This window comes from Heloderma suspectum, chromosome 2 (genome assembly GCF_057233095.1).
Source record: "Heloderma suspectum isolate Gila_16-S chromosome 2, 16-S_ref, whole genome shotgun sequence".
NCBI classification, from domain to species: domain Eukaryota; kingdom Metazoa; phylum Chordata; class Lepidosauria; order Squamata; family Helodermatidae; genus Heloderma; species Heloderma suspectum.
In genome coordinates this window covers 243,838,143-243,982,321 of record NC_139459.1, presented here as the reverse complement: position 1 = coordinate 243,982,321, position 144,179 = coordinate 243,838,143, and the positions used below count along the sequence as shown (strand labels likewise).

The window sequence follows — 144,179 nt, the reverse complement described above, 5'->3', positions numbered from 1 at the left end:
AATTATTATGTGCAAGAGGAGAATCCTACCAAAATTACATCTGCACAAGCAGAGTTGCACAAGTGTAATGCACAAGGGCTTACACAATGAAAATATTCGGTGGATCTCCGCTAGCACTATTTGAGTTTGCAGAATGATAACATGGTATTCTGCCCATAAAGTGCTACCTGAAAAATGCTGGGTGTGCAAGTCCTTCTGCTTGCTTGCTTGCTTGCTTCTGTTTCTATAATGCCCCTTAGCCGAAGCTCTCTGGGGGGTTCAGTGTCAGTGCTTCTGCCGCTGTATGCGCCACATCCATCATCCGGAACACCACTTGATGCTAAGTGAGCAGAAAACAAAAACGCCTTAAGCTTCTTCATTTATCATCACTCCCTAGGAGGGATATCCCTCATTTGCAAATCTGGACCTTTTGGGGCCCAATGGATTCCCACTGCCCACCCAGCTCGGCTTGCTTTCACGAGCCTAGCTGCAGGCTTTTCCCCAAATCTGGGAACTTTCTCAGAATTTTCTTTTCACAAAAAGAAATCTGTGCACATCGCAGCCACAATTTGCATGATGTCCTATCTGTGCAAATTTAACTTGCCATTTGCACAAATTGAGCAAATGAACATCTGAAAATTGCACAAATTATGCAAATTGCAGATGCAATGTGGCCACCTTTCTATTTACAAAAGAACCCAAATGGAATATCCACGAGCTGGCCCGACTCAATGCAGATCGAGTTGGGCCACCTTGCAGATAAGTGAACTGAAGTCTAGGGGGGCTGAGCTGATGAGACCTCCGCAAGCTCCAACCCCTGGTTGGATTCCTCCAACATCTCTACTCACTAGCCCCAGCACCTCTCCTTCTGAAAATGTGTGCAGGTTTTCTGCCTAAGTATTCCATTTCCATACTAAATGGAGGAGGGACATGGAAGGGAAGGGGAAATTAATCACTCTCCCCCCCCCCCCCGCCATCTGAAGACTCCCCTTCCACAAAAGCCACTGCACCCATCCTTTCAAAATTTTGCAGCTTTCTTATCTAGGGCCACCTCTATGCTGTATGCCATTTTAATAAAAATTGTCCATGAAGAACATAATGGATAAACACATGCTGTTTAGGGACTTCTCAGACTGTAGAGTCTTCTCTTGCACAGAAATCCCAGCATCTATTCATCTGAACCTTGGCAGGCTTGATCCCCTCAGAGGAGACAACTATGCCTGCAACAATTCTGCCACAGAACAAAGATTTTGGCAGTTTGCTTTTTCTAAAAATCAAACTTGAAAAGCATCTAGCACAAATCTCCTTGTACCTATTTGTCTGACATTCGGCAGATTATATCCCCTCTCATGGTGCAAATTTCCTCCAATTCTGTAAAAAAAAAAAACACAACTTGATTTCTGATGATAGTCAATGGGTGGCAGGAATTTCTGGATTGAGATTTGGCCCCGAGTCAAATTGGGCAGCCTCTGAATTCATCCAAAGCTAATTGGGCTGTTTTCCAAATTGCCAAATTGTGGTCTGTGCACACCCCCTAGTACTTTTATTGTATGCTAAATGCTGTTGTCCTGGAATCCATCAGAATGAAGGGCTGGTTAGACATTTTTAACATAAATAAATACTAAAGAGGTACTGAATTTGGAAGTTGTAAGGACCTGTAGTTTCCAATCACTTCAGCATTCAGTCACTCATCAATATGGATAGCAGTATTTAATGTTGGGTGGTAAATCCTGAAATCTTCAAAGTTAGCTATTCCTAAGAGTAAGTGGGATTGAGACACTCATCCTTAATGCAAAAATCTTTCATTTATGAATAGTTAATGAATATTTAAAGACATATTAATGTATTTTAAACCTGTTTATTGTTGGTCAGAAGACGATTATAAGTAATCATGACATACACTAATCCACAGTGCTTTATAGCTATCTTTGACATGCATTATTAATGCAACCAATGTATCTATTATTAACCATTTACCTATGCATGTTACTTGGAAGCAAGTTACATTGTGTTCAATGGAGCATTTGCCATAGTAAGCATGTTTAGGATTGCAGTTTTCAGATACAGCAGATAACTAATGGCTGCTACACATATTCAGAACACCTCCCTCTCTTTACCAGTCCCTAGGGAAAGGCAGAAGGTAGCACAGAGTAGATAGAAGCCTCTGCTGATGTTGCTGCTTGTACTAGCTTTTGGAAGAGCATTCTTGCTGCCTTCTTCTGGAGGACAATGCAGGCAGTGGGAGGCTTAATTATATATATATGTGTGTGTGTGTGTGTGTGTGTGTGTGTATGTGTGTGTGTGTATGTATGTGTGTGTATGTGTGTGTGTGTGTGTGTATGTATGTGTGTGTATGTATGTGTGTGTGTATATATATATATATATATATTTCATTGAAAGGGTGATGCGTGACTCACCCTGATGTCTCCCTCTTACCAACCAAATAGGTTTAACCTTTCTGAAAAAGAAAGCACATTATTATTCAAGTTGCAAAAGTGGCCATGTCTTATACTAATAAGAAAAGTATGCCAACTACAGGAAAGTAAATTATTGCAATGAGAGCTTGCCATTAAAGTTTAATGTTTGCTCGGTGCTTTCTTTGGAATACCAGTTATCTGCTCACATTACACGTAGGCTCACAACACCATCTGAGCTTCCCCCCGCTCTTTAATGTCACGGTCTTGTTAGCACCATGCTTCATTATCAGGGCTTACAGTACATTAGGCTGCTGTTCATAAACTCTTGGCAACAGGAAACCAAAGTCAATTTGCTAACATTTTGTTTTTTCTAGAAATGTTTTTTTTCCATGAAGGTGAGACGAGTCAAAGTAGACAAATATGTCAGTGGGATGCTTTGAGCATCATACTTCAAAACGAAGCTTGCAAAAAGAGATTCAAATGTTTCATGCCATCCAGCTGGGGACGCTAACTGGAAATGGAAACTATGAAACAGTGAATGACATTTTTCTTTATTTTTAATTGGGGTGGATGGAAACACAACACCCAGAAGATTTCATAATTTAAAGTGGCCTATCCTGTAGCAATAAGTTGGCTAACAGCGCAATCCTAGGCATGCCTCCTCAGAAGTAAGTCTCATTTTCAATGGCTTATTCCCATATTACCGTCTATAGGATTGAAGCCCAAGTATATTTCCATGGAATTGTTACGCATTCCCCATTTCCCAAAGCAATGAAAGCTCCAGGCAGCACAAGAGGCTTTTGTTTCCTCTGGATGAGAGAACCCCAGAAACTTGGAGGATCTCTGTAATATTTACTTCATTGCATACAAGCAGAATATAAATGGGAGCAAAACAGGCTCCTGTAGCAGATCAGCAAATCCTGCACCAAATTCCCAGGGAACAATTCTGAAGCTGTCTCATAGCTGGACCCCACTTTTGGCTAAGTCCAGCCAGAACCTCTCAGCTCTCTCATCTCCAAATCCAAATTGCAAGCTGCTTTTCTTTCTTATACCCAAACACCTCTGCCAGGGGACGCAGACCCCAAATCCTATTGGTAGAATGGACTGTGCCACTGAAGACATGGTTCACATTTTCGAATGCTATGCAAACACTCTGTAGAAGTAGAAAACCAGAACAGAATAAAGCCATTTAGAACTGTTCTTGCTCATGACCAATGCCTAGTGAGGGAGCCAGAGCTGAGCAAGAAAGAGCATATGAATGTCCTCACTGTCAGTGCCTCCTTTTCCTGGTCATCTACTGAGTCACTGTTTACAAGTAGATCTTCTCTGACTTCTCCCTCCTCCAGTATACCCTTCCTCCTGAGGAGATCCCTGGTGAGAGAGGTTCCTGGCAACCAAACATGCAGCTCTAGGTTTCCCACTGGATCGACACCCACCCTTACTTTTGAGGCCTGGACAACAAAGATGGAGAATCTGAGACTGAAGCAGGGCTTGGGATGTGCTTGGAGGGGTCCATGAGATGAGGCACTTTGAGCAACTTGGGACAATAGTGGGTTCTTCCAAGTCCATGGTGCCCCCATGCCTCTTCCTCAGAGGAAGTCTCCCTGCTGGAGCCCTGACACCTCACGGTAATGTGATCAGTTTTTTACTTGTAAGTTATTGGATTGGTTTGGTTTGTTCTTGGAGGAACATCCGAAAATGGTATTCCTTACTTGCAACCTAAAGTGGTTCAGTCCACTCTACAAAAAATTGGGCCCAGATTGGGGCTACGCATGCAGTAGAACAGCCTTCCCCAAAGAGATGCCCCCCAGATAGGGATGTACGAAATACTCACCTGACTCCATGCTGGGGCATCCACGGTGGGGGGGGGAGGCGCTCCATCCCGCCCCCTGGAATCCTCCCCAACTGCTCTGCTCCGTGGCAGCTTCACGGAGCCGCCGGGCTGCTGCAGCCACAAATGGTGGCCGTCATAGAGGCCGCCATTTGCATCCTTGCAAGCAGCCATGATACACTACTTAAGTATTTACGTAGCCTATCACGGCAAACAGCAGGGGCGCAAATGGCGTAGCGGCTGCCATTTGTGTCCCTGCTCTTTGCTGTGATAGGCTACGTAAATGCTTACGTAGCCTATCACGGCTGCAAAAATGCAAATGGTGGCTGCAGCAGCCTGACCACAGCTGTCCGGGAGACCAGTTGGAGCCGCCGCCGCATCCGCCCCAGGTAAGTTCCATCCTGGGAGGATTCCATGGGGGGGCGGGAAGCCGTTCCGCCATGGATTCCGGGGCAAATGGTCAGGAATTCTAGGAGTTGTCATCTAAAACATCTGGAAGGCACCAGGTGTCATGCCCCCACTGGAGGAATCCTCCTCAGAGGAGGAGCTAGAGCTCCCAGAGATCAAGAGCACCCTAAATCAGCCAATGTTAGGAGACCAGGAGGAGCCTTGGCCCTCAGGGGAAATGGCTGCAGGTCCATCTAGGGATGGACGGAAGTCCCTTACCTGTTCTCGAAGCTTGCTTCGCGGTGGGGGGGAGGCGCTTCGGTTCTCCCCCCGAAGTTCAGGCGAGGGCGGGGAGGCGCCTTGCCTCACCCGGCCGAAATTCAGGCCGGGGAGGAGGCGCCCCATCCCTCACCGGTGAAATTCAGGCCGGGTAGGAGTGCCCCGTCTACCCGGCCGCGAAAAAAAAAGTAAACACACACACACACACACACCCGTGATAGGCTACGTAACAATTTACATAGCCTATCACGGCTAGATTTCCAAAGTCAGCCATGATAGGCTATGTAAATCGTCACGTAGCCTATCACGGGTGACTTTGGAAAAAAAAAAAAGCGCGTACGCAAATGGCGGCTCCCATGGGGATCGCCATTTGCGTTCCTTATTTTGACATGTCTAGTCTACGTAAAGATTTACGTAGACTACGGCGAAAATAAGGGCAACGCAAATAGCATTCCCTTATTTTCGCCGTAGTCTACGTAAATGTTTACATAGACTAGACATGCCAAAATAAGGAACGCAAATGGCGGCGCCCATGGGCTGCCGCCATTTGTGTACATGCTTTTTTTTTTTTTCCGAAGTCAGCCGTGATAGGCTACGTGACGATTTATATAGCCTATCACGGCTGACTTTGGAAATCTAGCCGTGATAGGCTACGTAAATCGTTACGTAGCCTATCACGGGTGTGTGTGTGTGTGTTTTTTACTTTGCTTTTTTTTTTTTTTTGCAATGGCGGCGGCAGCAGCCGGTCGGGAGACCAACCGCCGCCCCCGCCCCCGACGAAACGCCGCCGGGACCTGCCGCCGAGAGGGACATTCGGCCACGGTAAGTCCCATCCCAGGGGGGGGCAGGGGGCCAAGTGCGTTGGCATTCGGCCTCCCGAAGATTCATGGAGAAATTCTCCACCATCCCTAGGTCCATCCCTGCAAAGGGCAGGGGACTCTGCCTCATGAGTAGGACTCTTGCCAGATGGCTATAATGAACTACAGCTGAGCCGCAGGTGGGGCTCAGGAGGCTCTGGTGATATAAGCCTTCAGTTTCAGGCTAGCTAGTGTTGGAAACAATGCCATTTCTTCAGCTCCTTGTGCCTGGTATCTTGTTTCCCTAGCCTTGACTCATGTTTGGACCTCTGTATTATTGACCTTGGACTTCTTCCTGAAGCTTCCTCTGGATTCTGTTTATACTTGCCTGCTATCCTGTGCACTTGATCTTGGCTACGTTCCTGACTTATCTCTCGATAATCCTTGTTTGCTAGTAAAAACTCTGCTTTTCCTTTGGCCTGCTTAACTGACTCCTCCATTGCAATTAACGGTGTGTGTGTTTGCATAGGTAGAGTAGATTCTACCACTTATTACTACTCTAAGGTGGTAGAGCAGACTATGCCACTTATGACTATAGGCAGTGGGACACCATTTTTGAATATATCCCCTCCTTAAAAAAAAAAAAAAAATCTACCTACCCCACCAGAAGAGTGAAATGTTCTAGCCTGACTCCTTGCCACCTATACTGTCTTTCTACTTCCAAGGAGTAGATTTCTAGGGCTGATTTCAATTAGCGGGAGACTTCATTCTAATTGAAATGCTGTGTGGGCTGGTTCAGACTGCAGTTAGGGGCTCACATGAACTAATATTTCTCCACATTAAAACTAGATATCAGCCCCGTGCTGCTTGAAATATGCCCTGATAAGATTTTGCATCAAGAAAAGCTGTACACAGTACACAGGAAGTGTACTCAAGTGACTAATTGTCTCCCAGTGCAGATGTACCGTTCCAAAATCATAATCATCGTACTATACGGGCAGTGGTAGAGCACATCCTTTGCATGCAGAAGGGCTCAGGTGGCATCTCTAGGTAGAGCTGAGAAAGACCTCTGCCAGGCACCTGGGGGATCTGCTGCCACTCAGTGCAAACCCTGTGGAGCTAGATGGACAATGGTCTGGCTCGGCATTCCTTGTTCTCAACACATTCCCATTTACAGCAGGTTGCCGTTCTTTTCAGTCATCTGGAGCTGATACCTAGACTCTGCCAACCAGCGTGGTTGCTGCCAGCCGGAAGCCAGATCACATGGTGGCCCCAGTCACACAGTTAGCTGTTTCTATAAAGGGAAGCCTATGTGGTTTGTGGTGGTGCTAAACATAGCAGAAAACACACCGGATAATGCATGGGTTTTACTGTATGCATACGCTCAGCTAGAGCAGCATGCGTCTGTAGGCCCTGTTGACAACTGTGTCTCCGGGAGAACATATGCCCATGATCCCTACATTTGCCTCCCCAAAGCCTTTTCTCCCATAATAAAGACACGATGGGACAGAAAGGCATGATTAAATGGAGGCCACCACAACTTTATCAAATAGCTTGTCAACAGCCTGAGCACCTGTTCAGCTGCTACGTAGCCTCCCAGTCCCTCACTGTGGGTTAAGCATTAACTGAACCTTAGGTGCAGCTTTGGAAACGACTGTCACCTGCTGCCTCCCTGACTGAGTTACCTCAAGCTGGCTCAAAGCCGAAGAACAGTTCCATGTCCTGCACTTCATTTTTTATGGCCCAAATCAAACACATGAAAGGGATGCCAAGGAAGATCTGACATCATCATCTGCCGCCAAGCTTATCAGTGCAAACTAGCTTATTAGCGTGTGGATAGTGTCAGTGTGTAGTTTAGTCACTAGGTGACACTGGACTTAGTTGTATATGTCTGGAGTCCAGAGTTTCCTGTTGCTGTTTTTAGGGATGTATGAATTACTTACCTGCCGTTCCGGCAGGGGGTTGTCCGCAGGGGATGGAGGCGATCCCTCCCTCTCCCCGGAATCCTCGCTGGCTGGCTCCGCTCTGTGGTGATTCCACGGAGCCAACGGCTGGCTCCGAAGCCCCAGCAATATGGCCGCCATCGCCATATCACTGGCTGGACTGATGTACTGTGGACGCAAATGGCGTCTGGCATAGTGGATGCCATTTGCATCTCTGCTCTTTGACGTGATAGGCCACATAAATACTTTACATAGCCTATGGCGCAAAGGAACAGGGATGCAAACACGCCATTTGCTTCCCTGTTTTTTCATGCAATAGGCTAGGTAAAGATTTTAGGGATGTCAGAGAATTCCATGACAGATCTCGGTGAGGCTGAATGCCAGTGCATTCGGCCCCCCGAAATCCATCACGGAACGGCCTGCCACCCCCCCTCCCCCCATGGATCCCCCCCAGGACGAGACTTACCTGAGGCAGATGTTCCGGATGGCGGCGGCTCCAGCGGCGGCTTCAGTGGTGGCGGCTGGTCTTCCGAATGGCTGCCACCACCGCCATTTGCAGTCTGTGTCTTCCCCCCCATAGATGTGATAGGCTACGTAAAGACTTACGTAGCCTATCACGTCTGGGTTTTTTAAAAAAAAATGCATACATAAATGGCGGCGGCTATGGCCGCCGCCATTTGCGTTCCTTATTTTTCGCCGTCTTCGTCTACGTCAATATTTACGTAGACTAAGATGAAGAAAAGAAAGGGGAACGCAAATAACACCCACTATGCTATTTGTGTTCCCCTTTCTTTTCTTTGTCTTAGTCTACATAAATATTGACGTAGACGAAGACGGCGAAAAATAAGGAACTCAAATGGTGACGGCCGTAGCCGCCGCCATTTGCGTACGCGTTTTTCTTTTTTTTGGTTACCCAGAGCCCTCCACGGCTGGAAATCCAGCTGCGGATGGCCCTGGCCTGGGCTTGGCCGGCTGCTCCGCGGAGCCGCCACAGAGCACAGCCGGCCGTCGAGGATTCCGGGGGGAGGGACAGAATGCCCCCACCCACCATGAACAGAATCCACAAAAAGGTAAGTCACTTTCGTACATCCCTAAAAGATTTACATAGCCTATAACGTCAAAGAGCAGGGATGCAAATGGCATAGCGGATGCCATTTGCATCCGCAGTCTGTCAGTCCAGCCAGCGACACGGCAATGGTGGCCATATTGCTGGGGCTTCAAAGCCAGCAGCAGGCAGGATCTGGCTGGTGAGGACTTTGCGGGGAGGCGGAGGTAAGAGATCCAATCCTCCACGGACTTCGGGGGGCTGGATTCAATAGAATCCGGCCTCACTGGGGTCCATGGAGGACTTCTCTGACATCCCTAGCTGTTTTGTCTTCTTTAAAAGAGACAACAAAGCTCTTGCCTGGTTTCCTGACCACTGTGTTCTCTACACCTCCCATGACATTAGTGAGGCAGGCTGCCAGGCTCTAAGGGATTCCCTGCCTTTGCTCTCCTCCAGCCAATGAGCCTTAGGAGGTTCGTTTGGCTGAGTTTTCCCTTTGCCACTTGATGCCTCAGCTCTCAGCATGCTCTCCAGGTAGAGAGGACTCTACTTTTTCCCCACCCAGCCAACCTGCACTGCACTCACTAGCTATGATAACTAGTCAGGGCCTTCCCCAACCTGGTGAAGTTTTGAACTTCAACTTCCATCAGCTTCAGCCAGTATGGCAAGTTGTCAGGAATGCTGGGAATTGTTGCCCAAAATGTCTGGAGGGCACCAAGTTGGAGAGGGCTGGCATAAACCAACAAATGAACTGGACCTGGCCAAATCAACCCCCAACAGCAGTTCAGTGTCATTTTTTAAAAGGTCCACAATCCTAAACCCAAACAGTGAATGTCAAACCAAAAAAAATTACTCCACCCCAAAAGGCAACTGGCTACACTTGCATTATAACAATGTTTGATCAGAAGAAGGCAGGACTCTGCAGCTGTCAAAAATGGGTTGGTAGGACCACTCCAAACAGGCATGCCTAGACTCCTTCCATGTTGCCTGCATATGCCCATGAACATCACTCTTGTCCTGCCCCCTTTGTCATGTGCTTTATTCCTTAGAAGGGAGAAGAGACAAGCTCATGCGATTGGTGAGGGAAGTGACATTATCTTGGTACAGGGATTCCAAGCTGTTCTCAAGAAAACGAACTTCAGTGTAGTTTCACTGCTTTAACTCTGGGAGAGCTGTCACTGTTAAAAGGCATTCTTCTATTTAAAGTAAGAGCTGATATACTAAAGCAAGGGTGAGCAACACCTGGCCCGTAGGCCATATGTGGACCCCGCGTCCTCTTTTGCTTCCCCCACCATCATGCTGCTGAATTTGGTGGCACAACAGCAGAAAAATAGTGGTTTCCCACCAAAATTCACTACAGAGCCCTAGAGAGGCCAAATTTAGCTGATTTTCAAGCTGACTTTGGTCTTTCTAAGGCTCTATAGCCGTTGTCTGCCAAATTTTGGCAGCAAGCCACTGGGCTGGTGCTTGTTTGTGTTTTGGGTTTTTTTGCAGCCACAGTTGCTGTGCCACCAAATTTGGCAGCATGGCAGCAGGGGGTTTGAAAGTGGGACATGAACCCCGCCCCCAAATGGCTAACCCATCAACTACCGGAAAGAGAAGAAGGTTTCAGGCCGCAGATGTTGCTGCACTGTGATTCAGAAATCCCAGCCATTACTGCCTAGTGGTAGTTTTAGGCCCTCAGTGTAGCATGGCTAAATATGGATAAATGTAGTATGAACAGGTTGCAAATAAGAACAAGCACTCAAGAGCTACTGTGCATTCCTATATCATGCAGAGAGGAAAAGTAAACAAAAACAAGAGATCCAGTGTGGTATAGTCGCTGGACTGTTGGACTGGGAGTCAGGAGATCCAGGTTCTAGTCCCCACTTGGCCATGGAAGCTCACTGGGTGACTTTGGGCCGGTCACTGACTCTCAGCCTAACCTACCTCACAGGGTTGTTGTTGTGAGGATAAAATGGAGAGGAGGAGGACTATGTATGCCACCTTGGGTTCCTTAAGGAGGAAAATAGGCAGGATATAAATGTAATAAATATAAAAACAAAAACAAATTCTGGTGCTGTACTGAATTTCCATGGTTTGGTTTTTGTCATGAAAGGTGCTATGCCTGTGTTGCTATTGCAGAGTGGTGAGGCGCCCACCAAAGGACAAGCCCCCTGGAATAATCTTTGCACTGAAAAATGAATGGCATGATCCCTCCCTCTCTCTTGTCCAGTGCTTTGCTAAGAGAGGGTGGATTGGCCAGTTGCTACTTTAAAAGAGCCAATATGGCCAGTTGCTACTTTAAAAGATTGGCCAGTTGCTACTTTAAAAGACTGGCCAGTTGCTACTTTAAAAGATTGGCCAGTTGCTACTTTAAAAGATTGGCCAGTTGCTACTTTAAAAGATTGGCCAGTTGCTACTTTAAAAGAGCCAATAAAAGAGCCAACAATCACATCCCTTCCCCCTCCTCTCTTGGCAAGTGCTTTGCCAAGAGACTAGGGGATATGTGGATCAGCTCCATTAAAGGGTCAGTGGGCCAGACACCTCCAGGAAACTCACAAGCAGGGCATTGCATCCAGTGTGCCACCTGTCTGTGGGTTGTTCAACAGAAGCATCTTTTCAAACTACGTGGCCTTGCAAGAATAATTCCATATAACTGGGACTATGTTATAGCAGAGGGAAGGAGCTATTTAACTTTGACTTTTCTGCTCTATATAACTAAGAGAGCAGCAAACTTTTTTTAAAAAAAATCCTCAAGACAATTAATTATTAATTCATTATCTCCATCCAGACAACTAAAAGGTGCATTTATGTTAATGGTGTAAAAATGTATAGTTGGTAAAGAATGGAGAGTGCCCGAACTTCTCTTAAAGTTTGAATAGTAATGGGTCATCAACCAAAGCTTACAGATAATGTTAATGAATAATAGAATCTGCTGTTCCCAAAGTGGAAATCCTCAAGTAATCAAGTATGAAAAAAGCAAAGCGTACAGTCCTTCTGGCATTGTGCCACTTCAGAATGCAGGCAGAGGATTGTATGTTGGAATTTTTCTGCCTGGTTTGTGTTTTGTGTGTGTCTCTAAAAAGGTCCCCTGCAAGTAGAGGGCTAGACTAGAACTTTTCAAGAACTAGTTTTCCAGAGGCAGGATGTTTTTGTCATCTGGAAACACTTTCAACATGCAATACTCCTCATCCCTGTATTCTGAAGTGGCACAGTCTCATTGAATTGTGTCACATCCTTTTTTTAGCATGTAGTTTGAGCGTGTAGAGCATGCAGCTCTAACCTAGTCAAGAAAGGTTAATCGAAGCCATGTTCTGTATCACTATTTGTGTTCCAATTAAACCTACATTGTCAATCATGACTAAGCATATATAGGATTTGTGGTGGGACACCTTTAACGTAGTAAGTTAAATGATTCCCACAACATATCCTTTGTATGTTGTACATATATTTGAGGTTCTTTAACTATGATGCTTGTTGTACACACACACACAAACACAAACACAAACTTTTTCATGAAGTGGGAAATAATACTTTCTTGCCATGGGTACACAGGTTGTTGGGCCTATATAAAACTCTATCCAACTTCTCATCCACTGTGGTTCCTTCTTTTCTGTGGCCATCTTCGGCTAAGCCTTTGTATGGGAGCTTTGATGGGAATTGTTCTGTTGTTTTTAATCCTGAGGGGGATCATTTCAGGAGATGTGCTTTATCGTGACCCAGTGGATAGGATGTGGGATGTAGACATGAATTAAAATCATTACTCAAGCATTGACTTGCTGAGTGAAAAAGAGAAGTCACTGTTTCTCAGCCTCAGTTAACCCATTTATAAAATGGGTTATGGTTGTTGTAAGGTCAGACAAGAAACATTGTAAAATTACAGAAAACACTGGTATATAAAAATGTATAGATTCACAACACAGAATGATATTGGCCATTTCTCACAAAAATATATTTCCAAAAAATAGATAGTGATTTTTTTAAAATTTTGCTATGGGACAGCAATAAAAAAAAATCACAATGCACATTTTAGGTGTGTCATTTGGGGAAAAAAAGAAAGTCTTGGTTGTTGCAGCCCCTATTAACTTTGCCAGAATGTGAACTGCGTCATATTCATTCAAAAGTTCTTGAAAAGTTCCCTCTGGCTGCTTGCTTCCAATATCTTGAGTTGCTAGTATTTTCACATTCTAAAAGATCTGCCTCAGCAGAAATGCAACCACTGAATGTGTCTTTGGAAACAGACATTATCCTGGGTCCTAAATACAACCTAATCTTGATAAATCAGATGGGAAAGGAGCCTCTTCTCCTTGAGAGATCAGGACGGAAAATAACTCCAGTTCGCATTTCAACCTTTCAGGGAGAAAAAGCCTGTATCAGGCCTGAACCAAAGTATCAGGCCTGAATCAAAGTCTCCAAGAGGGAAAAATACAGAGAATATTGTAAGGGAGTAGCTGAGAAAAACAAGACACAAAGAACTGGGTAAGATGGTAGAAGAAACATTCCTGCACACAGACAAAGCAGGCTCCAACTCCTATCTCATGGGCGATGGGGAGGCAAAAACCCATTCCCTGCGGAGATAAGGTACTGCCTGGCAGGAGGAATTTGCAGATCATCATGCCCCAGCTGTGTTTAGGGATATATTCATGGCTAGGGAGAACTGATGCATACATGAGCACCCCAACCCTAATGTGATTGGATATAGATAACATATGTAAGCTTTTAATTGGCTAAAGTCTTTCTGTCCATATTTTTACTATGTGCTTTGTTTTCCTTTAAAAACCCATAACCTGTTCCCAGATTGTGGTTCCTTTGTGGGCTACCCATGTATACACGTTCCGGTAATAAAGTGTGATTTCAGATACATCGACCACCAGCCGCATTTGGGCGGGGGTGGTTCTCATTCCCTTCTGGTTCCCCACAGTTTCCCCCACAGTTTTGGCATAGTCGGCAGGATGGCTGGCACTCCCAGACCGGTGTTGGACTGGGGGAATGTGGCAACAGAACAAGTGCATGCAAAGAGGTAAGAGATCCTTTTCAAAAATCTCCCGTTGTTGCCTCCCTGCTGTCTACAGCAGTTTCTGGCTGGTAAGAGTCATTTCCTGTTCGAAAATCCCTCTCAGGATATATATCTGAACTCACCTTTGGGGTGAAAGGCCTTTGGAAATTTGTAAATCTGTTGGTTGTCTGAGACAAAGTGAAGTATTGTCCTCGGCTGTGAGAAAGTATTTTCCTCAGCCTGATGGGCTGAAAAGGTCCGCCACCATGGGGGCGTCTGGTTCAAAATCACTTCTTGTGGGCTCCGCTTGCTAGGATGGTGAAACTCTACAGCCAATCAGGGAAACTGCCAGCTGGGTTAAGTGTAAAGCGCTTGGCGTTTTTATGTCATGTGTGGAATGGGTATACCTATGATAAGCCTGCATTGCAGTGGCTTGATGAAGGCTCCTTTGATCAAAGTCAATTGCAATATTTAAGAGGTTTCCTTGAGTCCTCTCACCCAAGACAGATGGATTACTGGTACCTGTGTCAGAAAAAGGGCAACTCTGAGGTTTAATGGCGAGCCAAAACAAATGTGTTAAAACACTTGAAGCCCAGATACAACAATTCTCTCTCTCTCTCTCTCTCTCTCTCTCTCAGCCTGTCTCTCAGACTAAACCTTCTGCTCCTCTTTTTACAAGCTTCCTAAATCTATGTACCCTGCTTTACCTTCTTGATCTCTGGACGCCTGCTCACTCTAACCCTCCATCCACAGAAAAAAGGGGGCAGCCTTTAATCCTCCTCAGAAACAATGGAGGAAGGGGAAAAACAGGTCCCTTACAATTCTACATGCCACACTTCTGGCAGACCAAGACAGACTTCTGAATGCCATTACTGAGTACGTACCACCAACCACTGACTGGAGTAAAATTTCAGCTTTTACACAAGGGCCAGCTAAAAGCCCTTAATGACTCTTTGTGAAGCTTTGCAGAGATATACAGGCATAGGTCCCAACATTTACACCTCCTCCTGAGTTCCTATGTTAATGGACTGAAGGAAGACTTAAGATAAAAGATAAAGTTGTGGAGTGGACGGGGCAGACCGCACAACAGATCCGCACTGCTGCCAACCAGTTTTGGGAGAACAGCCAACATGAGAAGGAGAGAAAGAAAGATTTAAAATACCAACTTGTGGTCGTACAACTGCGTCATCCAGCTTCCAACAACAGAATCAGACTGGGAGGAAAACAGGCGTTTGCTACTATGGGAAGATGCTGGAAGCACAAGAGAATTTGGAAAGAGCAATGCCAGGTGTCTGCTATGGGAGTCCAAGTGCCAATGCACTGCCTCCGCCACCTGCTAGGATGCTGAATCCATACCCTTCCCCCTGGCCCCAAGGGCAATTCACCTCCACTGTTCCAGAAATGGCTTCACAATGATGGTCTGCAGGACGCTCGAGCCCCGTTTCTGAACCTTTTCTCAACCTAACCGTGAGTGGAAAAAAACTGCTTTTTCTGGTGGACACGGGCACCACTATGTCCACTGTCTCTTCCTCTGCTCTCTCTCTCTCTCTCTCTCTCTCTCTCTGCCTCCTTCTTCTACTATTGTTTTTGCTACAGGGATTTCAGAAAGTCCTATACCCTGCCCAGTCTCCAAAACCAGTACCAGTAACAAAAATATAAAAAAACGTTCATTGTCTGAAAAGCATGCATTTTATTGTCTCTAACCACTCCTGTAAACCTATTGGGCTAAGATTTGTTGTGCAAATTAAAGGCAACTATAAGATGCTCCCCAGATGGCATCTCAATTGAATTGACAGGCACCAAGACTCCGCTTTTGCTTGCAGATTTAACCATTGGGGAAAGCCCAGACCCAGATGGGACTGGCCACCCTGCTTTGGCTCAAGTTAACCCTCAGTTGTGGGCAACTAGGGATCTACGAATCCCTTACCTTGTTCCGGTCTGGGGCATCTGTGGTGGGGGGGAGGCGATCCATCCCTCCCCCTGGAATCCTCCCCAGCTGCAGCTGGACCTCCGTCCGCTGCCGGGCTGTGGCTGCAAATGGCAGCCAATTGCGTCCCTGAGTTAGCCAAGATAGGTTACATATATATTTACGTAGCCTATCACGAAAAGAGCAGGGATGCAAATGGTGTAGCGGATGCTATTTGTGTCCCTGCTCTTTGCTGTGATAGGCTATGTAAATACTTACGTAGCCTATCACGGCTAAAGTAGGGAGGGAAATGGCGGCCACAGACCAGGGCAGCCATTCGCGGCCACAGACCAGAGGCAGCAGATGGACCAGACGGTCGACACAAGGTAAGATCTGTCCCAGGGAAGTTTTGCGGGGTAGCGGGGGGGATTGCTCCGTTCTGCCACGGACTCCGGGGGGGCGGATTCTAAAGAATTCTAAAGATTCTAAAGAATCCGGCCTCACTGGAGTCCGTGGCGGAATTCTCTAACATCCCTGGTGGGCAACCCACCCCAATGATGTGGGATTGCTAAAGTCTGCCAAGCTAGTAAAAATTCCATATCAGACCAACAAGCCTTGGCCCAGGATAGAGCAATATCCCTTGTTTTGGGATGCCGAAGGGATTGCTGCAGTTATCAAGAATCTCCTCCAACAAAGAGTCCCGCAATATTCTATTTTCCTTTGCAAAACCCCAGTTTTACTTTCTGCTTGTAACTGTTTTACCTTTTGTATTGGTCTTGCCCGCTGTACTGTTTTGCAATTTTTTTTGCCATCCCCAGCTTTTGGTGAGGATCATAACACCCCCCTTCAAGATACTGAATTCTGTATTCTGTATTCTAGTTCTGCATCGTGATGGTTCATGCCACTAGGCAGAAAGAGTTTTGTCTGCCTCCTATGCTGTGGGTTCAGATTTCTCTGTCCTAGAGGGGGTTTTTTTCCTTACCCACTGTCCGCTCAAGCTGCTGAACTAGTAGCTTCAACTCATGCTTGCCTTTTAGCTACAAGACATCTACACTGATTCAGAAATATGCATTTAAAGTCTGTCATGCCACAGGGCAAATTTGGGAAACTCGTGGTTTTCTTACTTTCTCAGCTTCAGGAATTGCTCATGGTCCTCTCGCTGCAAGCTTGCTTGAACCTCTGCTGTCCCGCACTTGCTGTGATGCATTGTTTGGCTCATACCTCTGGTACTGATCCAGTTTCACAAAGGAATGCCAGGGTAGACGCAGCATCCCATGGCTCCCCTGCTCCTTTTTTTCTCCAGTCCCTGCCGAACAGTTTTCTACCTCCTAATGAAATTTCTGTTTTTCAGTCTGCAGATTCAGAAGAAGAAAAAGAAACCTAGAAAGCTTTTGGCACTCAACGTGATCCTGCAGGCATTTTCCGGGTCTCAAATGGCTGCCCAGCGATGCCCAGAACCCTCAGCTTTTGGCTTGCACATTTTGGCACACTAGCAAAGCCCTGTGTGCAAAAGGGGGGGTAGCAAACAACATTGCCAAAAGCTGGTTTGCTTCTGGCATGCACTCAATCCCAGCCAAGGTGTCAAAAAGCTGTGCAGTGTATGCCCAACACTGCCTGGGACAACCAGCCCCCACAAAGGCAGCAACATTGCCTAGACCCACCATGCCAAGTCCATGGTAAGAAATGGATTTCATAGAACTGGCTCCCTCCCAAGGGAAGAAATACTGTTTGGTTGTTGTTTGTATGTTTTCAGGATGGCCAAAAGTTTTTCCTACAAATCGTGCTAAAGCAAGCACAGTTGCCAAAGCATTCCTAAGAGAAATTATCCAGAGATTTAGCCTGCCTGAACATTTGGAATCCAACCATGGCAGTCACTTCACTGCCACTGCCATCCAAGGCATCTGCAAGTTTCTTGGTATCCAGTTGTCTTTCCACACCCCATACCACCCCCAGTCCTCAGGGCAGGTGGAACAGATGAATTAAAAATAGCCTGGCATGATTGTGCCAAGCGTCAGGTTTAAAATGGCCTGATGCTCTCCTTTTGGTTCTAATGAACATTAGCAATACACCTAACAGAAAACATGGGCTGTCCCCATTTGAAATTCTTTGTGGAAGGCCAATGGCAACTGGTCTGGAACCTTTAAGTTTGACAGGTGCCACTGAAGTCACAGATTAACAGGTAAATTATATTAAAGCACTAATCTCCACTGTGTCAAGTTTGCATAAGCAGGTCCAGAGGACTTGGAGAGACCCACCCGAGGAACCATGCCACCCAATCCATGCAGGTGATCACGTCTTCATTAAGGATTACCAAAGGAAGAACTGTCTACAACCTAGGTGAGAAGGCCTGTTCCAGGTCCTGGCTACATCTCATACTGCTATTCTTGTTGCAGAATGCCCTTCTTGGATCCATGCATCACATGTGAGAAGGGACACCTCCACACTAAGTGGGAAATTTGGCCAGATTACAGAAACTTACTTAAGGTGATAATAAAGGAACAATAAAATATTGCAAGACATTTTTTTCCCCCTCATTGTCTGAAAGCGAAGAAACAGACAGCGGAGTCTTGAAGAATTGCCTGGTACTGGTGGGATAAACAAGAATGAAAACATTTCTGGTAATAATGGCATACTGGTTGTGCCAGAGTGTGACTGAACTACCAGCTCACCCACACCAGAAACCCCTACAAGCTATAGTAAATGCAACAAATATGAAAAACTGTTGAATATGTGAAAAGGTGGTGGTTAAAGATGTAAGTATTCCCCTCGTGGCCATGCAAGCACCTCTTCAAAGGTGGGTTGAAGAGAAGCACACTGGTTGGACAGTTAGTCGGTATCATACAGGGGAGATAGGGGTGTACGAACCCCACTTACCATTCTGCTCCGGCGTCCGCTGGGGGGGGGCATCCCTCCCCCTGGAATCCGTCCCTCCCCCTGGAATCCTCCCCAGCTGGTTCTGCTCAGCGGTGAGTCCACAAAGCCACTGGCTGGGGCCTCCTGCAGCCAGACCTCTGTCTGCTGCCGGGTTGCAGCCGCAAATGGCATCCGGCATAGGGGACAAGAAGATTCCAAGACTGACCATGGAGGGAAATCTAATCTGAGTGGAAAAGACCAAAATTTAGTACAGGTCAGCAAATAGGCCCGATGGTACATAGCTAGATTCAGAAAACTGAACCTGCCTTCATTAATTGGAAGTTGCATCCTTCTTAAAGATATTCTTGGTGGAAAGGAAACCCAGAAGAATTTATGAAACAAAGCATTACATTTTTGGAAATACTTGCCAGGTATAAGTATAGGGATCCAGCAGCACTGATTAAAAGTTGTCCTCACCAATTAATCACCAAAAATGTCAAGTTGATTAATTCATTTTCTAAAGCTTGCAACCCTAAGAAAAGTCACAGCAAGAAAGTGGAAATAAGAGAAGCTAGTTCTGCATGCCATAGTTCTGCTGCAGGCCAGGATCTCCCTTCATTGCAAATGTCAGGCTGAAAGAGCATCCATCTTCCCAAAGTGCTCTTGCATGTCTCGGCTTTCTGCTTCACTGGGTGAATAAAATACCTGCTGGTGTTAGTTCACTTTCAGAAGCACTCAGGATGCCACACCATTTGCCCAGAAGATTTTATGAAGAAAAGGGTAGGGATGTACGAAAGTGACTTACCTGTTCGCCAATTATGTTTATGGTGGGGGAGGAGGCGTTCCGTCCCTCCCCCCAGAACCCTCGACGGGGGGGAGGCACTCCGTTCCACCCCCCCGGAATCCTCAAACGGCCGGCTGTGCTCCACGGCAGCTCTGCGGAGCAGCCGGCCAGGCCCAGCCAGGCCAGAGCTGTCCGCAGCCGGATTTCCGGCCGCGGGGGGCTCTAGGTAAAAAACAACAACAACCCGCATACACAAATGGTGGCGGCTACGGCCGCTGCCATTTGCGTTCCTTCTTTTTGGCCATCTTAATCTACGTAAATATTTACATAGACTATGACGGTGAAAATAAAGGGGAACGCAAATAGCGTAGCGGGCACTATTTGCTTCCCTTTTTGATTCACCGTTTTAGCCTACGTAAATCTTTACTTAGGCTAAAACAGCGAATCAAAAGGGGACGCAAATAGCGCCTGCTACGCTATTTGCGTTTCCCTTTATTTTCGCCGTCATAGTCTACGTAAATATTTACATAGACTAAGACAGCCAAAAAGAAGGGCTTTTCTTTTAAAGTTGCAGATTAAAAGCCTTATATAGAAAAGCCCTTAGACCAAGCTGCAAAACTGTCTGGTGGCAGCTCCGGCGGCAGCGGCAGCTGCTGCCGGGCTGCAGCCACAAATGGCAGCCGCTACGCCGGCTGCCATTTGCGCCCCTGTCTTTTGCCATGATAGGCTACATAAATATATACGTAGCCTATCACGGCAATAGGAAGGAACGCATTTGCGTCCGTGTCTTTAGCCATGATAGGCTACGTATATTTTTATGTAGCCTATCACAGCTAAAGACATGGACACAAATGGCGGCAGCTACAGCGGCCACCATTTGCATCCCTGTGCAGCCCAGAGGCTGGATGTCTGGCTGTGGGCAGCCCTGGCCAGCGGCTTCGCAGAGTCGCCATGGAGTGGAGCCGGCTGGGAAGGATTCCAGGGGGAGGGACGGAGCGCCTCCCCCCCGCCGCGGATTGCCCGGCGTGGAGCCAGGTAGGTGTTTCATACATCCCTAGTTTCAGCTAGGCAGTTTGCAGAAAAATAAATTAAAGGAAGAATAAAACAATTCAACACAATCAGCATAAAACCACAAACAACAGCAACAGGTGGAAAAATAAATTCCTCCTCCCCCCAACCCCCCTCAGCAGTGACAATGAAACATAAACTAGCAGCTGAAAGCACACTGAAAACATAAAAGGGGAGCTGCAGAACACGGCGGTGCTAAATGCACAGCCCTGGGAAGGGCATTTCACAGCTCTGGGGCACAAACCCAGAACACCAGATTAAGAAAGTATACTCTCCAAAAATGGGGTTGGAACTGGCAGTATTGGACCTACCGCTAATGCAATGGGAGTCTAGCAGTTCCCAAAGCAAACTGAAATGAATGGAAACACTTGTTTCCAGAAGGGCACAGATTAGCGAAGCTCGCAGAAGGGAGCTCTGCTGACCAATCCTATTGATTGTACCAGTTGCTGTTCCTAAACTCTTTATAGAAAGCTCCAAGCAAAGTGCATGATAGTAATTCAATCTCATCTCAAGATCATTAAGACATGGATGACAGTGGTCAGTTCTCTGTTTTCCAGCAGAGGGCACAGTTGGCATATCAGCCAAAAAAGCACTTGGAACACAGGGTTAAGGGTGGACTAATCTTAAGGGTTTGCTTCCACCTACATTCTTTTTTTATTATTATTCTTACCTTCTTTCCATCCTGTTTGTAAAGAAAATTTATGAATTTTGGTAACTTCTTATTAAAAAACAGAGTGAAATTCTTACCCATCTGCATTGGCCAAATTCAATAGGTACAGCTATTCCCAACATGGAAATGACCATGCTGTACCTGCCATGTAGCTGTTAAAGATGAGGAGCCTGTCAGAAAAAAGAGCTGGCAATCCCTGATGCAGCATCATGAATGTAGGTGAATATACAGGGATTCTGCTGGCGGAGCCGGCCGGCGGCTCCGCAGAATCCCTGCAGAGCAGAGCTGGCCGTTGAGGATTCCTGGGGGGAGGGACGGAGCAACTCCCCCCTGTCGAGGATTCCAGGGGGAGGGACAGAGCACCTCCCCCCCCCAGCGGATGCCCCGACTGGAACAGGTAAGTGATTCGTACATCCCTACCATGGGGTCATGAACAGTCGGACACGACTTAACGACTGAACAACATGTCTATTATTCTGGCTAACTCAGAACACTTTGTTAATTGACATATAGATATGTAATTCTACCTCCTGAAATTCTACCCATGGGGGTGGAAGTTTTAAAAAAGGAAGAAACTGATTGACTCCAATGTTTTTTTTTCCCCCTCTCCTTTTTTTTAACATACCCCAGTGATGGGTGGTATTTTGGGATCAAAATGAATACAGGGGGAGGTATAACCCCTCCCTCCTAGAGCACCATGGTCCCAATCTGAATTGGAGCCCTGACCACTTACACAAAGGTAAATAAAACTATCACACATAGTGACTTCCGGTTGGGATCCATGTTGCTCTGGTAGCTTCCCACAGGCCTCCGTGGGAGCTTTCTCAAACAGCTTTTTAAAAGGTTGAAAAACCTTTTAATCTCCCCCTTGGAATGGAAAGGGGGGGGGCAAGGCAACAGCTCTGGATAACATCTTGGAGAAAGGTAACTCCCACACTATAGTGGGGGGGGGGGGCTGGATTCCAGGATTATCTCCCCAGAGCTTTACCAATGCAAAAAGCTGTACTGAGACTCCTATTTTATAGGAGAAAACAGGGCTGATGTGTTCCATAATAATATATGCTTTAAGAAATAACAACCTCTAAAGGATGATTTAAGAAACGTTAGCAATATTTGAGAACATCTGAGGACCTGTAAGATTTGTTTGAGAGAAACATGTCTGCGTCGAGGAGAAGAAAGGAGCTGGCATCTACTCCCCCTGCAACCTCTGTGTCAAAAGTGTTGAAGACAGAAGATATAGGGGAATTATTTATGCTGATAAAGACTTTATCTTCGCAATTTACAGAGCAAGTCAAAAGGCTGGATTTAATCCAAAATTCCATCACCACCCTGAAAGGAGCTGTAGATTTAATTAATGCGTCATGGCAAAAAATGGAGACGAAAATTTATGAGCTTGAAAATCGAATGGCAGGAAATGAAATTACATCACAAATCTGTGTTTAAAATATCTCTGATAGAACCTCTCAACTGGAGGCCTTCATGAAAAGATCCAATGTATGGATTATTGGGATTAAAAATCTGCCTAATGATGTAAAATTGCCTATTTTTGTGAATAAACTTTTGCATGAGATACTCCCTATTTCATCTGATTATTTATTTGATATTGAGCAGACATTTCATGTGCCAAATGCTAAAGGGACTGATTACACCATCATAGTTCAATTTGCAAAAGTCTCCACAAAGAATTATATCCTGCGCTTGGCAAGGGAGGCTGGAAGCCTTTCCTGGAAACAAGATAAAGTTATGTTATTCCCAGACTACATCAAAGAGGTGGTGAATAAAAGAAGGCAATTTATCAATGCAAAGAATATGGCAAAACAAATGAACTTACAATATTACTTAAAATATCCTGCTACGCTTTGTATCATGTCTGAAGGTCAGATTAAGAAGTTTTTAAATCATGAAATGGCGGAGGCTTGGCTCGACATAAAAATGCATGAGAATTCTGTTAAAACCCCATGAACTGGAATCTTTAAATAAGCTTTGTTAACTGTTTGCATTTAGTCTATATGACTCAGGCTAATTCAGAATATAAATGATTATATTTATATTGGTTTATTCTCTTTTCTCTTTTCTTGCTTTTCTTTATATTTTTTATTTTAAAATAGATAATATATCTAGTATAAAATTTATTACTGATTGTTGAAGGTTTATATTAAGTTTTATTATTATATAATACTATATATATATGTCATTATTATTGTTATTACTGATAATAATAATAATAATAATAATAATAATAATAATACAGGCTTTTAGGAATGAATTGTAGACCTGTTTCCTTGATATAAGATTGATAATATGATATAGAAATGTAAGGTTGTTTATTAAACTGTAAGATTGTTAAGGTTATAGATATTGTTTTTAAAATAGAATGGCATCGGAGGCCAGGGGGTGTTGGAGTTTAAACTTAATTTTTTGAGGGAGAGGGACTAGAGAGGGAGGGAAGGGGAGAGAATTTTTATTTTTTTCTTCACTTCCTTTCCTCCTCCCTTTTCCCCTTTTTCTCTTTTTTCTCTCTCTTTTTTTCTTCTCTCTTTGTTATTGTGGTGTCCTCATCAGAATATTGTACTGTTGGGAAATTGAAGTATTGATTAGGTTGTTGGTAATTTTGGTATTGTTTATTTCATTTATAAAAGTAAAATAAATAAATATATATTTAAAAAAAACACAACTATCACACATAGCTAGAGTATGTATGATTAGACAAATGTTTAGTTTGGCCCCTGTAAGCTTTTGCAGAGCTCCAGGAGCAGCACATGATGACTTGGTCCGGTCAATTGTAGTTAAAGGCTTCCATGCTGGCCTGTCTAGTTTCCCTGTTATATGTCTCTTGGCCAGATCTGGGTGGTGGAGACCTGACAACCAGGTTCAAGATGTCCTGCAAGCTTAAGTCCTGAAAGGTGGCCTTTTAGATAACACATATATGAGTTGCCTTTGGTCCTGCCCCTATGCTGCTCTGTCCATCCAACTCTGAGCGGGTGAAGGGGCTTGCGTAACTCAGTGAAGCCATAAGCTATGCCATGCAGGGCCACCCAAGACGGACAGGTCATGGCAGAGAGTTCTGACAAAATGTGGTCCACTGGAGAAGGAAATGGCAACCCACTCCAGTATTCATGCCAAGAAAACCCCATGGAACGTATCACAAGGCTAAAAGATATGACGCCGGAAGATGAGCCCCTCAGGTCGGAAGGTGTCCAATATACTACTGGGGAAGAGCAGAGGGTATTTCCAAGTAGCGCCAGAAAGAGTGAAGCGGCTAGGCCAAAGCCAAAAGGACACTCAGCTGTGGATGTGTCTGGTAGTGAAAAGAAAATCCGATGCTGTAAAGAACAATATTGTTTAGGAACCTGGAATGTCAGATCAATGAATCAAGGTAAGCTGGAGGTGGTCAGACATGAGATGGCAAGATTGAACATCGACATCTTGGGAATCAGCGAACTAAAATGGACAGGCATGGGCGAATTTAATTCAGGTGACCATCATATCTATTACTGTGGGCAAGAATCCCTTAGAAGAAATGGAGTAGCACTCATAGTCAACAAAAGGGTGGGAAAAGCAGTACTGGGGTACAATCTTAAAAACGATAGAATGATCTCAGTACGAATCCAAGGCAAACCATTCAACATCACAGTAATTCAGGTCTATGCCCCAACCACTGAGGCCGAAGAAGCTGAGGTTGATCGTTTCTATGAAGACCTACAACACCTTCTAGAACTAACACCAAAAAAAGATGTCCTCTTCATCATAGGGGATTGGAATGCTAAAGTAGGAAGTCAAGAAATCACCGGGATAACAGGCAGGCATGGCCTTGGTGTACAAAATGAAGCAGGACAAAAGCTAATAGAGTTTTGCCAAGATACCACGCTGATCATAGCAAACACCCTTTTCCAACAGCACAAGAGACAACTCTACACATGGACATCACCAGATGGTCAATATCGAAATCAGATTGATTATGTCCTTTGCAGCCAAAGATGGAGAAGCTCTATACAGTCAGTAAAAACAAGACCTGGAGCTGACTGTGGCTCAGATCATGAGCTGCTTGTTGCAAAATTTCAGCTTAAATTGAAGAACATAGGGAAAAACACTAAACCATTCAGGTATGACCTAAATCATATCCCTCATGAATATACAGTGGAGGTGAGGAATAGATTTCAGGGATTAGACCTGATAGACAGAGTGCCTGAGGAACTATGGACGGAGGTCCATAACATTGTTCAGGAGGCAGCAACTCAATCCATCCCAAAGAAAAAGAAATGCAAGAAAGCCAAGTGGCTGTCTGATGAGGCTTTACAAGTAGCTGAGGAAAGAAGGGAAGTGAAAAGCAAGGGAGAAAGGGGAAGATATATCCAACTGAATGCAGAGTTCCAGAGAATAGCAAGGAGAGACAAGAAGGCCTTCTTAAATGAACAATGCAAAGAAATTGAGGAAAACAACAGAATGGGAAAGACTAGAGATCTCTTCAAGAAAATTGGAGATCTCAAGGGAACGTTTTGTGCAAAGACGGGCATGATAAAGGACAAAGAAGGCAGGGACCTAACAGAAGCAGATGAGATTAAGAAGAGGTGGCAAGAATACACAGAAGAACTATACAGGAAAGATCTGAATGTCCCTGATAGCCATGATAGTGCGGTCACTGAACTTGAGCTGGACATCCTCGAGAGTGAAGTCAAGTGGGCCTTAGGAAGCATTAGTAACAACAAAGCTAGTGGAGATGACAGTATTCCAGCTGAGCTATTTAAAATCCTAAAAGATGCTGCTGCTAAAGTGCTGCATTCAATATGCCAACAAATCTGGAACACTCAACAGTGGCCACAAGACTGGAAAAGGTCAGTTTACATTCCAATTCCAAAGAAGGGCAACACCAAAGAGTGTTCAAACTACCGCACAATTGCGCTCATTTCACATGCCAGCAAGGTGATGCTCAAAATCCCACAAGCTAGGCTTCAGCAGTATGCGAACTGAGAACTACCGGAAGTACAAGCTGGGTTTCAAAGAGGCAGAGGAACTAGAGAACAAATCGCCAACGTTCGCTGGATCATGGAGAAAGCAAGAGAATTCCAGAAAAACGTCTATTTCTGCTTCATTGACTACGCTAAAGCCTTTGATTGTGTGGATCACAACAAACTGTGGCAAATTCTTAAAGTGATGGGAGTATCAGACCACCTTACCTGTCTCCTGAGAAACCTGTACGAGGGTCAAGAAGCAGCAGTAAGAACCAGACATGGAGCAACCGAGTGGTTCAAAATTGGGAAAGGAGTACGACAAGGCTGCATATTGTCACCCTGCTTATTTAACTTATATGCAGAGTACATCATGAGAAACGCCGGGTTGGATGAATCACAGGTCGGAATTAAGATTGCCAGGAGAATTATCAACAACCTCTGATATGCAGACGATACCACCCTAATGGCAGAAAGCGAAGAGGATCTCAAGAGCCTCTTGTTGAGGGTGAAAGAGGAGAGTGCAAAAGCTGATTTGAAACTCAACATTAAAAAAACGAAGATCATGGCATCTGGCCCCATCACTTCCTGGCATATAGAAGGGGAAGAAATGGAAGCAGTGACAGATTTTACTTTCTTGGGCTCCAAGATCACCGCAGATGGTGACTGTAGCCATGAAATTAAAAGACGCTTGCTCCTTGGGAGGAAAGCTATGGCAAACCTAGACAGCATAGTAAGAAGCAGAGACATCACCTTGCCGACAAAGGTCCGTCTAATCAAAGCTATGGTTTTCCCAGTAGTAATGTATGGCTGTGAGAGCTGGACTATAAGGAAGGCTGAGCGCCGAAGAATTGATGCTTTCGAACTGTGGTGCTGGAGAAGACTCTTACGAGTCCCCTGGACTGCAAGGAGGTCAAATCAGTCCATCCTAAAGGAAATCAACCCTGAGTGCTCCTTGGAAGGACAGATACTGAAGCTGAAGCTCAAGTATTTTGGCCACCTAATGCGACGAGAAAACTCTCTGGAAAAGGCCCTGATGCTGGGAAAGACTGAAGTCAAAAGGAGAAGGGGACGACAGAGGATGAGATGGCTAGATAGCATCACCAATGCAATGAATATGAACTTGAGCACACTCCGGGAGAGAGCGCAGGACAGGAAAGCCTGGCGTGCTATGGTTCATGGGGTCACGAAGAGTCGGACACGACTGAATGACTGAACAACAACCTATGTATGTTTAGACAAAAAAAAAGTCCACCAAACCCAGCATGGGAGTTGTAGGACTTCTTTTTCTGTCTACGCATGCATAGGAATGCACCCTAAACAACATCTAGCGATAACAGCAGTTTCTTGAGTACGGACACATCCTACTGTGATGTTGCAACATTCCAAGTTGTACCACAGGTTCTACAGCAGATGTCCCAGCCTAAAGATAAACACTTACTTGCTGGATCATGTTTGATTCATTGGATTAGACTGATAGGTGGTACACAATCAGTTCAGAGTTGTGCCAAACTGAAAATGTCTGTTAACAAAATCTTAAATCCCTCCTCTCTTATCTATTTGTGTCTATCACTATATGGCTGTCATGTGGCTCCTAAGTAGGGGTAGGTGGAACCGCTGGTCTCTGTTCCTTTACATTTTGGCAGATAGGGGAGGATTTTATTTGGCTCTGTCAAAACTAGGCAAATCACTTCAATTTGGTGAGGGGTACAAGCATTTACTTTGCTGGACTGAAGCTCTTTGGATATATATAAAGGAGATTTAGCAGACTCTTCTAGATTTCCTCTGTCACATCCTCAGGTCTCAGATCTAACTAGGCTTTCACCCTCCCCACAGTGGATCTGAGGGCTTCCCTCCTGAGGTGTGGATCAGCAAGTGTCTAGCTCCTATAGAATTAAGGTCATTAAATGCTGACATTTTAGAAAATGATTTCAACAACAATATAGAAACAAACTATTTTTTAAAAAGCCATGTGCTTGGGTCATATTTCAGTGTCACCTCTAAGCTTTTGCTATCACTAGAGAAGTACACAGTTTCACAGCAATTCTTTCAATCCTCATTCTATCTATCAAGGTTTTGCACTCTCAGATATCCTAGGATTTCAACAAATTATCTGATAATATTATTACAATTATTATCCACCTTGAGGACCATTTTCTTGGGAGATGGCAAGGTACAAATCAAATAAATAAATATTTATTTATTTATTTCATTTCTATACCGCCCAATAGCCGAAGCTCTCTGGGCGGTTCACAAAAACTAAAACCAAACAACACACAATAAAACAATTTAAAATATATAGAACATTAAAACCACAATATAACAATACAACCACAATAAAACCTAGCAGCAGTACAGGAGTTTAAAATACAGATTTAAAACAGCAAAGATAAAAATTTAGAAAGCTAAAATGCCTGGGAAAATAAAAAGGTCTTCACCTTGCGCCGAAAGGAGTACAATGTAGGTGCCAGGCGAACCTCACTAGGGAGCTCATTCCAGAGCCGAGGTGCCACAACAGAAAAAGCCCTCCTCCTAGTAGCCACCCGCCTCACTTCCTTTGGCAGGGGCTCATGGAGAAGGGCCGCTGATGATGATCTTAAGGTCCGGGCAGGCACATATGGGAGGAGGCGATCCTTCAGGTAACCTGGCCCCAAGCCGTTAAGGGCTTTGAATGTTAACACCAGCACTTTGAATCGGGCCCGGAAATGGAATGGCAGCCAGTGCAGCTGGAAAAGTACTGGCGTAATATGAGCTTGCAGGCCAGTCCCTGTTAACAATCTTGCTGCCCTATTTTGGACCATCTGAAGTTTCCGGACCGTTTTCAAAGGCAGCCCCACATATAACGCATTGCAGTAATCCAGACGAGAAGTTATCAGAGCATGGATAACTGTAGCTAGGCTATCTCTGTCCAGATAAGGGCGTAGTTGGTATACCAGCCTAAGCTGATAAAAAGTGCTCCGTGCCACTGAGTTCACCTGTGCCTCAAGTGACAGTTCTGGATCCAAGAGCACCCCCAAACTACGAACCTGATCCTTTAGGGGGAGTGCAACCCCCTCCAGAACAGGTTGAATATCACCTAGCCGGGCAGACGAACCACCCACTAACAGTACCTCCGTCTTGTCTGGATTGAGTTTCAGTTTATTAGCCCTCATCCAGTCCATTACCGTGCCCAGGCACTGGTTCAGAACAGCCACTGCCTCACCTGGTTTTGATGAGAAAGAGAGGTAGAGCTGGGTGTCATCTGCATATTGATGGCACCTCAGCCCACACCTCCGGATAACCTCCCCCAGCAGTTTCATGTAGATGTTAAACAGCATGGGGGATAGAATAGAGCCCTGTGGAACCCCATGGCACAATTGCCATGGCACAGAGCAATAATCCCCCAGCACCACCTTCTGGAATCGGCCATCCAAGTAGGAGCGGAACCACTGTAGTACAGTGCCTCCTACTCCCAACCCAGACAACCTATCCAGAAGGATACCATGGTCGATGGTATCGAAAGCCGCTGAGAGGTCCAGGAGAATCAACAGGGTTGCACTCCCCCTGTCCCTCTCCCGGCAGAGGTCATCCCACAGGGCGACCAAGGCAGTTTCCGTTCCAAAACCAGGCCTGAAGCCCGATTGAAATGGATCTAGATAATCCGTTTCATTCAAGAGTGCCTGGAGCTGTCCTGCAACCACCCACTCAAGCACCTTGCCCAGGAAGGGGATGTTGGCCACTGGCCTATAATTGTTAACATCCTCTGGGTCCAGGTTAGGCTTTTTCAGGAGTGGTCTAATTACTGCCTCTTTTAAAGCAGCAGGCACCACTCCCTCTCTCAAGGAGGAATTTACAACCTCCTGGACCCAGCCGGACAACCCCTCCTTGTTTGATTTAATAAGCCATGAAGGGCAAGGGTCAAGCACACAAGTGGTCGATCGGACTTGGCCAAGCACCTTGTCTGCATCCTCAGGCCTCAGTAACTGAAACCCATCCAATAAAACTGGACCAGACGGTGCTCTGAACGCCTCTACCAATGGAACTGCATTAATGGTGGTGTCCAATTCATGACGAATCTGAGAGACTTTATCCTCAAAGTGCCGCGCAAACTCGTCACAGCGTGCTACCAAGGGTTCCACCGTCTCTCTCCCTGGCCCAGAATGTAACAGGCCGCGAACCACTCGGAAAAGCTCCGCTGGATGACACTGAGAAGATGCAATGCTGGTGGAAAAGAACTGCCTCTTTGCCACCCTCACCGCCACAGAGTAGGCTCGATAGTGGGCTCTTACCTGTGTTCGGTCAGACTCAGCACAAGTTTTCCTCCACCTGCGTTCTAGCCGTCTCCCCTCTTGCTTCATTGCCCTCAGCTCAGGTGTATACCAAGGAGCTGGCCGGGCTCTGCTCAGAGGGAGAGGGCGCTTGGGTGAGGAGGGAGAGGGCGCTTGGACAATCAAATCATGGATGAGGGAGGTCTTATTTTGGGCCGAAACTGTCCATTTCATTCTGGAGGGTTGACCAAATCTGACGTTCTCACTAGTCTTACTGAGGTATCTTACAAACACTCATACTTAGAAGTAATGATGGAAAAGGACTTGCCCCTGCAGTTTGTGAACCACTGACTTGCAGCCCTCTCCAAAATATGTCTACTGGAAAGTGAGTCTCATCAGTTTCACTTGAGTTTACTTCCAAGTAAGTATGTTTAGGTTTGCCAGCCTAGCATACTAAATTTTATGCCTGGCTTGGGCAACTCGCCACTTGCCACTAAACAAAATACAGTTGTCCTACGATGTGCCCGATCTCGTTTGATCTCGGAAGCTAAGCAGGGTCAGCCCTGGTTAGTACTTGAATGGGAGACTGCTTGGGAATCAGGCTTCCTGCACTGAGCAGGGGGTTGGACTCAATGGTCTTGTAGGCCCCTTCCAACCCTGTGATTCTATGATAATAGCAGCAGTGGTTTGAGGCCTAAGCTACACGTGACTGCCGATACCTTCAAATATGGGTCATTCCCGATCACATTGAAGGCAGGGAGTGGGGCTGATTTACACAGTGCAATCCAGTGCCAGTTTACACAGAATAAAGTTCAATGGGGTTTACTCCCTGGTAACTGTGTTTCGAATTGCAGCCTTAAAGAGCCAAAGGGATGAACAGGTGGGGAATGCTGAACCTTCTCCCCATCTGCTTCTCTCACACCTGTAGTCTCTCCCCTTCCTCCCACCCCCGCTTGGCTCTGACAGCAGGAGTAAGCATTTAAGCCTTCTAATTTGTGCATTGCTTTCACAAATTCAAATGCTAACCTTGAACAAATTCTAAATATTTATATAAAGAATTGAGTTTGGCTGCGCTCTTGTGGTAATACAGGGAGTTTGCTATGATTCCCTTCTTTATGGAGCTTCATACACTCTACCTTTGCTATTTTGGATAAGAAACAAACAAATGGCACTAAAGTGACTGATTGTAGTTTAAAAAAAATCTTATATTATGTCATCTTTTATGGACATCATCACCCATTATCTGCTTTGGGATATGCATGTACAGCCTCAGCTGCTGCACACATGTATAAATGGAATGGTAGAATGATGTATATCATTTTATTTATTTTTATTTTATTTATTACATTTCTATACTGTTCAGTAGGTGAAGCTCTCTGGGTGGTTCACAAAAATTAAAACCACAAGTACAGCATAAAAACAATATAAAATATAAAAGTATTAAAACTACAGTGTAAAAGTACAACCAGCATGAAACCTAGCAGCAATGCAGAGGTTTAAAATACAGTAACAAATTTAAAACAGCAGAGCTAAAAGACTAGAATGCGAAAATTCCTGGGAAAATAAAAAAGTTCTTCACCTGGCGTGGAAAGAGTACAACACAGGCACTAGGCAAACCTCTCTAGGGAGCTCATTCCACAGCCAGGGTGCCACAGCAGAAAAGGCTCTCTTCCTGGTAGTCACCTGCCTTACTTCCTTTGGCAGGGGCTCCTGGAGAAGGACCCCTGAAGATGATCTTAGGGTCTGGGCAGGCACATATGGGAGGAGGCGATCCTTCGGGTAACCTGGTCCCAAGCCACTTAGGGCTTTAAATATTAATACCAGCACTTTGAATCAGGCCCGGACATGGACTGGCAGCCAGTGCAGCTGGGTAAGTATATAGCATATTAACACAGGCCACATGAACAGTAGGATGATAAAAGGAAATTTTTGTAAACCATAGAAAAGTTCAGTTATGTTTATGTCGATAAAACCATAAGCTACTGCCCCCTCCCCCCAAAAAAAATAGTTACCACAAACACAGCATATCTAAGGAGCGCGCGCGCACACACACACACACACACACACAACCACTTTTCATATGTTCCATCCATAAGGCAGCCTAGAAATAATTCCAGATAGATAGATGTGTAAGGCAGGAATGACCCGTTATTTCAATCATTGCATTAAAGGTATATGCATACAAAATCAGTTTGGAAAAAATAAAAAAAACCTACATGTTATACCAAGCTCATTATTTGAAATGATCCACGCAAAGAAACCAGAGAAACACACCATTCTGGGAAATGATATAAATCTTAAATAAGAAAGCTTTGAATGCAACCTAAAAAGAATTTAGGCATTTGGTTCAGTTTTGGTTTTATTAAATTAAGGACTTTGTTTGGAAAGGCAATCTTTCCTAATATGGCAACTCATCATTAAGCAGTGCCACACTTATTTTTGGTTTGTAACCTCTGGCTCTGATATGGCAAACCATTCTTTTATTATAATATCTAGCAATGTAGCTTAGGATAAATATTTTCACATTGGAGAGGCATATATACACAACACAGATTGGGAGAGGACTCCGAGGAGTGTTCATAAAATAGAATTAATACTGCTTCAGGATGAAAAACAATTTATATCCTTTATTGTATCCTTTCTTCTATTATATATGACCTTTTTGCTGGGAATGCCTCCTCCTACAGGAATCCCTGCACTCATTAAGTTCTGCAGAGAGTCAAGGGTGGGGATGGTGGGTGCCCGCCCAAGGGCCCATATCCCAGCAAGGGCCCACTACAAAAGCCCCCTCAAGTTGCTCCTCTCACTTTAGCTCAGACCACAGTGGTGCTGAGAAGGAGAAGCAGCAGACACCACTGCCTACTAGCTCACTACCTCTCTGCCTGGGAAGCAAGCAGGTTCCATGGTGGTGGCCATGATGAGAAACAGGATGAGGAGCAAAAGCAGCTGGTGGCAATGGTGATGAGAAGACAGACTCACTGAGGGAGGGGCCCATTGCGGGTATCTTGCCCAAGGGCCCTCAAAAACCTGAAAATAGCACTGGCTCCTTGAGGAAAGTCATGTTGCTGTAAATTAGTAACGATGCCTTTTCTGTGTTGGTGAAATTCCCAGTCCGTGTAAATCCCACTGTCTGAGAATGGGAGTATTTGGGAAACATGTGAAGGCTTTTGACCGAATTCTTACGGTAGAGTATCTGTTTTACTGTCTCAGCTTGCTTTCATTTGGTATATCTGTACATTTTAACACGGTCGTCTTACCACATAGTATTGTAAGTTGCCTTAGATCTATTGAAAGAGAAGCAGGCTACAAATGTAATAATACTAATAATTATATAGTTTCTACTTGCTGTGAGGTTGTGTGTCTTTTAATCATATAGTGGAATATTCAGACATATGATCATTGCCTGCAGGCTGGTGGTACAGGCCCTTCTACACATCAGGACTCTAAAACCGCCTTCTTTTGCATGTGTAAACCAGCCCTCAGAGGTCTTGACCACTGAACAAGAAAACAGACTTATGTGGTTATATTATTTCTACCTCTTCATTTTCATCCCTCCTTTTGCAAATGTAGGATTGAGTCACTGCGTTTCCTTGTTTATTCAGAAAAAGGAAGTGGTGAAGCTGACTAACTAGCTGACAGGTTTTCTGAGAAAGAAGAGAGATGGTGTAGTTCACACAGGAAGCTGTTGCTGCCTTCAGTTTATTTGCAACACAGTTCCAAAGAAAGCCAAACCCTGGGAATTTAAGTGGATTTACCCAACTTGTTTGCTAGTGATTGCGAGTCCTGCAGCTGGAACACTGGCAAGAGCGGCACGAATAGGTTGTAACTCAATACTCAAGGACAGAAATGGATTCACGAAATACCCCCTATCGCTCAGAAGTGGCCCACTGGTCCCCAGAAGACTTGGCAGACTACTTCAGGAGGGTGAGTTTCATTTCAATTCAACTGTTCCATCTTTGTGTTTCAAAAAGTATTTGTTACATGTATGACCAACTGTGTTATTCAATATCATACCTTTGTTTGGAAGAGTCTTTCGGGAGCCATTTCTGTCAGCCATTCTTCTGGCTGTGATACCGAACGTGTTAGAAACTATTTTGAGAGGGGTAGCCATGTTAGTCTGTTGCAGCAAAAACAAGCGAGTCTTGTGGCACCTTTAGGATTAACACTTTGATCATGGCATAAGCTTTTGTGGCCAGTGTCTTCTTCATCAGATGTGAACTTCAAGCATCTGATGAAGTGGAAGGTGTCCATGAAAGCTTCTGCTACAATAAATTTGTTAGCTTTAAAGGTGTAACAAGACTCTTCGCTGTTAGAAAATGCTTTCCTAATTCACTTGCCCAAAAGGACAGTCTCCTGCGTCCAACCAACCCATCCCTCCTTTTCGTTGTCTTGGATCCTCACTCCTCTTCTGTGAATGAAAACTGAGTTCTGGTCATGGAATGGGTCTTCTCCCCCTCTCCTTTCCCCTTGTCCTGCATCCCCTGAAAATTTGCTGATAAGGGTTGGAGGACCCTCCAGAACAGCATGGCATGTGGTACAGGGGGTGGGGGCAGCAGGATGGGAGAATCCCTGAAATTCAGGAAAACCCCTCATGTGTAAGCAGAAGAGCCTTCTTCTCATGTACCTACACTTTTGGATCCAGGCTATTGTCAGTCTCTAACTTCTCTCACCCCATCCCTGCCCTGACTATTGAATATGAATTTGTAAACCCTCTGTCAAGGGACCATGGTATTTTGATGTTCTTTACAGAACCTAGCACATCACTGGAGCTAAATAAATGTTAAGAGAAATTGGAACACCAGTCAATCATCAGGTTCTGTGGTGAAATACACAAACACTTTAGGAAAAGTAGCTTGAGGGGCAGGACCCCATCCATTCCAGTACAAAGGACAATACAGCACCAAGGTGTATCCTCCAGTGTTTGTCAATGAAGGTTTCACCCTGATTTTATACTACGTGAGAGTGAGAAAGCAGCTGCTCATAGTAGCATGAAGAATCCACAGGATAAGCAACCCGCCTCTGTGTTTTCAGATGGCAACACTAAAATTTTGGGGAACCTTGGCTGCAAAATTTTTTATCTCCCTATTGCCTAAAAACCACATTTTTACTTCTAGACATCACATGCTATTTATTTTCATATCACTGAATGTCCCCAAAACTATCACGTTCAGAGAAATTTCAAAACCCAATATGCATGTAAAAATGGCTACAGTCTCTGTTACTTTCACTCCAGTTATGGTTAGCTGAACTGTGTTCAGCTGTAATAGGGGTGGGCAACTTGTCAGTCCTCCAGGTATTTTGACCTACAATTCCTATCCACCCTAGCCAGCAGAGCCCATGGTGAGGGGAGCCATAGACCAAAAAATCTGGGGGTACCACAAGTTGCCATCCCTAACCTATATGAAGTATAATGACTGGCCACGAGAAAATTACTACCTCTCACCTTCACACAGAGGGTCCCATTGGTGCAGGAGAAATCAGCAGGATAAGCTGGGAAAGTGGTTGAAATTGCGCAATTGCCCAATTCCGATGATTTATTTTTAAAAATCACAATAAATACTCTGACTGCAAACTGGAAACAATTTGTACAGAGCCCATAACCAGGAAACAGACAATTAGTAATTAAAGGGCCAATTTAGTAATGATATGACTGGGAGGGAAGTCACTAATTAAAGGAACAGTAGTTCCAAAAGGCCTCAATGGCACTTTGCCAGTTCACAATGGATGGATGGCACTGTCATTGCATTTAAAAAATAATAATGGGCACAAATCAGGCCTGAAAAAAGATAGGAGGACAACATGGAAGACACTAGAATTCAACAAGTAGACAATAATGCCATCTGGATTCTCCATAAAAACTGAGTGAATTCATGTCCGTTCCAGACTAAGTGGCTAGCATGGAAGCAGGTTGTCTTATAGCTTGGGCAATACCAGGATACAGAAGTATTCTGGCCTCAGTGAGAGCACATTCTTGAACCCCAACAGAAAAAAGAACAGGAGAGGATTGTGCAGATGTTCCATTGCAAGGAGCCATCATAAGGAAGCTTATGGCAGCAGGGAAAGAGTCTGAATGCTGAATAGTCTATCTTCAGGCTGCAGGTGCTGTTGGGGGAGGAGCAAAATCGCTTAGGCGTAGCTGGCCTTTTTGTTCTTTGAAATGAAATAAATAAATAAATAAATAATTTGAGGGCTTAGAATGGCAGACATGAAAGCAAAGAACACATTCCTGAAAATTTCCTTCTGGAACTGATGAAAGAAAAACAGAAAGACTCCAGCCTAGGAACACCCCTGTGAATGTGTTCTCTGTATCACAGTGTGCAGTGGCATAGTGATTTCCCTGGTGGGGGCGGTAGCAAAAGGAACTATCCACTGTGCATCACTGCCTCCCTGTGTCATCCAACCTATGTCTCAGCAATACCCCTTCCTTGTTTCTGTTGGGTGATCCCAGCACTGGGAGAAAGTGCACTTTCGAGATCCCCCGGGTCTCAGAAGAGTTGCAAGAATAAAATAGAAGAGGGTTATTGCTGGGGGGTTCTTTTGTTTCATTTTTGTTACAGTCACCCCAAAACAAAGCGCACACAAAAGGATGAGAGCACAGACTTAGTTCTTCCATTTCTGTGCAGTAAATAGTGGGAGTTTGAAACCCTTACACATTAAATGCCTCCCTAAGTGTGTGTTTTTCTATAATTGAATTGTTTGATTTTTTAAACACTTTACTATGATTTGTTTAAATGTACAGAGGATATTTTATGTCTTGTATAACATTGTATTTCTCACCCCTCCATTCCCTTAACTGAATTGTGGCATGCATAATTTGTGCAGCACCCTGTAGGAAGACAGCTGAGGACATAGCTTATGAAGGCCGGTGGGAGGGGCTCTAAAATCAGTGCAGGTCAGGGACTATAGTTTGTGGATTACATTAATGGGCCACTACCTCCCCCACAGCCAAATAATTCAAATGCTGCCTTTCTGTCTCATCGTAACAGTGCCAGCCGAAGACATTTTCTTCCTGAAGCGCAGTCCACATAATGCCCCCTTCCTGCTAAGGCCAACACTTTAAAACTTCTGGCTGCACCATTCAGACCAGATTTCACTGAGATGGCAGTGTGAAGCCAAATGGCACACTAAGGCTGTGTAACTTCAGAGGTTGAACAGGATATGGAGAGAAGGCTACATTACACTGGACTTCACAGCCTTCCGTCCCTGGCAGATTCAGTTTGTCTTGTTCGACCTTACAGTATCCCCAGGCAATTATCAAGGATGTAAGAAAACTAGGGCAACAGTTCTGCAGTGGCACAAGCTACCCTTGCTGCCATCCAGTGCAGCTTAAACAAACGCACAGAAATGCACGCTTTGCAAAATTATGTGATGGGCATCAGCCTTTTTAAACTTAAAAACTGAACCCTGTGTTTCCTTCTATATATTCCCTATAAACTCGCTTGCATTGCTTTTGTAGGGATTATGGTCAGAGCGCTTTATCTACTGAGATTTTTCATGCAGCTTGGTTTTTTTATGTGTACAAGAATGTCCTAATGCCTTCACAGTGTGCTGCGAGGTTGTTTGTTTTTTTTGTGCTCTTCTGATCTTGGAAATTTTGGAACATGTCTAGTCTGGTTCTAAATAGGGATGTATGAAAGTCACTTACCTTTCCAACGGGGTGATTCGCGGTGGGGGGGGGAGGCGCTCCGCACCTCCCACCGAAAGCCTAATCTGGCCGGCTCCACTCCACGGACATTCCGCAGAGCTGCCGGCTGGGGCCGCCCACAGCCGGACGTCCGGCAAGCAAAACCAAAAAACAGCGTACACAAATAGCGGCAGCTACAGCAGCCGCCATTTGCATTCCCTTTTTTTTGCTGTTTTAGCCTACAAAAAAATATTTACGTAAGCTATTATGGCGATAAAAGGGAACACAAATGGCGCCCACTACGCTATTTGCATTCCTTTTTTTTTGCTGTTTTAGCCTATGTAAATATTTACATATGCTATTTCAGCGAAAAAAAGGGGAACGCAAATGGCGGCCACCGTAGCCGCCACCATTTGCGTACGCTGTTGTTGTTTTTTTAGCTTGCCATGATAGGCTACATAAATACTTACGTATCCTATCACGGCAAAGAGCAGGATGCAAATGGCGGCTGCGGCAGCTGGTCAAAAGACCAGCTGCCGCCGCCGCCACTGGAGCCCCAGACAAGTTTGATTCCGGGGCTATTCCGCGAGGTGGCAGGGGTGGGAGGCTGTTCCGTCATGAGTTTCGGGGGGGCGAATGCCAGTACATTCGGCCTCACTGAAATCCATGGCGGAATTCTCCGCCATCCCTAGTTCTAAAGCAGGCTTATAAACAAAGCAGCCACCCATGTGGCTGCCTGTGGTGACTCATATGAAAAAGCAGACCATTGTTCCTTCGAGCCCAGCACTATCTACCCTGACAGGCAGTGGCTCTCCAAGATCTCAAGCCAAAAAGGGTCTTTCCTATCGCCTGTTACCGGTTTCTTAACGGGAGATGCTGGGGATTGAACCTGGGACCTTCTGCATACAAAGCAGGTGCTCTATCGCTGAGCTATATAAGGTTCATAAATTCAAAATCCCCGTAGTCAGAATCCCCCTTGGACAACCAGAAAGAAAAGTACTTTTTAAAATTTTGGAGCACAAATTTCTAATGTAGAGCTGGAGGGGTGGACAGATGGACTAGTAACTTTTGAGAACTTCTTTCCAGAATTGTTCTAAAGAGTGAAAGATGACTCTGTTTGGGGCAGGGATCTAAGGGCAAGTAAGAGGCATTCTGACTCCAGTTACTATACTATTAAATACAGATGCAGATATTAGGGAGGTCCGTTGCTGTGAAGTCTGGTTCTTTTTTGATTTGACAGAATTCCACAGCATGTATGGCTCGATTTATGTTTGCAAGATGTGCTGCGGGCTTTTCCCTGAACTCTGGGAACTTTTTTGCACATTGTTTTTTTCCACAGGTTCTGCAATTTGTGCAAATTATGGCAAAATTTCCTCAAATTACAGCCAAATTTACACAAATTCAGAAATTTGTGCAAATCGCTCAGATTTGCTCAAATGGTGGAACCTGTGGAAAAAATGCACATAATGCCTGGACTGGCCCGACTCGCTGTAGATCAAGTTGGGTGCCACAGCAGAAACCAAAACGAAGTCTGGGGGGGTGAACCTAGGAAAACCCATTGAACTCCACCCCCCAAATGGATTTCTCCAACATCCCTGTCAAATATACATTGCCCATTACAGAAGGATAAGGTTCCTGCACAATTCCTGGCCAGCTGTGTCCATGACTTGGATGTAAAATACAGAACTATTTGAGGCAGCTGTCAAAAAACTAAATGTGTTTTCAAAACTAAAATTAGATAGTTTGAGTAGCAGCTCACTTTAAGCCAGTAACAAGGATTTCCTTTATGAAAGCACTGCATGTGTCCCTTGTCTCAGCTGCAAACAAGGCAAGTTTTTCTCTCAGTTGGCACCAGGATGCCATCAAAAATGGTCTCTGCATAAAGCATAATTCCTTCCCACCCTGTATTATGAATCTCCCTACCTCCATTCCATATTCCTGGTAGTCTTTATATAGTGTCACAAGACTGTGTGTGTATATCACATGATGAATGGTGCAAGTGTTATCCTGCAGACTGGGGTTGCTTGACATAAGGAAACCATTTGTTGGAAACCATCTCTGCATAGATAACCATAATATGTGCTCCAGCTTTTAGCAGGATGGATTGTCTAGAAGCAGAGAATCAGTATGCTATCTGTTCATTGCGAACTGCAACCCCATAGTTAAGACATTTCCAAACAGAAGTTTTCTTGGATGTCAGCACGCTTACGCAGCGCACCTGACACCCTCTGGCTAAGTGGGGGGGGGGATTGTACAATCATTTGCCCACCCAGGGTGATTAGAATCACCAAGAGTGGGCTTCCAGTGTTGGCAGAGAGAGATGTGAATGCCTCTCTGGATGAAGGTATAATACTGACAGCTTTAAAGGAAGCTGAGGTTAAAAACTGCTGAAAAAAAGCCCTTTTTGGACCCCCCTGTTTTGGACAACTACCAGCCTTTGTCAAATGTATAATTTTTGTTCTGGCCACCCAGCTTCAAAGGTTCCTTGAAGATATTTATTATCTTGATCCATTTCATGGTTTCTAATCTAGTTTTGGGACTGAAACTCTTTGGGTTGCCTTGGTGGAAGATCTATACCAGGAACTGTACAGAGAAGGTGCATACCTGTTGGTTCTGTTGGACCTCTCAGTGGGTTTTCATACCATGTACTCTTTGTTTATTTCTTTAAAGTAATTTTTATCCTACCTTTCAGCACATGGTGACCTTTTAGGAACATGGTATCCTTCTGGGCTGCCTGGCTGGCTGGGACAGTGTCGTACCACTCAGTCCTACCTAGAGTCTGGTACTGGGGGTTGCAGGTACCAGCTTGTTCCCCATGCTAACATGTAGACATGAGACTACTGGGAGAGATCATGTAGAAGTGGGCAGGGCTGCCATCAATATTCTGACAACACCCATCTCCCTCCCTCCCTCCCTCCCTCCCTCCCTCCCTCCCTCTTTTCTATCCCGGTTGAGGAGGTAGAAGTTCTTGATCAGTGTCTGGAATCAATAAGGGACTGGATGTGTGCTAACAGGCTGAGATTAAATCCACACAATATAGTGGTGCTTAAGTTTAGTATGAAAGCTGATCTGGGGTTGCATGTACAGCCTGTTTGGGTGGGAGGGACTGCACAGTTTCATAGACTGGGAATTCTCCTGGACCTAACTTTGCTCCTGGATGATCAGGTAGTGCCTGTGCCCAGGGGTGCTTTTAAGGTGGCCCTGTGTCCTTTACAGAGGACAGTTTTCTTTGTGGAGGTGTTCTTTATTTGATGGGCTGTCCTGTCCAAGTCCAATTTAAATATAAAGAACCATAAAGATGGAGCACAGGGGCTTGGCTGCCCACATTGGACAGTAGAGTGAGCAGGCACACTATGGTGAGAACTATTGTATTTCTATTTAAATTATAGTAATCTATCTACATTTGCATCCATACATATAAATTAACATATGCAGATTGTATGCAAATCTGTAGCCTCCTTTGACCTCTTCTTTGGTGATGCATAAGTGGCCACCCTAAGTGCAATTGCATCTCTTTTACCTGGTGTGCCAGCTAAACCCTTTCCTGGAAAAGACAAATCTGGCCACTGTCACACGTAACTAGGTCACATCTAGGTTGGACTGCTTTGGTGTGTTCTGCATGGGGCTGCCTTTGAAAAGGATTTGGAACCTGAAGCTGGTACTGAAGTTTGTAGCCAAATTGCAGTGGGGAGCCAATGTCATAGATCAAGGGTGTTAAGCTTCTTTCAGCCCAAGGCAGAATTCCATTTAGAAGCTCTTTGGAGTCACATTCCAGTGATGGGTGGGACCAAATGCAACAGGGGCAGGACCAAAATACCGAAACTACCAACATAATTTAGTTTAAAGCTTTACTGCCAGTAACTAAGGCTTAGGAGAGATCTCAATCTTTTAGAATGTATAAAAAACTGCACAAATTCCTGGGAGGTCCATTTGGCCCCTAGTACATAGCAGGCCTTCCAGTGCTCATTACAAAACTGTTTTGCTTTGTTGGCCCCTTGGGTAAGAATAGTTTCTCACAGTGTGTTTGTTAGAAATTCCTTCCTCCCATATGAACCTGCCCAAGAGCTGCATTTGGTTTCTGAAGTTCTTCTCATTCTCTTTTGCCAATGGCTATCAACACAGAATCATAGAATCATAGGATAGTAGGGTTGGAAGGGTCCTATAAGACCATTGAGTCCAACCCCCTGCTCAGTGCAGGAATCCAAGTCAGAGCATCCCTGACAGATGGCTGTCCAGCCTCATCATGAATGCCTCCAGTGTGGGAGAGCCCACCACCTCCCTAGGTAATTGGTTCCATTGTTGTATTGCTCTAACAGTCAGGAAGTTTTCCTGATGTTCAGCCGGAATCTGGCTATCTGTAACTTGAGCCCATTATTCCATGTCCTGCATTCTGGGATGATGGAGAAGAGATCCTGGCCTTCCTCTCTGTGACAACCTTTCAAGTACATGAAGAGCACTATCATATCTCCCCTTAGTCTTCTCTTCTCAAGGCTAAACATGCCCAGTTCGTTCAGTCTCTCTTCATAGGGCTTTGTTTCCAGTCCCCTGATCATCTTCGTTGCCCTCCTCTGAACCCTCTGCATCCTTCTTAAAGTGCGGTGCCTGGAACTGACACAGTACTCCAGGTGAGGCCTAACCAGTGCTGAGTAGAGGGGAGCTAGTACTTCATAGGATTTGGAAGCTATGCTTCCATTAATGCAGCCCAAAATAGCATTGCCATTTTTGCAGCCACATCACATTGTTGGCTCATATTCAGCTTTTGATCGACAACAGTTCCAAGATCCTTCTCACTTGTAGTGTTGTTGAGGCAAGTATCCCCCATCTTGAAACTGTGCATTTGGTTTCTTTTTCCTAGGTGCAGAACTTGGCATTTATCCCTATTAAATGTCATTCTGTTTTCTGCCCAGTGCTCCAGTCTATCAAGATCACTTTGAATTTTGTTTCTGTCTTCCAAGGTATTAGCTATGGTTGCTAGGAACCAGGAAGAGGGCCTTTTCAACTGTGGCACCCATTCTATGGAATTGCTTCTCAAAGGAGATTGTTCTGGCTTTCTCTTTCCCATTTTAAATGGGCTCTTAAGAACATTTTTTTCAAGTGGGCCTACAGGAAACCTGTGTCTCAGATGCAATGCTATAGCCATTCCACACAAAATGGCTGCCTACCTCCATAACTCTGTTGAAATTATTGTAGCAACTGAAAAAATCTAGAAATTGTGGCTGGTGTTGTCCTCACCACAAGTGATCCATGGCATATATTAAACATTCTTTATGAGAAGGGAACTTACAAGACATTTGCTCTGTCTGTTTGTCTATTTGCCAGATTCCATTAGTACTGCATCATAGTACATGATGCCTCAAAGGAGGCAAAAGGCTTTTACAAACTACAAGACTAGTACTCCAGGTTGGAGTCAGCCGTTTTATATAGAACAGATATCACATATCACTTCATTTAAGCCTCAAAATCATGTGAAAGGCTACCTTTAATCACACCAATAGAAATCACGGAAGCAGTTTAAAAGACATGTAAACAGTGCCCAGAAGATATGAAACAAGTTCATTCTTGGTCTACTTTCCTCTAAAGGTAGGGTTAGGTGGGGTGAGGGGGGGAGAGATTTGCAATTGCTTTCTAAATTGTAAAGATCTGCATTTTGCTGTAAAACGTGATACATAAAGGGTAATGCTGAAGAAGAGGTAAAACAATTTGGTAACCGTCTTCTATCTTGGTGCCTTGTCGTTATGATTTCAGTGCCTCTAATTACATGATTTCCACTGCAATTAGACAAAGCTTTTTACATGTTCATTTCAGAACATAAAAGCTCTGAAAAATAGCTTGTGGGCTATTCCTTACAAATCTCTGCTAATGCAAGTCTGGTTAAAATAAACATGTCTAGTGATAATAAAACACCCTCAAGGGATATATGAGAATTTCATTTCAGTTTGCAAATAATCTGAACTTACCGCATTCACAACTCTAAACCCGAACATTTTTCTTGTTGAAAAATATTTGCACATTCCAAACTTGCAGTCCTTTAGAAAAAATGTGTTTTTTGAAAACTGTGCTTTGATGCAGGTTTTTTAAAATGCATTTTTATACTTTAGTCAATGGGAGGAAAGTGCACACTTTTCCCATCCGAACAATTTGGAAAACAGGTTGCAAACAAACAAAAAAAGCAGTAAGCCAAACTGAGCTTTGAAGTGTAGTTCAGATAATGTTGGTGACTTCAAACAATTGTTGCTTAAGGTTGCAATCCTTTGCATACTTCCAGGGAAGTAAGTCCCATTACTGACATTCACTTATGAGTTAGCATACATAATATTAGGTCATAAATCAATTATGGTTTATGCAGATACTTTTTTTCATATAATCATAGAATAGTAGGGTTGGAAGGGGCCTATAAGACTATCCAATCCAACCCCCTGCTCAATGCAGGAATCCAAGTCAGAGCATCCCCGACAGATGGCTGTCCAGCCTCGTCTTCAATAGGGATGGTGGAGAATTCTGCCACAGACTCCAATGAGGCCGGATTCTAAGAATCTGGCCCCCTGGAGTCCGCAGCAGAATGACTCACCTCTGCCACCTGGGGGAATCCGCGTGGGGCCGGATCCTACCTGCTTCCGCCTGTCTGCTACTGCCTGTCCCATTTGCTCCTGCCTGTCTTGGGACGCAAATGGCATCTGGCGTAGCGGATGCCATTTGCGTCCCTGCCGTTTGCCGTGATAGGCTACGTAAACTTTCACGTAGCCTATCACGGCAAACAGCAGGGAGGCAAATGGCGTCAACTACGCCGGACGCCATTTGCGTCCCAAGACAGGCAAGGTGGCAGCGGACGGACCCAGCCAGCAGCTCCACGGACTCACCACGGAGCAGAGCCGGCCGGGGAGGGTTCCGGGGGGAAGAGTGGATCGCCCCCCCCCTCGTGGACCCCCCAGCAGACTTGGAGGTGAGTTCCTTATACCCCTAGTCTTGAATGCCTCCAGTGTGGGAGAGCCCACTACCTCCCTAGGTAATTGGTTCCATTGTCGTATTGCTCTAACAGTCAGGAAGGTTTCCTGATGTTCAGCTGCAATCTGGCTTCCTGTAACTTGAGCCCATTATTCCATGTCCTGCATTCTGTGATGACTGAGAAGAGATCCTGGCCTTCCTCTCTGTGACAACCTTCCAAGTACTTGAACAGCGCTATCATATCTCCCCTCAGTCTTCTCTTCTCAAGGCTAACATGCCCAGTTCTTTCAGTCTCTCTTCATAGGGCTTTGTTTCCAGTCCCCTGAATCTGATCATCTTTATTGCCCTCCTCTGAACCCTCTCCAGCTTGTCTGCATTCTTCTTAAACTACGGTGCCCAGAACTGGCCACAGTACTCCATAGGAGGCCTAACCAGTGCTGAGTAGAGGGGAACTAGTACATCACAGGATTTGGAAGTTATGCTTCCATTAATGCAGCCCAAAATAGCATTTGCCTTTTTTGCAGCCACATCACACTGTTGGCTCGTATTCAGCTTGTGATCGACAACAATTCCAAGATCCTTCTTGCTTGTAGTGTTGTTGAGCCAAGTATGCCCCATCTTGTAACTGTGCATTTGGTTTTTTTTCCTAGGTGCAGAACTTGGCATTTATCCCTATTAAATTTCATTCAGTTGTTTTCTGCCCAGCGCTCCAGTCTATCCAGATCACTTTGAATTTTGTTTCTGTCTTCCAAGGTATTAGCTATTCCGCCCAATTTTGTGTCATCTGCACATTTGATCAGCATTCCCTGCACCTCCTCCTCTAAGTCATTAATAAAAATGTTGAAGAGCACTGGGCCCAGGACTGAGCCCTGCGGTACCCCGCTTGTTCCCTCTCCCCAGTTTGAGAAGATCCCATTGATAAGAACTCCTTGAGTCCGATCCTGTAGCCAACTAAGGATCCACCTGATCGTTGTTTCATCTAGCCCACTTTGAGCTAGTTTGCTCATCAGGATATCATGGGGCACTTTGTCAAAAGCTTTGCTGAAGTCGAGGTATATTATGTCTACAGCATTCCCACAGTCCACAAGGGAGGTTACTTGATCAAACAGTGATGTTAGATTAGTCTGGCAGGATTTGTTCTTGACAAATCCATGTTGGCTTCGAGTAATCACTGCATTGTTTTCAAGGTGCTTACAGATGGATTGCTTTATAATCTGCCCCAGAATTTTCCCAGGGATGGATGTCAGACTAACTGGTCTGTAGTTCCCAGGTTCCTCCTTTTTGAAGATAGAGATAACATTAGCCCTCCTCCAGTCATCTGGCACTTCACCTGTCCTCCATGTTTTCTCAAAGATAATAGACAGTGGTTCTGAGTGCTCTTCTGCCAGTTCCCTTATTACTGTAGGATGCAGTTCATCTGGCCCTGGAGATTTGAACTCCTTCAGAGTAATTAGGTGTTCCTTGACCATATGCCTATCGATCTCAAGCTGCAATCCTGCCCCTTCAGCCTGTACTTCGCGGGGGGGTGGGTGGGTCATAGACCCTCTTTTGGGAGAAGACTGAGCCAAAGTAGGAATTGAGCACTTCTGCCTTTTCTCTGTCATCTGTTATCATTTTGCCATCCTTATTTAATAGCTGAACCACCATTTCTGTCCTCTGTCTTCTACTATGCACGTAGCTGAAGAAAGCCTTTTTGTTGCTTTTAGCATCCCTCGCTAACCTCAGCTTTTTCCCGACGCCATCCCTGCAATTCTGTGCTACCAGCCTGTACTCTTCCTTTGTAGCTTGTCCTTCCTTCCACTTCCTATATGTGTGCTTTTTTTGTTTTCAGGTCATCTCTAAGCTTTTTGTGAAGCCACATTGGCTTCTTCTGTCGTCTTCCACCTTTTTTTCTTTTTAGAATTATTTGTAATTGTGCCTTGAGAATTTCCTTTTTTAAAAACTCCCACCCATCTTGGACTCCTTTTCTCACTAGAGTCACTTGCCATGAGACCTTAATGATCATTGTTCTAAAATCGGCTTTCCTAAAATCCAGGGTACGCATTTGGCTACACTCGGCTTTTACCTATGTGATATTATTATTATTATTATTAAATTTATTAATCGCCCATCTGGCTGGTCACCCAGCCACTCTGGGCGATGTACAATGTACAATAAAACAGTTTAAAACAATAAAATTCTACAATAAAAACATTTTCTAAAATACCCTAACCTACCCCAAATGCCTGCCTGAACAACCACGTTTTTAATGCACGACGGAAGCTCATTAAAGAGGGGGCATGGCAGAGTTCCCTAGGGAGGGAGTTCCACAGAGTGGGGGCCACCACAGAAAAGGCCCTCTCCCTCGTCCCCACCAGTCTAGCTGTCCTGGCTGATGGGACAGAGAGAAGGCCATCCGAGGCTGATCTTGTTAAGCGGCCTGTCTTGTGCTGCTGGAGGCGCTCCTTAAGGTAGGCTGGGCCGGAACCATATAGGGTTTTAAAGGGCAAAACCAACACCTTGAATTTGGCCCGGAAAACAACTGGTAACCAGTGCAACTCCTTCAGCACTGGAGTGATGTGATCTCGCCGGTGGCTGCCTTTAATCAGGCGAGCCGCTGTGTTCTGTACCAGCTGCAGCTTCCAAACCGTCTTCAAGGGTAACCCCACGTAGAGTGCATTACAGTAGTCTAAACAAGAGGAGACCAGGGCATGTACTACTGATGGGAGCAGATGGTCAGGAAGGAAGGGGCACAGCCGCTGTATCAGATGGAGTTGATACAGCGCTGTCCGGCTCACAGCTGACACCTGAGCCTCCATGGACAGCTGGGAGTCTAAAATGACCCCCAGGCTGCGGACCTGGTCTTTCAAGGGTAGCCGTACCCCATTCAACACCAGGTCAACATCACCCAGCCTCCTCTTGTCTCCCACCAAAAGTACCTCCGTCTTGTCAGGGTTCAGCTTCAGCTTATTCCTCCCCATCCAGCCACTCACTGTCTATATAAGTATGATATATAAGTATGTGCTGTGATTTATGAGCAATGTTCCTTAAATGTTTCTCTGAATAACTAAAGAGTGTCTCTTTTCATCTGCAGTTAAACTTCAAGGATTGCGAAAGAGTTGTCAGGAAACACAGCATAACTGGACAAAGATTTCTGGTAGGTTTTTCAATAAACTTACACTTTCAAAAGATGACCATTCCTTTGGATTTGAAAGGGAAGCAATATAGGTGAATGATTAGGGAAAGTGATTGTTGGTTGATGGAGAGGCCTGCAATCACTCATCATGTGTATTGTACAAGTCATATTTAAGCAGATGGCTAAGTTCTAAATACTATGGCAGAATGCGACAGAACGCAATTAATGTTGCTAGCTTTGGGGCAAGATTTGTCTAAATTTTATATATTTTAACTTCTACATCTTATATTTTAAATGTTATATGCTATAGTATGTTTTTAATTGTGATGCTTCTGACATGAATAAATAAAATAAATGACTATGGCACTTCTCTTTTCACTTTGTAATTTGCCACAGCGGGAACTAAAAACTGTTGTACAGACACTATTGTAATACATGGTGTGTTTCTGTTTCAGAACATGTCTGACAATGATATTCAGAAGTTTCCAAAACTAAGCATGCCGTAAGTAAAACTGACAATATACTCAGATTCTAAAACATGTACGTAGGGTTGGCTGTAACTAAGCTATGAAGCCGGTCAGTTTGATCAGATAGACAAGAGTCTAATTCCAAAACAGACACAAACTATTCATATCCACTTTCGCCAAATGCTTTTTCTTGGGGCGAGCAGGGAGAAGCAACCTACTTCAGGTGTCACAATGAAGGAGGGATAGATGAAGGGAGGAACTGGTATCTGAATGGTGCAGGAAGGTTTTTTTTTAAGTATTGGCCCTCGTTGCAGGGTGGGGAAGGTGTGGCATTGTTTAACCTCTCTTTCAGGCAGCAAAATGTCTTGGGCCTTTTCTAATGGAGAGCCATGAAAGAAATTGGATTGGATCCAGACTTAGTTGCACTTAGGATAACTTCACACACAGATTTCTGTGGGGCATAAATGCAGCTAACTTAATCTGGGTCCAGCCCATTGTTGTGGTTGTTTTTTAAAAAATACATACTTCAGTAAATGGAGAAGCAGTGACCAGTGAAATGTTGCCAAATGGCTTCAGTGTTTTCATACCAAGACACACACACAGTACTTCACTTTCTATGTGAAACGCACACATACAGTATTGCCAGGTCAGAAGGCTCAACTTTAAGCAGACCTACAAGAGGAAAAACTCCAGTAGATTTCTGGAACATATTAAAAATATTTTAAAAAGATACTAACAGAACAATCCAATGAAACAAATGTTACTCCCACCTTCTGTGCTGACCAGTCAGCATGCATATTTATATTGCACTGGACGTTTTTACTTTGACTCATAATGGCTGCATTTTTTAATTAGGTCACCACTGGTTTTCCCAGTTACTTGTTTTGAAAGTGCTGTAGTTTTTGTTCTCTACATAAAAAAATGTTGTTGCTCTTGTTGTTGTTGTTGTTGTTATTTGCTATAGAAAATTATCTGAACAAGTTATAGATGATGCTCTATCACATTTATGGGTAAATTGTGTTCTACCAGAAATGCAGCTAGCCTAATTTTACATCCCCCCCCCCACACACACACTTCTTAACTGTAGAATAGAATCCTACTTGCTGAAGTCATATCTAACAAGGTTGGCTCCTTGATCATTTGGACAGTATTTTTATAGGTTTTTTCACTTCCATGTGCTTTTCTGTGTCATTGCCAGCTGAATTTCTTTGCCAGCTGAATTTCTTTGCCAGCTGAATTATTATCTGTGAAATATTTTCACCTCCAGAGTAAGTCAATATCTCATACAATTAATTTCACAAATCTGTACACACACCACTTTTCTGTTCATATTTTATCTGGGACATTTCGGCTCTCCAAGCTGCCTAATGATTTTGTCAGTTCTTTGAATGACATTTTGAGCTGGGATGGGAGACAGTATTAAGAACAGGTCCAGGGCATGGCATGGGTCCCACTGTATAACAGGGGCGTCAGCCTTACCTCTGCTAGCACCTAGGAAGTTTGGGTTCCTTTACATTATTATCAGGCTAGTTAAGATATTCATCTTAATACTGAGAAAATATGAAATAATGCAGCCGAACCGAAAATAGTTTTAAGGTCTTTAGTTCATACATCCAGGAGATGCATAAATAAATAAAAGACTTATTAAAGTCATAGTCTGCCCTTCAAAGGAAGGCTAGGGGGTAAATTCTCCAAATTATACACATTCTCATATCGGTCCTAGATGTCAAGTTTGAGGGTTTTTATTGTAGCTTTCTCCCTGATATGCTAATTTTCTATATGCAAGGTTTGTTTTGTTTTTTTCATGTGGAAGCATTCAGCCATGCAATGCCTCATCTGCACTCTTAACTGGTAAAGTCAAGAGGCTGGCCCAAATTGGAAATGGCACTGGATGTGCCATTACGCCACATCTCATGTTTCTTTTTAATGTAGGAACAGATGCAGAATACAGCAATTTTCATCAGAATCACGGTGCATGGAAAGGGGAGTTTCCCTCCCCAGCCGCTTTCCCAGCAACAACAGCAACCCCCAGTGCTGCTGTTAGCCTTTTCAAAACAAAAGCAATTCCCCACCCTCCCATTGGCACCAATGGGAGCTAATTTTCTAGGGCTTATAGTAGCATGGGGGCATTTTTTTTGTTGGAATCACAGCTAGGCAGGGAAACTTTAAACCTGTCCTCCCTGCATGCTGCATTCCTGATGAAAATCGGGGTCCCCTGGTCTCATTTAGTATCACAACTAGTTTTGGCTCACACTTTTACCCCCATCTGGAGGTTGTGTGAATTAAACGTATGGTTTTCTCAGTTTCAATGTGAGGATGTTAAGCATGCCCTTAAATACCTCCAATTTATATCAATTGAATCTACATTTTGGCTAGATTGTGCCCTTAATTAGCAGTAAGAAACAATCTGCTGTGTGGGCTGTTCTGAATTTCTGACATGAGAGGTATCCGCACTGAAGCCTGCTAAGAACTTGCATTAAAAGCATTGTCTTCTTTCTCATTAGCCCATTAAAGCATGTCCCTCAAGCCAGTCCAAAGGGTGACTGCAAATAATAAAACAGCAGCTGTTTGGATTGGCCAATCTTATTTGATAAAAGGATGGGCTTCCTAGTGTTGCCAAATATAATCTAATCCAACCGCAGCCGAACCTCACAAGTTTTTTCATACATAAATATTGATTTGAACTCTCCACTTCACTGCAGGCCAGCAACTTACAGGGCTAGCTGTTAGGGGCAATGCCCTAAGGCCACTGTATCTCAGTAAGGTCAAAAACCTCCAGTTTCTTTCTCCTTCTCTCTTTTTTTTGCATCAATGAGGGTAAGTGGAGTGACTTCTGGATGGGTGGAAATGGAAATAGGAGTGTGGGTTTTCTTTTGCAGAGGAAAGTTGCAGTAGTATGGGTGTGAATGCCAATTATGTGGGTTGATTTCAGTTTGATATTGGCTAAAGGTTGTTTGGCATGTGGTTTCTCTCAGGTGAGAGCAGAGGGTGGCCAGATTTCCACCCTACTGAGAGCAGGATGGAGTGGGTGTGTAGGTTTTTGCTAACTTCCCTTCATTTTGTGGTTTCTGGGGTTGTTTTGCTAGCACCTTGGCCTTTAAAGTTCATCCAGCCTTTACTTACTATTTCTGATGCTAATAGGAGTCTGCTTTGCTTGTAAGGATCTGTTGCACACATGTAGGATCTTTTCCATTGTCACCTTGACACTTTGGAATGCTCTTGCAGAAAAGGCCATTGCTACCAGCTGTTAGAAAATATTGCAGAGCATGCTTGTTTCATCAAGCAACACTGATGTCCATCTGGTTGTTTATATTTGAGGTTCTTTAACTCTGTCTGTAGTCCGCTCAGGCCCCCACCACCTGAGCTGGCCTGGAAAAGCAGAATACCAGCTTCTTAGCAGGCTAGTACACATTTTGCCTTCTATCAAGCAGGCTGTCAGCAGAGGGATGGGATGGAATGGTCTATCCCCCCACCCTCCACCAGCCTGCTGCATTTCCATGCTGGTTGCAGAGGAAGGGGCATCACTTTACTTGCAGCTAGCATGGAAGGCAAACAGACTTCAAGCCTATCCATATGTCTGTACAGACAGGTATCTTGGGTTCCCGCAAGATAATATCTAGGAACAAAAACTCAACAGGCCTTATAGTGTTACCCAAAGGCCCATCACTGGCTCTTCATAGGTATTCCATGGTTTTCTGCTTCTTTCAGCCAGTTTTGGTAGGGTAGCTATGTGTCCTCTTCTACAGAAGGCTCTTGTCTATTGGGCTGCCAGGACCATCCTCTATGTGAAGGCGTCTTTTATTTGAAGGATTGTCCAGTCCAAGTCTGGGTTAAAGATTTTAAAAAAAACATGAGAACTGTGGTCCATAAGTTGAACAGGCAGGGAGGCAGGTCAGCTGGTCACAGTCTTCTGCACTATGTTGAGATAGACTGTTGTATTGCCCCTGCAGTAGGCTTCAAACTCTTAATTTAGAGGTGCCAAGATAGTAATAAATCAGATCTAGGTTTACTTACCAGGAGATACTTTACTGAGTACAATCAGCACACAGGCGTACCTAATGGTTGGATCAGACAGCTTCTCCGAACCCAGAGCCATGAGGTAAAATGAGTTTTACCATACATGTTAGCAGTGAGGCAGCATGACAACAGCAAGCACCAACTAGCGTTCATTCATCCCAGCATAGACTAGCAATGCTTGGTTCTCAGCACAGACACCCGCAGCTCAGGATAAACACATAGCTTCACTTCCCGGTAGGGATGTGCAGACCCCTACTTTTTGTTCCGGGGGGTTCCACGGGGGGGGGGAATCCTCCTCAGCTGGCTCCGCTCCGCGGCGATTCCACGGAGCCGCCGGCCAGCTCCGTAGCGCCAGTGATAAGGCCGCCATTGCCATGCCATATTGCTGGCTGAGGGCTCATTCCAGACGCAAATGTCATCCGCTACACCATTTGCGGCCGTAAAGCTCTTAGATTTAACTAAATGCAACCATAAATGGCTGCATTTAGCTTAAACTAAGGGCTTTACAGCTGCAAATGGCGTGCACTACACCATTTGCATCCGGAGTGAGCCCTCAGGCAGCAATAAGGCATGGCAATGGCAGCCTTATCACTGGCGCTGTGGAGCTGGCCGGCGGCTCCACACAATCGCTATGAGGAGGATCTGGTGGAGGAGGATTCTGCTGGGTGGTGAAGGTGAGTTGTGCCATTCCGCCACCGACTCTGGAGACCGGATTCCATGGCAGAATTCTCCACCATCCCTACTTCCCAGGCACGGCCTGATAAGGCCTTCTAGCTCATTAGTATGGAATGCGCTGAGCCACGCTATCGACCTTTCACTCATCTCACATGCTCAGAGGCTTACTAGGAAGGAAATTGCACCCATAATGAACCTAAGCAAAGAATTATGGATCTCTAGGCCTCTCTAGAACTACAGGTGCCTTGGTTACAGGCCTGGGGCCAATACATTCCACCCCTAGATGATCAAAGGATGATAGCAGTCTACGCGTTACAATTTCTTCTTACCCAGAGGGCCGGATTTTCTTTGCCCTGCCGTTTGATCACCAGGGGATTGATATCTACTTGAATGTATACTTTAAAATGCGACAGCCATATGAGCAAGCTCACAAAGCTACAAAGCTGCCAATAACAGTCAGACTTATTGCAACCACTTGCTCCCCCCACCTTCTCTGAAACCAGTCTGAAATCGGGTCAAAGAGGGACTCCCCTTCTAGGTGATGTATTTTCTCACTTCGCACAGACAAAGCCCTTACACTGTGATTTATCACACTTTGCTTGTCAGGAATATACAGGCAGCATCCCTGCTGCAGCATGGCACAAACACCGCCCTGGGCCGCTGTAATCATGTCTAAGGCCAGGCAGTTCTGCAAAACAGCAGTTCTCATGCTTGTCCTTTCTATCCCAATGGCTTCTGGTGCCTCAGCAGTGTTGCTCAATACCATTTCCACTGCCCTGCCAAAAATGCCAGTCTACCCCCAGGTACCCTTTTTTTTCTTTTTCTTGGTCTTTCTCTTTCTTCTCTTTTCCCTTCACTTGCATCTTTCTCCTTACCTCCCTCTCTTTGCCTTCCTGCCACTTTCTCTTTCTCCCTGTCTCTCTCTCCTTGTCCCTACTCCTGTCTTTGTCTTTGTCCCTGTCCCAATCCTCTTCTTTTCATGGATTTCTTTGCCTTCTGCATGTTAACTCTGAAGGGTCTGTCCTAGGTGGCACTAACATTAAACCATTGGGAACTACACTCAGTGTCATTTGGAGTTGCAACTGACAGGAAAAACGATTGCAAATTTCACATAATATATAAGTAAACATAAAATGCACACAACAAATTTTCATTGAGATCTAACACCATGAGCAGAAAACACTTTCTATGTTCTATGTAAGGCATGATGGAGCAGATCTAGCAATCATACTGCTCCTTCAGGTTACATAGAGCCCATCAAAACCAAGGGAAGGGCATAATCATATATGCAAAGAGTTTTAGGCCACCACTTTTGCATTGGCAACTCCACACTGCATGAGTTCTGGCAGAGGGAAATCCAAAAGTCATAGATCAAACTCACCCTGCCGTACACGGACTACAAGCACACAGACACACAATCCACAGCAACGAGAGTTCAAGTCTATGAAAAGCCTCACAGTACTTTCCATGGCAAGTCTTTAACAATCCAAAGTTCCAGTTCGTATGCAGAGTGTCTCTCAAAAGCCCAGATGATGATGGATCCAAGCAGAGTAAGATGTAGGCAATGAAGATGAGATGTTTCCAGCAAAGGCTGCTGCCTCTGCATCAGCTTAAGGGGGAAGGTGTGACTGTACACCCCTTCCATATCCCTCGACAGACAAGGGCCTTTAGCCTTTCAGCACAGCTTCCACCTAAACAGAGCACACTGCTCAGCTTTCCAGCTGTGATGCTTTAACCTGGGCAACCTTTCTGCAAATCTCACTCCACTTCTGTTCTGTCAGATTCTCACAGACTTCTTCCAGCCTCCCTGCCCACCAAGGCTAAATCAGTGGGCAGCCAGGGAGTTGGGTGACTCCCCATGGCTCCGCTCTGAGAACACTGACAGAGATAAGCTCACACAGACTCTGACATTCTAAAAACTGAATAGGCCTAAGCCTTTCTATGCTACTTCTAATAAAATCTTGGCTATAACTTGCAAGGCCTCATGGCATTACTGAAACTGGGCCTTGACATTATCTTCGCTGTCATAACAATTCTTCACTCTAAAAATTTACTCCCTTCTAGGGATGTTGGAGAATTCCACCACGGACTCCAGTGAGGCCAGATTCTAAAGAATCCACCCCCCCCCCAGAATCTGTGGCGGAATGGCCTTGCCCCCCGCCACCCTCCACAATTGCCCCCCAAAACGGACCTACCTGGTGGCGGATGCGGCAGCGGCAGCTCCGGCGGCAGCTCCGGATCATCTTCTGGGCTGCTGCGGCCACAAATGGCGGCCACCATTTGCGTCCCTGCTTTTGCCGTGATAGGCTACGTAAATATATACGTAGCCTATCACGGCCTAGTGTAGGGACGCAAATGGCGTCCCCTACGCAGGACACCATTTGCGTATGCAGCAGCCCAGTAGCGGATGGGCCCCCTGCTGCAGGTTGGCCTGGCCGGCAGCTCCGCTGATTGGCCGCAGAGCAGAGCTGGCTGGGCAGGATTCTGGGGGGGGGACACCAGATCGCCCCCCCCCCACGGAACCCAGCGGAGCCAGGTAAGTGGGGTTTCATACACCCCTACTCCCCTCCCCTCACACTTTCTTGGTTTGGTTTCTTGGAGATTGGTGAGGGGAAGCGACTATCTAACTAGGGAGCTTGCAAAGACATTGCCAGTGCTTCTGAGCTTCCAATGGATCTAATTGGAAATCTAAATCTAAGTTATTTCAAATTAGGGATGGTGGAGAATTCCACCACGGATTCCAGTGAGGCCAGATTGTTTAAAATCCAGCCCCACGGAATCCGAGGCGGAACGGCCTCCTGCCCCCCGCCCCCTTACGGAATCCCCCTGGGACGGCACTTACCTGGGGCGGATGCAGCGGTGGCAGCTGGTCTCCTGGCCAGCCGTGGCAGGGCTGCTGCCGCCACCATTGCTGTCCTTGGAGAGTGATAGGCTACGTAAATTCTTACGTAGCCTATCACAGCTAACCTCAAAAAAACCCAAACCACGGTGTACGCAAATGGCGATGACTACGGCGGCCTCCATTTGCATGCCCTATTTTTCGCCGATTTATCTTACGTAAATATTTACGTAGGCTAGAATGGCGAAAAATAAGGGAACACAAATGGCGTCCACTATGCTATTTGCGTTCCCCTTTTTTCCCCCGTTTTATCTTACGTAAATATTTACGTAAGATAAATCGGCGAAAAATAGGGCACGCAAATGGCGGCCGCCGTAGCCGCTGCCATTTGAGTACGCTGCGGGGTTGTTGTTGTTGTTTAGGTTAGCCGTAATAGGCTATGTAAATTCTTATGTAGCCTATCACAGCTGTCTGAATGGACACAAATGGCGGCCACTACGGCAGCTGCCATTTGCGTCCGCACCAGGCTATCTGCGGCTGGAAGTCCAGCTGCGGACGGCCCTGGCTGGCTGCTCCACGGCCTGGCCGCAGAGCAGAGCCAGCCATCGAGGATTCCGGAGGGTAGGACCGGATCGCCTCCCCCCCGTCGAGGATACCGGCGGGAGGGACGGAGCAAAGGTAAGTGAGTTTCGTGCATCCCTATTTCAAACACATTAAAAACGACAAAACTATCTCTTTTGCAAGGAGAAAAGGAGAGATAATCGGCTATGATCCCCTCCCCTTTGCAAAAGTAAACTTACAGTTACAGGGCAGTTTTGAACTGCACAGCTCTTAACAGCAAGGGAACAACAATTGTACTTTCAAGCGCTTCTCAAACAAGAACTAAAGAAACTGAGGCTTGAGTGAGGGGAAAAACTCTTGGGGCTATCTATCACTAGACAGGCTAGCCAGGGATTCACAACATGACCACCACCCCTTCTTCTCCCTCAGCCTGCCACACCAAAACAGTGCCGAAACTCAGGACACTGCAGGGAGATGGGGATAACCTTAAACTTGCATTATTTACGCAGCCATCAGTCTTCTTTGGGAGGTGGCGGGGTGATTTGCAGGACTTGAAAGTAAAACTTCACAGTTTGTTTGTATTTGTAAATCCCAAGTTTGAAACAAGGCATGATGAGATACAGGGCAACTAAATCCTTGCCTTGTCAGGGGCGACAAATGATTCAGGTCAGCTGTTTCCATTGGGGTCTCAAACAGGAAAACAGCAGGGACGTCACAGTATTCTGCCACGGATCTCGGTGAGGCCGAATGCCAGTGCATTTAGCCCGCCGAAATCTGTGGTGGAACGGCCTGCCACCCCCCCACAGATCCCCTCTGGGACGAGACTTACCTAGGGTGGATTTTCCGGGCGGCGGCTAGTCTTCCAACCAGCTGCCACCACCGCCATTTGTCTTATAAAAAAAAACACACAAAAAACGAAGTGATAGGCTACGTAAATCTTTACGTAGCCTATCATGGCTGGGTTTAAAACAAAAACAAAAACTGCGTTCCCTCTTTTTGGCCTTCTTAGTCTACGTAAAGATTTACGTAGGCTAAAACGGTGAATCAAAAAGGGACTCAAATAGCACCCGCTACATTATTTGCGTTCCCCTTTATTTTCGCCATCATAGTCTACGTAAATATTTACATAGACTAAGACGGCCAAAAATAAGGAACGCAAATGGCGGCGGCCGTTGTTGTTGTTTTTCCCCAGAGCCCTCCGCGGCCGGAAATCCAGCTGCGGCCGGCTCTGGCCTGGGCTGGGCCTGGCCGGCTGCTCCACGGAGCTGCCGTGGAGCACAACTGGCCATCGAGGATTCCGGGGGGGGAGGAACGGATCACTTCCCCTCCCCCGTTGAGGATTCCGGCGGGAGGGACGGAACGCCTCCCCCCTAACCATCAACATAATCCGCGGAAAGGTAAGTGACTTTCGTACATCCCTAGAAAACAGTCTTAGTTTGCAGTTGTAACATCACTTACAGCATCAGCCAGCCAGCTATGCAGGTCTTGGTGTTTTTGAAGACAGCTACCACGATATCAGGTTGGGTCTCCCAGCTTACACAGTTTGTTTGCAACTTGCAGGAGCATGGTACTAGCGTTTTGGCTTGGCCAGGAACATTTCCCGATCTCTTCAGCACGCACGCTCAGGCAGCCCGACACTGGACACTCAAATCCATGAGATTTCTTAATTGCAGGGAATCCCACAGCAAAAGCTTAATGGTTACACTCTTCAGAAATCATATAGCTGATGGTCAGTAGCTACAGGCTCTATGTAATTCTAAAACAGTTCAAAGTTAAACACTATTACCTTGACTGAGATCTTCAACGTGGTTGCTCTGCTTAGGGATGTACGAATCCCCTACCTGCCAGTCCAGGGAGGGGGGTCTGCGGGGGCGGGAGGCGATCCATTCCTCCCCCCAGAATCCTCTTCAGTCGGCTTCACTCCAATTCCGTGGAGCCGCCAGCCAGCTCCAAAGTGCCAGCGATACGGCCGCCATGCGATATCGCTGGCTGAAGGGGACTACTGACTGCGGCCGCAAATGGTGTCCAGGACACCATTTGCAGCCATAAAGGCCTTAGTTTAAGGTAAATGCAGCCATTTATGGCTGTATTTACCTTAAACTAAGGCCTTTACGGCCGCAAATGACATCCCTGATGCCATTTGCGTCTGCAGTCAGGCCCTTCAGCCAGCGATATGGCATGGCGGTCGTATTGCTGACAATCCGGAGCTGGAGGATCCGGCTAAAGAGGATTCCACGAGGAGGTGGAGGTAAGTCTTCCATTCCACCATGGACTCCGGGAGGGGGCGGATTCTTTAGAATCTGGCCTCATTGGAGTTCGTGGCAGAATTCTCTGCCATCCCTAGCTCTGCTTCATTCTGCCTTGGGACCATCCTCTGGCACACTTTCCGCTCTAAGAGGGGTCTATCCCGTGCCCTGGGTGCTGATTCTTCACCTTCATCTTGTTCCTCAGCCTCATCTCCCAGGTCTTCATCTTCAGTTTCCACTTCCTAGGGATTTCATCCCAATCAGGCGAGGTGATGATATTGCACACCTCGACAGTTTTTGGGATATTCTTCTGAGCTCCGTGTATCAGTCTAATGGCTACTTCTTCAGCCTCACACTCCCACGCCTCGTTGGAAGTCAGGCTGTCTTGCAATGTTTCTCTAATTAACAGCCTTAAACCTTGCTCTTCTCCCACCGCTTCCTTGAAATGTTCTGTTTTTCTCCATTCTAACTCCTTCTGCCTGACAGTTTGCAATGCTGTCAGCACAAGCCATGCCAGACTTCCTGCACCCTGCACCTCTTTAGCTGACCACTTTTCCAGCTGCAGAGATTCCAATGCAGTTTCCAGACCCACTGGTGTGCAGTCCTCCTCTACCTCCAGCCATGCAATCGGGCCACACAGGACCGCTAATTGCTTTGTGGTTGGACTGCACAGCCCCTCCTGCGGCCAGCCTCGCAGTCGGTTTAACACACCAACACCTGCATCCTCCTTCCCTTTGTATCTCAACATAGAAGTATTCTTGGCACCCTGATCGATGCGCCAATTGTACTGACCCTGCAGTAGGCTTCAAACTCTTAATTTAGAGGTGCCAAGATAGTAATAAATCAGATCTAGGTTTACTTACCAGGAAATACTTTATTGAGTACAATCAGCACACAGGCGTACCCAATGGTTGGATCATACAGCTTCTCGGAACCCAGAGCCATGGGGAAAAATGGGTTTTATACCATACATGTTAGCAGTGAGGCAGCATGACAACAGCAAGTGCCAACTAGCATTCATTCCCAGCATAGACTAGCAGTGCTTGGTTCTCAGCACAGACACCTGCAGCTCAGCATAAACACACAGCTTCACTTCCCAGGCACGGCCTGATATGGCCTTCTAGCTCATTAGTATGGAATCCGCTGAGCCACACTATTGACCTTTGACTCATCTCACATGCTCAGAGGCGTACTAGCAAGGAAATTGCACCCATAATGAACCTAAGTAAAGCATTATGGATCTCTAGGCCTCTCTAGAACTACAGGTGCCTTGGTTACAGGCCTGGGGCCAATACAACTGTATTTCTATTTATTTAGAATACTTATTTTCTAAATTTGCATCTATACATATACATTAGCATATGCAAACTTTATGCCAATTGGTGTGTTTTTCTGTCCTCTTTTTTGGTGATGCATCTCTTATTTTTTTAGCAATTCATAAGTGGCCACCCTAGTTGACAGGCTGAAACCATGAGTTATATGATATAGAATCAGTGAACTGGAGGGGGGTCTTGCAGGCCATCTAGTCCAACCCCCAGCTTGATGCAGGAAATCCGATGCTAGAGCACCCCCAAAAGACATCTGTCTAACCTCTGTTTGGGGATGTCCAGTGATGAAGAGCCCACCCACTCCCAATTAATTAGCTCCATTAGGATATGTGAAGGTGTTGCAACAGTGCTTTCAGATCCTAGCTTGTTCTCAAACCATAGTTCAAATAAACCTGATGGAGCACTCTGGTTAGTTTCATATCAAAAGCAAAAAGTTTCACTCTCTTGCTTCAGCTCATGGGCAAGGAAGACAACAGAGGGGGAGTGTGCGAGCCTGATGCTTGGCAAATCTTGTTCTTATAGTGAGAAAGCATGTTTTCGTGTTACATGTGAACTGATCCATAGACCCAGTTTGGTTATTATATGTGTATGCCTCAGGCTCATGTACTCCCCTCTCCCTCTCCAGCATAGCCATGAGGAGGCGATCAGAAGCTTTTGCTTATGGTTTGAATTATCACAGTTTGTCATTACGTCTGAACTCTAAACTGTGGTTAATTAATCTTAACTACAGTTAGTTGAAACAAGCTAGCTTTATATACCGTGGTTTGAAGGTGATTTTTTTTCCAACTAATCACAGTTAAAACTAACCTCAATTTGTCCTGGTTTGGACATAACACTAACCTATGATTAGTCTAAAGCAGAAGCAAAAGCTTGTGAACTCTTTGTCCTGGCCATGCTAGAGGAAGAGAGGGGACATGAAAGTGCAGCTAGGCTTGTTCTCTTAACAATAAACCACTGTTTACTGTTACATCCAAATGAGACCATATAGTAGTTTTAGTATGGCTTTCTCATCCAAGGAAAGACTTTGATCAGCTATCCCATCACACTGAGAAAATCTTAGACATATGTTTCAGATTTTGCATATGTTTCGCCTCATACAAAACATCTATTTATTTGAAATGTCGTAATTTCTAACATTTATGTTAAAGAGATTAAAAATGTTTTACAAAGAAGTGCTTCACAAGTCTCTTTCCAACATTTTCTGCAAAATCTCTTGTAATTTGTTCTTAGAGTCAGCTAGGAACACCAAAGTTAAGAACATAAGAAAAGCCCTGCTGGATCAGACAAAGGTCATTGAAACCATGATGGCCAACCAGATGTCTCTGTGAAGCTCATGACCAGGGCATGAAGGCAGTAGCACTCTGCTGTTGTTGCTTACTGCTTCTGGACATGGAGGTCTCATATCATAGTTATCATGACTAATAGCCATTGACAGACATATCTCCCATAGATTTGTCCACTCCTCTGTAAAGTTGTCTAAGCTAGTGACTATAACTACATCCTGTGGTAGCAAATTCCATAAATTGTTTCTGCATCGTATAAAGAACTACTTAATTTTGCCTTTGCTTAATCTGTTGCCACCCAATCTCATGAGATGATTTCTAATGTTGTGAGAGAGGGACAGAAACATCTATCAACCACGCCTTTTAAAAATCAGAATTTCATTGGCTACTGTCCATTCCTTTGGGAGGCAGGTCAATTTCAGGGACAATATTTTGTCAGCAGACTTAAGAACTGTGATATGGATGCTGTGTGGACCCACTGATTTGTTTAGTTTTTAATTTTATAAAACCTAGAACTTCATTGCTTGTTACTTTTATTTAACTCAGTTCTTGAGACACCTTTCTTGAAAAAAAAATCTGCTCAGGCATGGATATCTGTTCTAGCGCTTCTGCCATGAAGACGAACCGCAGTATCATTTTCCTCCTTTAGCACACCTTTCTTGTCTAATGGTCCAACTCCAGTCACCTCCCTGGTCAGATTCCTACTACTGTCATTTAAATAATTGTTTTCTGGATGTTCTTATTAGTAATATACTCCTCAAATTACTCTTTGGCTAGCCATTTTGCCAACTTACATTTGTTTTAGCAGTGTTTTGTGTGTGTGTGTGTGTGTGTGTGTGTGTCTTTTGTTCTCCATATTTGGGCAAGACTTCCCAAAAGGCCTTCTTGCCTTTTATAGCAACTTGACTCTGCTTACTAACCATACTGGCATCCTATTAGACTTCCCTAATCTGAGGTATACATTCTACCTGAGGTTCTCATCATAGAAAGATTTGGCATTGTTGACTCTCCCTTTCAGTTTCCTTTTAACTAATCTTCTCATTCTTGAGAAGTGTCCTCATTTGAAAGTTTGAGAAATCTCTTTAGAAATCCTTGATTAGGAGTTACTGGATAGGATGGACTTACACTGTTCTACGTAACACTGGTCAACAAATGCAGGTTAAAACCAGTCATCACCCTCTATAAGTGGCCTTTTGAACGATGAACTTTGTCTTTATCTAGTTAGTATAGGCAGTACACTGCCTGGCATTCTCATCTCTTACTATTTTGAATTATGAATGAGAAGAAATGTAAAACATCACCGTCTTTGGCCTGTCCATGGGGGAAAAAGGAGACAAGAGTATGAGTAAAATTTTCCTTAAGTCTTGCTGCCTGGCCTTATCCTTAATCAATCGTATACGCCCCCTTTGTAACTTAGCAGTGTGGTTTTTATACTTCCTTCCTCAGCTGCAGATTCACAGGCCTAGTGCTTAAAATAGTCTAGAAAAAAACAATACAGAGGAGATGCCGTGCTAACATATTATAAATGAATCCATTAAAGCCTTTTGCTTTGATCCAGCTACACTGACGCACAGCAGCTAGGGTTGGGCACATATAGCCCTGGTCAAATAATCAATAAAAGTATTGTCCTGGGCAGGGGGGAGGAGGAACCAAGCAAACACTAAATCCAGCACCTGATAGCGTTCCCCTTATTTTCGCCATAGTCTACGTAAATGTTTACGTAGACTACACGTGCCAAAATAAGGAACACAAATGGCGGCGCCCATGGGCGCCGCCATTTGCATACGCGCTTTTTTTTTTCCCAAAGTCAGCCGTGATGGGCTACGTAAACATTTACGTAGCCTATCACAGCTGACTGCAGGGACGCAAACGGCGGCAGCTACGGCCGCCGCCATTTGCATCCCGGCAGAGCAGGAGGTTTCATGGCCGGAGGGATGGGGCGCCTCCCCCCCGGCCAGAATTTCAGGGGGAGGGACAGGGCGCCTCCCCCCCACCACAAAGCAAGCTTCGGCATCAGGTAAGGGACTTTCGTCCATCCCTAATTGCAAGAAGCTGCCTGGCACTTAAAGTTTGGGTGGCTGAAGGGAACAAGTGGCTTGTCACTCATTCCCTTCAGCTCAACAAATACCCCATTACTTTTGGGGGGATGCAGGGGAATTATCTTGCTCCCCCTCCTGCCCCTACCAGAACCCATCCCCATCATGGGGGCTAGAATGCCTTGAACTCAGATGATGAATGAGGCTTCCTATGACATCATCCCCTGAATCAAAGACAAGTCCCTGGGATAGTCTTAGGGAGTGAGAATCCAGCTTTCCCTCCTCTCTTCTGAGTGTGGTGTAGTGGCTAGAGTGTTGGACTGGGGGCTGGGAGATCCAGGTTCTAGTCCCCACTCAGACAGGAAACTCACTGGGTGACTTTGGGCCAGTCACAGACTCTCAGCCCAACCTACCTCACAGGTAGGGATGGTGCAGGTGCCCAATTCAGTCCAGAAATCCAGGGGACCTGCTCCTGCCTGCAGCCCTTATTTTTCTGAGAAATAAAATGGCAATTGCAAAAATGTAGGATGTACAAAACACTTACCTGGTTAAGTTAAGGCGCTCCGTCCCTCCCCCTGAAATCCTCCGCGGCCAGCTCTGCTCCGCGGCAGGTCCACAGAGCTGCCGGCCATGGCCAGCCGCAGCCGGAGTTCCAGCCACGGCTGGGCTGCTGTGGCCGCAAATGGCGGCCATCATAGTGGCCGCCATTTGCGTCCTTCCAGGACGTGATAGGCTACATAAGTATTTACATAGCCTATAATGGTAAAGGCAGCCACGCAAACAGCGGCCGCTACGCCATTTGCATGGCTACCTTTACAGTTATAGGCTACGTAAATACTTACGTAGCCTATCACAGCAAAGAGCAGGGGCGCAAATGGCGTAGCAGCCACCGTTTGCGTCCCTGCTCTTTGCCGTGATAGGCTACGTAAGTATTTACATAGCCTATCATGGCAGCCTGGAAGGATGAAAATGGTGGCCGCAGCAGCCGACCAGGAGACCAGCCACCGGAGCCGCCACCGCAGCCTCCTCCCCAGGTAAGCTTCATCCTGGGGGGATTCCGCAGGGTGGCGGAGGGTTGGGAGGCCGTTCCGCCATGGGTTTCAGGGGGCCGAATGCCAGTGCTTTCAGCCTCACTGAAATCCGTGGTGGAATTCTCCGCCATCTCTACAAAAATGTGCATTTAGCAACGCACATATTTGCCTATGCAAAACTGAGCATCTTTGTGAATGCTTATCTTTGCGTATGCACGAAAATGTGCATTTTCTAAAAAATGCTCATTTTTGCACACACTGTGTACAATGCACACCTTGCAAAAATGTGCATTTCGCACATAGAATATTGTTGTTGTTGTTGTTCAGTCGTTCAGTCGTGTCCGACTCTTCGTGACCCCATGGACCATAGCACGCCAGGCCTTCCTGTCCTGCGCTCTCTCCCGGAGCGTGCTCAAGTTCATATTCATTGCATCCGTGATGCTATCTAGCCATCTCATCCTCTGCCATCCCCTTCTCCTTTTGCCTTCAGTCTTTCCCAGCATCAGGGTCTTTTCCAGGGAGTTTTCTCTTCGCAACATAGAATATGCACATTTGCAAAAATGTGCATTTTTGCAGATACAAAAACATGCACATTTTTGCGATCGCCACTTTGTTTTTTTAAAAAATGGCGATCGTAGAGCTCGACAAGGCGACTGGGGTGAGTGCGGGCTGCTCCCCGAGCGTGGAAGGGGCTCAAGCACAGTCCGGGAACCAGCGAATGGAGGCAGGGGCTGGGCAGGCATCCAGAGAACCCGGACGGGGGGGTGAGTTCACACATCCCTATTCACAGGGTGGTTGTTGTGAGGATAGAATGGAGAGGAGGAAGATTATGTACACCACCTTGGGTTCCTTAAGGAGGAAAAATTGTGTGCCGTGCTGTTTGGTTTTAATTTTTGTGAACTGCCCAGAGAGCTTCGGCTATTGGGCGGTATAGAAATGAAATGGAATGAATGAATGAATGAATGAATGAATGTTGGGATATAAATGTAATAAATGAAATGAATGAAACCTACTCAAGGATTGTGCCAGCCTCTCCACAGTCCCTTCACCCTCCAGGACAGCCTCAACAAGAGACAAGGAGACCCTGTGCCAGCCTCTTCCTAGGTTTCTGGATGAGAAATTTATGGCAAGACAGAGAGAAAATATATTCTCTTTCTTCTCATTGCCTTTCCTCTCTCTCCCTCCACATGAATCCATACCTCATCCTGTTCTTTTTCCCGGTTAGCATTTCCCATATTGGTTTATTAGTTTAAGTATCTCATTCTACATATACTATTGGCCATGTTTGGTTACACCAGCTTCCCCCATATTAGTCATTTTTCTTTGCCTCTTTGTCCTATCAAAGCATTTCCCCCACTCCCTTTCTCTAGTCAGTAGGATACTCCTACACAGTAGGACAATGAAGTTTAAGACTTTAAAATAGCAGCAAAAGAGTACCTCAAAAGGGGGGGGCACTGTTTGTGTGGCACCCCATTAATTCCCACATCCTGTGTTCCTTCATAACAGGGAGGAAGGCTTCTAAAAGAGCCGCTTTGAGATGAGTCATGAGTACTGGTGTAGATAGACACTTGCTACTAGGATTATAAATCATGCCTTTGCAGCCAATCTCAGGAAGTCCCATCTGGAAAGTCCCATCAGTTTAATGGCACTGATCTTGAGTTCATGTTGAAAAATGCCACCTACTTTTACTGGAACTATCGATGGAAAGCTGCTGCTTTGTTTCCATATGAGTTCCTCAGTGAATTTACCAGTGTACTTACACAATTTTGGTGCTGTTGTGCGATTATAGCAAGCTTCGAACTCAACAGACAGGATTTGTTTATTTCATTCCATTTTGCCCTTCTGCCAGGGTAGTGTACACAGCATTATCCCATTTTATCATCACAGCAACCCTGGGAGGTAGTTTAGGCGGAGAGAGAGGCTGACTGGTCCACATTAACCCAGCGAGCTCTGTCGCTGACTGAGGATTTGAATCTGGGTCTCCCTCATCCAAATCCAACACTATGACATATTTAACATATCATTAATATGTAAAACTTTGGATATCTGACATTGGGAAACCATTATTTAGTTAAGTAAGGCGTTGCTCACAATGGTAGTTAGAAAGATAAGGCAGCAAACTCTATCTTCTGCTATAAGACTCTATATTATTTTATCTCTTCCCTAAAATCTTAAGCTTAGAGTTCAGTTCCAGCTCTACCATGGAACTCTAGGAGAGGGTTAGCTGAATTGCTAGCTTAATCTGTTTCCCATCTGTAAAATGGAAGAAAGTGTGTGGACCTTTCCACAGGAACTGAGCTATGCAATAAGGAGCTAGTCAACTTTCCGATAGCGGGGACAGTGAATTTTACATATTCTGCCTCATAATGTTGTTTTGAAACAACTGTGCTGGTTTATCTAGTTCTATATATTTTTCAGACCCTTTGATACACAGACATATATGGTAATTATCTGAAAGCTAATGTGGTGAATCACTACACCAACTAGCTCCATAAAGGCGCAGGTTTATATCCCTGTTCAGCCATTGAGCTCACTGGGTGACAGTTACCATCTATCAACTTAACCTACCTCACAAGGATCAGGGAACACAGGTTCAACCTGCTTTGGAGCAGGCTGAACTCCCCTTGAAAAAAACTGTATAGTCTCCACTTGATAATTGGCAATACCCCCTGTCCACTATAGCCCTCTCCCCTCCATCCCATTTCCAGGCCTTTCCTGAGGGTTCCTCAAACCATCAAGTGAAGCTTTGAGAGGAGTTCAGGGAGCAGCGGGGGGGGGGCAGAAAAGCCCCCTTGCCCACTTTCCCAGCATTGGGTTCAACCCATTATCTTTTTAGAGTATGGGTACTTGTTCATTGTTCATATATCTCTTCTTCTGTGGGTTGTGGATTTTTTTTTTTTTTTACTGCTGTCCTTGCCTTTCCATGTAGGGCATGTTTTAAAATCTTAAATGCACTTGGATAGTAATAATGGCAGTAATTTCTTGAACATGCATTATGCACAAGCAGTAGCGTTAGACTGTGTGTGTGTGTTCCCGCGTGGGCATTATAGAATACTAAATTTCTGAAGCTTTTTAGTCAATCAGCAAGCTAAACAGGAGATGATACGTGATGGGCTTGGTTAAAAAAATCTAGAGAAGGGTACACTTCTAACTTGGAACAGTTATTTTTCATTACCAAACCTTATTGAAAGCATACTCTCCCTCTACCTTTTTGGTTTCCGCCTCTCCCTCCCAAAAGCCTTGAGTTTCTTAGGGTGCAATACTATGCATGTTTAAGACAGAAAAAAAGTCTCACAACTTCATGGCTGGCTGGAGCATGCTGGGAATTGTAGGACTTTTTTCTGGGAACTATAGGACTTTTTTGTGTGCCCTTAATAACTCAATATATTTGTAGTTTAATATATAGGGAAAGAAACCTCTAACAAAGTTAGAGGAAATTTAAGGAGCCTGTCTAATTATCGTGAAAAGTATACCTTATAAAATGTGGTATAAGGTGAGTAGGGATGGCGGAGAATTCCACCACGGATTTCAGTGAGGCTGAATGCACTGGCATTCGGCCCCCCGAAACCCGTGGTGGAACGGCCTCCCACCCCCTGCCACCCCACGGAATCCCCCCGGGATGAAGCTTACCTGGGGCGGATGCGGAGGCGGCTCCGGCGGCAGCTCCGGCAGTGGCTGGTCTCTCGGCCGGCTACTGCGGCCACAAATGGTGGCCGTCATAGCAGCCGCCATTTGCATCCTGCCAGGGCCAGGCTGCTGTGATAGGCAACCCTAACCCTTAACCCTTAACCCTAACTCTAGCCTGTCACGGCAAAGAGCAGGGACGCAAACTGCGGCCACTACGCCATTTGCGTGGCTGCCTTTACTGTGATAGGCTACATAAATACTTACGTAGCCTATCACGGCAGCTTGGCAGGATGCAAATGGTGGCCGCTGTGACGGCCGCCATTTGCGGCCGCAGCAGCCCGGCCACAGCCGGAACTCCGGCTGCGGATGGCCCTGGCTGGCGGCTCCCTGGAGCCGCCATGGAGCAGAGTGGAGCCGGCCAGGGAGCACCTCCCCCCCCCACGGATGCCCCTGCGTGGAGCCAGGTAAGGGATTCGTACATCCCTAAAGGTGAGTTGTAGGGGACAAGGGAACTGCTGACCTGTTCAACTGCTCCCACTAGCATGGGCCATTACAATCCTGTGCATGTTTAGACAGAAAAAAATCCTACAACCCCAAAAAGCATTCTCCAACTGCAGATTGTGCCCTAAGCTAACCAGAAATTGGAAGCTTACCATAATGTCTAAACCAGGGATCCTGGCTTGTTGTTCCTTCTACAATCCAGAACAACGAACAAGCCCTAGTTTGCTATCCTCTGGAATCCTTATTTTTATTTTATTCATTGAATTTCTTAATCGTCCATCTGGCCAGTCACCTGGCCACTCTGGGCGACGTACAGCAATACAACAGTTTTAAAACAATAAGATTCTACTTTAAAACATATTTCTAAAAATACCCTAACCCACCCCATGGAATCCTGGCTTATCATTCCATGCAAATGCAGTCAATGGGTGCCTATGAGAATGAATTATATAGCTTGATTTATATAACATACTGTCAGGATTCCTTTAGCCCCCACTTTACTTCTAAACCTAAACATACAGGCTTCAGTCTACAGCTTTTAATCCATTACTTTACAGGGTCATACAGATGCAAATTCTCAATGACTCAGTCTACAAAGGAATGCCTTCAGGGGATTCAAAAGGAAGTTACGAGAGTTTGACTAGCCTAACTTAAGGGGGGAGGTCCCTCTCTTCTCGTGAGGCCTCTAAGTGCAGCTTTTGATACAAGGCCAGTCGGGTAGACCATCTAAGTTCCGTCCCGGCCTTCTCTCTCTTTACTCTGCGGCTGCGTCTGGCATCTATTAGGTCATACTCCCTAGACTCCACCTCCTCCTGTTTGCTGCCTCTCACAGGGTATGTGTGTGTGTATGAAGAGGGACCCTCCTCCTCAGCCTGCTGGACATTTGTAACCTGAGAAGCAGGCCTACTCATATCTGGACTAGCCTGGGAAAACACCTCCCCTATGTCTGGCAGTTCTCCTTCATAGGGATGGCGGAGAATTTCTCCCCGAAACTTCGGGGGGCCGACCGCCAACGTGTTCGGCCCCCCGAACAAGTTTCGGGGAGAAATCCTCCGAACCCCCCCGCACCCCCCCCCCCGGGACGGGACTTACCTTCACCGAATGTCCCTCCCAGTGGCGGGTCCGGCCAGCGGTTCGGCGGGTTCGAGCAGGGCAGGAGCGGCAGCCAGTCTTTCGACCGGCTGCCGCCGCCGCCATTGCAATCAAAGAAAAAAAAAAACACCCCCTGATAGGCTACGTGACGATTCACGTAGCCTATCACGGCTAGATTTGCAAAGTCAGCCGTGATAGGCTACGTCAATCGTCACGTAGCCTATCACGGGTGACTTTAAAAAAAAAAAGCGCGTACGGATAATGGCGGCCCCCATAGGGAGCCGCCATTCCCGTTCCTTATTTGGTCGCTGTAGTCTACGTAAATGTTTACGTAGACTACGGCGAAAATAAGGGCAACGCTATGGGGGTCCCTATGGGGGCCACCATTAGCGTACACGCTTTTTTTTTTTTTTTTAAAGTCACCCATGATAGGCTACGTGACGATTGACGTAGCCTATCACGGCTGACTTTGCAGATCTAGCCGTGATAGGCTACGTGAATCGTCACGTAGCCTATCAGGGGGCGTTTTTTTTTAAAAAAAAAACTTTCACGTTCGCGGCCGGGCGAGGCGGGAAGCCTCCTCCCCGGCCTGAATTTCGGCCGGGGCGAGGCGGGAAGCCTCCCCCCCCGGCCTGAATTTCGGCCGGGGCGAGGCGGGAAGCCTCCCCCTCCGGCCTGAACTTCGCGGGGGGAGCAGCGAAGCGCCTCCCCCCCACCGCGAACGTCCTTCGACGACAGGTAAGGGACTTTCGTCCACCCCTACTCCTTCAGAATCTGAACTGCTATCCCACTCCTTGCACTCAGAAACATCCCTGACATCATCCCCGCTTCCATGAGCCCCCCCTCCTGCTCTCCCCATGGGGCCCTGGGCTTGGGGGTATTGCTGGTGGAAACAGCGTAGCAGCATAGGGGCATGCAAATGTTCAGCCAGTTTCCAGGAACGTTCGTCCAGCCCATACCCCTCCCAGTCCACCAAGTATTGCATTCTCCCTCGGAAAAGGCATGAGTCCAGGATGTCAGAGACTTCAAACTCCTTCTCCCTCTCCACCAACACCAGAGCGATGAGGGCCATAGAGACCAGTGGGGAAAGCAAGGAGCGATGGAAAACAGGATCCACCTTCATGGAGTGGGGGACAGCCAGTCAAAAAGCAACAGGGTTGATCTGGGCCGTAATCGGGAAGTGTCCTGTCCGACAGGCTGTGAGCTTCTTAATGGGGGGGTGAGAGGGGAGGTATCAGGTAGACAACTACACCCAGTCCCCAACCTGCAGGGGTGGGGCGGGCTGGTGATGCCGGTCTGCAGTTTCTTTATACGCCGCTTTTGGTTGCTCGACGTTGTCCCATAAGAGGTGGTGCACAGAGCGCAATTCATCTAAAAAATTATGGGCAGTGGGCACCGAGGCAGGGCCAAGCAAGGAGGGGAAGGCCTTGGGATGGTACCCAAAATTGGCAAAGAAAGGAGTTTGGCACATGGAGGCATGGCACGCATTGTTATAAGCAAATTCCTCCAGAGGCAGCAGGGAAACCCAGTTGTCTTGTTGGTAGTTTCCATAACAGCATAAGTACTGCTCCAGCATGGCATTGGTGCTTTTGGTCTGCCCATCCATCTGGGGGTGGTGAGTGGAGGAAAGCTGGAGTGTCACATTGAGCAGCACAAGCAACTCCCTCCAGAAATGAGCCATGAATTGAGGGCCCTGATCCAAAACAGGCCCCTCAGGCCAGCCATTCAGCCAGAAAACATGCGTCAAAAAGAGTTCTGCCCAGTCCCTGGCCATGGGCAGCCCTGAGCACAGGATAAAGTGGGTCATCTTCGAAAATAAGTTTACCATCACCAGAATGGTGGTCTTACCTTGTGAGCAGGGCAAGTTGGTGATGAAATCGAGGGAAGAGCAGCTTCCAGGGGCCAGAGGGTGTAGGCAGGGGATGGAGTAAGCCAGTGAGTTTGCCCATGGGGTCCTTCATCGTTGACAGGTATCACAGGAGGTGACATAGGTTTTGACATCCCAACACACTCAGGGCCACCAAAAATCCCACGTAACTCCATATAAGGTCTTAGAGTAGCCAAAATGCCCAGCAGTGGAGGAGTCGTGTCACTGATGGAGGACTTTTTCTCAGAGGCGTTTGGAAAGCACATAGACCCTGTGTGAGTGGTAAAGCAACCCACCTTGCAATGAGAAGGGGGTAGACTTGGGGGCACCAGCTGCTTGTCCCAATCCCACCACTTTATCATGCAAAAAGGGATCCTGAGCTTGTTCAGTGTGAAGGTGCTCTATCCAAGAGTGAGGTTCAACAGCAGCTGCCAGTCTTTGGGGGGGAAGGATCAGGGAAGGGGAGGGGCTCTCCTCACCCCCCTGGCTGCAATTCCAGCTTGCGAGAAAGTGCGTATGTCTGTTGGTTGTCGGTGGCTCTCACATGGCAGATCTGGAGGTTAAATCATGAAAAAAATAAAGACCACCTAATTTGACACTGATTTAAGGCCCGGGCTGTTTGGAGATGTTCCAGGTTACGATAGTCAGTTCTTACTTCAACTGGGTGCTGTGCCCCCTCCAAAAGATGACATCACGTCTCTAAGGCTGACTTTATGGCTAACAGTTCTTTCTCCCAGATGGTATAATTCTGTTCGGACACGCTTAATTTCTGGGAGTGGTAAGCACAAGGCTGCAGCTCACCCCCTGCTGTTCCTGGCTGGAGAAGCACGGCCCCCACTGCAAAATCAGAGGTGTCCATTTGCACTACAACAGGCTTCCATGGATCAGGATGTAAAAGGATCGGCTCAGAGCTAAATAGCCTCTTCAGCCCTTCAAAAGGCTGTTGGGCGGAGGCAGACCAGTGAAAGGGAGATTTCTTGCCTTTGAGGAGGTCTGAGAGAGGAGTTGTCAGTTTTGCATAGCTGGGCAGGAACTTTCTGTAGAAGTTGGCAAAGTCCGTTTTAGTGGATGAAGCCTGCCAGGAGAGGACTGCTTGAACCTTTGCAGGATCCATCTTGATGCCTTCTGCTGAAATAATATAACCCAGGTAATCCAAGGATGTCATATCAAAAGCACATTTCTCCAGCTTAACCAAGAGACGGTGCTCCCAGAAGTGCTGTAGGACAGCTTTCACATGTTGTTGATGTGAGTGGGGGTCCGAAGAAAATATAAGTAAATCATCCAGATAAATGATAAGGAAAGTGTCCAAATAATCCCGGAAGATGTCATTCAGAAAATGTGAAAACATAGAGGGAGCGGACGCTAGGCTGAACGGCATGACTAAGTATTCATACAATCCATAACAGCATAAGAAACTGGTCTTCCACTCATCCCCCTCCCAGATGCAAATCAGATTATAGGTGCCACGCAGGTCCAATTTAGTGAAAATCTTGGCTTGCCCCAGGCGCTCCAGCATCTCAGTGATTAGGGGGAGGGGGTATTTGTCAGGAATAATAGCATTGAGGTTCCTGTTGTCATGGATGGGATGAAGCTCCCTTGATTTCTTCTTCACCAACATAGTTGGAGCGCTGGCAGGGGAGGTAGAGGGGCAAATGAAACCACACTGCAAGTTAGTGTCCAAAAACTCCCATAGAGCTCGGAGTTCTGGCTCTGACGTGGAGTACAGTCGGCCAGCTGAGATGGTATCTCCAGGGATCAGGTCAATGGTGCAATCATAGGGGCGGGGGGGGGGGGCAGTTGGTCAGCTTCCTTCTTGTTGAAAACATCCCAGAAAACTGCATATTTGTCTGGTAGGTTCACCAGAGCAGAAAAACTGCTTGGGGAAGGCGAGAAGGGAGAAGAAAGGGTTAATGCCAGAGCTCCCAGGAAACAGTGCTGTTGACAGTAGGGGGATGAAAACTGCACTTGATGAAGCTTCCAAGAAATCTGAGGATTGTGTTTAAAGAGCCAGGATATGCCCAGCACTATTGAGTATTGGGGCACCTTGGCCAGGTGAAATTGAATTTGCTCAGTGTGCCCCTGGGAATGTAGGGTGACTGGAGTTGTAATCTGAGTGACTGCTCCAGAAGAGAGAGGACGCCCATCGATAGCCTCCACTATCAATGGGGTGGGCAGAAGCAGAGCAGAAATGTTGTGTTGCCAAGCAAACGTTTCATCCATAAAACTGGTAGTAGCCCTGGAGTCCACCAGCACCATGTCATATTCCCCCCCACCCCCAGGAAGAATGAAGGTGCCAGGAAGCAGCAGATGGGATGGGGGAGAGATGTGTGGGAGGCGTACCCCGGTTATGGATGGTCGCTCCTCACTGGAGACCCCCAGCAGACTTGGGGGGTGGCCTAGTCAGGCTTGGTGGACAGGAGGTGGAGAGGGAGGTGGAGCTGTCAGTCGGGACTGGCAGAATCCAGCAAAGTGACCCTTCTTTCCACACCTGAAGCACTGCCGTTCAGCAAGCTGCCATTCCAGTTCTTTGGCAACAGTGTGGATTAGGTTGCTCCCAGTTGCAGAGGGGTCTCCTCCACCCCTGTGGCAGCTGCAAGGGGAGGGTGCAGTAGCCACAGGAGAATGGGAGGAGGGAAATCCCATCTAACAGAGCTCTTCTTGGTTTGGTGGCACCCTTCCAACTGACTGTTGATCTGCAGGCATGACTGGATGAGCTCAGCCAGCGTTGGTGGGCATGGCGCCTGCGCTAGCTCATCTAAGATCTCGTCATTCAAGCCATTCAAAAATTGGGCCACCAGAGCCGCATCATTCCACTGTAAATCCTGCATCAGCAAGTGAAAACTGGTCACATAACCAGAAACAGAGTCCTTGCCTTGCTTGAGGTGGCAGATATCCAGGGTTGCTGTCTCTGCATGAAAGGGGTCACCAACCCCCCCCCCATAGCATTCATGTAACCCTGGTAGTCTGCCAGCAGGGGGTCATTAGTGAGGAGAATTGCTGAGGCCCATTTAGCTGCCATGCCTGAAAGCAGGTTAATGATAAACCCCAAATGAATCTGGTCCATCTTGAAATCCTCCAGCCGCAGCCGTATATACAGTTCTGATTGGGTGCGTAAAATTTGAAACAGTCCTTTGTCTCCAGCAAACTTCTCTGGCAGTGCTACCAGGCGTTTCCGATGGGGAGGGATCGAGGGTGGAAGGGGCTGAGTGGCTGCTTGTAAGGTTTGAACAGCACCCGTCAAGTGATTGACCTGATCGCGAAGAGCCTAGTTCTCCTGCATCAATGTGTTCAAAGCATGTTCCATGGCGCCACCCAAGAGCGCAGTCACTGGAAGAGACAGATGAAGAGAGGAGAGGAAAAAAAGAGGACGACAGGCAAGCTGTCAGGATTCCTTTAGCTCCCACTTCTAAGCCTAAACATCCACAGATGAGAGGCTTCAGTACACAGCTTTTAATCCATTACTTCGCAGGCTCGTACAGCATCACGTTTCCCTTTGCCCCTGCTGTAAAACTTCAAAAGCCAAATCAAAACACAGAGAAGAGATTTCAGTTCCAAGGCTTTTTAATCCACTTAATTCAATGGGTCATTCAGATGCTAATTGTCAGCGACCCACAGTCTACAAAGGAAATACCTTCAGGGAGTTCAAAGGAAAACTACGAAAGTTGCCCACCATTTGAGGAAAAGGCGAGCTTGCTGTCCTAACTTAAGGGGTGGGGGGGATCTGCCTCAATCCTGTGAGGACTCTAAGTGCAGCTGTTCCTGCCGGGCCAATCAGTCAGATTGCCTAAGCTCTGCCCCTGCCATTTCTCTCTTGTCTCTGTATCTGCGTCTAAGAATTCAGGCTCTACCTGCCCCCCTTCTCATAGTTAGGGATGTACGAAATTGACTCACCATTTTGTCCGGGGTCATTCGCGGTGGGAGGGAGGCGCTCCGTTCCTCCCCCCAAAATTCTCCCCGGCTGGCTCCTCTCCTTTCAACTCCGCAGAGCCGCTGACCGGGGCCACCCGCAGCCGGACATCCAGCCGCTGGGCTGCGCAGGGACGCACATGGCAGCCACCATAGCTGCTGCCATTTGCGCCCGTCTTTTGCCGTGATAGGCTACATAAATATATATGTAGCCTATCACAACAAAAGACAGGGATGCATGGTGGCGGCTATGGTGGCTGCCATTTGCGTTCCTGCCTATTGCTGTGATTGGCTACGTATATATTTACATAGCCTATCACGGCCTCCACAGGGATGCAAATGGTGTCCCTGCATTAGCCGTGATAGGCTACGTAAACACTTACATAGCCTATCACGGCCATTTGAAAGGAGGCGAATGGCGGCCGCAGATGTGGCCACCATTCGAGGAGCACCGGAATGGCCGACAAAGGTAGGCCCCATTCCAGGCCCATTTCGCGGGGTGGTGGGGCTGGTGGCTTCGTTCTGCCATGGATTCCGGGAGGCCAAACGCGCTGGCATTTGGCCTCCCTGGAATCCCTGGTGAAATTCTCCAACATCCCTACTCCCAGTTCACTATCTCTCACAGGGATGGGTGAAGAGGGGTCCTCTCCATCCAGCTGTGCCTTTGAAGCTTGAGGAGTAGGCCTAGCCATCTCTGTCCAGGCCTGGGAAATTTTCTCCCCCACGTTTTGCAGTTCCTCTTCAGACTCTGAGCTACTCTGCCAATCGCTGCGCTCAGGGGCAACCCTGACATCCAGATGCAAATTCTCATTGACTCTTCCTCTCACGAGGTGTGTGTGTGTGTGTGTGAAGTGGGACCCACCTCCTCAGCCACCTGGACATTTGTAACCTAGGAAGCCGGCCTACTCATATCTGGACTAGCCTGGGAAAACATTTCCCCCATGACTGGCAGTTCTCCTTCAGAATCTGAACTGCTATCCCACTCCCTGCGCTCAGAAACACCCCTGACAAATACGGTGTTCATTTAATGAATGGGGCTGGATATGGAATTTGTCCTTGATTGTTTCTTCCCCTCACCTCACCCCCCCTCCTTTTGCAACAATGTGTTAAGGCTGCCATGCTTTGCACTGGGACACTAACTGTTCATTTTGCGAGTTAAAACTATACTAATATTACACCATAACTTGAGGGTTTGTTTGTTTGTTTGTTTGCCATGGAGTTGAGAAAAATATAACAACATATCCAGTTGACTTTGTCTTTTACTCCCCTCCCAGAATCAAAATCATCCTTAATTCAACAGTTTGGATTTATCACACACATAAAAACCTAGGGGCAAGAGCCCTAGCACATTTACGCTTGGCTTTGGCTGAATCATATACAGAATGATCCTTCTTTCAACAATATTTGCTTGGTTTAATAATATACTGTTTGTTTCATCTTAGAATTCTAAGCAAGCTAAGTCAGGAAATAAACCGACATGAAGAGAGAAAAAGTTTCTTTCCAAGACGGTAGGGAAAGTGGTTTAACATTTGTTGTTGTTGTTACAACTGTAAGTTAATTATGTCAGAATTATTTAGTACCATTGGATAGCAGGATGGAATATGTACATGCAAGAATAAGGTGACTATACTTAATTGTATGGGAAAAGGGAACAGCTGACCTTGAAATTATATGAGAACGTATTGTATAACTTAATTTGTGTAGATTAAATGTGGTGTTCATTACCAAAGCAGGATTAATGAATGAATAGCAACCCACCCCCGCTAGTCCAATATGAAAACCCTAACAGGAGCATGAATTCAGATATTTACTCTAAAATTCCAAATGACTGGGATTAACTTTTTTTTTAATTTAAAAAACCACTTGCGTAAGTTTTCATATAGTTCATTAGTGCATGGACTTCACAATTGTAGCTTTAAAAACATTCAGGAACTTCACCCAAAATCCTACCAGGTAGGGATGTGTGGATTTTATGCTTGTGTCAACTAATGTATCTTAGCACTAATGTGAAATAGCACAAATCTCCCCCAAAAGTAAAAAACTGGTACGCAAGTCCGTGGAATCCATGAGACTCGGAGAAAGCCAGTCCGCTGCAGAATCCACATGTCTGAACCCATTTGAATCTGTTTCAGATTTGTCCAACATCTGTACTCCCAGGGTAGCACTTTGGACTGAAAGGGGATTGCTGGGGCAATGTGTACTTCATCCTGGAACCGTAACTAATTTGAACCCCAGGATGTATTGACAGAGTACTTCAAGAGATACTTGGTTCCCTCTCAATGTTCCTGGGTGGAACACTGTCCTCAACAAGTCTGCTGTTTTGAGATGGCAACCTTGGGTGCTTACTTGTGACTTAATTTGCTCATAGGCAGTATTCAAGCCTGCTGTTTCAAGCAACAAGCTGAAGCAGGAAGCTGACCTTATAGGGGGAGCTGTGACAGCTGCTCAAAACAGCAGCCCCGTGTCTAGTCATTGCTCTTTTGCCTGGTAACAAAGTAGTCCCAAACACATTGTGTTACTATGGTGCAAGTTTTCCTGCCCTGAAAACAGCAGCCAGTGAAGTAGGTCAAAGTTAGGGAATCTCACAGGGCAGTGATATAATGTCGTATGTTTAATGCATAAGCTATGCTAATTAGTAGATATTATTTTCAGTGGCAATGCCTCTGCTGTTTTGGCTTTAGAAAAGGACTAAGGTCCTTCGGGTACTTCTTGGCAGCTTCTTTCAAACTCAACTAATATGCAGAAACAGAATTCAAACTGATTTATACTGCAGTCCTGAACACATGACTTGAAGTAAGCACCATTCATTTCAGTGGCTCAGGATAGGGATGACGGGAAATTCTGCCACAGACTCCAATGAGGCTGGATTCTAAGAATCTGGCCCCCTGGAGTCCGTGGCAGAACAGACCACTCACCTCCACCACCCCGCAAAGTTTGCACCTGCCGGATCCTACCTGCCGCTGGTTGGGTCCGGGTCCGTCCACTGCCAGTGTGCGGACGCAAATGGCATCCAGCATAGCTGACGCCATTTGCATCCCCGCTCTTTGCTGAGATAGGCTATATAAATCTTTATGTAGCCTATCATGGCAAATGGCAGGGACACAAATGGTGTCCACTACACCGGACGCCATTTGCGTCTGAAGACAGGCAGGGTGGCAGCGGACGGACCTGCTCTTTACCATGATAGGCTATGTAAAGATTTACGTAGCCTATCACGGCAAAGAGCAGGGACGCAAATGGCATCCACTACTCTGGACGCCATTTGCATCCGCAGACCGGCAGCGGATGGAAGTCCGGCAGCAGATGGAAGTCCGGCAGCGGACGGACCTGGCCGGCGGCTCTGCGGACTCGCCGCAGAGTGGAGCCTGCCAGGGAGGATTCCGGGGTGAGGAACGGATCACCTCCCCCCCATGGACCCCCAGCGGACTCAGGTGAGTGGGGTCCGTACACCCCTAGCTCAGGATGCTTTACTGGCTTGATTCCAGTGGCTCACATCAGGCTCTTTTTTGAAGCGTCTGTATATTTAGCGGTAAAGAGACCATAGACCCTGCATAAAACAGTGAAAAGGAAAACAACAACATATCCTCCCCCACCCCACCACCCAATCAGAGCAGCCAGGATATGTGACAGAAGTACCTGATGCTGGTAACACACTAGCCAGCCTTCTTTTCTGTTTTGAGACAGCTGAGTTAATAATTCTTCTTTCATTCAATGTGGCCCTTGAAGAGAAAAAGGTTCCCCCAAATAGGACCATCCCTGTGCTGGATATACACATTACCAGCTGGGATCCCTTCAGTTTCATAGCTCTGCTTTGTGATGTGTGCCTTCCCAAGCTGTCAAATATAAACTTCATCATCTGTTTGCACTATTTCCAAAAGCCCAAAGTGATGTAAAACACAACCACAAAGCATCATAAAATGATGGTGAAGCTGAAAAGGTACATGAGGCACCAAATAGGTTACTAGAGTTCACAAAGCAAAGTTATCACATTTCTGAGCCTATTAAGGCTTCCCCAACATTCTTCCAGCTTTTCTGTTTTGGTACTGTGCACCTTAAATTTTAATTTATACTTTACAATTTCAGGCACTATATATCTTGGCACATTTTGCCAATATAAGCTGAATTAAAATAGCCATTTATTTGTACAGTTGATGTTTAGATGTTTTTAAAGAGCCTTCTCTGTGTGATAGCTAAAGGTCACGCAGGTGCCAACATTGTGTTGCTTTCAGCACCTCCTGAAAACATTTTTTTTTCAGGAAGCCTTCCTCGAGTGACTAGCTGCAGTTTATCAAACCTGGTTTTAGTAGAATTCTGTCTCTTTTTAAACAATTTTAAATTGTTTTAACATGGTGTTTTTATTCTTTATCATGTCTGCTGTTCACCACTCCAAGGTCTTTGGATGTGGAGCAGTATACAAATGCTATAAATAAAGAAATAAACTCAAATATATTTAGTTTATAATTAGGATATGAAACATTAACTTACCCATTTTCCTCCCAAAATTACTACAGGACACAAACACAAAGGGTTCCTGAAAATCCAGGTAAAAACACTTGCTATTTATGTGCATACTTCCATTCTCTAGATATTCAGAAGCCGTCCTGGCCATGTTCAATTTTGTTCAGAAGTGTTCTCAGTCTATGGGCTAGATCCAGGCTAAGTTACTTACACTTAAGTCCCATTGATCTGAATGGAAACTAAGTGCAACTAACAGTCTGGGGCCAACTGTTCCTCTTTGACATAGCTTCTATGTTATCAAGAAGAATGGCTACTAAAACAAGTAAAGCCAAAGAGAGGGAAACCTGTCATATCAGGGTTTATAAATCAAAGTGCAGCAGAAGTGTGCGCTTTGTGATCCATAGCAATGCAGCTCTTCAGAAATTCTACCCCTGCTTGCACTTCTGCTGAGATATTTTAGCAATGTGCACATACATTATGCAATTTAAAGTCACTCATAGACCTGGTTCAGACATACATATATCTGCAGTAGCCAAAATATGCACAAGACATGTGGTTACAGGCTTCGTTCTTGTACCACTCTTTCCCTCCCTTGCTGTCACACCCCAATTGACCCAAGAGGTTTTCAGTTAACCATATTTTCCTGTTAACATCTGAACCTGGAAACGATGGTTATCAGGATCAGAACATTCATAGAGGAGCCTGTCTCGTTCCAATCTGGGTAAGTACAGACTTCCTGGATTAATTGTGATGTGCCAAGAAGGGAGGAAGGCAGGGGCAGCGTGAGGACAGGGCGTGTGGGCACAAGGCTCATGCACATTATTAAGCTTATTAAGCCAAGCTGTGTACATGTGAACAGGTCATACAGTGAAATAGCCTTCACAGAACCTCAGTTTAGGTACAGCAATCTGTTTGGAGGTGGTATGGTTTTATTTTTATATAATTTTATGAGAAGGTATTGTCTTAATTTATATGCCAACTCAAGATTTGTACCAGGGCTGTAGATTTCAGTACACTCTTAAATTCCCTTCTGGGGGAACACATGGACACAACACTCATTCTGAGTCTGATAAACCTTGGTTTATTGGACTAAGAACATTGTGTCCATGTGGGGCCTGTTTACTATCTGAAACTCTCTGAGTTGTGTGTCTAGGATTATTTTCCTATTCAAATAAGCCTCCCGTATTTGAATACTTCTGACTGTATGGTAGTAACTGTGCTGTAACATAAAGACAGTGGCACCTGCCTTTTGGTACTGAGCTAATATAGATAATCTCTCCCAGATTCTATGCTTATACCTCTGCTTAAGCTAAGGATGAATTCAGATAAATCTTTTCATCACTTGGTATCGGTAATATGACTTCCGTATGTGAAACGCCAGCAGGGCTTTCATATCACCTCAGGCATAATGCTTATCAATGGAGGCCATTCCTCTATTTCGCTGAGAGCTCTTGAGTAACATCATGAAATGATCATGATGACCTAGCAAGTAATATACATGCATGTGTGAATCAGCCCTGGATGTCCCATTGTTCTCTACCACAACTCTTCTTGAAGCACATTAGCTGTTCATTGTGGAACCATCTTGAACTTGGGAATTTACAGCTGCTGTGTGCCAAGAAGTGTACCCTTTTTTGTTGCTCTTCCACAGAATACAGACAAGAAGAGGATGATGGCTGGTCTTCCTTTGTAAGTATGTTTTCAGTGCTACGTAGGTATATGGCTGAGAGGAATTAAATAGTGGCAAAGATCACAATACTATTACTGTACTCTTATATATTTCTTTCGAAATAGCCAATATTGGTAGTTTGGGGACTGAAGCCAGCCTCAAAACATGGAAAAATGAAAACCTCAAATTTCTTCAATAGTGTTTCCTTTAAAAAAAAAACACCATTAAATACTTTGTTTATAATACAAGGTAGTAAACATCCTTGATTATCCCACTTCCTAAGGTTGCTCAGGAAGGCCTATTCTGCAGGTTCTTGTAGGGATGGAAGGATCTGTCAATCTCAGTTTACAGAGTTTGTCAGTTTTTTGAACCTAAATAGTGGCCTTGAAGCCTACAATTAAAATACCAGATTCACATAGGAACAGAGCACTGTTGGCATGGGAGTAAGGTCCTAGAAGAGAACAAAAGGAAATCCAGCTCCAAAACAAAGGATCAGCAATCAAGTTGGAATGTGTAATATCAATAAATTAATAAATAATGGATTTCACAAACCCATCCCAGCACCCTACAAGCATTCACATGACAACTCGTAATGCTTCTTGTCTACAAAATAAAGTAGCACTTGAGAATCAGTCTGCTGCCAGTGGCTAAAATAAAGCTCCCAAGTTTCTGCGGTTGTTGAGGGAGTTCAACAGATTCTCCCTCTGGATTGCCAAACTACTGATTTTCAGCCTGCCAACTGCTTACCCAGGGTATTTGCCCACTATCAGGCATAAGCCTTCTTGACAGAAAGATTGATAGCCAACGTATAATTTTTCCTGATTCAGTAGGTTGCTGATAAACTAACTAGGAGTGTACAAAACCCCACTTACCTGGCTCCGCTGGGTTCCGCGGGGGGGGGGGGAGGCAATCCGTCCACGGAGCCACCGTCCAGGCCGATCTGCAGCAGGGCCCCCATCTGCTGCCGGGCTGCTGCGGACGCAAATGGCGTCCTGCAAAGGGGACGCCATTTGCATCCCTATGCTAGGTCGTGATAGGCTACATAGATATGTACGTAGCCTATCACGGCTAAAGCAGGGACGCAAATGGCATCCCTTACGCCATTTGCGTCCCTGCTGTAGCCGTGATAGGCTACGTAAATATCTACGTAGCCTATCACAACTAAAGTGGGGACGCAAATGGCGGCCGCTACACCATTTGCGTCCCCGCTTTAGCTGTGATAGGCTACGTAAATACTTACATAGCCTATCAAGACAGAAGACAGGGACGCAAATGGTGGCTGCCACGACGGCCGCCATTTGCGGCTGCAGGAGCCCCGAAGACGGCCCAGAGCCACTGGCGGAACCGCCGCTGCATCTGCCGCCAGGTAGGTCCATTCCGGGAGGGGGTTACAGGGGGTGGCAGGGGGGTGAGGCCATTCCGCCATGGATTCCGGGGGGAATCTGGCCTCACTGGAGTCCATGGCAGAAAACCAACTCAAAGAAAGGTGTTCTGGCATTTTTGCCTCTATAACAAGAACCTTGTTCTAAATGTAATAGTATTAGAACCCCCACTTTTTAAGAACACACAATCAAAATTAAGGGCACGACTCTTCTCTGCTGTAGCACCATATCAGTGTAATTACTTGTTGACAGAATTCCATTTATCCAAGCCTATGAGGCTTCCTTGTGTATCCCTCTTCCCCTACTTTGGTAAATGAGGCTTTAGAATTCGTTCTGAACAATTGCAGGCAACCTTGCTGTGTTAAGGTATTTGGGCAAACTGACACTTCTGTTTTGACAGGAGGAAAGTGATGATTATGAAAGCCCAGATGACGAGGACCTTGAAGGTAGTGTAGACTATGAAATGCCCAATGATGGCGCTGATGATGAAAATGATGCGGATTACGAACCTCCTCCGTCAAATGATGTTGACACAGTCCGTAATATATTTCCTTCTCAACGAGTTACAACCAACTCAGAATACATAGGTAACCACTTTAAATCTGCTTTCAAACATTTCATGTTTGAAATGGATTAGAGGCAGGGCTGGCATTAAGAGTAGTCAGGGTAGGCACTCGCTGAGTGCCCATACCGCAGCAGGGGCCCACTGACAAGAGCCTCCTGAAATTGTTCTTCCTCTCTGCCTCTCACTCTGCCTCAGCCAGTGGTGGTGGTGGTGAGGAGGAGGGGGAGGGGGAGCAGATGCCACAGTCTGCTTGTTCTCTGCCTCTCAAGAAAGCAAGTGGTAGCAATGATGACAAAAAGGACGAGGAGCAACAGCAGCTGGTGACAATGGTGGTGAGATGATCAACTCAATGAGAGAGGGTATCTTGCGGAAGGGCTCTCAACAATCTGAACCTGGCTCTGATTAGAGGGAAATGTGTGGTTTGGAAGACACAAGAAAAGGCATAGAAACCCCTTTTTTTCTAAACAACAAATTCTATCAGCAATTTTCTAATGATTTTTCAAATTTCATTTTAATTGAAATTAATTCAATTTAATTGAGCTTTGAGATCTTGTATGTCCTAAGTTCCAACTGACAGCTGGAAAGGGTCTGTGCATCATAGGAGGATTAATTTAGTTCTAGTTCTCTGAAATGCCATCTTGAACATAAATGCATAGGGAGGCCCCTTCTTAATGAGATGAAGCAAGAAAAGGAATTTTTTTTCCAGTGCATTTTGTTAATGCTTTTGCTTTCTTTAGATAGACCTAAAGCATCTCTCCAGCCTCCCACTCCACCAGAAAGACCTGGATCCTCCCCTGTACCAAGTAGAGGCAGAAGCACTGGGGTATGTTTCTTTGGTGGAAAAGGAGTTTCCTTTTACATTTATTTCTTCTGAGGATTACAATCATAACAACCCACTTCTCATTAATGAGGAACTGTTACAGTTTCTGCACAGACTTCTTATCACCTTCCAGGATTCCTTTTGCCTTCTGAAACTGTCTTCAATTGTTTGCATTATTCTCTTGTCTCACACCATACATGTCAAACAGAGGTGGGCTGGCAAAATGAAGATATTCTTCAGTACAAAGGTTCTAAATTGTGCATAAAATGTAGTTCCATACTCCCAGCCTAATTAGAAATAGATCCAGATGCAGAAAATATTTGAAAAACAGGGAAGCAACAGGTCTCTGATACTTCGTAGTTTGGATCCCTGGATGGCAGCTATGAAGTGTCCTCAGATATCTCACCAAATTAAATCAAGTCCATACGGTTAGGCACAGTATTTACTAAATCTATTATTTTAGCAGCCACCTTTTCTTCCTCCTGCAAGCAATAATGAGAGTAACAGAGAAAAAAGCATCACGTCTTTTAAACGTAAGTGTCTTTATTTACTCCTATTTTAGATGCCATTCTTTAATAGATTTCCATTGCTCAAAGCATTCTTTTTTATGTCTGTCCTCTCAATTTTCTGCAACCCTCAACTGACCAATTCTTGAATTAATGTTATTATTCTAATTCTTAAAAGGAATATTAATTTATATAGTAGAAGATATGTGAAATACTAAAATACTTATTCTGAGGTTCATACTGGCCCAAAATCCAATACAACATTTCTGCTTCATTCCAGTTCCTGGTCCTTCTGTAGATCGAAGCAAGAAGCCTCCACTGGATCGGTCTGGGCCGCCACTTGACCTAGGTGCAGGTTAGCATTTATTTATGGCCTTAACTATAAACTGCTGACATTGTTTGACCAAAGCACAATAACAAAATGTAAATGGAATGGCCATGGGCAGGTATACGCTACAGATTATTAGAAAACAGGTAATTGTAACCTAAAAAATAAAGCTCCAGCAACAAGTTATGGGCTGCTATGGGCAAGCAATTAGCAAGAGGTCCTTAAACTGAGAAATAACTCCATGAACATAGTGAGTCTTCAGGGAGGACCACTAAGATGTCAGGGTATTTCTGTTGTGTACACAGACCAGCTGAAAAACTGTATAAGGGTCAGAGAAGAATTTCAGAAAGGAGAAGCATGACTGAGGATAAACAGCGATGTTAATTCATTACAATGACATTTTATATGGGTCTTCATCATGATACATCACTATCTGATTCTGAATGAGGAAGAGAGATTTCTCACAAAGTGGCAGTTGGTAAAGCAAATAAAAGTAAAAGGACAAATAGCAACCGTTAATAAGGTACAACAGCAAATGGGCCTGTACCGGATTCTCAGGAGTCAGTCATTTCTTTTAGCCTTCCAAAAGCTGAAAACTGGGCAGCATCCAATGGAAGCCGCTCTACCTCTGCTGGTTCCGTGGCATTCATGGAAGCAACTGCTTGCACAATAGGGCTTTTGCGGTCCTAAAAACAACACCAGAGCTCCCTTATGCAAGCTCCACTGACCTGTCCCATATTTTTAGAACCAGTTGCATGAGCAGTCACTCCCTCTGGCACACAGGCACAATAGGATACAATTGTCTGTGTTCATCCTCAGCGAGTTATGTGTTTATAAATTAATTCAGTTTGGTCTAGCTTTGATAGCATAAGCTTGAAATTAGGGATGTTCAAATTGTGTACCTTCAGTGCCTCTTGACTTCCACAATTTGCGGCCAGTGCTCCGTTCCGCCGTTGACAAGCACCCGGAATTTTCCTCTTTTTTTTCTGCTCCGAAAATTACGAAGATAAATCGGTACTGAAAACTGTAAACCGTACCAAAAACCCAGCCGTATCCATGAGTCTGCACATCTTCCATAAGAATCGCTATTTTTTGTAAATATTTACGCTTTATAAAAAAAACTGAAATCCTCCGTCTCCATTTACTTTCAGCCAAAACTAGGGATGGACGAAAGTCACTTACCTGATCCCGAAGCTTGATTCGCGGTGAGGGGGAGGCACTCCGTCCCTCCCCCTGAAATTCTGGCCAGGGGAGGAGGCGCCCCGTCCCTCCCCGCCGAAATTCTGGCCGGGGGGGAGGCGCCCCGTCCCTCCGGCCGCGAAACCTCGTCTCCTGCTGGGACGCAACTGGCAGCGGCCGCCGTCGCCGTTTGCATCCCTGCAGTCAGCCGTAATAGGCTACATAAATGTTTACGTAGCCTATCACATTTGTTTGTTTTTGTTTTTGTTTTACTTGGAAATAGCAGCGGCGGCAGCCAGTCGGAAGACCGGCCGCCGAACCGCCGCCGGAGCCACCGCTGCCAGGGACATTGGAGGAAGGTAAGTCCCATTCCGGGGGGGGCTCGGGGGGGGTGGCAGACCGTTTCTCCACCAATTTTGGGGGGCCGAATGCGCTGGCACTCGGCCTCCCCGAGATTCTTGGAGAAATTCTCTGACATCCCTAGAACACTTCCTCTTCCTAGGGGCTTCCCAAAAGAAGGCTGTCTTAGGTGTGCCTGAGAGATAAACTCAAAGCTCCAGGACCGGCATGGTCATTTTAATAGGGGTGCACGAAAGTCACTTACCTGGTCTCGCAGCTTTTTGCGGTGGGGGGGAGGTGCTTCGCTGCTCCCCCCCCGGAAGTTCAGGCCGGGGGGGAGGCTTCCCGCCTCGCCCGGCCGAAATTCAGGCCGTGGGGGAGGCTTCCCGCCTCGCCCAGCCGAAATTCAGGCCGGGGAGGAAGCGCCTCGCCTCGCCCGGCCGCGAAATTAAAAGTTAAAAAAAAAAACGCCCCCGTGATAGGCTACGTGACGATTAAAATAGCCTATCACGGCTAGATCTGCAAAGTCAGCCGTGATAGGCTACATAAATTGTCACGTAGCCTATCACGGGTGACTTTAAAAAAAAAAAGCGCGTACGCAAATGGCGGCCCCCATAGGGAGCCGCCATTCGCGTTCCTTATTTGGTCGCTGTTGTCTACGTAAATCTTTACGTAGACTACGGCGAAAATAAGGGCAACGCAAATAGCATTGCCCTTATTTTCGCCATATTCTACGTAATCTTTACATAGACTACAGCGACCAAATAAGGAACGCGAATGGCGGCTCCCTATGGGGGCCGCCATTTGTGTACGCGCTTTTTTTTTTTAAAGTCACCCGTGATAGGCTATGTGACGATTTACGTAGCCTATCACGGCTGACTTTGCAAATCTAGCCGTGATAGGCTACGTTAATCGTCACGTAGCCTATCACGGGGTTTTTTTTGTTTGTTTGTTTTATTGGAATGGCGGCGGCGGCAGCCGGTCGAAAGACCGGCTGCCGTTCCCACCCCGGATGAAGACCCGACGAACCGCCGGCCGGACCCGCCGCCGGGAGGGACATTCGCCAAAGGTAAGTCCCGTCCCGGGGGGGGGGTGCGGAGAATTTCTCCCCAAAACTTGTTCAGGGGGCCGAACACGTTGGCGCTCGGCCCCCCGAAGTTTCGGGGAGAAATTCTCCGCCATCCCTACATTTTAAAAGGTTTTTTCTTTCTTTAAACCAGTGTTGTTTTAAATAAAGAGTTTATTGCTCAGGCACACCTAAGACAGCCTTCTTTTGGGAAGCCCCTAGGAAGAGGAAGTGTTTGGCTGAAAGTAAACGGAGGCAGAGGATTTCAATTTTAAAAGAACACCCACAAACAAGGCGGTGAGCACAATTCATTTTTTAAAAAAAACGTACATGTTTATTATCGGAATATACTACACTGTGTTTTTATTTACGAAAATTCCGCAACTCTTTGTGAATGATGAAAAAAAAGCCGCATGACTGCTGGCTTCACAGGACTTCATGGTGCTGTTCCGCAGAGGATTCCATGGCACGGACTGAAGGGAATTGGATCCCATTTCAGTCCATGGTGGAATTCTCTGACATCCCTACTTGAAATGTTCTATTTTATTGTCTCTCTGGAAAATTTTACAGCATTTCACATCTCCTAAAAGGAAATAGTGTTGAGGCAAAGCAGTTGTATGTTCTTGTCTTCAGACTTGCAAAATTGAAGAGATGTTTACTACCTAGTTCTCAATGACATGCTTGCATTGTGAAAAGCAGAACAGCCACATAAACTACGTTCACTTTCAGAGATACCATACGGGATGATAGCCCTCTATACATGTTACTTGTGTGCGACTATGGATGAATCTGTCGATTTCAGTTTCTGCCTGTTTCTCATTTTTTCAGTCTTACATTTGGTTTGTCTCAAACTCTGAGAATTTCTTTAATCTTAAGGTTGGCTTGCCCTGAATTCTGAGAATTTTCTTTAAAGTTTGCATAAAAATTTATAAGCATTTTTGTGGTCCTTTCTCCTAATACTGTACATGCATGTTTGTATGCATTGGTGCCTATTATGCACATTTTTGCAAGCAATTTCTGTAACATAATGTTTTTATTGTTGTTTTCCCAAATACATGCATTTTTTTTTATTGGAGAACTCCACTGCAAAATTCGGACAAGCGCAAATTGTATATGATAACTGAGTTTAGTGTAGTGGTTCGAAAATGTGAAGCCACCTGAATGAATTTCTCCCCCATCCATACACGTAGTTCATTCATGTGTTGCAGTAGGGCCACACTGCTGGCCCCACCCTCAACACTGCATCCCTGGGCTATCACCAGCCCAAGCCTTCACTCATTGAGCACAGAGGCACAAAAAGGAAACCCTACACATACAAGTATTTGCTCACATGTAGGTTTTCCTTTTCAGATCTCTATGCTCAGCCCATGAAAGACAGAAAGCAGGGCTAGCCTCAGGATGCAACATCAGCCATGGGGCTAGCAGTATGACCCTGACGCTACTGTAATACATGGGTGCCCTACATTTTATTTATTTGTTTGTTTGTTTATATTAGGAATAGCTTACATTAAAAGAAATTTCTAAGAGATGTACAAACAGATGGCATAAGATCATAATTAAATACTGTACATTGTTCCTGTATGCCCACCTTCCCCAACTTGGTGCCCTCCAAATGTTTTGGACCACAACTCCCTGGACTCCTGACCTTGCTTCCTAGAGCAGATGTGAGTTGAGGTCAAAAACATCTGAAGGGTACCAGGTTAGGAAAGCCCACTGTATACAGAAGACAAGATTACCTTCCTGGGAATGTTTGTCGAGAAAAGTATGTAATACATGAATATCGTTGGTGACTTGCATTTATGTGGGAGAGGGGAAGGTTTATTTCACAGGTTTACTACATATTCTTGTATTTTGTCAAACATACCCATGACTCAAATCATGACATTCCATTAAAGTCACAGAATCAAACCTGACCAGGATAATCTTCACTGTATAAAACCAAACAACTACTTACCTTGACTAACTTTTTTCTTTTTACTTCATTTAACATCTTTTCAGGCAAAAGAACTTTTCCTGAAACGGTAAGAAATCCCTTCAATAAAACACTACCCACCTTTTAATACATTTTTGAAATATATTTATGTTTCCTTTTAATTTGTCTTTCCTTCCTTCCTTACAGTCTTTGACACCACAGATCAGGTATTTAATTTTCTGTGACACAAGCTGTCAGAATTATCCACTTAGCATGGCACATTAAAAGCAATTAGCTGCTATTATGCTATTTTCCTCTTTTGTTTTAGGTCTCTGGCAGAAGACTTGGCAAAGATACAAAAGCCTCCTGTTCCATCAATGGATAGATATGAAAGAAACAATCTCACCTCTAGAAGGAAGCCACCACCATTGAAGTAACCTACATAGTGCTTTGCCCTGCTATTTTCCCCTCTCTCACCAGTGCTACCCCTTAAAATTGCCTTCCAAGCTATTTTTATCCTAGTGGGGCTTTGATATAAATAGTAAATCCTACCAGGACAAAAACAACTGGGAAGAGGTGTTTCAGAGGGAACCACAGGCATGAGAACGTTTCAGCTCCCATTTGCCAGCCATGCTGCTCTTTAAGCCCCTCCCCCACTTCTAAAGAATATTGCTGCTGTAATATCTAGTTTGCCCTGTGGTTCACTTGCAAAAAGGGAGAATACTTGGGACTTCCTCATATAGTATACTGAGAAACTGTTTTGCAGGGATGGGTGAAAAATTCACTCCATCAAGGCTGGCTGGCCCTTCCTTCCTTCCTTCCTTCCTTCCTTCCCAGTTTTACCCAGTTGGCCCTTCCTTCCTTCCTTCCCAGTTTTACCCAGTCCACACCTTCCCGAACTACACAGCAAAATGTCTGTGGTCTAAAATCTGTTCAAACATGCACAGATCTGAAAAATGTGCAAACACTGTAATTTTCTAAGATATGCAAAAACAGACAATTAGCCAATGGAGATATGCATCCATTAATAGATGCATTTGAATAATACATACAAAAATACATAGGGCTTTTTTCTTTTCTTTTTTTTGGCTTCGTGGGAGAGGTGTTAAAATCCATACAGAACTGCCACAGAATGGACTTGAGAGTGGGAAAAGGAGGATGTCTACAGAAACAGACTTGATAGATCTGCCCATCCCTTCTATTATGCAATGGTTGATAGGATGATTTCATACAAAGTTATGTGCAGGCTAAGAGTAAATATTTAGTACAGAGTCAGCTGCACTAAGCAGCTTAAGGGGCAATCCTATGCATGTTTAGAAAGAGAAAAGGCCCCCAACTAACAGTATGCCCCCAGCCAGTATAGCTGACTGGGGCAAGCTGGGAGTTGGAGGCCTTTTCTCTGTCTAAACATGCATAAGATTGCACCCTCAATCTAAGGGAAGGTGCACAGGACTGTCTTTCTTCTGTGCCCATGGCGGCTTTTCCTTGCTAATAACAAATGCATTTTCACTTAGAAGCGACTAAGACTTCGGATTAGAAGCCTTTGCAAGGCTTCTGTTGCAAGCCTTGTTAATGGAGGCTAAGTAATTGGACAGTGAATTTTATGTCTTAAAAACATCACATCTGAACCAGTTATTAATGCCCACTATATATAAAATTAATTCTTCTTACCTTTTTCCCATCTAGGAACAATCATCTATCTGAAAAAAAGGCAGAAGTGAGTACACACTTACGACAAAGTCTGCTGTAGACTCTATATTTAATTTGTCACATTTGAATCTCTCTCTCTCTCTCTCTTTTTAAACTGAAACATTTGAAGCTTACTTTCCCTTGAAGGTGTTTCCAGGCACTTCTTGCACCAGGGTCAGACTAGGCTCAAGTCTGCTTAACTTCAGTGATTGCTCTCAGCAGCAGGTTGTGCATGTGCCTTTTCCTCACACCACCAGGATATGTCGCAGCAGCGGAGGGTAGAATGCAAGGGCTAGACCTGGCCCCACAGTACTGGCCCAACTGTATTGACGGAGCTCGTGAAACTCACTTGTCAGTCACTCTGCAACAAAAACAGTTGCCAGGCAGAACAACTCTGGTTCATCCTGCCTGCTGATTCCCCCACAATGAGTCTTTCAGCAGTAATAAGGAGTTCATTCGCTGCCAAAAGGATCCCAAAGAGAGGAGGAATGCCAGAGGGCAGATGTCCTTGGAGCATGTGGGTGATTAACCACCCATGAAATTTTCTCAGCTCCTTTCTGGTGGGACTTCCAGTGGCCTCTACAAGATCCATTAAGATCCACTCACAGGTCTAATATGGGTGGCCATGACAGCTACATGAGCTGGATAAAAAGCATCTGTGTGACCTAATCTTTCCTTGACAGAAAGCTCTGCTTGCAGGGCTGCATAGAGAGCTTTCCAGAATGCTCGAGGGCTTTCAAATTGGAATTCTCCATTCTATCTGAAAAGTCACTTTCAAAACTCGGGAGATCCCTCGTAGCCAGGAGCTTCAGTCAGAAGAAACTGCTAAAGCCATAGGGCACATGTGGAAGCAAAGCACTTGGGTTCTTTAGATTTCAGACCCTGGTTGTTCAAAGATTGGTAGTTTGGCAAAACATAATATTTTCAGGAACGAATTTACAAAAAGTGTTACTAGGACTGCAACCTTTGGCTGATTAATTGGTTAGATTTATTGATTAAAAATCTTTTGATTTATTAACAACGTGCGCTCCATCAGGTAGCTGATGGTCTTTTTAAAAAATTGTTGTTGTTGTTATTGCTTATACTTACACAAAAACACAGGCAGCAGGTGTTATCTTTACAAAGACACTTGTTATCCTCTAACACAAGAGAAAATACCTCTTCTGAGATGATACCTGTTGTGACATGTGTGATATGTGTGCAGGGATGGGGAGAAATTCATTCAGTTCATATTTTAATGCAAACTTACATAATTTGCACTTCCCAAAGCAATATGTGAACCAAAACCCAATTATACAATATTTGTGCTGTTCCAATTTTTGCACTACAGTTTTCCAATTCAAAATGCATAGAGAAAAACGTAACAAAATGCATGCATCAGTGAAAATTACAATAACATATTATATTAAGCTACTGTATATTAGAAAGAAGTGCATGCAAAAATGCAAATATTAAGAGAAATGTGTACAGTTTTTTTAAAAAAAAAACCCTTGTAAACTGATGTGAAAATGAGATGAAACAAGAAATGAAATATGACAAACTGAGAGAAACCAAAATTGACACACTTGTCTATCCTTACATGTGTGTGCATTATCCTAATGACAAAAATAATGCTTTTTTCTTTAGAACTGTTAATACATATGCAGACTATCTTCTGATTTATTAATCAAGTAAGACTCATAGAATCAAAGTTGGAGTCCTATACACACTTAGCTGGGAGTGAGCCCCATTCAACTCAGTGGGTTGGATCCAGATTTAAGCTGGATTAACTGCACTGGGAGAAGTGGACTTCCCCACCCCACCACTCCTTCCTAGAGCAGCCCTTCCAAACCCTGAAAATGCTACATAGTCAGGATACCTTGCTACATGGGGTGAGTTGTTGTATGTCAAGAGGTGGGAATCCCTAAAAATCAGGCAGAGGGACCGTCTATGAGCAGAACCCTTCATTTCACAGAAGGCAGATCTTAGATCCAGCATTTGTGGGCTTATGTCTGAGTAGACATGCACAGGATTGCACTGGAAGAGATCATTAATTAGGCAACTCTAATTTAATTTATTTTGTTTTCTTTCTTTCAGATGGAAGATGGCAGTATGTAACACTATTATTGTTATGTTGTTGTTGTTTGTTGTTGTCATTGTCAGTGTTGCTATTAGGTCTGATTTAGCCATTCTTTTGTAAGAGAAGTGGGCTAAGGAATTAAGCTGAGGTAATCCAGAAACATGACTTTTAAGGATGAATTTGAAGGAACAGAAAGGTGGTCCTGGTGCTGTGTTCCACTTTACGTTGGTGGAAGTCAAGCAACTTAAACTGCGCTCAAAATCATTGGAATGCTTTTGGATCCATCCTTGTGCCTGGAACCCTAAGATGTGATAGTAGCCAAGTGTATTTTCTTTTCCCAACCACTGTATTCCATGAGAAGGCTATAATAACCCTTCATCAGATTTAGCCCTGACTCATATTCATGTCTTTAACTTCATGGTTAGATACTGTTAATGCATTCTTCATGAGTCTACATGCATTTGGAAATTGTAGTTGCCTGCCTTCTGGTGGGGGTTGCTTGTTGGGAACACATTGCTCAAGGACCTGCATTGGCTTTTTCTTCCAAAAGTTTAAGGTGCTTATTTTGTCCTATAAAGCCCTAAAGTCTGAAAATTGCATACAGATATGCCCACCAATATTGACCACAGGTATGTTCTCAAATCTGCTAAAATACTAAATAATGAACATGGGAAGTCTATGCGTGTTGCTATGCCCCAAATTTCAACACTCATGCAGATGTGAAGAGAATAATAGGAAGTGTTCCTTAAGTGCCAGGAAAGCAACCTCCCTTCATTATTCCTTGGTACATGTGTACAAATTCCCAAAAAGTCAGGGTGAACCAAGCAAAGACATGTCAGAGATATTCAGGGAAATTTAGGTGTCTACCAACCATTAGCATGCCACAGTGTATATCCCACCAAATTCTGCTCAGTATGGAATTTGAGTTTTTGACAGCAAACCTGCTGTTTGACTAGTGATGGCTATGCAAGAGAATGAACTTGGAACTAACAAAAAATGGGAGATTTTTTTCATGGATTCCAACATTCTTGTTGTGCATGTGCAGAGGTCTCTTATGCCAGCATGGTACAGTAGCATTACACCAAACTTGAGCTAACTTGAGCAGAAGTACACTAACCTTGTGAAATTATTTCACTTCAACTTGTAGGTGGTAGATTGTTTTGTGTATGTAAGGTGAAGCCTTTGTAGCAGTGAAACCTGAAGACCTTCTTAAACCTACTAATTTTTCATAACTTTGATGTTTTTTGTATCTGAAATGGATTCCAGAATAAGGACAGAAATGCAGCGGACATCCAGCTAGAAAATCTAGATCTGCATAGCCTTTTCCAGAGTACAACTAACTAGTTCCACCAATTTCTTATTCACCATCCCATTCATGAACCAGTTAAATGTTTTTTGATTGTTTTGTTTTTTGTTCTCTTTGCAGGTGTTCCTCAAAGGCCATTTCAACAGCCAACTATGCAGTTATTTAACACATTCCCTTCCAGATCTAAGCCACAAACTAAACATGTTTCTTTCTCATCCCAGCTTAAACCCGAGTCATATCCAGAAAGGTTTGTTGAACTGAATTGACCACTAGTTGTAAATTATTACACTTACGTTGCAGCTTGTTCACTAGTATTCTTAATTTAATTAATGTGGTTTTAATGTTTTTATATTTTATATTGTTTTACTTTGTGCTTTTTGGTTTTAATTTATGTGAACTGCCCAGAGAGCTTCGGCTACTGAGCGGTATAGAAATGAAATTTTAAAAATTAAAGTAAATAAAATAAGTTAATTTTAATAAGTTAATTCTCTGATAAAAGGCTAATGTTCAATACCCAAATGAAATAAGAGCAATTCATGCAAAATGATTCCCCCCTCCTCACAAGTTTCTGTAGGCATCAGTCTGGAATGACTGGGTTCCCTATGGATATCTGTATTCTTCCAGAGCTGATAGTCCTTTTAGTCATCATGTAGGTTCCCCATATGGTAAGGGTACAGAAAAAAAATATGGTGGGGGTGGCAAACGGCCACCACCCCATCCCTCCATGGGACATATGACTTGGTATTCTAAAAAACTGAATGCCATGAAATGATTGGGTCAATGACTGGAATGCAAGTGGTGGAAAACCCATAGCGTATATAATCAAACACGTGAGAACTTATTATCAGGCCTACTTTATAGCAATGATGGCAGCAATGAAAGCTTATTTCTCTGCCACCTTTACACCAACACAATGCTGGCGAGCAGAACTGTTTCAAGTGGTGAGATGCCAGCTCCAGTCAGGGCTTTTGGAGCCCAGACTGGAGAACCATGAAAGGCTTGCTGTGAACAATTTGTGTTGCACTTGTGATAAAATTCTCACATCTGCGGACTCGGAAGCCATATTTTTAACAGAGGTGGATGCAGGTAGGACACTGTCTGGTCCTGTTGGTCTGGACACTTTTCAGCTGGGGCAACCTGAGGAAGTGGCAAACCTTTTGGAGGACTGAGGCCTACCACCTGTATCCTAGATTCTTGCCTATCATGGCTTTTAAAGTCTGCCAGGGCAGGTCTGGATATCTGGATCTCAGAAGTAATACATGCTGCTTTGAGGGAGAGAATGGTGCCAACTGCCCTTAAAGAGTCCCTGAAAATATCAAATCTAGACCCTTCAATCTGTGATAACAATTGCCCTGGGTCTAACATTCCATTTTTTAAAAACAAGGTTCTGGAGCAGGTGCTTGCAGAGTGCACCCGCTTGAGGCCTTGTTGGGGCTAGAGTATAGCTGCTACATGGTCAGATCTTATTACACCAATTCTGTACCAGCTGCACTGGTTGCCAGTACATTTCCAGGCCCAATTCAAAGTGCTGGTTTTGACCTTTAAAGCCCTAAATAGTTTGGGCCCAGGTTATTTGAAGGACTGCCTACATCCATAAGTACTTGCCCATTTTTCTAAGATAATTTTTGTAGCCTTGCTCACTGGCCCACCACCAAGATCACTAAGGTTGGCAGGAACTAGGGCCTTCTCAGTGCTGGCCCCTACCCTATGGAATTCTTGCCCAAGAGATACAGCTGGTCCCTTCTGTGGCAGCTTTAAATAGGATTTTAAAAACTCCTGTCTGGCTTTTAATTGGTATGCGCTGATTATGGATATTTTGAAATCATATTTGATTGAAACTGGTTTTATTTAAAATTGTTTATATTTAATATGATTTTATTAATACACTTGTATTGTTTTTATCTTGTAATAAGAGAGGCTGATACCTAATAAAGAGAAAGGATCATTAGGGATGGCAGAGAATTCTGCCACGGATTTCAGTGAGGCCGAATGCACTGGCATTTGGACCCCCAAAACCCGTGGTGGAACGGCCTCCCCCCCCCGCAGAATTCTCCCCAGGACAAAGCTTACCTGGGGCGGATGTTCCGGTGGCAGCGGCTCCGGCGGCAGCTCTGGTGGCGGTGGCGGTGGCAGCGGCAGCTGGTCTCTTGGCCAGCTGCTGCGGACTCAAATGGTGGCCACCACGGCATTTGCATAGCTGCCTTTGCCGTGATAGGCTACGTAAATACTTACATAGCCTATCACGGCAAGCAAAAAAAAACCCCAGCGTACGCAAATGGCGGCTATGGCAGCCGCCATTTGCATTCCCTTTTTTTCACTGTTTTAGCTTACATAAATATTTACGTAAGCTATTACGGCGAAAAAAAGGGGAACACAAATAGCGCAGTGGGTGCTATTTGCGTTCCTTTTTTTTCCTGCCATAAGAGCTTACGTAAATATTTACGTAGGCTAAAAATATTACGTAGGAGCTCGCTTATCTCTCACAAGCACAGCAGCTGGCAGAGATTCCTCCTGCCAGCATTCCTGGGCTAGATAGTGACCTTGGCAGTGAGAGAGCGCTGGAGGGGGGTTTGCTGGACACTCGGCACAGATGCAGGGAGCAACGACAGATGGAGGGCGCGGAAAGGAGGCACACCACTCGTTTGGCGCACAAACAACGGTCGCGTCCCGAGGACCCAAGGGAAAGAGGGAGGATCTCTCCCTAACCCATAAGTTCAGGGTCTTCCCGTGGTTCTCCTTCAAACAGGGACCAACTGCCTTACCTGGAGCTTAGGCTACCCTGCTATCCTTCCCCAGTGCTGTTCCTTGCTTTGTCGCTAGTGATTAGTATCTGAAAGAGCCATAAAGTAATAAAGGAATAAAGTCTCGGAAAGAAGTCCTCGTCGTCTGTGTCCTGAATTGGCTATTGGTGGGGACTGCGAGAGGCAGCTAGGGCGCTCCTCACAGCTTGGTCCCCATTCCTCTTTTTTTTTCTCTCTGCTCCTACTGCCTCTGGAGGCTGCCATGGACTCGGCGGTACAAGCTCTCGCGCAAGTGCCCGGTGGCTCTGCCAGAGACGTTTTCTGGTGAGAAAGGACTTTTTCAGATTTTCCGGGCCCAATCAGAGCTGTACATGCGCCTACAACCAGAGGATTTCCTGACAGAACAGGTTCGTGTGGGCTTCATCATTAATCTACTTTCAGGCGTGGCAACTAAATGGGCTTCGGGACTTCTCACTAATGACCCCCTGCTCGGGGACTATCAAGGTTTCATGACAGCGATGGTTTTGGTGACCCCCTGCGCACGCAGATGGCTTCTTGGGAGATTCACCACCTCAGGCAGGGCAAGGACTCAGTTTCCAGCTACGTGACAGCCTTTCGCTTGCTGATGCAGGATTTACAGTGGAATGATGCCGCGCTGGTGGCTCAGTTTTTGGACAGTTTGAACGACGAGATCTTAAATGAGTTGGCAAGCACACCTAGCCCGCCTACTTTGGAGGACCTCATCCAGACCTGCCTCCAGATAGATAGTCGGCTGGAGGGGTGCCGGCAGACCCAGCGGGGCGCTGGGGGCTCAGATTTCCCTCCTCCCATTCCCCCACATTTCCTGCCCCCTCCCCCACCCCCCACCACTGTGGTGGGGGCAGAGGAGACCCCATGTAGCTGGGTGTTACCCGAGCCCTGCTGCCACTGGAGGAACTAGAGCGGCAGCACGCAGAGCACCAATGCTTTCAGTGTGGAAAGCTGGGACATTTCGCCAAAATCTGCCACTCTAGACCCGCAGCCCCACTGCCTCCCCTCCCCTCCTTCCTCCTCCTCCTCCTCATCCCCCTGACTAGGCTGCCCCCCAAGGCTGTTGGGGGTCTCCAGTGTGGGGGTCAGTTCCTCAACAGGTGGGTCCCTTCTGCAACCCGCCCCCACCCTCTCATCTGCTATTGCATGTTCACCTCCACTCCACCCAGTGGGGTGGGGTGGAGACCCTAGCTTTAGTGGATTCTGGGGCTACGACCAGTTTCATGGATGAAACATTTGCTCTCTGCCACAAGATTCCTACCCTGCCTCTTCCTGCCCCGTTGGCAGTGGAGACCATTGATGGGTGTCCTCTTTCTTCAGGCGCAGTGACCCAGATTACAGCTCCGCTCACTCTGCGCGCCCAGTCCCACATTGAGCAGATTCAGTTTCACTTGGCCAAGGTTCCCCAATACCCAGTCATGCTGGGTGTTTCCTGGTTCTCTAAGTATAATCCTCAGATTTCTTGGGGGTTTCAGCAAGTGGAGTTTGTGTCTCCCTACTGCCAGGAGCATTGCCTCCCGACCGAGGCGCCAGTCCCAGTCCAAGCCTTAACCCTTTCTTCCCCCTCCTCGTCTGCTTCTGGCAGTTCTTCAACTACCGTGATCTTCCCAGAGAAGTAGGGGTGCACGAAAGCCACTTACCTGGTCTTGCAGCTTGCTTTGCGGTGGGGGGAGGCGCTTCGCTGCTCCCCCCGAAGTTCAGGCCGGGGGGGGAGGCTTCCCTCCTCACCCGGCCGAAATTCAGGCCGGGGGGGAGGCTTCCCGCCTCGCCCGGCTGAAATTCAGGCCGGGGAGGAGGCGCCTCGCCTCGCCCGGCCGCGAAATAAAAAGTTTTTTTTTTAAAAAAAACGCCCCCTACAAGTAGCCTATCACGGGTGACTTTAAAAAAAAAAGTGCGTACGCAAATGGCGGCCCCCATAGGGAGCCGCCATTCGCGTTCCTTATTTGGTCGCTGTAGTCTACGTAAATATTTACGTAGACTACGGCGAAAATAAGGGCAACGCTTATTTTTTTTTTTTAAGTCACCCGTGATAGGCTACTTGTAGGGGTGGACGAAAGTCACTTACCTGTCCTCGAAGATTTCCCGCGGTGGGGGGGAGGCGCTTCGGTGCTCCCCCTGCGAAGTTCAGGCCGGGGAGGGAGGCTTCCCGCCTCGCCCGGCCGAAATTCAGGCCTGGGGGGAGGCTTCCCGCCTCGCCCGGCCGAAATGCAGGCCTGGGAGAAGGCGCCTCGCCTCGCCCATAGGGGTGGACGAAAGTCACTTACCTGTCCTCGAAGCTTGTTCGCGGTGGAGGGGAGGCGCTTCGCTGCTTCCCTCGCGAAGTTCAGGCCGGGGGGGAGGCTTCCCGCCTCGCCCGGCTGAAATTCAGGCTGGGGGGGAGGCTTCCCGCCTCGCCCGGCCGAAATTCAGGCCGAGGAGGAGGCTTCCCGCCTCGCCTGGCCACGAACTCCAAAGTTTTTTTTTTGTTTTTTTTTAAACGCCCCCGTGATAGGCTACGTGACGATTAACGTAGCCTATCACGGCTAGATCTGCAAAGTCAGCCATGATAGGCTACGTTAATCGTCACATAGCCTATCACGGGTGACTTTAAAAAAAAAAAGCGCGTACGCAAATGGCGGCCCCCATAGGGAGCCGCCATTCGCGTTCCTTATTTGGTTGCTGTAGTCTACGTAAATCTTTACGTAGACTACGGCGAAAATAAGGGCAACGCAGCATTGCCCTTATTTTCGCCGTAGTCTACGTAAAGATTTACGTAGACTACAGCGACCAAATAAGGAATGGGAATAGCGGCTCCCTATGGGGGCCACCATTATCCATACGCACTTTTTTTTTTTTTTAAAGTCACCCGTGATAGGCTACGTGATGATTTACGTAGCCTATCACAGCTGACTTTGCAAATCTAGCCATGATAGGCTACATTAATCGTCACGTAGCCTATCATGGGGGCATTGTTGTTTTTTTACTTTATTGGAATGGCGGCGGCGGCAGCCGGTCGAAAGACCAGCTGCCGCCTCTGCCCCTGTCGAAGACCTGCCGAACCGCCGCCAGGACCCGCCGCCAGGAGGGACATTCGGGAAAGGTAAGTTCCATCCCGGGGGGGGCGGAGAATTTCTCCCCGAAACTACTTTGGGGGGCCGAATACGTTGGCACTCGGCCCCCCGAAGTTTTGGGGAGAAATTCTCCCCCATCCCTACAGAGACGTATGCGGCTTTTCGGGATGTTTTTGACAAGAAGGAGGCTGACCAGCTCCACCGCCATCGTCCTTTTGACTGTGCAATTAACCTCATTCCTGGGGCAACCATCCCCACTGGCCGGCTGTATTCGATGTTGGAGCCGGAACTTTGAGCTCTGCGGGAGTTTTTGGACACAAACCTCAGACGTGGCTTCATTCACCCCTCCTCCTCCCCCGCCTGCGCCCCTACCATCTTTGTGTGCAAAAAATCAGGAGAACTCCGCCCGGGGCACGTTTTCAGAGCATTGAATTTGTTCTCGATCCCCGACAAGTACCCCCTCCCCCTCATAGCGGAGATGCTGGAGCGCCTGGGGCGAGCCAAGATTTTCACAAAGTTGGACCTGCGTGGCACCTACAATCTCATTCGCATCTGGGAGGGGGATGAGTGGAAGACCTGCTCCAGCACCCGGTACGGAGCATATGAATACCTAGTGATGCCGTTTGGGCTCGCCTGCGCCCCCCCCACACACGTTTTCACGTTTTATGAATGCCATCTTCCAGGACTATTTGGACACTTTCCTCATTGTGTATCTCGATGATTTACTTATATTTTCTGAGGACCCCCACGCCCATCAGCACCATGTCTCCACCGTCCTCCAGCGCCTCCGCAAGCACCATCTTTATGCCAAGCTGGAGAAATGTGCGTTTGACCTAACCTCTTTGGACTATCTTGGCTACATTATCTCAGCTGACGGTATCAGGATGGATCCTGCAAAGGTCCAGGCTGTCCTTTCCTGGCAGGCTCCATCCACCAAGAAGGACTTGCAACGTTTTCTGGGGTTTGCTAATTTTTACAGAAAGTTCCTGCCCAGCTTTGCTCGGCTGACATCTCCTCTCACGGACCTCCTTAATGGCAGGAAATCTCCTTTTCATTGGATGGCATCTGCCCAACAGGCTTTCGAGGAACTTAAGAAGCTTTTTAGTTCTGAGCCGATCCTATTACATCCCGACCCAAGGAAGCCTTTTGTAGTGCAAACTGATGCCTCTGACTTTGCAGTGTGGGCGGTGCTTTTTCAGCCAGATCGGGCGGGCGGCAGGTTGCAACCCTGCGCCTACCACTCCAGGAAGCTGAACATGTCTGAGAGGAATTATACCATCTGGGAGAAGGAACTGTTGGCTATCAAGTCCGCTTTGGAGACCTGGCGTCATCTTGTGGAGGGGGCACAGCACCCGGTCGAAGTTAGAACCGACCATCGCAACCTGGAACATCTTCAGACAGCCTGTGCCTTAAACCAGTGACAGATTAGGTGGTCACTTTTTTTCCCCTGGTTCTACCTTAAGATTTGCCATGTGATGGTCTCCGACAACCTACAAGCAGATGCTCTTTCTCGTAAGCCAGACCTCCAGCCAGGGGGTGAGGGAAATCCCCCCTCTCTGATTCTTCCCCCCGAGAGCCTGGCGGCAGCTGCGGTACCTCACTCTTGGGAGGAACTTATTCACTATGAACAGGCTCAGGATGCTTTTGTCCGCACAAAAGTGGAGGAATTGGGGCTAGCCTCTGGCCTCCCCCACTCTACCCCCTTCTCTTTGCGAGGTGGCCTGCTTTACCATTCCGGCCAGGTCTATGTGCCTTCTAGACCCCTCCGTGAGAAGGTCCTCCATCAGTGCCACGACTCCCCCACCGCTGGGCATTTTGGCTTCGCCAAGACCGTGCACGGAGTGTCGCGGGATTTTTGGTGGCCTCGTGTGTGTTGGGACGTCAAGACCTATGTCGCCTCCTGCTCAACCTGCCAGCGGGTGAAGGCCCCCTCAGGCAAGCCCACAGGCTTGCTTCACCCCCTGCCTACCCCCTCAGGACCTTGGAAACTGCTCTCCCTTGACTTCATCACTGACTTGCCTCACTCACATGGTAAGACCACTATTCTGGTGGTGGTGGATTTGTTTTCTAAGATGGCCCATTTGCTAAGATGGCCCACAGCCAGGGAGATGGCGGAGCTTTTTTTGGCACATGTTTTCCGGCTCCACAGATGGCCCGAGGGTCTCATTTCAGATAGGGGGGCCCAATTCACTGCCCATTTCTGGAGGGAGCTACTTGGGCTTCTCCATGTGATGCTCCGTCTTTCCTCCGCCCACCATCCACAGACGGACGGTCAGACCGAGCACACCAATGAGACTCTGAAGCAATATTTGCACTGTTATGTCAATTACCAGCAAAATGACTGGTTTTCCTTGCTGCCTCTCGCAGAATTTGCTTATAACAATGCCTGCCATGCTTCCACCCACCAAACTCCATTTTTTGCCAATTTTGGTTACCACCCCAAGCCTTTCCCATCCACCCTAGCTCCCTCTTCAGTGCCGGCGGCCCATGGCTTTTTAGAGGAGTTGTGAGCGGTACAGCACCTCTTACAGGACTCCCTCGAGCAAGCCAGGACAGCCTACAAGGCCTCTGCGGGCCGGCGGCACCAGCCGGGTCCGTCTCTGCAACTGGGGGACTGGGTTTGGTTGTCCACCCAATACCTCCCCTCTCACTCGCCCGCAAGGAAGCTCGCGCCTCACCGCATGGGGCCTTTCCAGATTATGGCCCAGATTAACCCTATTGCATTTCGCCTGGCTCTCCCCCCCTCCATGAAGATCCATCCTGTTTTTCATTGGTCCTTGCTGTCCCCCCTGGTTTCTGGCGACCCTCATTGCTCAGCCAGCTCCCCCCCGCCGCCAGTGCTATTGGAGCGGGAGGAGGAGTTTGAGGCACGGAGATTCTGAACTCCCGCCTTTCTCGCGGCTGCCTGCAATATCTGGTGGACTGGAAGGGGTACAGGCCAGATGAGTGATCCTGGGAACCCACGGAAAATGTGCATGTTCCGTTGCTGCTGAGGCGCTTCCACCAGCTGTACCCCCACAAACCCGGGGCCCCAGGGGAGGAGCATGAGGGGGGGCCTCATGAGAGCGGGGATGATGTCAGGGTGGAAACTGAGCCAATAGAGCCCCAGAGCAGTTCTGATTCTGAGGAGGAACAGCAATCCGTGGGAGAGGAGCTCGCTCATCTCTCACAGGCACAGCAGCTGACAGAGATTCCTCCTGCCAGCATTCCTGGGATAGATAGTGACCCTGGCAGTGAGAGAGCGCTGGAGGGGGGCTTGCTGGATGCTCGGCGCAGACGCAGGGAGCGATGACAGATGGAGGGCGCGGAAAGTAGGCATAGCGCTCCTTTGGCGCGCAAACAATGGTTGCATCCTGAGGACCCAAGGGAAAGAGGGAGGATCTCTCCCTAGCCCATAAGTTCAGGGTCTTCCCGTGGTTCTCCTTCAAACGGGGACCAACTGCCTTACCTGGAGCTTAGGCTACTCTGCTATCTTTCCCCAGTGCTGTTCCTTGCTTTGTCGCTAGTGATTAGTATCTGAAAGAGTCATAAAGGAATAAAGTCTCGGAAAGAATTCCTTGTCGTCTGTGTCCTGAGTTAGCTATTGGTGGGGACTGCGAGAGGCAGCTAGGGCGCTCCTGACAAATGGCTGTGATGGGGAACCAAGGGTAGGCTTTGCCCTTGTAGGTTCCTTTGAACCATGTGTAGCACAGAAGGACTTAAAACAAAACACATACTTGGGTTATCCCTGAATCCTCCAAATTGGTGCAAAAACTGTGTGTGTGTGTGTGTGTGCGCGCGCATGTGTGTGTTGGCAGTAAGGGCAAAACCTTCATGCTAGCCAGAAGAGAAACAGGCTTCCCTCTGAAAGGAGAAGACCTTATTAGAGGCAAGTAGATGAACTAAGCAATTAATGAATGAACTCATTGACAAACTCATTTCTAACTGAAAAATGTTCCTTTTTTAAACTTTGGTTGTGGGGAAGTTTTCCCCCAAGATCAAAACAGACACAATGGCATGTGATGAGAGTGAGGTTTGAGTTTCCCACTCTAAGTATCTAATGCAAAAGTGGAGAGTGCAAGAAGAAGGTTAGGTAATGTCCATATTTTGGGTGTGGGTCCTTAACCTTGATAGATGCTAATGGTTATTTGCATGTTTACCACTGTGTTTGCCAGTATTTACTCTATGATGCTTTCCATGTGTCTGGATGACTTGATTGCTCTAGGAACCTGGCAGAGAGTAAGGCATATGCATATTCCGAAGGCCCCAGGCCCACAAGCCAGAGGTTGAGGAACCATTCCTATGTGATATGTTAATAGTGGATAGACAGTATTAGGGATGGCGTGGGTGCCTGATTCCGTCCAGGAATCTGGCGGAACTCCCCTGCCCACTCCTCGAGCCCCTTCCCCCTCTCTCCCCCTGCCTGTGCTCACTGAGCCCCTTCACTCACCCAGGTGGCAGTATTGAGCTCCACAATCGCCGTTTGTGGGGGGGGTGATCATGAAAATATGCACATTTGCTTATACGGAAGATGGGGCCATGAATAGGCCATATAGGCAAGATTACAGGCATTTGCTTGCATGTAATCTTGCGTATGTGGGCGATTCACAGCCCTATTTTGCATATGTGTGAATATGCGCATTTGCAAAAATGCACATATTCATATAGATGCAAATATGCACATTTGCGAAAATGTGCACATTTGCGCATATGCAAAATGGGGCCTTGAATGGCCCATATATGCAAGATTATGGGCAAGCAAATGCCTGTATATAATCTTGTATATATGCACGATTCATGGTCCCATTTTGCATATATGCAAATATGCACATTTTCGCAGTCACCATTTTATTTTTCAAAAAATGGTGATCATGGAGCTTGATGAGCAGCATGGAGTTTGAGCGTGGGTCTGGGTGCATGCAAGCAGGGGCTGGGGCTGGGCAGGCACCCAGAGAACCCAGATGGCAGGCGGGGGCTTCCCTAGTCAATATGCACTGTGACTTTGCCCTGGTTACAAACCTCTGCTTGGTGGCTTTGCCAGACAAAAATGGCTTCTTTTTTTAGTCAAGGTGCCAGAAGTTACTGAAAAATGGCAGCATGGCATACTTGTAAATAATTAACAACATAGATATCATTTCTATATGCTAATCATTATTTATTTTTACAGCACTATTTCATCAACTGGATCACTACCATCACACCTTCAGCCAAGTATGTATTTTAAAAAATGCTCATGAATGTTCAGCTTACATTTTGAAACATCGAATTGTAGACACTGCTGTCTTAAACCTTTTCCATTAAATAGACAGAAAGAAAATACTAGGGATGTCAGAGAACTCTGCCATGGATCTCAGTGAGGCCCCCCCAAAATCCGTGGTGGAACGAAGCCCCCTGCCCCATCACCCCGTGAAAAGCGTGCAAAACGGAGCACTTACCTAGTGCCATTCCCGCCGCTTTGCGAATGGCGGCCGCAGATGCGGCCGCCATTCGCTTCCCCATTTAGGCCGTGATAGGCTATGTAAATACTTACATAGGCTATCACGGCAAAAAAAGGGAACGCAAATGGCGGCTGCCATAGCCACCGCCATTTTCGTTCCTGGTTTTTTTGCCATGATAGGCTATGTAAATATTTACAGAGCCTATCACGGTAAAAAAACAGGGGCGCAAATGGCATAGCAGCTGCCATTTGCGCCCCTGTCTTTCGCCGTGATAGGCTACGTAAATATTTACATAGCCTATCATGGCCAAAAACAGGAACGCAAATGGCGGCCGCTGTAGCCGTTGCCATTTGCATCCGCAGGCTCCACACGCCTGCGAATGCACCTGGCCGGCGGCTCTGCGGAGTTGCCGCGGAGCCGAGCCAGCCGGGTTAGGATTTCAGGGGGAGGTGCAGAGCACCTTCCTCCCACCGCGAATCACCCCTGTGAAAAGGTAAATGACTTTCGTACATCCCTAGAAAATACTGTGTGATAAATACACATTTATAAAGAATTGGTAATCCAAACATGTGGGTTTTGAGTTGTACCTCAACATGCTCATTAGCTCATCTAAATCACATACTTGCAGCATGTATGCTAAAAGGATAGGACCAAATTTAGAGTTGCTGTTTCCCAGTTTAAATCCAAAAGCCACTGATAACTGGTTAGGTAGAGCTTTAACTCATGTAATAGAAGTAGTGAGATCATTACAAAATGGTGGCAATGCGTATGGATACATGGCAGTAAAGATGGAGAGTGACTAAGTGGCTTGCCCCAACTTTCGTTCCCTGTTCCCAAATGGTTTTGCCACATCTTTCTGTCCCCTAGCCCTGCTTTCTGCAGTCCTTGGCTCTTATTGGCCACCCTGCTTTCCCTCCTGCCTCCTTTTTTCTTCTTTTTTTGATGTCTTGTGACAAATTTGTCCTTGCCTAGGGATATTAGGATATGGGATCTCTGTATTTAGCTTGATCATGGATCAGGATATAACATATCCCAATGCCATATTCCAGAAATGAAGGCATAATCCAATGGTGAGCAGCCATTCCCACCGATTCTGTTCCACAGGCAGTGCCCAGCACTTGTGCAATGGAGATTTAGTGCTTCTGGAGGCAACCCTAAACAAACAGAAATGCTCATTTCTGTATTGGGACAGGTCAGTGGAGCTTGCATCAGAGAGCTCCACCACCTTTCCCCATTCCAGAAACGACTGTTTTGCTTGTTTCAGGGCTTGACCCTGGAAGCACTAAATCTAGGGATGGATGAAAGCCCCTTACCTAATCCCGCAGCTTTCTTCGTGGTGGGGGGGAGGCGCTCCGTCCCTCCCTCCAAAATTCTGGGCACGGGGGAGGCGCCCCATCCCTCTGGCCGAAATTCTGGCCAGGGGGGAGGCGCCCCGTCCCTCCGGCCGCGAATCCTCCTGGCCGGCTGGGACGCAAATGGCGGTGGCCGTAGCGGCTGCCATTTGCGTCCCTGCAGTCAACCGTGATAGGCTATGTAAATCCTTACGTAGCCTATCACGGCTGACTTTGGGGGGGAGGAAAGCGCATACGCAAATGGCGGCGCCCATGGGCGCTGCCATTTGCGTTCCTTATTTGGGCACGTGTAGTCTACGTAAACATTTACGTAGACTATGGCGAAAATAAGGGCAACACTATTTGCGTTGCCCTTATTTTCGCTGTAGTCTACATAAATGTTTACGTAGACTACACGTGCACAAATAAGGAATGCAAATGGCGGCGCCCATGGGCGCCGCCATTTGCGTATGCGCTTTCCTCCCCCCCAAAGTCAGCCGTGATAGGCTACGTAAGGATTTACGTAGCCTATCACAGTGGTTTTTGAAAATCTAGCCGTGATAGGCTACGTAAATCTTTATGTAGCCTATCACGTTTGCTTGTGTTGTTGTCTTTTTTCACTTGGAAGTGGCGGCGGCAGCCGGTCGGAAGACCGGCCGCCGCCGCTGCCAAACCGCCGCCGGGAGCCACCAGCGCCAGGGACATTCGGCAAAGGTAAGTCCCATTCCGGGCGGGCGCAGGGGGGGCGGACCGTTTCTCCACCAATTTCCGGGGGCCGAATGCGTTGGATGTCGTGGAGAAATTCTCCGACATCCCTAACTAAATCCCCACTGTGCAAGTGGTGGATGCCACTTACACAACAGAATCAACAGGGCAGCCTCCTATAGACAGAAATGGTGGTGAGCCCTGCATGCAGATGGGCAGCACTGGATACTGCCCAAGGTGTTACCAAATAAATTGGAAGTTTACAACATTCTTGGTATTACCATGGAAAGTTTTTAAATAGTGGAGTCTGAGATCAGGTGTCTTATCTTTTCCTTTAAAATCTCAAGCAGTTTTTACATGTTATGATATAAGACATTAAACAAACAAAATATAAAGCAGTTTCAAGTAAAACTCATTTTTTAAATATTCTAAGTTTAGTTCTAAAAGCACTGGCTTTAAAAATTAAAATTCCTTACCCCATGACATTTCTGAACAGGGCGCAAAAAGCAGTCAAGAAGCCAAGGACAGAACAGGTGATATGTTCTGTGAGGACAGATGTTGCATCCCTGTGAGAACCCATGTTCAGTTCTGAAGTCCTTATATTTTACCTCTCATATTTAAATGTTTCTTTTTTTGTGCTGCTTACGTGATTTTTTTTTTTTTTTTACAAATAACACAAAATTTAGAGCAGCACATTCTAACCCTGAGTTATTATTTTTTCCAAAATTCCCAGCTATATTTTGGAGCGATACATTTACTTCATGCCCTTTTTTCCTGGTTTGCTTTTCCCGAGTTTACATGGGAAAATGGTTCCACCTTGATTTTCCCATGTTCCTTTAACAATAACAGACTCAGAGGTCAGTGAGAAGTTATAGCATGTCAGCACAAATGCTTTTGTAAGAATGCCTCTGTTAGAATCAAACTGTTTCAAACTTAATACAGGAATATATCATAATATTCCATTTGCTTCTCTATGAAAATCATAGGTTAGAATTTTGCAGCTTATGAGAAAAATGTGGAAGATTTTTGGATAAATAATTCTATTTTGGGTAAATATTTGCAATATTATGCAGGTTAGTGCAGAAGTCTTGCAAGATGCAATGGCTTCTGGGGCAAATATTTGTCACACACTGCTTTCTTAGACCCTTGAACTTGGTGGTGTTCCCTACAGTTTGGCCTTGCTTCTTCCCTGCCTTCTTTCCTAGGTGGTCTGTTTCACTTAACAAATGTCTTGTTAGTTTCATGGCAATAACTGGCTTCCACTCTAACATGCTTCATAGTGATGATGCATTTAAATTCCTTTTCCAATGTGCTTCATATGCTTGTCTCTGAATGATTATAAAATTGCACTTATTCCTCTTTCTTTTCTTCCCTGCTTCAGTCAGGGATGTAACTGGCCTTAAACAGCAACTGGCAAACTGAAGGCAAAGAGTGGGCAAGCTGACTCCTTGCAAATGTGGGTGCAGTCAGCTTACATATAAGTTATGACTAAGCAGTCATAACACTAACAGCAGTCAGAGAGATGGTGATCTTAAGGGTCAATCGCTTCTAGAGCCTCTCTCATCCCCAATAAACTACCAACGTGCTTGTATTACGCCCCTTCCATTCCTGTGAGATGTTGAGTCATACATTCTATTTTTCATCAGATTTGTATCAAGCAAAGCTGTAGCAAAACATAAAGCTAATCAAAACTCTTAGTTTTTATCTATGTCAAGGCTCTATCAAGCTCATATGGTATCAGGTTCCTTAACTATGTCTCAATATCCATTCAGTGGACTTGCTTTAATTTTTAAATATTTTCAACATTTCTGAAGGTAACATGTCCAGATCCTTTTCCAAAGCTGATGGCAGACCACCATTACCCATTCCTAACAGACAGAGCCCGCAACTTCCCAGAGCTGAGAATGAAGAGGTGGAACAATGCCACAAGGTACAAGAATGCCACCAAGCGATGTTGAATATACTACTATGAATTTCTGGCAGATTATTTATGTGATGGAATCTCAGACTCAGCTCCTGCCTGCAAGGGAGCAAGGCATAGGAACACTGGGCGAGACAAGGTGAAGGAAAGCAAACTCCATGACAAGGTGCAGCAAGAAGCTGAGTTCTTTTAGCAGTCAGACCAAAGAAGGGACCTGATGGGGGGAAACTTTTATAGAGGTCAGACTTTGTCACATGATGTGACCTGGCCTAACCTGGACTCTCTTTACTGGCTGGCCATCATGCAGTTCCTCTCTTTGTCCAAAGCTCAGTGTTGGTGTATAGACTAAACCCTACCTGACCCACTCAAGCCCTTACACTGAACTCTAAATTTTTTTAGCCTACATTCATTCAATACACAGTCATTGCTTAACTATTCTGGAGCATCCCCAAGCTATTTATTTATTATTTAAAATATTTTTAACCTGCCCCTCATTTTAAGATACCAGGGTGATTTAAAAAAAATATTAAAAATGAATATCCACAAATATAATACAATAAAAACAAACATTACAATAAAAACAGATCCAAGGTGTAAAAAGCAGAGCAGACTAAGCTCAAACCAAGCTAACACAAGTCTTTTGTTGATTGGAATTTCCTCCTCTCCATAAGCTACTGCTTAGATCATTATTGAGTACCGTTAGATATGCACTATGAGATCACTTGGGAAAACTGATATGCTTCTCCCCACCATGTCCATACCAGTTTAGGAACCCTTAGAAATTATTCTAACTACTTGTTTTTTTCTGATTTTTAAAAAGAGAAACACTGCACCATTCTGGGGGAAAGCATTTATTTACTGTTTTAAAATTTGGTGGGGAAAATCCTTGCCATCCCCTCCACCCGGCAATACTGCCCTGCCATTTTGCAAGCCATTTTTGGTTTGGCTTTGTTTTTTCCTGTTTATGATCATGTCTGCAAGTTAGGAAAACTCTGATCTCTGGAAATGACAAAGAGTAGGGAAAAAATTGCAATAGTTCTTGTACGCATAATAATTCAGAACAATGTAAAAGGAGCCTATGTAAATGTAAAATTGTTATGTTATTCTAATGTTAGTCCATTAGAAAAAAAAGATCAAAACATAACTATAGAGTGATACCTTTTATAACAGCAACTAAAATCTCACAAAGTAGTAAGCAAGCTTTGGAGTTGTCACATTCAACAGATCTTCTTTTCAGGATGAATTTTAAGCGGAAAAAAAAAAAGGTGTGATGGGCGGGAGAAAGAAAACATATCTCTGGGTACGGTGAAGAAGCTCCACAGTCTGCAGTTTGTAACTGACTTAAGACATAATGCAGAACGTTTTATGCAAGCTTAATTAGGCTAGATCTGTACTAGGTGGAAAACAGTTTTAGGCTGCACAAGAAAGCCACTGGGAAAAAGGGCTTCAAGTGATCAATGTAAACTGAAGAAAAGAATGATTGGATACTTCTTCAACAAAGCATTCTATTAATGAATACCATTCCTGCCTCTCAGCACTTTGTATTCTTTTGCTCTACATAAGCTTACACACTAATAAACAGCTCTCTGTTTCTCTTTTCATTTGGCTCAACTCTATCAGAGCTCCCCAAATCAGAAATGGTATGCTGCTGATATCACCCGCTCAGAAGCAGAAGTCGCCCTTAGGAATATAAACCAGGTGAAGAGTTAAATTAAATATCTGTGCATATGTTAATATGAGAAAACTGTTGAATAACAGATACACTGAAGCTAACCCTGAACACATTTACCTGAAAATGCAATCAAACCTGTTCACGGTAGTGATTACGTTTATTATCTTAAAAATATTTTAATGTGTTGCTTTTCTAGGATGGCACTTTCTTAGTAAGAAACAGCTCAAAAAAAATGCTTGAACAACCCTATGTCCTGATGGTACTTTACAATAACAAAGTATACAATATTCAGATACGTTATCAGCAGGAGGATCAAGTATACTTCTTAGGAACTGTTATGAAAGGAAACGAGGTATGTTGTGATATCGTTCTATTTATTTACCATCATCATCTTTCCAGTATGCAAAGAGATTATTAAAATAAGACTTCCTATGTCACTCATACTGCTCATACTGCTTCTGCTTCAGACTTCTCCAGATCAAAATGCAATAAGCACAATCAAATCTAGAGCAATAGCAAGAACTAGTACAAGAGTCGTTATTCTCTTATCTCTCCCCCAAAGATCAATTTGTATAAAACAACCTAATTACAGAAAAGCCAAAATGATGTTGCTATAGCTTTCTCTATAGTGAGAATCATTGACTGAAAGACACTTTGTAAACCACACATTCATTGATTTCTAAGCAGCCTTTGATTCAAATAATAGGAACAGGTTATGGGCAAAACTGGCAGACTTAAATTTAGAATGACGTTTCTTGATTCTATTACAACTGTTGCATGAAAAGTCAAACATCCAGGTGAGATTTTCTTCTGCGGGACACATGACAGATAATATCACAGTATCCCGAGGAGTCAAACAGGGGTGTGTCCTGGCCCCTCTTCTCTTTAATCTATTCGTAAATGATATAGCTTCTGATTTGACTGGTGACTAATTTTCCCAGTAAAATTAGAAGAAAGGAAATTGTCCTTTCTTCTTTATGCTGATGATCTGATTCTCATCTCATATACCCAGATAGGTTTATGGAGATTACTATCAGCACTGGCTGAATATTCCCATAAAAACCTACTAGCTATCAATTATGGGAAAACCAAAATCATGGTCTTTGGACATAGATCCCCATTACACAAATGGTGAATAAACACCCATCCTATTGAGCAAGTATCCTCATATCGTTATCTGGGTGTTCTTTTTTCAGCTTCAGGAGGCTGGGACGCTCATTTCAAATCCTTGAAATTAAAGACAAACCAACAACTAAATGGTTTACTGGAGTTCTGGCATACAAGGGGAGGTTTCCAAATCCACCCAATGCTAATTCTGTTGAAATCAAAACTTATATCTCAGTTTGTATATGGAGGAGAGTTATGGGCTTTGAAGTCTTCCTATAATATGGAAATATCTCAAAACAAATTGCTGAGAACAATTCTAGGTTTGACAAGGTGTATCCCTGCTTCATTTTTACTTTCAGAAACTGATGTAATACCTGATTCATGGCATCATCATGAACTGATGATCATGGTCATCAGGGCCTTTAATTATTGGCTCAAGACTTTTTTCTCTCCTTCAACTAGATTTCCTAAACTGTGCCTTTTAGAACAAGTGAGAGTTAGCCCATCAAACACATTACCTGGTTTCAGAAATTAATTTCTTACATTCATTATTATGGTTTTTCCTTTAAATTACCACGTTGAATGTTGCCCACAGCAAAGAGGTTTTTAAGGAGAGGGTTTACAGTGTTTCTATCCAAACGGATCTCAGTTCAGTGTCTAGTAATAAGATAGCACCTTGGTTTGCAAAGACCAAGTTTAAATTTGAATGTGAACACTATCTGACTTTAATTACAAACCCTCATCTTAGATCCGCTCTCACACGATTGAAGATGGAGCAAATGAAAACAGCAGTTTTAGAAGGGCGTTTTAACAAGACTCCCTTATGCCTCGAGACTCTGCCTCTGCCATAGTGGCAAAGTGGAAGATCTGCCTCATTACTTGTTCTATTGCCCTATTTATTCCCAAATTCGTTCTAAATATTTGCATCGTTTTCTTGAAAAAAAGTCCAGCTGGTCCAATTTAGACAGAATACATTTTTTGTTTACTTCCAAAAGTAAGACAGTCCTACTGGCATCGGCCAATTTTGCTCTCACAGCCCAATCGCATAGAGTTAATTTTATGACCTTGCAGGGAATTAAAAATTAATATGATTTGTATGATTTCCTCTAGGTATGTTTTATCTTTGCTATTATTCTGCTTGTTGTAACCTTGCTATTATTCTGCTTGTTGTAACCTTTGGTTGAAACAATAAAAGCTTTGAGTGATTGATTGATTGATTGATTATATATAAAATCACACAGGTTTTTTCTTCAGTGACTGACATCATTGATTACTTCAAAAGAATGCCTCTTCTACTGATAGATGGAAAGGATCGATGTTCAAAGAAGCAATGCATGTTAACATATCCTGCTGGATTGCTTTAGAAGAAAAATTCAGGAAGGCTCTGTTCAAGTTCCACCTTATTTATCTTTGGAAACTCAAGTTAGAAGGGTAACTGTTTTATATGTGGTGAACTAAGATAATTTTTCATCTTGTATTTTCATGTCAGAGTGTGATGGCTACTCATTGCCTTCAGTTTTCAAATGATACACCCACCCTTCTTTTGTCACTGTATTACCTCTCATTAAGCAAACACTTCCTGGAACAGTTCCTATGTGTGTTGACACTCATTGTCTGAAACACACATTACATAAACTGAAAAGAACTTTAGCGCAGTGATCTTATTATTATTGAACATTTGTTTTCAGGTGAAAAGACTTCTTCCCAGCTGGTAGCACTGTATAAATTTTTCTTATAACCTTACAGTAACAAGTACATTCAGCTGAGAATAGCTTAATACAGGGATGGGAAAAGTGTGGCCCCCGAGATGTTGTACTGCAACTCCCATTATCCCTCACTATTGGCTAAGTTGGTTAGGGATGATGGGAGTTGCAGTCCGACAAGACCTGGAGAGCCAGCCACACATTTCCCACCCTGGCTTAATGTATCAGTGTTTTGATGCTGTCAAACACAGTGTGCATGCTGTTTGCGATATTTCATGTATGATGACATCAGTACATTGCATATATTGCATTTACAGATGAAGCAAGACTCAATAAAGTATCTATTTTAATATTCATGTTTCCAGTGCAAACTTTGTTCTTAGGTCATAGAATGTAGGTTATATCCTGCACCAATAATTCAAATTTCTTCAATCCTACTGCCTGGACTTCACAAGCAATGAACTGGTTTACCATTAACTTTAGGTAATTGTCAGCCTGACCCACCAGCAGCCATACTTTCAATTAAGTTGCCATCACAGGAAAGGAACCAGCCAAATTAAGGACTTTTAATTTCCATTGATTTTAATGCTAGAAAAATCCAGAACTTTGGCTGAATTATACCTTTTGTTATATTAAAAAAAACCTTATAATAGTCTGTCAAACTTAAACTGAAGTATTATTATTGTATTATTAATACCAGTAAAAAGAGTGCTGAAACAACTCCTATATAATTTTATTAGTAAGAAAAACCATAGCATAGCATAGTATAACAAAACACAATGGTTGGAAAATGTCATTTAAAAATGCAGTAAAGTAAAACAAAACAAAACAAGAACCATTTATTGTGCATAAATGCACAATAGGAGCAGACTTTTTTTAAAAAAAATAAAAATGTGCGTTTACAATGGGGTTGTTCGATCTTTGATTTGCATGCTTCAGTGTAAAGAATCAGCCAATAAACGTTAATTCTGTCTCTATTCAGAGATCATGGCAGCAGTCAAACATCATGCTAAAGTTTGGGAATGGGGAATCTCTAGCCCATTGGCCTCATAAGGCCTACTGGGTTCCCCAATGAGCCCACCAACTTCTTCCCTTGGCCCCACCCCCTCTGCCATGCTCTCATCCCTGATCAGAGGAATGGTCTTATCTTCGGTCAGCAGAACACAGAGTGCTTTTGCCTGCTTAGCACTGAAAAAGGCCTGTCAGAGGAAGCTGCTGGGCGATTCAGTCCTGCTTCCTTCTGAGGCTCGTCCCGCACAGACTTGTCCTGCTTACCTCTGAGTAGTCATGCAGAGGATTTTCCTGCTTATTTGCAAGTAGGCATGCTGCTCCTCATGCTTACTTCTGAGTAGACTTCCTCCTATAAATTGGTAGCAATAGAATGTGCTGGGGGAGGCTGGATTTTTTCAGCCCCTCCCACTTTTGCCTGTGGCCCTGCTCACCACTGGAATGTAGGCCCCAAGAGCTTCTCCAGCCCTTGGCTGAAAAAGGTTCCCCAACCCTCTGCCAAACCATCATTTAGTGTGATGTGAATAAACTACAGTGAGCCTTAGGCTTGCAGGTTTCCCCTCTCCCTTCTCCTCTTCCTGTGCATTTGACAGGAAACTGTAGTTGACATTAACCTCAGTAAGTTTGAAACAAGCCAACTTCAAATAATATATTATGAAGCTGGCTTGCTTAAACTAAGTATAGTTAATGTCAGCCTCAGTTCTGCATTGGACTTTGTTAGATTTGTATACCACCCAACTGGCAAATGCCCTTGGAGCAGTTTACAATAAAAACTTTTGAAGCAATTTACAATAAAAACTCTTGGTCATACCGGAGGAAGAGAGGGGAAGGGAGAGTGCATGAGCCCAAGGTTGACTGTGGCTCATACACATTACACTAAAGCATGGCTTAGCACAACATTCAAATAAAACCAATAAACTATAAAGACCTCCAGAGCAGAAAATTTGTTTATTCGTTCATTCGCTTCCGACTCTTTGTGACTTCACGGACCAACCCACGCCAGAGCTTCCTGTCGGCTGTCGCCACCCCCAGTTCCCCCAAGGTCGAGTCCGTCACCTCTAGAATATCATCCATCCATCTTGCCCTTGGTCGGCCCCTCTTCCTTTGGCCTTCCACTTTCCCTAGCATCAGCATCTTCTCCAGGGTGTCCTGTCTTCTCATTATGTTGCCAAAGTACTTCAGTTTTGCCTTTAATATCATTCCCTCAGGTGAGCAGTCTGGCTTTGTTTCCTGGAGTATGGACTGGTTTGATCTTCTTGCAGTCCAAGGCACTCTCAGAATTTTCCTCCAGCACCACAGTTCGAAAGCTTCTATCTTCCTTCTCTCAGCCTTCCTTATGGTCCAGCTCTCGCAGCCATAGGTTACTACACGGAATACCATTGCTTGAACTATGCGGACCTTTGTTGTCAGTGTGATGTCTCTGCTCTTAACTATTTTATCAAGATTTGTCATTGCTGTCCTCCCAAGAAGTAAACGTCTTCTGATTTCCTGGCTGCAGTCAGAGCAGAAAATACTTCCAAGAAAATTTGCAGTATGCTAGATAGGTTTGAAATCAATTTGTTTCACTCTCTTACTCTTCAGGAAAATAACTATTTTTACCTGACAACAAATTAGTTTTGCTTAGTGCACAATGCTTTCAGAAAACATTTAAACCATCAAATATCAGTTGTTTGTAATCCTAGCTGCAACACTATCAGACTGAATTTGGATTGGGTTATTTACCTGAACTAATTATTACTATATTCATGAATGTATGGTTCTATTTTGATAAGGCAAGGTACTGAACATATAGTTTCTCTATAATACAGCCTGAAAATAAATTTCAGAAGTAGACACAGCTTTTGTGTCAAGAATATTAGTGCACAATAGAGATACAAGGGACAATAACGCTGCTTTATACACAGTAAAGGGATACAATGGATGAATGCACTGCTGCTTTATTAACAGTAAAGTAATACAATCCTTAAAAGAAAATGAAGTTTTAAGTTAATTTTAAGAAAAAAAAATCTCCAATTCCTTCATAGCTCACACTGTACACTCAATACTTGCATGTAAAACTCTGAAAAAAGAAATAGAATAACTCAAGTTTAACTTAAGTCATGCCAACTACATAAAAGCAATATTTTAGTGACTTGAATAAACTTATGATGTGTCATTCAAAAGCTCAATTGCAGACATACTTTGCAAAAGTGCCCCAAATAGGCGTTATGGGGAGGGCGCGTCAAAAAGTTAGCAAGACGTTTCTTTTTTTCTTTCACTCCTCCATCCACTCCTGCCATCTTCATGCTTTATAAAGTACTGCTACTACTGATGAGAACCTAACAATAAACGGAACTAGTAGTTTTGATTTTTTAGTTTTTCTTGGTTCTTTTCCTCAGCTTCTCTTGAAACACCGATTTGCACTGGATGAGTGAAGTTCAGAATAAGATCACAAAGCAGCAGTTGGGTTTTGACTGTAAAATAATAACATTAGTTTGATTGATTTGTTAAATTTATATCCTACTTTCCATGTGGAATGCTCAAGGAGGATTACAGCAGAGTCCTATGCATGTCTACTAGGAAATATGTCCCACTGAGTTCAATGGCATTTACCTCCAACTAAGTGCAAATAGGATTGCAATTGAATGTACACTTACATGGCAATAAGACCCATTGAAGCCAGTGGGATTTCTGACTAGACATGCATAGGATTGCACTATTAATGTTTACATAGCACTTTAAGGGAGCAATCCTATGGCCACTAGACAATGGCTAGACGGCCATAGGATATGCCACTAGTAAGTCCTGCTAAGTTTAATAGCACTTACACCAAAATAAGCGTGTTTAGGATTATAGCCTTATAAACATCATTGGCTGCTATGGAACTAACTTCCCTAGAATGATAGGCATAATTGTTTCTGTACAGCAATTTGACATTGACAGACTGCCTGTGCCCCTGAGAAATTGTACGCTTCAACAACAGAACATCCACAGGTTGTGACCATCATTCATCAGAAGGAGGAAGAACATTTTTCTTACTTTCTTACACAGTTAGATACACATGTAAATACTTATTCACCCATATATACACACACCCTTTGGGGTAATTTATTTTCTTTCTAACAATAGTGGCATACGGCATCAGCAATTACCAATAAGTTTATTCAGCTCAGAGGATATTTTATCCATATTTTTAATTGCGTTGTCAATAGTAATTTGCTGGTCAGCATCATTCTTGGACATCTGAAAAGAAACAGATGAAATCAGAATAAGGCCTTAAAAACAGTAACTTTAGGATTAATTATATGGGATATACATTAACTCGCTTGAGTTTTACTTCCATGCATTAGTACATCTTTAAAAGAATCAATTGTTCAAAGCTTATCGAAATAGAGATGAATCATGGCATAATGAGAAAAAACAGCTCCTTCTCTTTAAGGTATAATCCTATGCATGTTTAGACTATGCAGTGCGGGGAATGCATAGGATTGCACCCTTAATCTTCAAGTAGAGTGGAGGCCCTTGTCTCCACTAAAAATATAAATGGCAAGTTATTTTCAGCCTGAAGCATGTGTTCACACAATATGAATATACAGCTACAAGTGCCATTTTCAAGTAGGGAATACAAGTAGGATAGACAGACACCCACTAAAAAATGGAGTGAATCTCACACATTCTTCTGCAGGAAGCTTACTTCTAGGAAACTACAAGCATGCAAGGAAGATGAGGCATTAGTTTCTATCAGGAAGCCTTATTGCTTGCTGGCAGTAATTTACTGGGCAAACTGAGAGAATCTGATTGTTTGTTGGTCAGATGATGTTCTGACATCAGAACTGAGCTCAGAGGTTCTGTGGCATCTCCAGGTCTGCATCTGTAACCCTACATCTAAGGCTACAATCCTATACACATGTACCTGGGAGTCTCATTGAGCTCAATGGGACTTACTTCTGAGTAGACAAAGTTCATTGTAAAGTGCACTGTTGTGGTTTCCCAAGAAAGTATGTGCATTCATCAGCCCCTTCTACCACACATGCAGGTAAAACTATCTCAAAGGCAGAAACAAGCATTGTGTAGTCGCTATTGAAACTAGCCACAACTGTTTTTTAAAATCTTTAGCCACAAGAGGGTGCTATTATATTACAATAGTAATACTGGTTCCTTTTAAAGTTAGCGATATAATCCCTGATATTTTATTACATGTTTATTATGTTTTATTACATCGTGCACTGCGCACAATAACTAATCAGATATGCTTTCCTAAGGAATCAAAGGAAAGCCATTTTTTATTATGATATAAACCAATGGAAAAATAGCAAAAAACACTTTCGTGGGTTATAACACGTGTGCGTACCATGCGGAAAACGGTTACTTCCCAGAAAGCCCACTCAATTTAACTGAATTTATTCAATGATAAAACAGAAGGCACAATATTAATCGGAAAAATAAATTTGGTTATTTAGTTATTTGGAGAGGGAAAGGCACTCTTTATAAAAATTACGTTCCAGTTCTAATTCCAGTTCCAGGCCTTGGGTCCTAGATTAAATTAAGACCTGATTATTTCTCTGAATTAGGATGAGATGGCTAGGTAGCACCCCCGATGCAATGAGTACGGACTTGAGCGCGCTCCGGGCGAGAGCGCAGCGCAGGGCAGGACCGGAGGGCCTGGCGAGCTGTGGTCCAGGCGGTCACGAGGAGTCCGGCACCCCCGAACAGCAGAAATTTCTCTGAATTACCCCTGGAGGATTTTAACAAAAGCTGGAGCGTTTCTTAGAGAAAAGACGCAATTAAGACAAAGTGACGGCGGTGAGGAGCTCTATAAATAAAATTGGGAGAAATACGTGCAATGAGAATAAAGAGAAGAGCTGTCGGGTGGATTATGAAATCCGGATCAGCTGCCGGAAGCCAGCGAGGCGGGTGGGGGAGAGATAAATACACATTGTTTGGAATTGTCCGGTGATTTATTACTGACTCTCTGGCGGCGTGTAACCGCTGTGTTTGAAAGCCCGCCGCAGCGAGAGCAGATGAACACCCTCGCCAGGCTCCCGGAGCGAGCCCGCCGCAGACACACCGGAGGCGCCTCTGAGGCGGCGACTGTCTCCCGCTTTCAAGCCACGCGAGGTCGCCGTCGGGCCAACAACCGTCGCTCAGCGAGCACGAGGCGGAAGTGGTGGATTGTGGGTAGGGAACTCTTGCGCGCCTCGAGCTGCCGTCGTAGACGGAGAAGCGGTTTCCCGGTTGCTCCCCAAGCGCGCAACAGAGTGCACGCTGGGAGTTGTAGTTCTGGGAGCTGCAGTCCGCACGCGGCACGAACCGTCTCGACCTACACCACGTCCCCCAGTCCTAACTCGGCCCTTTGGAGAAACGATGCCTGAGGTCGGGTCAGACGGAGCCCGAACCATCCACACGTCAAACCCCAGAAGGGGTTCATTCCACATCCATTCCACAGTCATGGGGCTCATTCCGCTCCACATTCCTCTACCCGGTGGAGGCTGGTGGCTCCGATTTCGGCGGGCCTGGATATCCACTCTGGTTTTCAGGCAGAACCAGCCAACGGAAATCGGGATGGACCGGCATCACTGAATAATGACAGCTTAGATTTGGCCCCAGACATTATTGTTATGATTCCTGATTTGATGTGTTTTTAAATATTCCTTTGATTTACTTTGATGTCCTTCTGCTTTATGTTTTTATATATTTCACCGATGTCCTCTGCTGCCCTCGTGCTGTTTTACTAGTCTGTGACCGAAATAAATCAAACCCATCTACCCACTGGAGGCTGGTAGCACCAATTTCGGTGGGCCCTCGCATCCACTGTGGCTTTCAGTCAGAACCAGCCAGAACTCTAAATGAGCTATCCAAGGTGCTGAACTTATTTCGGGGGCAGGGCTCAGCACCTTGGATATTTCCTTTAGAGTTCTGGCTGGTCCTGACTAAAACCCAGAATGGATCCACCGCCCCACCAAAATCGGAGCCACCAGCCTCCACTGCCTCTACTGTGGTTGTAAAGAAATAAATGTATAATTCTTATGCTTGGTGTTAGGAGTGGCTAGTGGGAGAGGAACTCGGGGTGAACGGCAAGCTGTCTGAGTGGCCCCAGAGAAACCGGAGGGAAAGACCAACTGGGGAAGGTGGAGAAGTGAAGTGACAGCTGGGGGGAAGAAGGGATATACAAGAGGACATTGGGGAAATTAAAGCCCAGATTTATTTATTTTTTTAAACCTTGAAGGAAAAGACTGAAAAGACTTTGTCCAACCTGGAAGAAGACAGTTTGTGGACACTGGAGGGCAGAGCATAAGAGAAAATGAGGGTTGTTTAGGTCCAAGGAAATACTGAGAGCTTGTTAAAAAGTCTGGGGTGATTCCAATATTCTGTTTATGTATCTAGGTTTCCACATATATTATTCCCTCAGATAGGAAAGTGGGTAGCAGCAAAACGGAGCCACCCAAAAGGGGCAGCGGGGGGGTCTGCACACAGTGGGGAGACCAAAAATGTGAAGATCAAGGGTAGTGTGTGCTTACTGTGCTCGTGCTGCCATGGGATCCAGATAGCCTGGAAGCAGATCACAGAGACAAGCCTTCAGTGTGCCAGGTGGCCATTAGGCTGAAGGCTGCCTGCTTCTGTTAAAGCTTACACTAGAGCCTAATGACGCGAAGAGAAACGGATCAGGGATACCTGATTGCTAACCTCATAGTGCTGGCCTCCAATATAAACGCAGGTCCTGGCCAGCAATTATTTATTTATAACATTTTTATATTGCTCATCAACCAAGTCACCTGGGCAGATTACAAAATTTATAAATCAGTAAATTACAAAATAAATCCAATATCATTAAGAAAATGCCACGAGACTCAAACTCTTGCCATGACAATACCAGTGTTCATATGATTAAGCCCCTAGAAACATCCCATTCTACACTGGGCCTTTGACTGAGGTTAAACCTTACATAATGGCATGCCTAAGTGCCACATATTAAATCCTGAAATCAGTAGGTTTAACAAAACTCAAGCCATTACCACATGATATGAGCTCCAAAGGGAGAATAGCAAATAGCAACAAACCCTCCTAGCTTACAATACTACTTTTAAGGAGAGAGTAGTCTTCAGTTTTAAAATTGAAACAGGAATTCTTATTCTTGTACTTCAGACTTTAAGTAAGAAAACTCCAAATTATATTACACCTCAGCTTTAAAAATCAGGAATTGTGGGCACTAAAATAGGTGGTTACATTCATAATTTCTAAAACATGGGGCAGTATCCTATGCTGCCTGTGTGCCAGCAGGATCCACTGCTAGTACAACTGGGAGCTAGGGGTTCTTAAAACAACCCAAAACAAGTGGAAACGCTTGTTACTCAAATGGGGCAGATCAGTGGAGCTTTCCATATACAGTCAGAAACCAGTGTTCCACTCATTTCCAGGGTTCCTTTACAAAGCACTAACTCCCCATTGCACAAGTGGTCGGCCCCACTGGCACAACGGCCCCATTGTACACTGCCCATGGAGTACAGAAATATCTGAAAAATCCATAATAAATGGGGCTGGTGTTTATGAAGCATGCTTTTAAAACTAGAAGAATCCGGTCATTGAAGTTACTTTTTCACAAAAGTAAACATATTTGAATTGAAATATGTTCAATAGTTCTGGGACTGCAGAAAAATTAAGGGTGCAGTCCAGTGGGATTACTGCCTGCTAGACAGAAGCCTCTGATCTCAGAGGCTTCTGAGGATCCAATGCCCTGCCAGGCTGCTGCCAGCAAGACAGGAGGAGCAACAGACACAGTTTTTGCCTTTCCACCCTTTCTGACTGATTTATTTCTAGACAGGCCTCTGAGCTGCTAAGGCTGGGACTGGAGACATCACAGAATACAGCAGATCCTGGCCTCTCTTCTCTCTTCCCTGCCCACCAAAATACCCTCTTTTTGACCTCTACAAGGTCATTTGAGGTCACTTCTCTGACCTCGTGAAGCCACGGTGCCGCAAGGGCAGAGGGATTGGATTGCAGAGCCCTCCTGAAGTCATGGCAATCTCTACAGCTTCAGGAGGGGGTCTCTGACATAACATCTGGTCCCTGGGACGCTCTCCCAGGGACCATAGGCAGTGTTTCCAGAAACACTAGCAGTGAGCACAGAAAACGTTTTGATTTGGACAGTAATGGTTTTGTAGATTTCATTTCCAAGTTTTTGAAGCAAATGCAAGCAGAACTCCCTTTCACACCTTGCGGATTCAACATGGAAAGGTCTGCACTGAGAGGGGTGGGATCTGCACGCCGAGAGACAGGCAGGCCCAGTGTACACGGCCCCTTAAAGTGTACACACTTTAAGCCCTCACACATTCAGGCGAATACCTGAACAGGGCTTCCATCTATCTATCTACTGCATACAAAAACAAATCTAGGTTCCTACTTTTCCATAATCTAATTTAGCCTGTTGTCATTGCAGACTTGCTGGGATGTACCTGTTCCGGATCAAAGAGATCTGAGGACATTCAATATCTGACTTGTTTAATACTATGCAAATTTGATTTTACTTTAATGTTGCACCTGCCTGGTGGTCACAACACCAATACCTTACTCAAGTGATACTTCATTCAACACAATTAACAAGCTCCAATCTTAATGTGGTGAGTTACAGCTTGTTCAGTTAGTATAGCATAAATAAAATGCTATTTTGCTCGAATGCAATTTATGCTGAACAGTTTAATGGATAGAATCAGTTGAATATATTGCAACCCACCCACCCCAAGCATCCATTCTTCCAGCTGTTAACTCATTTTTAATCACTGATCTACACACAGCCCAGAATATCACAGCAACAAATTTCCAACAAGGAAATGACTCCTTCTAAGTTAATATTTCAAGCACAAATGCATAAGCACTATTTTAAAATTAAAACTAAATTTGTTTGTTCTGACAATATGGCAAAACCCATCACTTATACAAAGTGATGAATTATCCTGTAGGAGGCATAGTGAGATACACTGGAGGAATTCTACCTTTGTAATTAGCTTATGGCACTTTTCCCTGTAATTATGTTTTAGGCTCCGATCTTTCATATGCTGGATATATTAAATGAGGTATGAGCAGAATTTTAAAGTCTGTGATTACTCACTGTCATGCTGTGCAAATACATGTGTGTTGTAAACTCTTAGAAATGTACTCAACATGGCATTCTCTTAAAATGTAACCACTTTTATTTCCAGAATGCCAGCAGTATGGCTGGTACTACTTGCATTTAGGGTTGCCTCCCAAATTTGCTGAATTTCACTTTTAAACTGCAAGAGGGAGGTTGACTAATTTTTAAAATGACACCTGAACTTCCATGGTCCAGTGGGTGAAGGAAGGGAGAAGAGCATGTCTCAGCCCAACTACCACAGGCTTCAGCAGCTGCCCTGACTCCATCTACCCACCTTCCAAACCAGCCACCCAAAACGATTAACTGGGAAGTGTTCTGGGGCTTTGCCCAGACATACTGATGCTTCTCCAGTCATTTAGAGAGCATCTGGAGGAAGATGTATTTTATTCATCTGCTGCAAGTTGATAAAATCTATCTGTCATGGTGGGCGATATACATGGTATACCATGAGATGAAATTGTCAAGACTGGAATTTTAATATCTGGAGGCACTCAAACAACAAGTAATGAACCAGGCAAGAAAATTACTGAAAAAACATACAATAAAACAGTGGCTTTATGCTATGTTCCCAGGAATTCTTGAATTCCTTAGAGGCTTGTTAGAGCCTGATGCTCAGTGAGAAGATCAGTACTGGTGGAGAAGCTTCCCTGAAAGAATTGATGTCCTCACTACCAATCTTCACCTGTAATGCACTGATGTAGGGGGGCATTGATATATTCTAGATTACACACTGAGTTCACACAAACTAACTGGCCAGTGTCCCATGTGAAATAAGTGTGATCTTATCATCTTACAACATACCTCAGAATCCTCTGCATGGTGAAGGGGTTTCTTTCTCAGCAGTTGAATCAACATGGATAATGTTCCCTAAAGGCAGATAGTTTGAAAACCTCTTTTCTAAAAGATATACTTAGCATTAGTGGGAAAGCATAAGGAGTTCTGAAATATTCATTTACAAATACCTTATTTTATTTATTATTTATTTATTAAATTTATTAATCGCCCATCTGACTGGTCACCCAGCCACTCTGGGCGATGTACAACCCACCATAAAACAATTTAAAACAATAAAATTTTACCATAAACATTTTTTTTTTTAAATACCCTAACCCACCCCAAATGCCTGCCTGAACAATCACTACATTTGCATTAATTATAGTAATTTTGACTTTCTGTAACAAGAGTAGGGTACAATGTTTTTAAATAAATAAAATTTAAATTTATTCCTGGTTTTCCGACTACTCTACTGAGTTCTGAAGTTTTTCTAACAAACCCAGCATCAACATGGTAGAGAACCATGGTACATCTTCTCACAAGAACTTGCTTTCATGCCAAACCAATCTTGTTCTGGCATTGCTTCACATGAATACCTATCACAAAAGTAGGTGACTGACATGAATAGTTGAATACATCATTTGCTTGCTTGCAAGTTGTTTTTAATTAAAAAAATATATTTCTGCAAATTGATCAGTTTGAACTGAGTAATCAACTTAAAAAAACACACACACTTACTGGGCGCAATCCTTCCCCAACCTAGTACAGGAAAGTCCTTGGGCAGGATCCTATGGTGCCCTACACACCAGTGAGACCCACCGCTAGCACAATGGAAAGCTGGCACTTTATAAACGAACTGGAAATTAGTGGAAATGTTCATTTCCAGAACAGGGCAGGTTAGCAGAGCTTGGAGGAGGGAGCCCCACTGCCCTGTCCTGATCTGGAAACAAGCATTTCCACTCATTTCTGGGTTCCTTTGCCCTAGCAGGAGGTCTACTGGTGAAATGGAATGCATATAGGATACTGCCCTTGATAATTAGTAGAATAATTGTTTTTTTATTTGCCTAAACCCCCAGAGAGTGTTTCTTCTTCACCAAGTTTTACATTGTCTTTTAGTTTATGGCAAGATAATAACAGTGCTTCCCCCACTCCCCTTTTTCTTTACCTTCATTCTTGACCCTGTTTTCAGGCCTGTTATGCATGGAAGCCTTTGTCACTTTCATTAGTGTGAATTTAGGGCAACTTGATTGCTAGGCAAGTTACCAGCCTGTATAAAATCTTCCAAATAAAAAGACTTTAATGTGGATATATCCTTGATACCCACAGGGGATATCCAAATAGGATGAGTTTTCATCCTCTTCTTTGCTCCTCTTTAAAAGAGGTGGCAATTAGGCCACTCCTGAAAAAGTCTAACCTGGACCCAGAGGACGTTAAAAACTATAGGCCAGTGGCCAACATTCCCTTCCCAGGCAAGGTGCTTGAGCAGGTGGTTTCAGGACAACTCCAGGCACTCTTGAATAAAACAGATAATCTAGATCCATTTCGGCTGGGCTTCAGGCCTGGTTTTGGAACGGAAACTGCCTTGGTAGCCCTGTGGGATGACCTTTGCTGGGAGAGGGACAGTGGGAGTGTGAACCTATTGATTTTCCTGGACCTCTCAGCAGCTTTCAATACCATCGACCATGGTATCCTTCTGGATAGGTTCTCTGGATTGAGAGTTGGAGGCACTGCACTGCAGTGGTTCCACTCCTACTTGGATGGCCGATTCCAGAAGGTGGTGTGGGGGATTATTGCTCTGTGCCTTGGCAACTATGACATGGGGTTCCACAGGGCTGTATTTTACCCCCTATGCTGTTTAACATCTACATGAAACTGCTGGGAGAGGTCATTCGGAGATGTGGGCTGAGGTGTCATCAATATGTGGGGCTCTATTTTTTTGTATATTTACTGTTGCACACAACAGTGGCTGGAAAGGGCCATTTCCACAACATTAGAGGCCTCTGTTGTGCGCAACAATAAGTATAAGAAAATATAGAGCCCCATCTTGCAAAAAAGATGGCAATCTCATGGAGGAGCGGGCAGCTGCAGTGTGCTCCTGGGCAGCTCACTGAGCCCTCTGGGAGCTTGCACAGCCTGGCTCATGTGGGCAAGCCATAGTGGTGGCTGCTCGAGCGCCCACCAAGCATGGACTTCAGTTAGTCTGTCCATGCCTAGTACTGTTAGTGGGTGGTTCATCTGCCTGGTTAGGTGATGTTCAACCTGTTGTGGAGGGGGTTGCACTCCCCCTAAAGGATCAGGTTCATAGTCTGGGGATGCTCTTGGACCCAGAACTGTCACCTGAGGCACAGCTGAACTCAGTGGCACAGAACACTTTTTATCAGCTTAGGCTGCTATACCAACTTCACCCTTATCTGGACAGAGGTAGGGATGTCAGAGAATTCCACCACAGATCTCAGTGAGGCCAAATGCGAGTGCATTCGGCCCCCTGAAATCCATGGCGGAACGAAGCCCCCCGCCCTGCAAAATGGGCCCAGAACATCTGAGGCCGCCATTTGCTTCTTCCATGTAGCCATGATAGGCGACGTAAATACTTACGTCACCTATCATGGCTAACGCAGGGACGCCATTTGCGTCCCTGCAGAAGCCGTGATAGGCTACGTAAGTATTTACGTAGCCTATCACGGCAAAATACAGGGACGCAAATGGCGGCGGCTATGGCAGCCGCCATTTGCATCCCTGCAGGCTGCCCAGCGGCCGGATGTCTGGCTGCAGGCGGCCCTGACCAGCAGCTCCGCGGAATCTCCACAGAGCAGAGCCGGCTGGAGAGAATTTCAGGGGGAGGGACGGAGCGCCTCCCCCCCACCGCGAATGTCACCCTTCGAAAAGGTAAGTGACTTTCGTACATCCCTACTGCTCACAGATGGATGTGAATGTTTTTTTTCATCATGTAGAAAAATATGCAAATAATTACATATTTTTACATAAATATTTACATAATTTTCCTTACTACATAACATTTAGCGTATTGTCCCCATTCCATTTCACGTTTCCTCAGCAGAAATTGATGTATTTTTCTACAAATTTATATGCGTAAATTTCAGGAAAGTAAAAAAAATAATCTGAAAGCCCACAGACTCCATGTGGCCTGAGGAGGTCGCTCTGCAACGGATTCTGCAGGTTGGATTCTTAGAAATCCGAGCTCATTTTAGTCTGTCTCGAATTTCTCCAGCATCCCTAGTATTCCAGAAAATGACCCAGAACAGCAACTTCCAAGTGAGCCAAATCAACCAAATTTATGAGCCAGACATAACTGCATGGGAGTGATATAATAAACTACAAAACTCCCATAAAACCATGTTGCAGTAACTGTTTCAGGCAACAGTCTATATTTTGTAAAATGGCCCGGAATGGAAACTTCCAAATGAGACAGATCAACTAAACTCACCAGTCACACATGACTAGTTGGGAGAGATGCAATAAGCCACAAAATGTCCCTACTTGAAGGATTTGTCTGAGGAAGAAGAGGAGGGGAAGAGCCAGCACAATGGGCCCCAGCCAGAGCTAAGCAAAGAACAGGAGGCCTTGGCTGACCGTCTTCCATGGAAACATTATAGGAGCAACCTGGCCCCTCTTGGACAGTTCCTGAATTCCCCCAAATGCTGGAAGCTGAGCCTGAGATAATCCATCCCTCTGAATGGCGTGGAATCAGATGCAAGCAGCAAAAGAACAAAAGGAAGTCACAGCGAGGGCCTCCCTTAGATGCAACATGCTGACCTAATCTGTGCTGATTAACGACCAGCTATACATCAGCCCAGCTGACGCCAGCTTTCTGCTGCAAACAACAGTGCCTTAACCTCGGCATTGCATTTCAAGACACCAGACCAGACAAGCTCCTAGACTCTCAGCCACCCACCTGCACAACGCTTTCAGACACCCCCAGACTGGCCTTGACGCTTGATAAAACTGATGCTTGTGAACTGACCTGTAGCCTACTTTGACCTCGCCTGTGCCTACAAAACCTCATGGGGATTCCTGTGCATGACCCTGGACTGAACTGGTTGTTCTCTCGCTGCTAGTCCTGGGACTATCTGCACCTTATCCAAGGCCCTTGCCAGCACTGAAATAGGACCAGATGGGATCTGGCATTATGGGGTTAATAATAATATAATATTGCAAGAGTTTCAGTCCTAAAATATTGTTCTCAAGTGTTTCTAAAACATGCCACTGTTTTTGGCATGTTTGGGGTTTTTTTTAATAAAGGGGCCATTCTGGCCCATTCCATTCCAGCCTCTTCTGTTCCATCTTTTACACCGTCCCATAAATCCCAGGCCTCAAGCCTTCTCCCTCCTTTGGAGCTTCTGCTGCTGACTGGGATGACTGGTTATTCTGCTCCCCTGCTACAGGTGTTGACATCAAAGCAGCTTCAGCAGGGTTACCCGAGGAATTCAATTAAACATACATTCGTTCCAAATGACCTTTAAAATACTTGAAGAAATAGATTCTAGAATTCACTTCTTAATATAGAAATGTATTTCATGCTGATAATTACATTTCCTGGTATCCTGAAATGTGATTAACAGCACTGTAGATAAAGTGCTAATGAATGCTTACTCATAATTAACACAAAAACAAGCAAACAGAGAGGTATCTCCAGATCTTAAAGTGCCAAGGCAGCGGTTGCAATCCAGCTGTAATTGAACTAGTCCTCTCATTAAGCAGTAATATCTCCAATTCTAATATGCTATAAGGTTACAATAAATAATGTCTGAAATGTTGTGGAGACTTCTAGGATTTAGCTGATCTTAGTAGTTTCCCTACTTTTCATTCTGGTGATATTTAGGTGCCATTTGTGCAATTATTGTTTTAATTTCCATAATCTCCTTAAGCAGTTTGTTGTCAACTGCTACGTAATTTTGTTACTAACCGTTCAGCTTGCTAGCGATGAGATAGATCGATATATATCGACTTTAATGCACTAAGTAAAGGCAAACTGCCTTTGAGGGTTCATATTAATTTATACAGACGTCTATTCTATGAATAAGAATAGTTTGTCACTTGTAAATGAACATTTCTCCCAGCATGAACACCCCCTCTCTTTGTCCTAAAATTAATTCTATGTAAACACTTTAAAAAAACATGCATAGGAGCCAACGTTTAGGAGCAGAAAAAAGCCAATTGCACAGATCTCCCTCACTTGTGCGCACAAGTTGTTGATGCAAGATAAAAGTGGTGGGAAAAAACTCCATAACCAAGGCCTGGTGTTATAACACCTTGTGTGTGACCCAACACACATCCTCAAACAGTACATAAAGCTAAGCACCTTCTAAGCTCTTGAGGCCTTTCTCTTTTTGGATGCTCCCCATCCCAGTTGCAACAGGTAGTGAGTGTATCAAAACTAACAGTCTTAACTATTTGGCAGGGAAAACAAGAGAAAAAAAGTGTGCACTTCTGGTTCTGTGGATTGGAGACTGGGTTAAAGACTATTTATAATAGTTAGTGATGACACCAGATGTCCTTCGGTCATTACAGTGATTGTATTGATCCCTGGTTGGTCATGTTCTAGTATAATGCCAACAACTGCAGAAATAAATTGCTATTTAAATACTTATGCTTAATAGTATCTATACTCTGTTTTTAGCCCTAAAAGAGCACCCAAAGTAGTGTATAGTGAAAGAAATTAAACAATTATATGACTAACATCCAAAATTAAGTTTAAAAATACCATTAAAACTAAAAGCAAAATGGAATTAATCAAAACTTAATTAACCAGCTGGAGGAAAAGAAACCTATCCCAAGCAAAACCCAGACAAAACAAAGAAGTCTTGCTTGTCTAAAACTCAGAAGGGAGGGAAGCAACTGAACTACTTACCCCTTCAGGGTGCCTAATAAAGAATTCTGTGTAACTCAACATGTATATCCTTTAGTAGAAGTTGGCCCAATAGAAGTATTACCTTATTGCACATATTTTGTTTTGCAAATGTTGTAAAACCTTGTTTCTTTTTTTGCTATATGTAAAGATGTTTGAAATAGAGATATTGGAGGAGGGATCATAAGCTCAGAGGTAAAGTGCCTATGAAACATATATTTTCATGTTCAGTTCCTGGCACCTCCAGTAAAATGATACTAAGTAGAAGGGCTGGGAAGTACCTCTACTCATGATCCAGCACTGCCAGTCAGAGTAGACAGCAGTGGCATAGATAGATTATGATCTGACTTGTTATAAGGCAATTTGATATGTTCATGTTGAAGTCAAACTCTTAAAATCAATTAAAGAAATAAGCAATTTCTTAACAAATACCCACTATACTAATAGGGTTTACTAATATCCTACTTATCCATCAGCCAGAGAATCAAAAGCCATTGGGAAGTTGCTCCCCCGCTTCTCAAAATTAACATCACAGCAAGGGGGAGACCAGCCTACTAGCTCCATACATCGCCCAGAGAAGGAACAGCTGTAGGGTAGGGATGTGCGAAAGTCACTTACCTTTTCAAAGGGGTGATTCGCGGTGGGGGGGAGGCACTCCGCACCTCCCCCCGAAATCCTAACCCAGTTCCGCTCTGCAGCAACTCCACGGAGCCACCGGCCGGGTGCATTCGCAGGCATGCATAGCGGCCACCATTTGCACCCCTGTCTTTCGTGCTGCTTTGTAAATGGCATCCCTGCATTAGCCATGATAGGCTACGTAAATATTTACATAGCCTATCACGGCAAAAATGGGAAGCGAATGGTGGCCGTAGACGCAGCCACCATTCGCAAAGCAGCGCAAACGGCACCAGGTAAGTGCTCTGTTTTGCGCACCTTCCGCGGGGTGGGAGGGCGGGGGGCTTCGTTCCGCCACAGATTTTGGGGGGCCAAATGCACTGGCATTCGGCCTCACTGAGCTCCGTGGCGGAATCCTCTGACATCCCTACTGTAGGGAACTTATTTCACCCATCCCTGCCAGAAGGAACACTTACAAGAACTTTGAAACTAAGAGCCATTGCTTGAGTTTTGCTTCCCCGCCCCCACCGTCCACCCTCCCAGTCCCTTTTCTTTTATATCATGCCTATTAGACTGTAAGCCTGAGCATGGGGTCTGTCTTATTATTCTTTGTAAGCCACTCCTGGAGCCTTTTGCAGCTGAAGAGTGAGGTAAAAATACTGTAAATAAATAATTTTTTATAAGCAAATTAATTCTCCAAGGATGGATCCTTGTGTAGCTTGAACAGTACCATCCACACACAAGAGAGAGGTATCAACAGTCTTGGGGGGTGGGGGAACCAAGGTTTGCAGAAGTGTATGTGTGTATGTACAATCCCCTTGGCTTAGAGGTCTCAGCTTTGTTCTGGAAACATACACTGGAAAGGTCTAGCAAGTTTGGAAAAACACAACTTAGCAATTTCTGGCTGATACCTTCAACTCAGATAGCCTGAGATAGTCCCACCCTCTATACACCAGCTTGTGACTTCTTTGGATTAATAATGCTTAATCTGCCTCAGTGTTCTAAATTCTAATTCAATCAAGGCAACAGTATCACTGGTCAATTGACTATGGTGGAGAACCTTGAGATCTGTAGTGTCCTTACAAGGAGTATTGTACAAGAAGAGCCCAGAACCCCTCCTTTTGTTATACAGGAAAAGACAAATATTTATTTTGTTCACCTGGAAATTGCCATTCCATTACCACTCTACTCTTTTGTCAGTTTTTGTTTTCTAAAACTATAACTGGTCTCAGATCCTCAGAATCAGTGTGATTCCAAGGGCTATCTTGGCGAACAGCTTTTGGAGCTCCCAGCCAGGTGCCCCTGAACTCTAGGTGATTCCAGAAGACATGTTAGTGTAATAAACACCACCTGACTGCCGGGCTCCTGACTTCTGACCACCAAGGCAGTTCACATCTGTGTTGTAAAATAAAATAAAATATTTTAAAACAGCAACAGTAAAACCAACCCAGCCTTCTCAAAGGTGAACAGAGCATCTTGACCAGTCTTCAAAAGGCCAAGAGGAGTTCACCTGTCAAACCAGCTGAGGCAGGGTATTCCAAAAGGACAGTATTGCTAGCAAAGCCAAAAAGGCCCTTTTCCATCAGCAGAATCTGAAGTACTTCTGCTCTGAAAATCTTAGCATAAAGAATCATATAGGAGCACGCATTTCCATATATACCCAAGCTCCTTCACTAGGGCTTTAAACTTTAGCACCACTACTTTCAATTGCAGGCCTAGAAACTAAGGGGCTGTCTTCATGAGTGATTTAATGCAAAGTTAGAGCAGTTTGAGTTCCTTCCTTCACGACAGATGACGTCGTCACCAAACCCCTGCCGACCAGCCGCTTCCCTCTTGGAAAGCCGCATTTTCTGAAACTCTTTTTTACTGAACGTGGCTCCCTGGCAGGTTTGCCATGGTGTGCCATGCCCCCCCCCGCATTAAATCCTGGGCATGCCTCTGTGACCTGGCAGTGACATGGTCAAGGGGTGGGGTGCCCTCTTTTGTTTCCCCAATGGAAGTAGTTTTTCCCATTGAGAAAATCCCCAGGAGCACAACAGCGACCCCTCACATTACTGCAGTAGTGGGGTCACTCACTCACCTTAGCTAGCCTGCTTTTACTCTTTAACGTATCCCCCCCCCCGTTCTGTGCATGTTTACTCAGAAGTACGAAATAAATCTCACTCCCTTGCAGTGAAAGGGTTAAAGGCTAACTTTAGTAACTCATCCTGAAGCGCTCTTTCCTCTTTCCTGAACTTTCCTGAAGTTGCTCTCTTAACTACTGTGATGTGCTTCTTTGATGTTCTATAGTTTCTCTGTTGTTATGTAAGAGAAAAGTCACTGGAAAAGACCCTGATGCTGGGAAAGATTGAAGGCAAAAGGAGAAAGGGACGGCAGAGGATGAGATGGCTAGATAGATGCAATGAATATGGACTTGAGCACACTCTGGGAGAGAGCGCAGGACAGGAAGGCCTGGCGTGCTATGGTCCAGGGGGTCACGAAGAGTCGGACATGACTGAACAACTGAACAACAAATATAAAGTCCCTTCTCCAGACAGTAACTATCCTTCGGTTTACGGGAGCTTCTCATTGGGAGCAGGAAGAAGGAGAATGGGGGGTCTTGGAAGCAATAGGCAAAAGTGTACAAATGGGGAAAAATGGGGTGGGAGCAATAACTCCGCGGTAGATTGCGAAATTGGGGTGGGGGTGGGGGAAGCTCTCAGGAGCCTTCAGGTGCTGCACTGGAGAACTGAGGATTTTGGTTTCTTCAGAGAAATCTACAAACATGGGGAAAATTAGTTGCTCTCTATTCATAAGAACGTAGTAATAGGGGGGAGCCTGGAAACAAGCCTCTCTCATTGGTTGAGCAGCCCCTGCCAGTTTGATGACATTCAGTTCTATTTCCCGCACTCCACCTGAAAGTATGTTCCTTTCAAGTACTGAAAGCCAGATTTTAAAGGTATGGTACATTCAGCTTGGAACACTCAACAGTGGCCACAAGACTGGAAAAGGTCAGTTTACATTCCAATTCCAAAGAAGGGCAATGCCAAAGAGTGTTCAAAACTACCGTACAATTGCGCTCATTTCACACGCCAGCAAGGTTATGCTCAAAATCCTACAAGCTAGGCTTCAGCAGTATGCAAACCGAGAACTACCGGAAGTACAAGCTGGGTTTCGAAGAGTCAGAGGAACTAGAGATCAAATCGCCAACTTTCGCTGGATTATGGAGAAAGCAAGAGAATTCCAGAAAAACGTCTATTTCTGCTTCATTGACTACGCTAAAGCCTTTGATTGTGTGGATCACAACAAACTCTGGCAAATTCTGAAAGAGATGGGGGTACGAGACCACCTTACCTGTCTCCTGAGAAACCTGTACGAGGGCAAGAAGCAACAGTAAGAACCAGACATGGAACAACCATTGGTTCAAAATTGGGAAAGGAGTATGACAAGGCTGTATATTGTCGCCCTGCTTATTTAACTTATATGCAGAGTACATCATGAGAAACGCCGGGTTGGGTGAACTACAGGTCGGAATTAAGATTGCCGGGAGAATTATCAACAACCTCAGATACCCAGACGATACCACCCTAATGGCAGAAAGCGAAGAGGATCTAAAGAGCCTCTTGTTGAGGGTGAAAGAGGAGAATGCAAAAGCTGGTTTGAAACTCAACATTAAAAAAACTAAGGTCATGGCCTCTGTCCCCATCACTTCCTGGCATATGGAAGGGGAAGAAATGGAAGCACTGACAGATTTTACTTTCTTGGGCTCCTTGGGAGGAAAGCTGTGGCAAACCTGGACAGCATAGTAAGAAGCAGAGACATCACCTTGCCGACAAAAGTCCGTCTAATTAAAGCTATGGTTTTCCCAGTAGTAATGTATGGCTGTGAGAGCTGGACTGTAAGGAAGGCTAAGCGCCGAAGAATTGATGCTTTCAAACTGTGGTGCTGGAGAAGACTCTTACGAGTCCCCAGGACTGCAAGGAGGTCAAATCAGTCCATCCTAAAGGAAATCAAGCCTGAGTGCTCCTTGGAAGGACAGATACTGAAGCTGAAGCTCAAATATTTTGGCCACCTAATGAGAAGAGAAAACTCTCTGGAAAAGACCCTGATGCTGGGAAAGAATGAAGGCAAAAGGATAAGGGGACGGCAGAGTATGAGATGGCTAGGTAGCAACACCAATGCAATGAGTATGAACTTGAGCACTCTCCGGGAGAGAGTGCAGGACAGGAAGGCCTGGCATGCTATTGTGCATGGGGTCACAAAGAGTCGGACACGACTGAACGACTGAACAACAACAAACATTCAGCTTATCTTGCTTCATGTGTCCCTGATGGACCAAAGCCGATTCCAGGTAATACTCCAACATGCTTCTCATTCCGTTGTTGTGAAGATCCCCCAGCTGGAAGCTAGAATACTTCTCCTAGAAGAGGTGTAATGAATGTATGTTCTATGCCATTGGCACCATTTAACAACCAGGCAACAGCCAGACAGCTGCATTCTAAATCTGCTGAAGTTTCTAAACAGTTTTCAGAAACACCTCAGTGCAAATCATATTACAGTAATCTAATCAACAGATTTAAAACAGAGGTATGATAGTGCTGCAAAGACAATTATGATTACAGATCTACTGCATTTTTCTATAAATTGACCTGAGCTATCCATGATACCATATCACCATGTTCCTGATAACATATTGCATTTCAGAGAACAGTGCAACAAGGACAAGTTAAATGAAATTAAAGTTACTAATTTGCATAATTTATTCTGGGATATAATTCTTTACATAGGGCACCTTGTGTTTTCTGTTTCATAAACAAGGAGATTCCAAATTTAAGCATGGCTTTAAAAAGGCACGTATTCATTCATCATGGGCAAATATTCCTCCTTTTAAAATGAACGCTTTCACATTCTTGTAGGACCTAATTCAACTTGGTAATATATGAGAGATATCATTTACACATGGCATTACTTCAAAAGCCTTAAGCCCTCTTCATACTCACTCATTACTACTTTAGTCAAGAGCATGACAGAAAAGAATACAAAGCAGGATTACTTCTTTATGCCTCAAATAGTTTATTATCTCTTGATACTGCCTGGAACATGCAAATCAATCTTCCCTTCCTCCTGAAGTTAAATGAGATGCATTTTTAAACTACAACAAACAGCAGCAGTAAGAACATTTTAAACTTAATTGCCAATTTGTGGATAATATAGCAGCTCTTTTTCATGTTGATAACTGTCAGAGCTAAATCTATATAAACAAAGTGACCTCTGAAATTCAAATGCACTTTACATGTGCAAGTGTTTGCATTCCTAGTTTATCCAAGTATTACATTCAGGATTTCCTTGCTTCTGGCTCTACTTCAGAGGTGAATTACTGTTTTTCATCACAGTTAGTTTTGCATGAAGATACTAGGTTTCTGTTTCTCTGAAGTGATTCCTTTGTACTGTAGGCATCTATATAAAATGATAAACGGCTTAAGTTAAGAGTGCAATCCTGTGGTCCCTGGGCAAGCATCCCGGGGACCATAGGATAGTTTGGATTCTCCCCTCTGAGGGGAGAGACTGCGCTCCAACCTCAGAAGCGGAAGTCGGAGATCCAACCCCCTCCCCCAACCCCTGCACAGCAGGAGCTGGCATGGAGAGAACTGCACCGGGTGCCTCTCCAAGGTTGGAAACTCGACCTCAGAGAGGGCAAAAAAGGGGGCATTCTGGTGGGCAGGGAGGAGAGGAGACTGGAGAGGCCAGGATATGATTTATCCTCAGCCTCCTCCAGCCTTCTTCCCTCCCCCTCTGAAGCGCCCTCTTGAGACTGGCTGAAAAGCTCATCTAGAGAAAAACCAAAGAAGACAGGAAGGCAAAGATCACTCGTCACACTGCTCTCACGCCTTGCCAGCTTCAACAAAAAGATTAAAACATATTTTAATCTTATCTAAACATATTTCTCAGTTCTGTATTTTCAGTGTCTGCTCTGGATCATAACAATGCAGAATTACTACCCTTTATGAGATTGGGATTAACCTAATGCTGCATGGTTACACATGAATGTTCTCCTTTTACATCATTATTCTCAGTTACCAAATTTGTAGAATTTATGGGTTTATAAATCTGAACAAATTCCACTGTGGTTCATGTACATCATTTATTATCTATTGCTGCAGTTGGTTACTTTAGAATTAATATCACTGGTGGAAAACACACTAGTGGTAATTAAGGAACATGCCATTAATAATTATTTTAGTATCTATGGTTTTAGACCTTCTCTTCCATGCACAATTTTTGTTAATAACTGCTGTGGTGCGTACAGCCTAATCCTTTTGATATGTTTAGGAGTAAAGCACTAAATAATAGCTGTGCTTCCAAATGAACAGCAAAACCTTTATATCTTTGCACTATTTAGACATCCAACACAAGAAGTTGTTGAAGCATAATTGGCTGGGTTGGTGCTATTATGCCACCAACACCTGATGCAAAATAATATCATGCCAAGCTATTATGCAGCACAGAAGTGGTCAGAGATGGGCTTTGCCCAGAACAGTAGATAACTCCTGTATGCAAATTGTTTTCACTAGTAGAGTGATGGGCACCAGCCATATATTTGGGTGAGATACAGGGTTATAACGTATTATGAAATTGTAACTGCCCTGCAGGAAACCACAACAGACTTTCCTCACTGCAAAGGCACAAGCCACTGTGCGCTATACACAGCTACGTATTGCTTTAGGATAGGAGTTCCACTTACATATCAATATTCTTTGTTTCTCAAGTTTAATACAATGGAGGGAGCAATCCTATGGCTGCTAGACAGTGGCTAGACAGCCACAGGATATGTTGTTTTCTGGGAACTGACCTCGGAGCCCATGCTCTGAGGTTGGTTCCCAGAGAACCGACCTCCCCCCACTTCTGCGCTGCCTCAGAGGCAGCGCAGAACAGTCCCATCCTCCGTGCTCGCAAGAGGAGCACGAAGTGACCAGAAAGGGGCATGGCTGGGGGCGTTCTGGGGTGGGGAGAGCGTAGCTGCCTGTATGACACATCCTATGGGTTGTACAGCAGCCTCCTTCCCTGCTCTGTCCTCCTGCGGCTAGACAGCCTCAATCAGCAGGGTGCAATATAGTAAAACTAAGGATGTTTATTACATGCGGACTTTAAGCATAATGTACTTTAGTGGAATGGGACAAAAAATGTGGGTACCGTGCTTTTGTTCCATTTCTTAAACTTTGAAGCTTGGATCTATAGAACTCTCTGCTGCATTTTCAATAAAGTTCTCAAACTGACCTCACAGTTAAGGAATACAGCCTCAACTATAAAATCTTGAACAACTGCCACCGAAGTAAACCTACTGTATCTTATAGAAAATCAGTAACTTGGTTCCTATAGCATAGGCATGGGACTGGCCCCACCACTGGAAACAAGCTTATAAAATGAACAAAATTAAGATAGTTATTGAGGGAATTATTTACATAAGTGCCATTCTTCAAATAATAGGCTGAGATTGGTTAAATGTACCTACATTAACTACGCTTGGCTATAGTTCCTAATATGCAAGAGAATCTTCCTCGGATAAATAAGCTCTCAATAGCTTTTTCCTCTGACCAGATTTCCCTGTCTTTCACCCCGGCCAGTCCCTGACAATCAGGAATAGACGCGTACAGCAGTGCTATTGCTTCCAGCTCTTCCTGCTGTGTCTGGCTTCTAGGATGATCCAGTTGTTTAAAGGACCACTTGCTAAAGTTTCTTCTGGTCAGATCTCTGCATGAAACTTTCTAGTGCTACGCTCTGCTGCCTGCTTGAAATTTCACCACAACCTCACAGCATGGCTTCCTGTTCTCCTCAGCTGTCAGATCCAGTCTCCAGGTCTTCTCCCAACTCAGCCCGGAAGGCTTGCTCCTTTTCCAGCTCTGCTCCTCCAAGCCTCTTTAGCCCTTTTCCAACTGTCAGTCACCAACGGACTTATTTTTAATCTTCTGCCCAGAACCTCTGACCAATCATGTTCTTTATGGACCTTCTACCAACCAATCGTATTTGTTGGCCCTTTGACAAATCCAAATTGTACTTTACTATCTACCTGGTACCTATATAAACAAAGACAGCTTCTCACCATAGCCATTTTCAAAACTGTCAGCTTGACGCCTCCCTTCCATAGCAACCATAACTAAGACAGGCACAACTGTCTTATGCCCAATGCACAGTAGCAAAGCAGGCTTCTGGCCCACTAAATTACATTAGAAGCTTATTCAGAGGTTGCTCACAGAATACAAACACTACAAAACATAAACAGAGAGATTAAAATACAGCTTTTCTTCACAGGGAGTAAAGCAGCAAAGATAACTTCACTAGTGCTGATACTTGCTTCAGCCAGCACAGTAACCCGAAACTACTTGAAAATGGCAGAAACAGAAACCACTGTGAAAGGGCTAGGCATGAATATCACATATTCTTTTGGCACTGAGAACACTGCAGGGCTAACACGTCTAACACACTTGCTCAAAGTGAAATCAAGGCACAGATGGAACACTGTAACTCTGAATTAACAGTATGGGAACCTTGGAAAGGCAGAAAACCACAATCTCAAAACATCTATTCTGAATTCAGAATTTCTGTGAGTACTGCACACAGCATGAAGTATCCATATCATCCCAGCCACCCATGCGTGCTTCTTTACAAATATTTCCAGAGCAGTGTGGAACTAGACTGCACTGGAGTGGATCCCACTGTTAAAAAGTAACACTTGAATCAGCCCTAATAGTTAGCTTAATATTCCATTGTGGCTGAAAATAGTCTGGATTTTACTACCACTTCCTTTCCAATTTTTGAAGATGGGAAGAAGTTATTATAAAAGCTTAATTTTGATGACCTTCAAGAAAGTTTATAGCTATGTGGGCTGGTCCAGATAGGAGTCATACACAAGCAGAAATAAATTTCTGTACTCTTATCCGTAGCTGGACAGATAATCGTATACAGAAACAGCTGCTATGTGTGAGGGATGGTTGTATCTATCAGTTTTGCTTTCTCCTACAATTGATTTTTTTTAAAATTAAAAAATCCCAAATTCTTTCCATTCCAAATATGAAGACTTTTTAGAATTTTGGTAAATTATTATCCAAACCTCACTGAAACAAAATTCTCACCATGACCCATCTGCATCAGCCAAATTCAATGGGTAATAGCTAATTTTTAGTGGTCTGTGACTGTAATAAACAATTCAACTTCAATTAAGTACAGCTTTTCACAGCATGAAAAGAACCCCTGCAATATAGCTGTTAAAGATAAGAAATCTGTCAGAAAAAAGAGGAGGCCACCCTAATTCAGGACCACTAACATGGTTGAATACACAGGGATTCAAACCCAGACTTATGAGAGCTAAGTCAAGTGTAGGTAAAGTCATGCCTGCAGGCACCATTGTTCTTCGAGACACCTTCCTTTGTACCCACTGAGACATCCTACTCCCCCCAAACTTTACTTTAAAAATGTTTTTATTTTTTCTTACTGGCAGCTGGGATTGCTTCAAAGCAAAGTGGGATCCTTTAGCTGCTGCCATCTTAATTTCCCGTGAATGCCTCTGCTCAGATTACTTGTCCTTTGTAACTAGCCATGCCCAACCATAGCAGCCATTTTATAGTTGTGCCCAGGACAGTTTCTCCAATTTCCAAATGTGCCCACCCCTAAGCACTCAAAGCACCGGCCCCAGTCCTAAATATGAAGACATTTTCAAATGTTGGTACATTCTTATCAAAAACCAATGATCAAAATTCTCACCCATCTTTACTGTGTGTGAGATTGTCAAGCTAGATTCACCAGCAGGATTGCACACATGTAGCCCAGAGTAGAAAGACTAAATGATACTGGTCAGCTGTTCATTGGGGGAGAGGCCATAGCTCAATGGTAGAGCACATGCTTTGCATGCAGAAGGTCCTGGGTTCAATCCCCAGTATCTCTAGGTAGGGCTAGGAAAGAATCCGGCCTGAAACTCTGGAGACATGCTGTCAGTCCATGTTGAGCTAGATTGACAGTTTCACCATGAGCCCTACATTGCATGCTCTTTCTCACATGAGCTCCCAAAACTGTTAGGAAAAAAAAGCAATAGCATTAACATGGACTTCAGGGGCCAATGTTTATCTGACTGTCCCTCAGTTTCTATCTACATGAGGACCATACAAAAGGGAAACTTCTATGTCAGCCTATTTCTCCAGATTCAAATAAGATTGCACCTCTGCTAAAGGAACTTCACTGGCTGCCAATAAGAGAAGTTTAAGGTTTTGTTGTTAATGTTAACATATAAAGCCCTAAACTTTATATCTTGAGAGCCAGTGCAGTGTAGTGGTTAGAGTGTTGGACTGGGACTCGGGAGATCTGGGTTTTAGTCCCCACTCGGTCATGAAGCTGACTGGGTGACTTTGGGCCAGCCACTGACTCTCAGCCTAACCTGCTTCCCAGGGTTGTTGTGAGGATAAAATGGAGAGGGGCAGAATCATGTAAGCAGCCTTGGGTTCCTTGCAAGAGGAAGAAAAAGGTGGGATATAAATGTAAGAATAATAATAAACAACTTGAGACCAGGTTACCTTATGGATAACCTCACCCCTTATGTCCCGGCCTAGTCCTTGTGGCCTCAGAAGGAGCACTGCTGACAGTGCCACACGCTCCTGAGGTACACCCCAGGAGTAGCTGTAACAGAACAGTAAGTGTTGCAGCACCCGCTCTCTGCAACCAATTCCCCATTGATGTTAGACAGGCCTCTTCAGTCTCAATCTTTAGATGTCTGTTTAAGACTCACCTCTTCGTGCAGGCTTTCCCTGAGGTGTGACCCAGCCAGTAGTTTTATTGCCAACCGACCAGTGATTATTTTATGGTATTTTTATTGTTCTTTTTGTATGGTTATACTATTATTGTTAACCACTTTGCTAGTTCACTAGAAAGTGGTATATAAACCTGTGTACATAAAATAACATAAATAAAAGTAAGGGCTGAGTCACACAACATTGTTTTTATACACACAGTGAATTCCAATCATTTTCTCGGGTACCAGCTCATGGAGGATCAATGGCTAATAGACATACAATGGCTGTACGCAGAGGCACCTTCTGTGAGAGGAGCCCTTCCATAAACAGAAGGGAGTTTCTGGATTCCAGCCCAAATCTAGAATGTGGTTTTCATCAGTAATTTGGCAAGAATATATGCTTATATGCCAAATTAGATGAGAGAATATATGAAAGCCAGCATGGTGTAGTGGTGAAAGTGTTGGACTGGGAACTGAGAGATCTAGGTTCAAGTCCCCACTCGGACATGGAAGCTCACTGGGTGGCTTTAGGCCAGTCATAGACTCTCAGCCCAACCTACCTCACAGGGTTGTTGTGAGGATAAAATGGAGAGGAGGAGGATAATGTAAGCTGCCTTGGGTTCCTTGCAAGAGGAAAAAAGGCAGACTATAAATGCAATAAATAAATAAATAAAATACAAACACATTATGACATGCTCTTTGGTTCCTCAAAATAAGTAAAAACTGTATTGTTGAATATTTTCCATATAGACAGGAGGTGAACCAGGTAGACGTACGGGAAAAATCCTTCATTGTGGCATACCATGACAGTATTAATATCATAGTTTCTGGCCTACATTTCCACTTCTTTCCTATCGTAGAAGCAAGTTCATTGCCATTGCTTATGAACGTAGCATTTGACTGCTGGGCTCACTGGTGAATTAAGTAGCCATAGAACTTCAGGTCTTCCAGTGAAATTGCATTTTCCTCTGCTTTATATTTGTCATGTGTCCTGGCTCCTTCTCAAGTAGTGTGTACCACACTGTCATTTAGAAGTAAATAAAGTGATGGATGAAAGTTGCTTGTAAACACAGGGCTTATTCTTGGAATACATCACAGTTTTTGCTGCACTTTAATTTTGGAATAAGGTTATCTTAAAATGATTGAGAGAGAATGTTCTTCCAAGTTTTTTTCCCAAGCGGCAAAGGAGGACTACAGCTGAGAACTTTTGAATTCAATAAAAAATATATTTCAACAGAGGCCTCCCTGTCATAGAGGAAAGATTATGAAGGTATTAGCAAGAACATGGATCTATCAGTGGCGATTCTGATAGGCTTGCCAAACCTGCCCATTGTGCTAAACAAATGGTTGGGGATGGGGCAGGGCGGGGGGAAATTCTCAGTGATACAATAATGGGGCTAATGGGATCAGGAATCAGATACATGTAGTTGTCATCAGATAAGATAAATCACCATGCCCCCTCCTTCAAAGTGTCATTGACAATCAGGCTCTTATGTGGAGGAACACAACAAAACTTGTTTTCCAACATATTATGTGCTTGTTCCTCAGTATGCTAAAGCAATGGTGCAAATCCCCAGGGACTTTGATGAGGTCTCACGCAAGCTATTCCTTGGCAATCTTTTGATATTATGAGAGGCTGTTTTTTGCTGCATTGTCATTGTAAAAAGAGAGTTTCTGGGGGCTGACAGAGATGCTGCAATTACAATTTATCTGCTTTTTTATTGCAAATTCCAGGAGGTCCGCGTCATTACCCTTTATGGACTCCACTGTGTGTGTGTGTGTGTGTGCATGTATGCAGGGAAATTAGGGAAAAGT

General features: G+C 44.9%; 2 protein-coding genes across 14 annotated transcripts; one reads left to right on the top strand and one right to left on the bottom strand.

Moving 5' to 3' along the window:
* The first annotated feature begins 33,032 nt into the window (after positions 1-33,032).
* LCP2 (lymphocyte cytosolic protein 2) lies at positions 33,033-114,596 on the top strand. 5 transcript variants are annotated; one of them, XM_084838647.1, is made up of 21 exons: positions 33,033-33,314; positions 33,902-34,054; positions 47,770-47,832; positions 48,267-48,313; positions 76,730-76,795; positions 79,799-79,830; positions 81,397-81,434; positions 83,197-83,383; positions 84,099-84,184; positions 84,645-84,714; positions 84,968-85,042; positions 89,598-89,620; positions 89,719-89,738; positions 89,840-89,944; positions 91,198-91,232; positions 94,686-94,812; positions 105,533-105,576; positions 109,654-109,769; positions 111,381-111,458; positions 111,629-111,784; positions 113,781-114,596. In XM_084838647.1, exons 2-21 carry the CDS (start codon positions 33,977-33,979, stop codon positions 113,901-113,903), a joined length of 1,569 nt encoding a protein of 522 aa, XP_084694773.1. In that variant the 5' UTR covers positions 33,033-33,314; positions 33,902-33,976; the 3' UTR covers positions 113,904-114,596. The 5 variants fall into 5 exon arrangements, 4 of the variants coding, with proteins under 4 accessions (XP_084694773.1, XP_084694776.1, XP_084694772.1 ...); XR_014788365.1 differs by lacking the exon at positions 33,033-33,314 and having other exon boundaries at positions 33,769-34,054; positions 113,781-114,351; positions 114,409-114,590; XM_084838650.1 differs by lacking the exon at positions 33,033-33,314 and having other exon boundaries at positions 33,701-34,054; positions 83,197-83,242.
* Positions 114,597-117,093: 2,497 nt separating this feature from the next.
* Positions 117,094-129,142, bottom strand: C2H5orf58 (chromosome 2 C5orf58 homolog). Of its 9 annotated transcripts, none has more exons than XM_084838643.1 (4): positions 129,113-129,142; positions 125,158-125,253; positions 118,382-118,472; positions 117,158-117,703 (listed from the first exon to the last, which is right to left on the bottom strand). In XM_084838643.1, the coding sequence occupies exons 2-4, from the start codon at positions 125,209-125,211 to the stop codon at positions 117,585-117,587; spliced, it is 264 nt and encodes an 87-aa protein (XP_084694769.1). In that variant the 5' UTR covers positions 125,212-125,253; positions 129,113-129,142; the 3' UTR covers positions 117,158-117,584. The 9 variants fall into 9 exon arrangements, 4 of the variants coding, with proteins under 4 accessions (XP_084694769.1, XP_084694770.1, XP_084694771.1 ...); XM_084838644.1 differs by lacking the exon at positions 129,113-129,142 and adding an exon at positions 129,044-129,104; XM_084838645.1 differs by lacking the exon at positions 129,113-129,142 and adding an exon at positions 128,576-128,826 and having other exon boundaries at positions 125,158-125,223.
* Positions 129,143-144,179: the final 15,037 nt, after the last annotated feature.

Coding starts and splice junctions, on each gene's coding strand:
- C2H5orf58 (XM_084838642.1), bottom strand. Junction 118,473..125,157: donor ACCATGCAGAGGATTCTGAG/GTATGTTGTAAG, acceptor GTTTCTTTTCAG/ATGTCCAAGAATGATGCTGA. Junction 117,704..118,381: donor TGAGCTGAATAAACTTATTG/GTAATTGCTGAT, acceptor ATTATTTTACAG/TCAAAACCCAACTGCTGCTT.
- LCP2 (XM_084838647.1), top strand. CDS start 33,977: ATGGATTCACGAAATACCCCCTATCGCTCAGAAGTGGCCCACTGGTCC. Junction 76,796..79,798: donor AAAAGTTTCTTTCCAAGACG/GTAGGGAAAGTG, acceptor AAATTACTACAG/GACACAAACACAAAGGGTTC. Junction 94,813..105,532: donor CCCGAGTCATATCCAGAAAG/GTTTGTTGAACT, acceptor TTATTTTTACAG/CACTATTTCATCAACTGGAT.